General features: G+C 35.6%; 10 protein-coding genes and 1 long non-coding RNA gene across 14 annotated transcripts in view; 5 read left to right on the forward strand and 6 right to left on the reverse strand.

Moving 5' to 3' along the window:
• The first annotated feature begins 7139 nt into the window (after nucleotides 1–7139).
• On the forward strand, nucleotides 7140–19012 carry LOC121243310 (aminopeptidase M1-like). The gene is made up of 20 exons (XM_041141413.1): nucleotides 7140–7542; nucleotides 9826–10047; nucleotides 10277–10422; nucleotides 12115–12217; nucleotides 12503–12689; nucleotides 12774–12867; nucleotides 13009–13162; nucleotides 13262–13366; nucleotides 13454–13570; nucleotides 14640–14753; nucleotides 14956–15138; nucleotides 15286–15568; nucleotides 15649–15770; nucleotides 15849–15946; nucleotides 16651–16828; nucleotides 16907–17021; nucleotides 17106–17173; nucleotides 17274–17348; nucleotides 18445–18522; nucleotides 18695–19012. Exons 1-20 carry the CDS (start codon nucleotides 7357–7359, stop codon nucleotides 18875–18877), a joined length of 2811 nt encoding a protein of 936 aa, XP_040997347.1. The 5' UTR covers nucleotides 7140–7356; the 3' UTR covers nucleotides 18878–19012.
• Nucleotides 12326–29119, reverse strand: LOC121243313. Its single transcript, XR_005936106.1, has 3 exons — nucleotides 28984–29119; nucleotides 24169–24172; nucleotides 12326–12364 (listed from the first exon to the last, which is right to left on the reverse strand). It is a non-coding gene; the product is annotated as an uncharacterized LOC121243313 (long non-coding RNA).
• On the forward strand, nucleotides 28997–46905 carry LOC121243312 (aminopeptidase M1-like). The gene is given in 20 exon segments (XM_041141414.1): nucleotides 28997–29212; nucleotides 29356–29501; nucleotides 40530–40632; nucleotides 40916–41102; nucleotides 41192–41285; nucleotides 41465–41618; nucleotides 41719–41823; nucleotides 41905–42021; nucleotides 42128–42241; nucleotides 43454–43636; nucleotides 43773–44055; nucleotides 44136–44201; nucleotides 44204–44256; nucleotides 44335–44432; nucleotides 45046–45223; nucleotides 45307–45421; nucleotides 45506–45573; nucleotides 45686–45760; nucleotides 46317–46394; nucleotides 46524–46905. Coding segments are annotated over 20 exon segments (2619 nt in total). The 3' UTR covers nucleotides 46710–46905.
• Nucleotides 46906–47812: 907 nt separating this feature from the next.
• LOC121243314 (protein phosphatase 2C 50-like) lies at nucleotides 47813–52891 on the reverse strand. Its single transcript, XM_041141415.1, has 4 exons — nucleotides 51046–52891; nucleotides 50598–50915; nucleotides 50381–50486; nucleotides 47813–48469 (listed from the first exon to the last, which is right to left on the reverse strand). The coding sequence occupies exons 1-4, from the start codon at nucleotides 51928–51930 to the stop codon at nucleotides 48135–48137; spliced, it is 1644 nt and encodes a 547-aa protein (XP_040997349.1). The 5' UTR covers nucleotides 51931–52891; the 3' UTR covers nucleotides 47813–48134.
• Nucleotides 52892–54853: 1962 nt separating this feature from the next.
• On the reverse strand, nucleotides 54854–64813 carry LOC121243315 (serine/threonine-protein kinase tricornered). 3 transcript variants are annotated; one of them, XM_041141418.1, is made up of 13 exons: nucleotides 64542–64813; nucleotides 63340–63514; nucleotides 63080–63163; nucleotides 62129–62370; nucleotides 61758–62001; nucleotides 61130–61209; nucleotides 60205–60289; nucleotides 58377–58508; nucleotides 58182–58295; nucleotides 57520–57567; nucleotides 56671–56746; nucleotides 55468–55518; nucleotides 54854–55350 (listed from the first exon to the last, which is right to left on the reverse strand). In XM_041141418.1, exons 1-13 carry the CDS (start codon nucleotides 64670–64672, stop codon nucleotides 55274–55276), a joined length of 1539 nt encoding a protein of 512 aa, XP_040997352.1. In that variant the 5' UTR covers nucleotides 64673–64813; the 3' UTR covers nucleotides 54854–55273. The 3 variants fall into 3 exon arrangements, with proteins under 3 accessions (XP_040997352.1, XP_040997350.1, XP_040997351.1); XM_041141416.1 differs by having other exon boundaries at nucleotides 55441–55518; XM_041141417.1 differs by having other exon boundaries at nucleotides 54854–55365; nucleotides 64542–64812.
• A 25337-nt stretch (nucleotides 64814–90150) lies between these two features.
• Nucleotides 90151–92131, reverse strand: LOC121243316 (protein ALP1-like). The gene has a single exon (XM_041141419.1). The coding sequence runs from the start codon at nucleotides 91986–91988 to the stop codon at nucleotides 90411–90413; it is 1578 nt and encodes a 525-aa protein (XP_040997353.1). The 5' UTR covers nucleotides 91989–92131; the 3' UTR covers nucleotides 90151–90410.
• Nucleotides 92132–98683: 6552 nt separating this feature from the next.
• On the reverse strand, nucleotides 98684–105886 carry LOC121243317 (peptidyl-prolyl cis-trans isomerase CYP57). The gene is made up of 10 exons (XM_041141420.1): nucleotides 105398–105886; nucleotides 104827–105005; nucleotides 104641–104739; nucleotides 104002–104108; nucleotides 103734–103875; nucleotides 103241–103463; nucleotides 102195–102234; nucleotides 100963–101158; nucleotides 99753–99890; nucleotides 98684–99461 (listed from the first exon to the last, which is right to left on the reverse strand). Exons 1-10 carry the CDS (start codon nucleotides 105615–105617, stop codon nucleotides 99321–99323), a joined length of 1485 nt encoding a protein of 494 aa, XP_040997354.1. The 5' UTR covers nucleotides 105618–105886; the 3' UTR covers nucleotides 98684–99320.
• Nucleotides 105887–109058: 3172 nt separating this feature from the next.
• On the forward strand, nucleotides 109059–113752 carry LOC121242135 (U-box domain-containing protein 35). The gene is made up of 8 exons (XM_041140040.1): nucleotides 109059–109395; nucleotides 109923–110076; nucleotides 110194–110315; nucleotides 110407–110646; nucleotides 111067–111391; nucleotides 111724–111825; nucleotides 112015–112443; nucleotides 112772–113752. Exons 1-8 carry the CDS (start codon nucleotides 109214–109216, stop codon nucleotides 113474–113476), a joined length of 2259 nt encoding a protein of 752 aa, XP_040995974.1. The 5' UTR covers nucleotides 109059–109213; the 3' UTR covers nucleotides 113477–113752.
• Nucleotides 113753–115223: 1471 nt separating this feature from the next.
• LOC121242136 (keratin, type I cytoskeletal 9-like) lies at nucleotides 115224–123654 on the reverse strand. Its single transcript, XM_041140041.1, has 2 exons — nucleotides 123465–123654; nucleotides 115224–115507 (listed from the first exon to the last, which is right to left on the reverse strand). The coding sequence occupies exons 1-2, from the start codon at nucleotides 123652–123654 to the stop codon at nucleotides 115224–115226; spliced, it is 474 nt and encodes a 157-aa protein (XP_040995975.1).
• Nucleotides 123655–125630: 1976 nt separating this feature from the next.
• On the forward strand, nucleotides 125631–131192 carry LOC121243319 (conserved oligomeric Golgi complex subunit 8). The gene is made up of 12 exons (XM_041141421.1): nucleotides 125631–125877; nucleotides 125960–126112; nucleotides 126548–126696; nucleotides 127798–127875; nucleotides 128165–128258; nucleotides 128374–128448; nucleotides 128634–128930; nucleotides 129228–129295; nucleotides 129397–129451; nucleotides 129621–129759; nucleotides 130212–130396; nucleotides 130490–131192. The coding sequence occupies exons 1-12, from the start codon at nucleotides 125746–125748 to the stop codon at nucleotides 130784–130786; spliced, it is 1722 nt and encodes a 573-aa protein (XP_040997355.1). The 5' UTR covers nucleotides 125631–125745; the 3' UTR covers nucleotides 130787–131192.
• A 5071-nt stretch (nucleotides 131193–136263) lies between these two features.
• LOC121243320 overlaps nucleotides 136264–144179 on the forward strand; it is an 8831-nt gene continuing 915 nt past the window's right edge. Inside the window, exons 1-12 of one of the 2 annotated variants that reach the window (XM_041141422.1) lie at nucleotides 136264–136420; nucleotides 136559–136700; nucleotides 136797–136858; nucleotides 137486–137536; nucleotides 137637–137663; nucleotides 138317–138421; nucleotides 141987–142094; nucleotides 142268–142339; nucleotides 142450–142500; nucleotides 143262–143324; nucleotides 143409–143533; nucleotides 143817–144027. In XM_041141422.1, coding sequence (XP_040997356.1) covers nucleotides 136601–136700; nucleotides 136797–136858; nucleotides 137486–137536; nucleotides 137637–137663; nucleotides 138317–138421; nucleotides 141987–142094; nucleotides 142268–142339; nucleotides 142450–142500; nucleotides 143262–143324; nucleotides 143409–143533; nucleotides 143817–144027 — 975 coding nt within the window. In that variant the 5' untranslated portion in view covers nucleotides 136264–136420; nucleotides 136559–136600. The remainder of the gene's footprint in view (nucleotides 136421–136558; nucleotides 136701–136796; nucleotides 136859–137485; nucleotides 137537–137636; nucleotides 137664–138316; nucleotides 138422–141986; nucleotides 142095–142267; nucleotides 142340–142449; nucleotides 142501–143261; nucleotides 143325–143408; nucleotides 143534–143816; nucleotides 144028–144179) is intronic. The other variant, XM_041141423.1, reaches the window with a different exon arrangement.

Genomic DNA, 144179 nt, shown 5'->3' on the forward strand with positions numbered 1-144179 from the left:
CATTGTTTGACCCAGGTTAAAACCAGTATTAGCGTTCATCCCTGCAAAAGGAAGGTCATGACATTGCACCCAGAATGGTTCATACTGGAACTTCATTTCCCTCCAAGACTCAGAGCCTTCACAGTCCTGCATTCAAATTAAATTCTTGTCGAAGGACCAAGGGTGCCCCTGCATTATTCTCTTTTTATCAGCCTTTTCCTTTAGCTCCACTAGAAACTTATTTCTTCCTACTTCCTTAAAAACAGCCTTTCTTTCTACTTGCCACACTCAAGCCATAATACTTTTAAGTGCACCTCTATTTGCTTCCTTGTCAGAAACCACATACATCATGAAACAATGTTTACTCTTTGATTCTGATATGATCACATCTTCGTTGCTGATCTCCACCTCTTGTTGTTCCTCTTCCGTCAGCTTCAAGCCCTCATATAAGGCTGCCAAGTCGCTCTCTATTCCTATCCTACATAGACAAAAAGTCTAGAAGGACAGAGCTCTAAGTTTACTAAGAAACTTAGAGAGAAAACCTTACACTCAGAGAGAGAAGGACTTTATCAGGATCACTGGGAACTAGTAGGAGCAGGGGTGGTGGAGGCTATTAAAGAGTTTTTCATTTCTAAAAAAGACCTTCATGAGATCAATGATACCTTTATAGTTCTAATCCCAAATAAGAGAAGGCCCACACTAGTGACTGAATACAGGCTAATAAGTCTCTGCAATGTGGTGTATAAAGTGCTCTCCAAAGTTTTAGCTAATAGAGTGAAGCCGTTTCTCCATAAACTGATATCCCCTTCACAGAGTGCCTTTGTCCCAGGGTGTTTAATCTCAGATAACATCATAGTCGTTTATGAAGCAATGCACTCAATGAAACATAGAATGAGGAACAAGAATGAGGGGTACATGGCAATGAAATTGGACATGAGTAAAGCATACGATTAGAGTGGTCTTTTTTGGGGTGGACAGATATGGTAATGCAGTGTGTCTCTTCAGTGAAGTACTCTTTGCTATTTAATGGGGTTTCACAACAGCACTTTCTACCAGCTAGGGGATTAAGGCAAGGGGACCCTCTTTCCCCTTACCTTTTCATTTTGTGTACTGAAGTCCTTGGAAAATTGTTGGATACAGCTGAGAGAAAGGGCCATATCTCAGGTTTTCCTTTTGCAAGAGGATCTTTGATGGTTAACCACTTCTTTTTTGTAGATGATAGTCTACTTTTTTGCAAAGCTAACGCTCTTGAGTGGAGTAGATTGTTCAGAATCCTCAAGAATTTTGAGGAAGCCTCAGGTCAAAGACTGAATCTTGAGAAATTAGCAATTTTTTTAGCAAGAATACTCCAGCTGAGGCGAGACAGGTCATACTCTTGACCTCTAAGATGCTGGAAGCAAAAGCTTTTGAGAAGTACCTTGGTTTGCCATCAAGTGTGGGAAGGAATAAGCTTGCCTCATTCAGACCTATATAGGACTCCATAAGAAACCGTTTACAGAATTGGAAGGTCAAATTCATCTCAAATGCTGGAAAAGAAGTGCTTTTAAAATCAGTAGTGTAAGCTATTCCCACTTATTGCATGAGCATTTTCAAGCTCCCTAGAACTATCCTCAATGCTATTAACAAGCTTATGCAACAGTTTTGGTGGGGTAGCAGGGGAAATAGAACTAAGACTCAGTGGCTCCCATGGAAACTAATGGGAAAGAGCAAGGCAGAAGGGGGGTTAGGGTACAGAGATTTTGAACATTTCAACCTAGCACTATTGGCCAAGCAGGGCTCGAAATTAATACAACAGCCCTAATCCCTAGTGTCTAAGGTGATGAAGGCCAAGTATTATTTCAGGATTGACTTTCTACAAGCAAAAATGGGTAGCAATGCCTTTTTTCTTTGGATAAGCTTTATGGAAACTAGAATTGTATTAGAGGAAGGCTTGATGTGAAGGATTGAGAATGGGGAAAAAGTCAACATATGGAGAGACAAATGGGTTCCCCAACCAAATACTTTCGAAGTGCAGACTCCTTTGGATCAGAGCTTGGTACACTAGCAAGTCAGTAGCTTGATTGGTGATAATACTTAATCCTGGAATTTGGAAGCATTGAGAAGTATATTCATCGAAGAAGACATTAACAATATCAGTAAAATTCCTATTAGTAGAAGTGGCAGTTCAGACAAGCTTATTTGGAGGTGTAATAAAGATGGAATTTTTTTTGTTAAGAGTGCCTACCATTTATTGGGCACAATGTCACAGAACTCAGTGGGACAAACTTTTGCTCAATGAAAACAAAAGGAAATTTGGCCAAAAATATGGAAAATTCAGATCTCGAGTGCAGTCAGACTGTTTTTATGGAGAGCTTCCCATGAATCTATACCAACTAACCTCAATCTCAGAAAGAGGAAAATCAGAGAAGCCTAAATTTGCCCTGTTTGCAATTTGGAGCCAGAATCTGTCATGCATGCCTTGTGGGCGTGTCCTTCAGTGCAGGATGTATGGGCTGCCTACTCTAGGAGTCTGCAAAAAATGAAGGTCAGATTTACATCTTTTAAAGAAGTTGTGGAGAATGTGTTGTCTAATCTCAATGAAGAAGATATAGAAATGTTTGCCTGTACAGCCTATAAAGTGTGGAAGAGAAGAAATGTCATTGTGTTTGAAGAGAAATTTGAGAATCCCTCTAGCGTGGCTCTATCTGCTTTACAAATGACTAAGGAGTTTAAGGAGGCTAATGACAACAAACTAATAGAGGAATCTGGAAGGCCATATGAGATAGAACCCTAGAGGCCCCCCCTATGAATGTCTACAAGGCCAACTGGGATGCCTCTGTTGATCAAGTAAGCAGTAGAGTGTGGATAGGTGTGGTGGTCAGGAATTGGGAGGGGAGAGTAACAACAACTCTGAGATCCTCAAGGAATCCGTTCCCTGATGTTAAACTTGCAGAGGCAGTGGCAGCCCTCAGAGTAGTTTTGTTCTGCAAACAACTAGGAATCTCAAGACTACTAATTGAAGGGGATGCTTTCAGTGTGGTGAATGACCTCAACAACGAAACTTTAGACTGGAGCTCAACAGGACTGATCATTCAAGACATTAAAGATGAACAAAAGAGTTTGTCTCTCGGGTCTGCACATTTTATTTCTAGGAAGTCCAACTGTATTGCCCATTGTTTAGCTAAGGATGCACTAAAACTCTCTAAGGAGAGCATTTCTATGGAGGGAGTCCCTCGTTGTATCCAACACTTGCTGAACTGAATGATGAACGATTGATTACTCAAAAAAAAAAGTAATCAACCTAAAACATTCCAGCCTTTCTATGAGAGAGAAAGCAACTAACACTTAACAATTAAGAAAGAAAGAAGAGTGGAGAAGTTTCTGCAGTGAGTGGGTTTCAAAAATGATTACCAACAGCTGGAGTGTAGGATGGAGACTGCAACAAAACTTCTGGACTCTGGTGCCCTATACCTAGCTAGCATATGTATAAACACAAACCATAAATGTGAAATAAATACAATCTGAGAGTTAGATTTAACAGTATCAGTGAGGGCACACGTTCAGGCATGCAAACATATCCCCCCAAAAATTAAAACATTACCATATGATGTGTTCACTTAACAGAGCATTAATCAGCACTCGCATGTATGCACATGATGACAGAGAGAGTAAACAAGATTAGGTAATTTGATATGACTCACCACCGTGTGGAAACATATTTAGTATAAAGACCCACTGACGACACTTCTCTAGCCAGTCCAAAATCAGCAATTTTAAGAAAGTTGTTTGTCACCCGCAATTTTCTTCAAGGATGAAAGGGCCAATAAAAATCTCAAAAAACTCATGAAAACATCGATAAATAAATCTTAAAACAAGATGGATGAACACACAACTAACAGTATGAAAATATTTTACCAGATTTTAGATCTCGATGAAAATATCCATTTCTGCTCATGTGACTAAGTCTTTGCAACACTTCAGACATAAAGTTCCAGATCTCTTCATCTGAAAATGGACTTCGTCGGTCTCTCATTATTTCATACAGATTACAATCCTAGAGAGACAAAAGTCCAGAATCACACTTGAGGTAAATAAAACAATGGCACTCTATTGAGCGGGGTTCAATATTTAAATTCAGAGCGTGAATCAATTTTCATGACATCATAGCACGCGCATGCACACTCAGAGAGAGAGAGAGAGTGTTGAAATAAGGCTTGGTTGTATTTTCATTCATCTTTTTTGTCTATTACAATCATATGCCTTATATATACGATTATGAAAAAATATTTTGGAAGAATAAGATATTGTTACAAAGGAATGTTGCTGCATGATGTATCTCACGCAGAGGATGGTGTTGCAAAGAAATGGCAGAGTCTAACTGCATTGTGGTCCTTAGGCTACGTGTTGGTAGTGTGTGAAGGGTCGATAATACCCTTAACATCCCCCCTCAAGTCAAGCGGCAAATATTTGAGGTGTAGACTTGTGCACAACTTGTTGAATCAAGCAGATGAGAGCGGCTTTGTCAAAGTATTAGCAAGCTAATCTTGACTTGAAATGAAAGCCACCTGAAGTGATTTGTTGAGGACCCGATCACAAACAAAATGAAAGTTGATTTTGACATGTTTTGTGTGGGCATGAAACACTGGGTTTGATGACAGATAAATGGTGCTCATGTTATCACAGTAGATCAGAGGAGCTTAAGAAAGATTCACGCCGAAGTCACGATACAAGTTTTGGACCCAAATTACTTTAGCTGTGGAATTTGCAACTGCCTTGAATTCTGCCTCAGTGGACAAGCATGCTATCGTTGGTTGTTTCTTGGATGACCAAGAAATTAAATTGTTGCCGAGAAACACAAAATATCCATTGTGTAAAGATGTTTTGAGTTTAAGAATTTGAGAGTTGAGTATTTAGATGTTAGACTTAACTTAAAATTAGACTAAATTGAATTCAACTCAAATGAATTTAACAACTAAACAGGGCCTAAAGGTCAAATTATTATATATTTCAAAGAATATCATAAAACTAAGTGGGAATATCAAACATCTAAGATAATTAAGCACAACCAATATATAGTTAGCACAATAAATATGATTCAATATTTTAAACATGATAATTTCTTTTATCATACTCATTTAATATTTTTTTATTGAAGTGAACGATTTACGAAACCATTTAATATATGCCACATTAGTTGGCCGATGTGACCGAGGACGATAAAATCTTAAATATATAAGTATCAGTTCTCACAATAAGATTAAAATACAAATCATTAAAAAAAAAAAAAACTATGTTTAAGAGGTATTTTCATTCTATAGGCTATATCATAACAGTAAGAGTGGGGTTGTAATCGAGCCGAGCCAAGCCAAGCTAGTTTTTGGCTTGTTGGACTCAAAATACTCGAGTCTGAGTTCGAGATTTTTATTTATTCTTTGTTCGAATTCGACTCAGTAAGTTAAATTTTCAACTCAAGCTCGTCCTCAAAAATGAGATTAAGCTCGGCTCAATTTTTTTTTTTGAATAAGATTAAATAATAAATAAATTAGATAGACAAAAAATAAAAATAAAAATCTAATATTAAATTTTTACAACTAATAAGTAAAACCTCTATTGAATTATAAGATTTTAAAAATTTATAAATAATTAATATCTGACTAGTTGATATTTATCCATAATAACAATATATTATATGCCTATAAAAATTATTAATACATACACATAATATGATAGCATATATCTATTTTATATATGGTTTTCACATACTAGTATATGAAATTATTAAATCTTATCAACTAATTATTGTACAAATTATAAAATATAACTATGAAGTATATTCAATATATAGACATAGGTAATCAAGTTACATATTATATATTTAAGTACAAAAGTGTTATACTTATATTATTAGCTAATTCATATATGTATATATACATAGGTGTATGTATATATTTATCAATATATGAATGAGTTTTTATCGAATCGAGCTAACGAGTTGACTCTAGCATGAATGAGCGGGCCTTAAAGAATCTTAATCGAGTCGAGTCGAGTCGAGTTTTGTTGGATATGTGTTATTTACTAATCGAGCGGGTATTTGCTTTCACAGGGAGACTTTTTTTTTTCACGAGTCGAATTCGATTCGAGTTTAACTGGATAAGTACCAAACGGGCTATCGAATAGTGATTCATTTACTGTCCTAGATGAGAGAGAGAGAGAGACTCGAATTATTAAAAGAATTATTCTCATAGTAACTTTTGTAAGAGTTACACCATTTTCATCTTTTTGGATTCCATTTTTAAACCGTTAGATGGAGTCCATTTACAAATCCACTTTGAGCGTTCATGAATATAGAGTTAGGTTCTCAATTTAGAACTCAAATTACTCCAATGGTACGAGGAGGAACTTCTCTTAAAGTTGTCCTGAACAAGAATATTATAGAAAAGGATAAGAGCAAGGTGTCTTACAACCAACGGTACTTCTGCCTTAGACATTAAGAATCGGTTGATGATTGATCATATAATATCAAAATACAGATGATTTTTTTCTTTTTCTTTATAAAAGTTAAGAAAAGTGCTGCTCATCGGCAAAGCATCTATTCGTCCGTACGCACTGTAAAGAATGCAAAGTAGCTGATGCCTCAAACCATGAGTGTCATCCAATTCCAAACCTTATATGAATATAAATATTCTCCCTTCGTGGCCCCAAGACATGTCACTTTGTTATTTATTTTTTCGATATCTCTTTGTGAACATAACACCTCTTATTTTTTATATATAAATAGACAGAGATCACCCTTTACTTATTTGTCATAATTCTTGACTACTGCAAGAATCATGTTTAAATCGGACTTTTTGCTTAAGCTTAGTGCATCAATTATTGATATCATGCTTGTGAATTTGGGTTTGTTAGATTTTTTTTCTTTTTTCTCTCTAAATTATAAGGCACATAATGGTTAAGCAAGCATTCAATATTGTCCAATAAATCTACACAGATAATATGAATATTATAGGGTCTATTTTACATATCTCTTTCTCTTTAGCCTTAATCTTGACCTACCTATCATTATCACATGAAATGATGTTATAAATCCATAATTAAAAGTACGATATATATATATATATATATATACACACACACATTTAAATAATGGTAAAAGAAAGTAATAAAGGGAAGCAAAAGAAATATTAGTTCCTTCTTCCAAGAGCAACCTAATTGATGCAAAGAGCTAGATTATGCAACTCATCTATGCTTAATCAACACGATCATGATCATGTGCTTTATATGCTTCCTCACCGGCCCCATTCTTCTTCTCAAGTTCATGCTCTAATCGCTCTCCCATCCATTCTGCATTAAAACCAATTCGATCCTGTTTGAGCTAAAGATAAGATATCTTTGCAACTCATGATGATGATGATCATACAAAACCCTTCTTTGTTTAACCCTTTTCGATTGGCTTGCTCTCAAATCTGTACAGAATTAGGATGCTTTTCTACGTACGTCGCTGTGATTATTGCCATCACCTTCGGCTTAGTGTCTATCATCGCCTTCGTACTCTACTGCTATATCCAACGCAGGCCTCGTTCTAGGGTACGTAATACTATCAAACTCCTATTAATTTTTTTTTTATCCATTCAGCTATATATATAAGTTGGTATGGAGAATGCATCATCTATATCATTAATATAGCACGATTTGATTAACAAGATTTAAATCTGTAAATTTTTATTACAAATTAATTCATGTCACGTCAATAACATGCAAAATATAATTTTTCATACTAGGTAGGGTTAACAAGAAACTCCAAAGGCCAAAAAAATTATTATTATTATGAGGATTATAAATATGATTATGGTTTAAATTAAGTATTAAAATCAGGATCACATGCATGATGAGATAGCTAGTTATAATTATTTCTTAATCATTTAATTGGCAATTTTATGCTAGCTCTTAAATATATCTATTCATTTCCTCATTGTATCACAGCAGCCCCCTGTTCATTCACACTACTAAAATAAAGAACAATTAAATAGAGAATAAATAAATAAATTTCCTACTTAATTTAATGATAATGGTTATCATAAAAAGAAAAAACTGCCTACATAATCAACACACTTTTTTTTTTTTTTTGTACTCATAGAATATTTATTATCTTTTACTTATTCTCTACTGTATAATGGAATTTGTTATGGACCAACAAAAAAACAGCCGGAATGAATTATGATATTTATAAGTGGAAATTGACAGACATACAATCTTTTTTACAATTATTTATAAAACTGTATATAAAATTGGCGATGTTTTTATAAACTAATTTATAAAAATAATATCTATTTACATAAATACTTTTATTTTAGAATTTGAATATAAAAAATTATACAAAATATTTTACATATATCATTATTCGAAGAATGATTTGGAATCAATCAAGTAAAACGGTAGAACCAAGAAGTTCGGATTACGATCCTTTGAAACTTTAACTTTAGATAAATGAGTAAATCTTTCTATCAGTCGGTTTATAAATTCTATACCATACACATGATGTGGCAAATCGCATTCATCAATTAAATATAAGAACACAAAATCGACTTCAAGTTCGCAATGTTTTTTGCCTTGCATGTAGAAAATTTGATAAAAACAAAAAAAAAAGTGAAAATCAAACCAATTCAAAACTGAGCTCGAGGAGGGAGAGAGAGAGGGGGGGTTCGGTGAGAGAGAGAGCTTGATGAGAAAGAGAGATGGTTCGATGAGGGAGAGCTTGAGGAGAGAGAGGTCGATAAGAAAGAGAAATGGTTCGATAAAAGAGATTGAGGAGAGAGATTGAATTAGATAGATGTGATAGGTTTGACAATAAAAATAAATAAATAAAAGAAAAATATTTGGTGAACAGGTTGATGCGTAGCAATTCTCTTAGATGGTCTTGGTTCAACTGCACAAGTTGGATTTATATCTCATAAAATAATAATAATAATAATAATTGGACCTTTCATATTAAAGAATAAATCCGTGACATCAATCTATTTATTTATCACAATCACAATCAAATAATCTCATATATCTCTTGACCTAAGAGATTGACGGGCCCATTAATTTTTTTCACTCCATAAAAAATGAGTAATAGTAGATATAAGTTTTAAATATGCAATTATCATACAGGACTTTTGTTAAAAAAATAAGCATCCTAAAAAGAAGCAATTTTTTTATATTTTTACATGGCGAGATTCGCATTTTACAAAAGATTTACATGAGATTTATATACTTAACTCATGTACAAATCATAATCTGTATTGAAAGCTTATATTATACTTAGAAAAATAATAATTGCAATTTAGATTATGTAAGTCTTGCACACTTCTTTAAAAAAATAGATAAATCTAAGACCTACAGAAAAAATTATTTTTTAATAATAGACCCTACTTTTTTTTAAAAAAAAATGCGTCGAATTTGCCCACCTTAAGTAACATTACTCTCATGTTTATCCTATCTTTGCTAACTAAAAGTTATGCCAAACTTTAAAAGATGCTATTACTGTGTCTTTAGACACATTTGTTTTAGTGTAATGAAACACATACAATATTTTTCACAACAGTTTTTACAATATATAATGTAAATGAGGATATTTTTATAAAATAATGTTACTTTTATATAGTATTTTATAATAATATTCTGATCATCTTAAAATATAATTGTGAAATATGTTATGCAAAAATATTGTGTGTTTATTATTATTTTTATTTTATTTTAAGTGAATAATTGTCCGAAAGTTGTAAGATGCTAAATCTAGCTTTCTACAATTTTTTTGTTTTTTATTTTCTCGTGATTTAAGAATATGTCTATAAATATAATTCTCAATGCTATGTTTTGCCTCATCAGACAACAATGGAGCAGTTCAAAGGCCAGCCTCGGCTCCCGAAATTCGCAGTCCCGAGACGCTATGATATACGCCTCAAACCGGACCTCGAAGCCTGCAAGTTCGCCGGCTCCGTCGCTATTGATCTCGACATAGTCGACGACACAAAGTACATCGTCCTCAACGCCGCTGAACTCTCTGTCGATAACGACTCCGTAATGTTCACCAACAGAGACGTTTCTGAGGTATCTTGTTAACTCTAGTACTAGTACTGCTTGATTTCGATGCTGCACCTGTACATGAAATTTCTCAGGAAAAAGAAAAAAAAAAAAAAAAGAACGAACAAAAAAAATACAGTTGCTATATATCAATTCGCAACCATTGATTATAGTAATTCGAGACTACAGAGGCAATTCAAAGCAAATGCACTGTCGTTAATGCTAATCCTGAATGAATGAACGGACTTTCCGGCAGGTGTTAGAGCCTTTGCAAATTGATTTGGTTGAAGTCGACGAGATTTTGGTTTTGGAGTTCGCCGAGACACTTCCGATTGGGCCCGGAGTTCTGACTATCGGGTTTGATGGAACCTTGAACGACAAAATGAAAGGCTTCTATAGAAGGTACTAAAAATACCTAAAACTTTTCACCTTGTTTTACATGAAATTTAATTATTAAATTAAGGCCAATGTTTGTATACAAGAAGTAGTGTCTCGTCGCATTATTAAAGTTTTTTAAATTTTTATATAAAATATAATAAAAATTCAATTTTTTCAAATTTAAAAATAATAATAATATTAAAAAATAATATTCCAAATAATATTTTATTTAACTTTCATCTCAACTCATTATCTAAACTGTACTTAAGAGTAATGTTATAAATATTATACAGTTTTAAAATGTACAAGTCTTATAACTTTATTTAGAAAAAAAAAAAAAAGTAGGGTCCAAGAAAAAAGTATTGGCAGACTTTACTTTTTTTCAAATAGAATTTACCTAATTAGTATACTTAGAACTACAAATATCATTACTTTTAAATTTTTTAAATTAATATAAAGTTACGGATGACATAATTTAACTATAAGAACTTAATCACGATGATTTAGTGTGAGAATTAAAACCAATGATATTTGAGGCACAAAATTATGAAGGAAAATGTGATAATTTGGGAACAGAAAAATAAATCCTACTTTAATTTTTTTTTTTTTTTTTTTTTTTGTTGGTGCGTAGATATATTGCATTTTCAAATTATCAGAACATTATACTATGCATCATCAGTTAGTTTTTGATAATTAGAATCAACTTTATAATTTGAAGTAAGAAGTATAATGCAGTGTTAATTGGAGTTTGAAACCGAAAATATATTTTATCCTTAAAGTTGCAATTTTTGTTTAAAAAAAAAAATGAGCTTGACATGAAGGAGTAACTACAAATTTAATAATATTAATTTAAATTTTTTAAATTTCATATATTAAAAATATACCATCCACACCGATTTAAGAATAATTCTTTTTTTTTTTAAAAATATAGTAATTATATAAGATTTAGAATATTGGGCTTGCGCATCGAACGCGTAGGCTTAATAATGCAAACAATGAGGTTTTATTTTTTATTTTTAGCCATATTTATGTCCAAGTAATTAACCCAGGTGATAATCCTAATAAGAAACGACGTTTCAAGTCTGAACTCTGGGCACAAAGACAACGTGGAAGAAAGACAGACCTAAACGCAATTTTTTTTTTTTTAACCGATCATCCTCACACATATCATATTTATTTTTAACTTATTTTTATTTTTATTTATTTTAAATTAATTAAATTATTTTACTTATTATCCCTACCCTATACACATCTAATAAGAAAAAAATAAATAAATAAAAAGTGTGATGTGTATAAATGAAGCAGTACCACCCGGTCAGTAGAGTACTAAAAACATGTCATGGCTAAATATGGCTCTCAGGTCTCAAGTTGTCTCTCTTCCTGAACATGCCTACTCAATAAATCATCCATAAATACTAGAATTTCTCACCGGAATTTTTTTTTAAGAAAAAGAAAAACCTTTAGGTACTAAGTGGTCGAACCATGTTTTGTGATGTTGATTGAGATTGTCAAATTACTGGCCTAGAACTTCAAGTTAATATTGGTCCTATTATCTTTGGCTAGCTTGATGTAATATGCGATTTTTTGAAGTCTCTATTTGCATCTTCTTTTACATGGTTTTCTAAGCAATTGAGCTAAATTTCTTCTGTTTTCTGATAAGAGACGGTTTTACTAGTCACCTATGTATGCCTAATAAGTCTTCGTTTTGCTTTCCAGTACGTACGAACATAATGGTGAGAAGAAGAATATGGCAGTAACGCAGTTTGAACCCGTTGATGCTAGGCGATGCTTTCCCTGTTGGGATGAGCCAGCTTGCAAGGTCTCTCTCTCTCTCATGTTTAGCTGATTACGATTTTTTGCATCTTTTGCTGAAAGCATATCTTATGATGCATAAAAAATATAGAAAAAATAAGAACTTAACAAACTTAATAATGCATGTTTGAGGAAATGCCGTTAAACATTCTGCCTCTCATGAAGCTAGTAATTTTTTTAATTGTCATGGCTAAATAATTTTGGCGTTGTGAATACATGTGACTGATTATGTTTCAAATGAATGGAAACAAAAGCTTAGTTGGCCCTTCTCTGCTGGCACTGGGTGTTGCAGGCTACATTCAAGATCACATTGGATTTACCATCTGAGCTGGTGGCTCTTTCCAACATGCCAATTGTTGAAGAAAAAGTGCATGGGCACCTGAAGACGGTTTCATATCAAGAATCACCAATAATGTCTACATATTTGGTGGCAGTTGTTATTGGTTTGTTTGATTATGTGGAAGATCATACATCAGATGGTAAAATCATACGCTATGTGTCCACTGTTTCTTGTTAAAGTACAACCCTCGTTCTTGATGGTGTAATTATACGTCTCTGTACAGGAGTCAGAGTTCGAGTATACTGTCAGGTTGGCAAGGCAAATCAAGGGAAATTTGCATTGAGTGTTGCTGTCAGGACACTTGAATTATACAAAGGGTGAGTTTATTACTATTCTTAACTGAAACATACATTTAATTGGATTCTGGTTTGTGGTTGCTAGTGATCCCTTGAGTAGTCACTTTCTGTTGCTTATGCTGCATTATCTGGAATTTGGAGTAACCTTGATTTTTTTTACAGATACTTTGCCATGCCATACTCTCTGCCCAAATTGGATATGGTTGCAATCCCTGATTTTGCTTTTGGGGCCATGGAGAATTATGGTTTGGTTACATACCGTGAAACTGCTTTGCTCTATGATGATCAGCATTCTGCTGCTGCCAATAAGCAGAGGGTAATGCGCAGTTGCACTTTTTGTTGGAATTTAGTTTGGCAAATGTAACGTGCAGTCGTTCTGATTACTCCCACGAAATCATTTTTGGTCACTATAAAGGTTGTGACTGTGGTAGCCCACGAACTGGCACACCAATGGTTTGGCAATCTTGTAACAATGGAATGGTGGACTCATTTGTGGCTGAACGAGGGGTTTGCAACATGGGTATGTAGCCATGTCGCGTCTACATGTTATCATCTTTAATCACACCGCATGCTTTTGATTTCATTGTCAATTATTGAACTTTTGCAGGTTAGCTATTTAGCATCTGACAGCTTGTTCCCAGAATGGAAAGTATGGACCCAGTTTCTTGATGAACCTACAGAGGGTCTTAAGCTGGATGGGCTTGCAGAGTCCCATCCCATTGAGGTAATTTTGCATGGGTATTTTTTTTCCCTCTTGGGTGTTATCTTCTTTGAGAAATTATTGAAAAAATACAATCTAGCAAACTATGGGGAGTGGGAATGCATAGGTGCTATTGACTGAACTAGTGATTTTCCACAACTTATTGCAAGCTGTTAATTTTATCTCATGTGCACAATCAGTACATAAATGAAGTTACTAGATTTTGAAGATATTTATGGCAAATTTATTCTAACAACAAAAAGCACTTGATATATCCTCAATAAACACCGTTAAAAGGCATAATAGAGCAGGTGATAAAAAATTCTCACACAAAAAGGTAGACGACAGTTTTCTAAATTTTTATTGGAGAAGACCAAACAGAAAAAAAAAACCGCAGTATCGAGTCAATGCAAAATGATATCACTACTCTAAAAAAATGGTATAAGGCTAATGAAACATAGACTTATGGATCAACTCAACGCATGTGAGACACATGCTATACCATTTCTGCTTTCTCATCAATTGTTACTTTCATAGTCTTGCTTTCTTAACTTGTGGAGTCCACGATACACTTTGAGCACCATTTTCAAACTTGCTTCCCAGCATCTTCTGCATGGAAAAATCACAGTTCTTTCGAAACTACTCAATTGAACTATATGTCAAAGGGACTCTGAATTATCAATTTACCTTCTATTTGAACAAGGCAATCTTTTTATAGCTGGAGTTCACCATTTGAACATAAAGGTACGCTTTGGACATTCAATAAATTTTCATTTTAAAGCTAAAACTTAAACTATTGATGTGAAACTTGTGACTTCTTTTTACCTAGGCTACATGCAGTTCAATCTAACTACGTAGAGGCAAATCTTTTAGGTTTTTAAATCACTTGCCCTGAAATAATTCAGATTGTAGCTTGTGATGGCATCATCAAAGTACATGCAATTGGTCTTCACTAACACAAAACACAACTTTCTGCACTTAGAGTTAGACCTTGTGTTTTTTGGGTCATGGAGTATACCAACATAATGTGAACTTTACAGTTGGTATTATTGCTTGTTCAAGTATCTCTCAATTTAACGTTACATTTGTTCAGGTGGAGGTAAATCATGCTGCCGAAATCACTGAAATTTTTGATGCGATAAGTTACAAGAAAGGTGCATCTGTCATCCGAATGCTGCAAAGCTATCTTGGTGCCGAACGCTTTCAGGTTGGTAATTAGGTTTGTTACTTGTATATGTTTCTTATACAAGTTAAGATATTTCTTGTGATTGAAGAAACTCTTCTTTTTTTCTCTTAGTCTCTTTCCGAAATTCACATTAAGTTTGTTGTCTGTCAGTTAATTCTCTTCTTTTCTGTTTGTATATTTTTCCTGATTTTAATTGGCTGTTTTTTCTTCTTTATGCAATCAGAGGTCACTTGCTGCATATATAAAGAAATATGCTGGCTCGAATGCAAAGACACAAGATTTATGGGCTGCCCTTGAGGAGGGATCTGGTGAGCCTGTGAACAAGTTAATGAATTCATGGACAAAGCAAAAAGGATACCCAGTTGTCTCTGTGAAATTCAAAGATCAAAACCTGGTCTTCGAGCAGGTTTCTTGTGTCTGATCTCTTTCACGCATTTGGTCTCGAAATAATACATCTTAACTCAGATGCATAGGCAGCTCTTTCACTTTGTAATGTTTCACTTGATAATATTCTGGTGGAATGAGTTCTAACAGAAAAATTTAATAATGGCAGTCTCAATTTTTGTCAAGTGGTTCCCATGGGTACGGGCAATGGATTGTCCCAATAACATTCTGCTGTGGCTCATATGATGTGCGGAAGAATTTTCTACTGCAGAAGAAGAGTGAAACTCTCAATATCAAGGAATTCCTGAGTGATAAAAGGGATGCAGCATCTGCTTGGATAAAAATAAATGTGGATCAGACTGGTTTCTATAGGGTGAAATATGATGAGGACCTTGCAGCCAAACTCAGATATGCTATAGAGAACAAATACTTATCTCCAACAGACAGATTTGGTACTTTGGATATTTGCACTCATACTTGCTTGTCACATTGACGGTTGAAAAGAGCACCTAACAACATCTTCATTTGACAGGCATTCTTGATGATTCATTTGCCCTTTGTATGGCTCGCCAGCAGTCTTTGAGCTCATTGCTTACCTTGATGGGTGCATACAGGGGGGAACCTGAATATACTGTGCTGTCAAATTTGATTAATGTAATGCTCACTTCCTAACCTTATTTAAGTTTGGTTTGGTTATTTTCTTAGTCCTAATTCTTGTCCCTGTATTGACAGATAAGTTATAAAGTTGCAACAATTGCTGCTGATGCGGCCCCTGAGTTACTGGACTATGTTAAACAATTTTTTATTAGCCTTTTCCAGTCTTCTGCCGAGTAAGTAATCTTATATACAAATGATTGACTTTCCTGTGTTCTTCTTGGTTTTAAGCCATTGGGTGGTCTCTTTGAAGTCAATTATATTCCAGCTGACTGGGAAAGCCCCATTGGATGTTAACTAATGGGTTAGTTTAAGGTACTAGAACGTGTGAAAATAAAATTATGCTGATTTATAGCAGGAGATTTTCATTTCTCCTGTACAATGGATAATTAAAATATTAAAAGGTGATTGAGATGCTAATATCGATATACATATAATATGAAAATTTCAGAATTAAGTCATTTTTTTCTTTCTTCAGAGCTTCTAATAGCAAATAAATAGCAGATAGTGTCACATTTTCATTGCATCTTGCATATATTGGTATCAATAAAGCGAAATTTATTTATTTTTTTACTAATGTGGAAGAAGGACAAGTTTAAGGAAGAATAAAAAGACCAATAAACAAAATTACATTCACTAATGGATTGTTTTGATTCCCCGTGGAAGTTGTATGGGTATAAGCTTACAGAGTTTTAACCCAAGATCTAGGAGTATATATTTCTTGTATGTATGGGACAGGCAATTGTATGTGTATGTTTCTATCTTTTATTTGAATATACTCCCAATAATGAGCACTCAGAAATTTCCTTTGAGCAAGAATAGTCGTTCCGATTTCACTCTTCTATCTATTATTTTCTTTCCTGTCTGAACTCCTTTGCAGGATGCTTGGTTGGGAGCCTAAGAAAGGGGAGGGCCATCTAGATGCAATGCTGAGAGGAGAGATTTTGAATGCACTTGTTGTGTTTGGACATGACCTGACGCTAAACGAAGCAAATCGGCGATTTCTTGCATTCTTGGGTGACAGAAATACACCACTCCTCCCTCCTGATATAAGAAAGGTTAGTGAAAGAAGCATTGGTCAATTGCTAGTATTTAGCCATTTAACTATTGGAGTTTATTGTTGACTGTGATTGCAGGCAGCTTATGTGGCTGTAATGCAGAAGGTCAGCACCTCAAATAGATTGGGTTATGAATCTCTTTTGAGAGTTTACAGAGAGACAGACCTGAGCCAGGAGAAAACACGCATTCTAAGTAATAAAATTTTATATTTAAAATGACATAGAACATATGAGTCTCTGTAGTGTATTGAAATCGTGTATCTTTTTGTACTTGTAGGTTCATTAGCATCTTGTCCAGATCCCGACATAATTCTTGAAGTTCTGAACTTTTTGTTGTCTTCTGAGGTATCTGAGATTTATGTAATTTTGGAGGTCAAAGTTTTTTTGTAACAACTTGATAAATTATGGTCTTATGGAGCTTGTATCTTATTTCCCATTAATCTAGGTTCGTACCCAAGATGCTGTTTTTGGACTTCTTGTTAGTAGAGAAGGACGCGAAACAGCTTGGACATGGCTGAAGGTAATACTCGATTCACTAATGCACTATATGCATGTGTTACATTGAGCAAAATTATCATTAAAAAATAAACAGACTGGTCTAAGATCTTGCATGTTGATTTAAGGAAGACAACTGTTTAAGTAAACACTCACCTTTCATGGTGCACCTCATGCATTTGTTGCTGATCAAAAGTAGAGAGACACAAGAACTATATATTTTTGGTAGAGAAATGTGGGGAACTGGGCTTCTATGTTCTGCAACTCCCCCCCATCAGATAGGTAAAAAGGTAACATGTAGATCTTTAGAAATCATCCCCAAATCCAAAGAAGACAAGTTTGTTGGAGGAGTTGCTACGAATGCCCGTGGTGTTCTCCAGGTGTGGTTGATTGAAATCAGATAACTTTGGTCTGGAGAAGTTGAAGTTGTCAGTGAAAGTAACAAGTTAGTGAACCATGAGGCTTGCATGCTTAAGGTGAAATGAGTAAAATATCTTGGAGAACGTTTATATTTTGGAATATATCTCACATGTTGTGTCAGAAAAGTCAAGTGAAGGCACATAGATGTTGGAATTGCTAGCTAAACATAAGTACACTTTTGATTGATCTTGATCAGTCAATCTCTTTTTGGGGCCAGATTGAGCAGCTGATAGGGAAACGGACCAAGGTGCCCAACTGTTTAGTTATTCCATGATGCTAGTCTATAACCACTCTTTTTTTAGCTTCATGTTGGTGAAGTATTTATGGTATAACATGAAGGTAGGGGAGACATATTTTGATTTACTGGGTCAATGAGCCCCTTTTAGGCCAAGTTTGAATTCGGAAAGTATTTCATCTCATCTTATCTCATCATTACAACTTTCTTAAATTCTCACACAAAATATAATAAACAATACAACTTTTTCAAATCCCAAAACAATAATAATATTAAAAAATAATATTCTAACAATATTTTTTTCAACTTTCATCTTTCATCTAAAACCATCTCATCTTATCTCTGAATCCAAACCAACCTTTAGTCTATTCTTGATTTGGAGAAACCACCTAGGGATTGGCACATAGCACTTTGATCTTTGTTAAAGCCTTGATTTTCCCCTTTATATATGATTTGGAATTTACAGGTTAACTGGGAGCATATTTCAGAAGTCTGGGGTTCTGGATATCTACTGACTCGTTTTGTCAGTACAATTGTCTCACCGGTTTGTCTCTCCCTCCCTCCCTCCTCTGTGTTAGTTCCACAAGTATCAAATTGCTGTCATTTTTATCTCAATTACAAGCTGTGCAGAAGTTGAATTCAAAAACAGTTAATTAGTCATCTGTTAGTTCTCATTGTTTTTTCCTTTTCTTGGTTTGGTTCGCCCTATTTCCCAGTTTACTTCATTTGAGAAGGCCAAGGAAATAGAGGAGTTTTTTGCAATCCGTACTAAGCCCTCCATTGCTAGAACCTTGAAGCAGAGCATTGAGCGAGTTCACATTAATGCAAATTGGGTTCAGAGTATTCAGAATGAGGAGCATCTTGTTCAGACCCTGAAGAAGTTGGCACAAAGAGAGTAAGTAGTAGGAAAGACCTGTGCTCGGTCTTCATTGTGAAAAAGAAATAAAGTGGACCAGATGCCATGAACACAACCATTAGTCTTGTTAATAATGTATCTTCTAAACTTGGTCTTTCTAATTATGGCTTTGCATTTCTTTTTCTGCCTTCTATTTGTATCAATGTACTGTGTTCTTTTCCAACTATCCAAACAAAAACAGATTTGCCAACTTCTCCACCAAAATATATCTATATATATAATATTTACATTTTTTCTGTTTTTATTTTCTTGGACACCGCGTTATTAATTTGACACGTGGTACACCTATCATTTTCGACATTAGACTCAGGCTGCGTTTGGATGTTGAGCTGAGTTGAGTTCTTTATGAATAATAGTGAGTTGAGATGGTGGAGTAAGTTTTGTAGGGTCTACTTAAGATATGTTTAGATGTTAAAATGAGTTTAGATATATTTATGGGAATTTGAAAATGGTTGTGGGTTCTGCGTGTAAAGAGGTGTTGAATTGAAAAAGGTTGTGTGTCTCACATGTAAAAAGATTTTGAGTTGAGATGAGTTTAGTGATTTAAGAATTGGATGTTTGGATATTAGATTTAGCTTAAAATTAGACTGGACTAAGTTGATCTCAGTATAATCCAACAACCAAACGGGGCCTGAATGGTGAATGTTTATTTAATGAGAGGTCAAAACGTAGGCCTTTCATTGTCAAAAGTAAAAAAATACAGATCCTGATTTGGCAAATAAAGGGAACTCAGTGGTCAAGCTATTTCTTTATGCTCCAACACAAGTGAGGAAAGTTGCTAATTATAGGGGTAATTTTGAAGTGTTGGAATCATCATAATATCATGTACTTGTTCAAATCTACTGATGAATGGATTACAATTTGTCAAACAAAAGAGAATTTATGTAGGTGAATGGTATATTTTGACGATGCAGGTAGTGCATTTTTAATGAGAGAATAACAAATGCCATCTGACACCACCTTTGGTGTTGGCTCAATGTTTTTTATTTACTCCCAAGCGGTTTGGCATATACTAGGACTTGGTCATGGATTCAAATCCGACTATGTATTCACTTCACCTTAGAATTCTAGTATTGATCACCTAAGGATTCATTAAATATCCTCAAACCTAACTTGAGGGAGCGCTTGTGACCTTCCACCGTCTACCTCTAGCCCCTTCTGTCCAGTTGCAAGCAAGTATCGTGCTACTATGATGATGTCTAGATAGGGAAATCGCCACCGATTGTCCTTTCATACCCTTTTGCTAAAAAAAACCAAACAAATATCATCTCACGATTCTCACTATAAGATCATTGGCTACTTATGGTAAAGGCCGGCTTAAGGGTAAGGTCACTTATGCCATTGCTTAAGGCCCACCCTATGCAAGATTCTCAAAATTAAAAGTGAATATATATTTTTATTTTAATTTAAAAAAATATATAAAAACCATTTTATTAAATAAAAATTTAAATAATTTTTATATTTTTTTCAATGTGTGCAAGGCCCCATGATACCAAATTTAATATTTAATATAATGAATAATTTATATTTTTAAATATATTTTTCTAAACTTGTTAAATCGAGGCACAAAATTTACAATGAGTCCTCATTTAAATTATTTTATTAAATACAAATTCAAAACTTTTATTTAAGTATTTAAAATAAAGCCTCATTTTATTGAAAATTTTGAAAAATATTCAATAGAATAATCTATATTTTATTGTATTATAATCAAAAGTAACTCGCTTAAATTTTACTTTAGACCTTAATTCATATTGAGTCACCCCTGTTTAAGTGCTTATAGTATACTATTTTATTTTTTATTGAAAACCCCCACCCTGCTGTCGGGGGGTGGGGGGCACAGTTGAAAATCTCATCCGCCCTACCCCCCGCCCAAGCCAATACTTACCCATGACCCATTGGGTCTAAAAACTATTTTTGGGTCTAAAAATATTTTTTATGACCCAAATTATAATATAATTTAAATTATAAATTAAAATTTATAAATACAAAAAGAATTATACTCATTAGAGTTGTATTTTGAATTACCTTGACTTAGGAGGCTAAGACAATACAATAGTCATACTTAAACAATGTAAGACTTAAATAGTAAGGTAATAATAGTAAGTCCCACATTACTTAAATATGACTATTGTATTGATTTAGTCTCCTATATAAAGGTTGGCCTAAGAGGCCAAAGAAATCTAGTTACTTGAATACAACTTCAAATTTTCAACAAATTGTATATATTTATATACAATATATTTATTTATATAAATTTTCAAGTTTTATTTTTTTAATATATAGCAAAGCGGGGGGCGGGGCGGGGCCTTGCTGGGGTCAGCTCGCCCTTGCCCCCATTGGGCGTTCTCCTTGTGGGGCGGGGTAGTAGGGTGCGAGCCCCCGCTGCCCACCTTTAGCTCCAAATTGGGTATACTACTTAACTTAGAAAAATAATTTAACCACAAAAATATTACACAAAAATAAACTTTCAAACTGACGTAATTTGATATGGTATATCAAGTGTTTTCTTCATGTGGGTTCAAAAATAAATCTACAAATCCACAAACTAATATGGCTTAATAGGACAAGTGTTTTCTTCTTTCGGGTCCATAATATTTCTTGTACAACTCAAATGGAAAGTCAGTTGTCTCACCCTCTTTGCGCGTCAAAACTTTGTACGAGGAGTATCTTATAAAATTTGACGTTCAACAAAGATATTATAAAACAACAAGAAGGGTCGGGATAGGAATCCTCGATTCATATAAAATATACAGATGATGTTAAGGTGAGAGCAATTCAATAGAGATAATCCAAAATAAGAATAGCATGATTTGTGAAACTTTTTTGTTCTGCAAAAATGAAATAATCGGTATGATTTTCAATTACACCACAACCAGCAACACTCGGATTTCCATTTGAGATTCTAGTATATGTTAGAAGAATTCATCTTGGTAATACAATGTACAAGCATACAAGTTTCGTGTAAACCTTTTGTATGACCTTATAAAATAAAAAAATAAGGATGTTTTTATATTTAAGCGTACAAATTTCGTGTAAACCTTTGGTATAACCTTATAAAATAAAAAGTTAGGATGTTTTTATATTTTTTACATCAATAATGTGTTGGGTATATGAATTAATGGGTCTATGTAGGTATTTTCAAAATTAAAATTATTTAGACAAAAAAGTATATAATTGGATGCGGATTACATTTTAAAAGTTTTCATTAGATTAAAGAAAGTAATAAATAAGTTAATAACACCTTCTGAAACTCTGGAAAAAAAAAAAAAAGACAATGCAATTGGTCTAGTTCAAAATTCTTCAATAAATTGATAATTATCTCGAATTTAGCAATATATAATTAAAATATGGTGGTCATCTTTAAAATTTTACTAACTTTTTTTTTTTTGAATCAAACATAACTTTGTATTCATCATAAATCAATGCTATCAATACATCTCTTTTCCTTCTCTATACTTATGTTAATACAATCTGGTATCTTTTCTATCCATGCTAATTCAGAATCCAAGTGTTAAGATTCCTTACTTAGCTAGAATGTGAGCTACTTCATTTGAGTTTCATACACCAATTGCACATTCCATCTATTTCTACTCTTTAACAATATCTTTGCATCTTCTATGACATTGTCATAAAAAGAAAGTTCTTGTTTATCTTCATTTACAGCATTAACAATGGCTTGAGCATTACCTTAAAAAATTACTCTACTAAAGTTGAGATCCCTGCATACTTCCATTGTTCTTCAAAGAGCAAGAATTTTTGCAACAGCCCCTTGATTAACAAACCTTCTTTGACCACAGATGGCAACCAACACTTCCCCTTCCTCATCTCTGATTATTATCCCAATTGGCCTTCACATAATTCTCCATCGGCTTCTTTCACTTCATATTCCTTGTAACTGCAATACTCCCTTGATTTTTCATTAATAGTTTTCGAGCCAGCCAGAATTCTTTTAACTCTTCCCTTGCAATACTGATAACTTGACAATACTTTTTAAACTTACATTAAAAATAAGCTCATTTTTTCTTGTCTATAAACCCCTCATAACAGTGGCTATTTCCTCCATATCAGACTTGGACAACTTCAACATAAACTTTTCCTATAAAGCCAACAAATCATCTTCTGCAGTTTCCCATTTATGGTCTATATTTGAAATCTCAAGCCATACATCATTTGTTGTTGTATACTGCCATAGAACATGCATCACAATTTCCACCTCTTTTGTACAGATTGGACATAAAGAATTATCAACTACTTTCTTTAAGAACAAGTTCTTCCTTGTAGCTAGATAGTCATTTCATGCTCTCCATAGCAATAGCTTTACTTTTTCAGGAATATTCAATTCCCACATAACTTTCCATCTGCTGTCAACTTCTCTTTCCCCTGAGATTTCCCCTTTGATGACTTTTTTCTGTCTACTTCCACATAATAGGCACTTTTGATTGAAAAGAGCCCCTTCTTAGAAGGACCCCACACAACTTTGTCTTCAACATCCATTTTACTCAAAGGAATGCTTAAAATATGCTCAGATTCCTCTCCATTAAATATTCTTCTAATCAGTTCCTCATGCCATTCCCCACTATCCAGCAATATAAATTCTCTAACCTTTGCCTCCTTATCCAAAATTGAAACCGGTGACTGTACACAAAAATTAATAGGAGAAGATAGCCATTTATAGCCCCATATATTTATATTTTTTACATTCCTCACCCTTCATATCAGCCCCTCTTTTAAGAGTTCTATAGCATTTCACACACTTTTCCAAATTAGAGAAGGTCTGAAGCCCAACTTAGCATCCAATAAAGATGAAGACTTAAAATATTTTTCTTTATAGATTAAAGCAACTAAGTTGTTGGGATTTTGAATGAATCTTCACCCCTACTTAGCCAACAAAGCCACATTAAAACTCTCCACATCTCTGAAACCGAGACCTTATTTCCCTTTTTGCTTCCCCATCTTCTCCCAACAACTCCATTGTACACCACTATTTTTCTGATGATTACCCCACCAGAACTTAGCAAGCATTACATTTCATTATTTGCAAAACTTTTTTAGTAGCTGAAGCACACTCATTGTGCATGTTGGCACAACTTGAAGAACTACCTTGATTAAAACCTCATTCCCTGCATAAGATAGAAATGTATTTTTCTAGTTATTAATCTTGTTCCATATTCTCTCTTTTATGTTTATTAAAGTATAATATTTCGATCTTCCTACTACTGAAGGTAGCCCCAAACACTTCTCATAACTTCTTTCCATCATTGTCCCTCCTACTTCCCTGACCTTTTCTTTGACAACATCACTTGTGTTTGAACTAAAGAAGATTGTAGATTTTTCCTTATTCAAAACCTGGCCAGAAGCTTTTTCATACTTCAATACCAAAGCCTACACTTTTAACCATTTATCCACATTGGCTCTACCAAACAAGACACAATCATCTACAAATAGCAAATGATTCACTTTAATTCCCCCTAGCCACTGTCACCGTTCATATCTGAATTATTTAGAAGGGAGGTTAAGCCTTCTGCACAGAGAATAAAAATGTAAGGAGACAAAGAGTTTCCCTGTCTCAACCCTCTTGAAGGGAGTATCTTTGATCCTAGATTGCCATTAATCAAAAAAGAATATGTAACTGATGACACACACTTCATAATCAACTCAGTCCATTTACTGCAAAAATCCAACTTCTTCATAACTGCTTCTAGACAAGGCCACATTGCATAGACTTATAGATCCATTTAATAACAGAGAGTACTTTTTTTTTAACCTATTAGCTAACACTTTTGACATTATCTTATAAGCCACATTGCATAGACTTATAGGTCTATACTCACTGACCAGCTTAGGATTTTTTACTTTTGGAATGAGTACAATATAAGTAAAGTTTACAGAGGGGTTAAAGAAATCACCATTCACCCAAGACAACACACCACTATTGATTTCATCTCCAATAATATGCCAGTGATTTTGATAAAAAACAAGTCTCAAACCCATCTGGTCTAGGTGATTTCAGAAGGGCCATCTGCTTTATTGCTTTCTCAATATCCATTCTGGTAAAAGTCTTTGAAAGAGCTTCATTCATCTCATTAGAAACCCAAGCCTCCATGTTCTTCAGACAATCATCCATATCATATTGGCTGGGTTTAGAGGAAGTGAATAACCTCACAATACATTCATTAAAAGCCACTTCCAGTTCATCCATGCCTTAAGTAACTTCTATTCTATTCATCCATAACCATTCATATTCTGCTTTTACTTCTCCTTTGATTGGCACAACTATGGAAGAATTTTGTGTTTCTATCCCATAACTGATACCAATTCCTCTTAACTCTTTGCCTCCATTTTAAATCTTCTTTTTCTAAAACTATCCCAATCTCTTTCTGAGTTCTTTTGTTCTCTTCAAAATTGTGCTTATTTTCAGTCTCTTGTAGCTGTTTTAAGTGCTCAATTTTTTCTCTCAATTTTTTCTCCGTATCCACTCTAATATGTCTATTTCATCTGAGTAAGGCCTTTTTACTTTCTTCCAAGCTTGTTTGTAAACCTTTTGAATATCCCTTCTCTTCCATACTCTTTACCTATACCCTCTTTAATACCTCATCACAATCTTCTTCTAGAGCCCAATTGGCCTCATACCTGGACATCTGCCTTTTCTTCCGTTCATCACCTACTCTCTTAATCATACAAAGCAGTAAGGGTCTATGGTCTGAACTCGTGGCAGCCATCACTTCCACCCACCCTTCTTTGAAAATACCCTTCCACCTTGAATTGGTCACTGCTCTATTAAGTGTCTTCTTAGTGAATGTCTCATCCTCATGCTTATTACTCCAAATGAATTTGGCATCTTTCCACCCCAAGTCAAACAATCCCTCCCTCCAACACTTCCTTAAAACTTGTCATTTGCCTTTCCTGTCTTTGTCTCCCACCCGTCTTTTCATCATGAGTCACTATTTCATTGAAATTGTTAACCACACACCAGCCATAATTATATGTAGGCTTCAATGAGGCAAGTAATTTCCAAGCTTCTTCTCTTCTACTAGTTTACGGTTGCCCATAAAAACTTGTCAACAACCATTTCTCATTTTCATCATCATTTGTGACCCACACACTAATGTGTCTTTGTGAATAATTCACCAATCCTACTTTCACATTGTGATCCCATAACAAGATCAAACCCCCTCTCTTGCCAACTGGTTCAACCACAACAAAAACCATCATAGTTGAGCCTTTTTTCTGATTCTATCACAGTTCCATTTCTTCAACTTAGTTTCCATCAAGAAAACTACATTACCTATTCTTGTCTTTTACCATTTGGTAAAGATCATGAACTGTCTGAGGGTTCCCAAGCCTTCAGCAGTTTCAACTTAGTATTTTTACTATGTTTGGTGGGGCTGTTTAACATCCTCGACCAATTCATTTGTTTTTCCATCCATCCCTTCACAATACTGCTTTCTAAGTTTCTTCTTTTCCCTCACTTCCCCCTTCCCCTCCAGCTCTTTACCTAAGCTTCTTTTTTACTATCTTAAGAAAGAAGATTGTTCCAATTTCTGACCTCTATATCTAGCTCTTCTCTTCCAAAATTCTGTCACATTTCCTTTGTTGTATGTATCACCATTGGCTAGGGAACTCAGAGTTATATCCTTCACTTCCTTTTTTATCATTTATTTTCTTTTTTCATACTGACCTTCTTCCATAATTTTATTACTAGCTCCCCCATTCATTATCTCTAGATTATTTTCTCCCTCTTCCTTATTAACTCTCGTTTCTGTCCCCATCACATTCCCTTATACTACATCTTCTCCCCTTAGATCTTCAAACTCCTTCTCCATAGAGCCATTTTTTTTAGTCTCTTCCTCCTTGCCTCTCATCCCAGTTAAAATTCTTTTACTATCCTCATTCAATCTTCTAGGATCCTCTCTCTCTTATACTCTTGGTCCTGCTCTTAACCATACACCAAACTGTTCATCTGTCTCCCATTTCCTACTACACTCTGAATCCACATGAATAATACAACCACATTTAAAGTAGAAATGTGGTAATTTCTCATACCTTAGAGGGATCCAGTGAGCCTTCCCTTTGATACTGATGGTTCTTCCTCTTGCTAGTGGTTTTGTCAAGTTAGTAAGGACCAAGTCCCATAGAAAGTTTTCCCACCCACTCTCATCTTCCTGCATATCAACCTCCTATACTCTACCAATCGTAGCACCAATGAGTTCCCTCTTGCTCTGTTCATACACATCAAAGGTAAATCATGGATCTGGACCCATATTCTTTCTTGCTTGAAATCCATCCTCTGAGGTGGAGTATAACCATCAAACTGTAATATAACAAGCAGTTGGTTGTCAAAAAGCCATAGTCTACCGTCCATCACCCTCTGCTTGTCGGCTTGGTTAGTGAACATTATCACATAAGTGTTTTTTTACCCACTTCTTGGGATTTAGCTCTCTTGTTAATCCTCTAAACTTTTGCCATTGTCACTTCGATCACGCTGGGCTTATATTTCTCTCCACCCATGCATTCTCTACTAAGTTTCGATCTCCTTTGTATTTTAGTTCCTCCGATATCTCATCTCCAACCTCTATATTCAAAGCTTCCTCCTTTGTGAGCCTTAAGTTCTCCCACCTTCCTTCTATGTTGTTCATCTTTCACCCTTTGTGAGTCTCCACAAATTTTGCTGTCTTTGCCTCTATTCAATAAACCGTTAGTGCCATTATACCATTATTGCAACCCCACAATTTCTCAACCACCTTCAGATTCTATTAAAATCTTTGTGGACCCCACCCTTCACCTCATCCTTTCCTGAGAGAGAAGAAAAGAGAGAAAACTTCACTCGTCAAATTTTACTCAATTGGTACACAAGTTGAAAACACTTTAATTATATGTTGAAAATAACTAATATAATACACTTACTAATATATTTGATTCAAATTTTTAATTTTTTTTAACAAAACAAATTATATTGTATTGGACTTGTTTGGAGAGTGAGATGAAATAAGAATTTTGTGAATAGTAGTAAGATAATTTATAAATAGTAGTGAGATAGTTTGAGTTGAATAATTTTTGAGTTTGGGGAAAGGAGAGAGAAAACGTTGAATAAAAATAATTATAAATTTAAAATATTGTTATAATATTATTTTTGTTTAGAGATTTGAAAAAATTGAATTATTTTTTATTTTTTGTTTGAAATTTTGGAAAAGTTGTAATAATTAGTTTAAAAATTTTGTATTTGACATCTATTTGGGAAGAAGATGAGATGAAATGAAAATTTTGGGATGAGATCTATTTCCAAACAAATCTTAATGGTATGGAATGTGTGTCATTCTTAATCTTTCTTAGGCCTGGTTTGGATAATGAGATAAGATAAGATGATTTGTAAATAATAATAAAATTGTTTAAGTTAATATTTTTATGAGATTTTGAAAAATGATAGAGAAAAAATTGAATAAAAATATTATAAAGTTAAAATATTGTTTTAATATTATTATTGTTTTAAAATTGAAAAAGTTGAATTATTTTTTGTGTTTTGTTTGGAAGTTTGGAAAAATTGTAATGATTAGATAAAAAAGTTAAAAAATTTAAAAGTGAAAAAATGTTTATGTTTGTGGTTTTGATATTGAGATAAAATATGATTAAATGAGATGAGATAAGATGAGAGAATTTAATATTTTCAATCTAAAAAACATTAAAAAGAAATTACAACTTATAATCTTTTACTGACTTAACATATCAATAAAGTATACCAATAATAATAACAAAGTATCAATATTTTGTTTCTTTTATAATTATAATAAATTTAATGACAAATAAGAGGAATGGTACAAATATATAACTCTTTTTCTAATTTTTTATACAACGATATTTTAATTTAAGGATACTTTTATAAAATAATGTTCTTTTTGTAAATTATTTGATGAAAATATTTTTTATTTAAAATATGATTATGTAAAAAAAATAAAAAAATAATAGTAAGGGTATCATTTTTCAATAAAATAAAATTAAATATTTACTAAATTGCTAGAGTCAAGGTCTATAAATGGTTAGCCCAAGCAAGCAAGCAAGCTACATAAAAGTGCTTTAGATCTACTCTTTGACGAATCTTGAAAATATGGAACAGTTCAAAGGTCAAGCTCGGCTCCCGAAATTCGCTGTCCCGAAAAGCTACGGCATACGCCTCAAACCTGACCTCACCGCCTGCAAGTTCGCCGGCTTCGTCTCTATCGACCTCGATGTAGTCGACCACACCAAGTTCATCGTCCTCAATGCCGCCGAGCTTTCTGTCGACTCTGGCTCCGTATCTTTCACCACCCGAGGCACTTCTAAGGTACCGTTGTCATAACTCTAGCGCCCGATTTGTTTTTCGTGAAGTTTCTCGATAAAATTCTGATCCTATCATTTCGCGGCCATTTTGATTATAAACGCGTTGTTGTTTATGCCGAATGAATGAGTGAATGGCTTTTTGGGCAGGTGTTGGAGCCTTCAAGGATTGATTTGGTTGAGGAAGACGAGATTTTGGTTTTGGAGTTCGCCGAGACACTTCCGATCGGGATCGGGCTTCTGAGGATCGGGTTTGAAGGAACTTTGAATGACAAAATGAAGGGATTCTATAGAAGGTAGCATTAAATGTTTTATTTTAGTTGACGATAAAGATTACTTGAAAATGACGTTTACATGCAACAGATGGCCAAATAGTTCCACGGGTTGCACGCAGTCATCTCAAGAAAGGACCCATGCTTCGATACAATAATCTATCCTATTTACTCCGTTTGGTCATACAAAAGTTAACTAGATTAGTTTTGTTTCCTTCCTAATAACCTGTAAGGAAAGGAAAGAGATTGGAGTTCCACATTCTAAAAGTGCCTTGAAGATCTTGGAGGTGAATTTTGGGTGCTGATGAAGGATGAATATAAGAATTGAATCCAATTAGAGATTTTTTGATAAATACGGTTGGAAGCCTGAAAATCTTCCTCTATGATACCGGTATAGAGCATTTGATAAGAAAACAGAGAGCCGCAAAAGCTCAAGACGAAAGATTTTGTGGTAAAGGGTGTTGTTGGGGCAGTGGTGTTGACGATGGGTGTTGAAGTAACGGTTGTATTATAGCATTCGTTATACTCCTCGGAGGTGGTGATTGTGATCTTAAATGATGTCAAGATGATGGTGACAATGTTACTGATGATAGTGGAGGCAACAGTGTTACTATTAAGATTTGGCAATTTTTATCCTCCTTTTTTTTTTACTTACAAAAAAAAAAAAAAAAGATTTAACAATTATTATCACACTTGTGATGCTGGTGGGATCAATCATCAAGATGTGTTTATGGTGGTGATGTCATAGAGTTATACATGCATGCATGATGAGAAAATATGGGGGTTAAAAATATTCTTTGGTTCTTTTCTTTTTTATATTTTGATGCTGTTTGTGAACTTTTCTCTCCGTACACAAATTTCCTTTTAGTAAGTTTTTGTAGTCCATGGTGTTTGTGGGCACTTGACGGTGGGGTGTTTGTTGTATCATTGGAAGATTATGTCTTCCATGAGTAGCTTAGCCATTGAATCGAAGGTGTTTGAGTTACGGGTGGAGGGGTGTGAAGTGCTTATCACGGAAAGGGTTGGAAAGGATTGCATACTTTGAGGTTGGGGTGGGGTACAACTTGCTGGGTCTTAAGAACCTTGGAGGAATGTTCTAAGCATGGAAGTAAGGTGTAATACTCTGCTTATAGGGATGGTAACAGGGGATACATTGCGCAGAAGAGTTCCAACTCCCATGGCAGCTTCTTGGCCTTAGTGGAGTATAGTTGAGGGGGGCGCCGAAGTTTCATCTATATTCCTGGGGAAAGGGATGGAACAGGGTGGAGGAAACTTGCAGTAGCCGTGAGGGAGGTGCGTAACAAGTGTGCTCAGGGGAGAGGTTTACCACTTCCGTCGACAGTAGCACCCCATTGACTTGGTCGTACTTGGAGGCTGTGCAGACACCTCGTGTTGGGAGAAAGTTTGCTTCGGCAGACTTGTATAGAGTAGATGAAGTTCCTGGTTTGGTAGGTACACAGAGGCGGGTGGGTGATGGCAGAGGCATGGCTGGGCAAAATGATGTAAGTTTCTTGAGTGATTTGCGGGATATGTAGGCAGCTTTGGAAGAGATGGCTATTAAAGTCAAAGGGATGATACGGTGCGTTTTGGGTAAAGATGTTATGGGTTCGGAGGCCTTGGGTGTGGGCCAGGAAAGGGGACCGATAGGTAAGGCTCAGTCCAAACAGCATCTTGGAACCGAGCCCAACCAGATGAAAGGTTTGGCATGGAGGAGGAAGACGCAGGTCGGGGCGAAGTCAGAGGTGGGTGGGTCAGTGCCACCGTTTCCGACGAAGTCTCAGAAGGTGACGTCAAAGGCTTTCGACGACAATCGCGAAGAACAGCAGCCGGCAGCAGATCCCGTGAAGCATGGAGGGATGAACTCAGGCAGTTTTGCCGTAAGACCAAAAACAAACGTCTCGGCTCCTGTACAGACTTGGTCGACGGTAGTAGATAAGGTAATCCCGATGTCAATCACGACGAGTTTAGGTGATTTTCTCGTAAGCAAAGGCAAGACAGTTTCGGCGCAGTTCCGAGACAATGTATCGAAGCCGATATCTACACAGACGCTTCCACCAATAGCACAAAAAGAGCCGATAGGCATAATGGAAGCTTCAGAAAGGGAGACAGGGGAAATTGTTGAGGCTGCTGAGGGTCATAATTTAGATATGATCCTCAGTTGTCGAGATGAAGAGCCGATAGCATAGAAAGAGCCGATAGGCATAATGGAAGCTTCAGAAAGGGAGGCAGGGGAAATTGTCGAGGCTGTTGAGGGTCAAGATGAAGCAGGAGATAATTATTTATTGTCTCAGTTCCTAAACTTGGAAGGAAGCAGGCAGACTGAGTTGGCACGATCTGAAATGGAAGATCAGGATATGATGGTCTTGGATCCAGAGTTTGAAGTAACTGCTTATGAGGAGGAGATGGATAGTTCATCTCCGTTACAGATGACTCCTCTTCAGATTGTGTCGGAGGAAACCTCAGATTGGATTTTTAAACAAGTCAAGAAAATTCAAAGTTGTGTGGGGCTATTTTATGATGGTTATGAAGAACAATTGAGGGCACTTTTAGTGGCTATTGAAGCTGGTCGAGCCACGGTCGAGCAGTCATCTGTGAAAAAGAAGCGGGAGTTGAGAAGATTGCATTGCTCTATTAATTATGACAATAAGGAGGGGACTTCGGGGAGGAACAGATCTAAGGAGAGGGAACTTATTTCTATTAATGAAGCCTAAAATTATGTCTTGGAATGTAAGGGGGATTAATAATGTCAATAAACGCCTTCGTATTAGGTCCATAATTCATAGTTGGAAGATCGATGTTGTATGCCTCCAAGAAACAAAATTGGAAAGTGTTGATAGGAACGTTATTAGTAGCTTGTGGAGAGGTTCGTTTGTAGGCTGGACATATTTAGCCTCTTCCGGTGCTTTTGGTGGAGTACTAGTCTTGTGAGATAGTAGAGTTGTTGAGATGGTAAAAGAGTGCATTGGAAATTACTTAGTGGCATGTGTATTGAGGAATGTGGAAGATGGGTGGTTGTGGGCATTAGCAAGTGTCTATGGTCCTTATAGGGATCGGGATAGGAACCTGCTGTGGGATGAAGTTTCAGGGTTGTATTCTATGTGGGACTTTCCTTGGTGCATATGTGGGGACTTCAACATAGTTCGATTCCCAAGTGAGCGGGTGGGTTCTTCTTCAATAACCTCAGCGATGGAGTTTTTCTCACAGCTGATTTTCGACTTAGAACTGCTGGATTTGCCGTTGGTGGGGGGTGAGTATACGTGGTCCAATTCTAGAGGCAGTTCTAGATTGGACAGAATTTTAGTGTCTTCGTCGTGGGAAACTCATTATCCGAAGCTGTGCCAAAAACGTTTTCCGAGGATAGGATCGGACCATTTCCCCATTATTCTGGAGTGTAGGGGTATTCATGAGGGTAAACGGTACTTTAAGTTCGAAAATATGTGGCTTGAAGTGGAGGGCTTCATTGATCAGGTAAAAAGTTGGTGGCTGTCATACCAGTTTGAGGGGACCCCTAGTTTCGTTTTGGCTAGGAAACTCAAAGCTTTAAAAGCTGATTTGAAGATTTGGAGTAAGAAGGTCTTTGGGAATGTTGAGCAGCAGAAAAAAGCCCTTTGGGAAGAACTTCAATCCTTGGAAGCTGATGGGGACAGCGAGGAGAGCTTGTCTAGGATAAATGAAGTAAAAATAGAACTAGAGAGGGTTCTTTTGAGGGAAGAAATTTCATGGAGGCAAAAGTCGAGAGTTCTTTGGCTTAAAGAGGGTGATAAGTGTACTAGCTTCTTCCACAAAATGGCCAATTCTCATAGACGTAACAATGCCATTGAGATGTTAAGAACTGAAAATAATCCACTTACCGTACCTGCTGAAATTCAAGAGCATGCTGTGCAGTATTATAGTTCCCTCCTTAGTGAGATGGAAGATTGGAGACCTAAGTTAGATGGATTGAACTTTGCAGCGATAGATGCTTCTTCAACAAGTTGGCTGGAAAGGCCATTCGAAGAACTTGAGGTGCATCGGGTGGTGTGTGGAATGAGGAGAGACAAAGCTCCTGGGCCGGATGGCTTTTCTATGGCATTTTTTCAGGATTGTTGGGAGATTGTGCGGGAGGATGTGATGAAGGTTCTTCATGAATTTTATGAGTTTCAAAAGTTTGAGAAGAGTTTGAATGCCACTTTTATTGCCTTGATTCCAAAGAGAGTGGGTGCTACGGCGTTGAAGGATTTTCGCCCAATCAGTTTGGTAAGTAGTGTCTATAAGATTATTTCAAAGGTGTTAGCAAATAGAATGAGCAAAGTAATGGGGAAGATCATTTCCAAATCTCAAAACGCATTTGTTAAAGGACGGCAAATTATAGATTCGGTGTTGATTGCAAATGAATGTGTAGATAGCCGTATGAGGGAAGGCGCTCCGGGGGTCCTTTGTAAGTTGGACATGGAAAAAGCGTATGATCATGTAAACTGGAATTTTCTCTTGTATATTCTTAGAAGATGCAGTTTTGGTGATAAGTGGTGTGGCTGGATAAGCCACTGCATTTCCACCGCCCGATTCTCAGTGCTTGTTAATGGACAGCCTTGTGGGTATTTTCCGAGTTCTAGAGGTTTGAAGTAGGGGGATCCCTTATCTCCCTTCTTATTTGATATTGTTATGGAAGCATTAAGTCGCATGGTGGAGGCAGTGGTAGGAGCTGGTTTTATTTCGGGTTTTTCAATGGGTACTAATTCTAGTGGCTCTTCTACTATATCACACTTGCTTTTCACTGATGATACCCTCATTTTTTGTGAAGCTGTTGGGGAACAAATTCAAATTTTGAGGGCTGTCCTGCTTTGTTTTCAAGCCGTCTCGGGATTAAAAGTGAACTTAAGTAAATCGGAGTTGGTACCGGTGGGAGAAGTCCATAATATTCATCACTTGGCTGAATTTCTGGGATGTAAAGTTGCATTTTTGCCCATAAAATATTTGGGACTACCGCTAGGGGCATCTTTTAAGGCCAAACACATTTGGGACGGGGTGATCGAGAAGATAGAGAGGAAGTTGGCAGCATGGAAAAGGACTTATTTATCTAAAGGGGGTAGGATTACTCTTATAAAGAGCACTCTCTCTAATATTCCTACATACTTCTTGTCTTTATTCCCTTTACCAGTTGGTGTGGCCAACCGTATTGAAAAATTGTATAGAGATTTTTTATGGGGTGGCTTGGGAGAGGTGTCTAAAACCCCCTTAGTGAGTTGGAAAAAAATTTGCTGCCCAATTGCTGATGGAGGACTGGGTATTCATAGGCTACACAGTTTTAACAATGCATTGTTGGGTAAGTGGCTATGGAGATACCAAGGGGAAAGCCCGAGTACACAGGAAGTATACACAAGAAACACCTAGTTACATTCTAAAACTTAGAGAAACGACGACAAGAACTCATTTACAGCCCCACCCTTGAGTACAATAGCAGACAACCAGCAAAGTAGTGTGCTTATAAAAAACTTCCATAATGCATCACTATTGCGTTCCCGATCATTAAAGCACCTCTCATTTCTCTCCAACCAAATACACCACATAATACACAAGGGTATCATTTTCTATGCAGCTGCCACTTGGGAACAAGTATGCATTTGAAAGTTGGTCCAGCTTTTTAGGAGATCAACCACTGTTTCTGGCATAACCCAGCACAGCCCAACCCTTCCAAACACACCATCCCACAGCACTTTAGCCATTTCACAATGAAGTAGTAGATGGTTCACTGATTCCGCTTCTTTCTTGCACATAAAGCACCAATCCAAAACAATCATTTCGCGCTTTCTCAAGTTATCTATAGTCTGAATATTCCCTAATGCTGCTGTCCAAATAAAAAAAGCCACCCTTGACGGAACATGAGCCTTCCAAATCCGCTTCCAAGGAAAGCCAATAAGGTGCTGATTAAGTATCTCCTTATAAAATGACCGAACTGTAAATTTTTTAGAGGCTGTTTGTCTCCAACATAGTTGGTCCCTGCCCTGTCTTCTTATCTCCACTAAATACAACTGTCTAAAAAAATCAGTGACCTCCTCTACTTCCCAATCTTGAACAGATCTAGAGAAGCCTACATCCCAAAGCACCATTCCATTGGAAGAACCCATCATCTCGGAAACCGTAGCTTGCTTATTAGTCGCCAATCTGAAAACAATCGGGAATGCTCGAGACAATACAATATCCCCACACCAAACATCAGACCAAAATCTGATTTTTGAACCATCACCAACCGAGAAGTAAATTTGTTTTAGGAAACGACCCCAACCTTTCCTAATAAACTTCCATAGACTCATTATGTTTAATAAAGCTCTAACTTATCAAAAAAAATATTCTTTGGAATGAGAATCATTTTAATGAAATTATACCAATGATTTGCATTCAAACAAAGTGAGTAGGATATGAAACACTACCCTATAATGGCTATGAAGAACAATTCATGGCTCTCCTAGTAGCCATTGAAGCTAGTCGTTCCACGACCATAAAGTCACCTGTTAGAAAGGAGAGAGAGTTGAAACGACTGCAATGCTCAATTAACTATGATAATAAGGAGGGAACTTCGGGGAGAGATAAAGCAGAAGGAACGGACTTTATTTTTGTTCATGAAGCCTAAAATATTTTCTTAGAATGTAAAAGGGAACAATGACGTGAATAAACGCCTTCGCATTAGATCCCTTCTCCGTAGCTAGAAAATTGACATTGTTTGCTTACAAGAGACTAAGTTGAGTGGTATTGATAGAAACATAATCCGTAGTTTTTAGGGTTGCTCCTTTGTGTGGTGGTATTATTTAGCTTTGTTGGGAGCTTCGGGAGGTGTGTTGGTGATGTAGGATAAGAGATTAGTGGAGATGGTAGAGGATTGTATCAGGTCTTTTTCAATGGCTGTAACTTCTAGGAATATTGAGGATGGGTGGAGGTGGGCTTTAGCGGGTGTGTATGGGCCCAATGTGGATAGTGATAGAAGCTTTTTGTGGGAGGAATTGGCGGGTCTATATTCTTTATGGGATTTACCTTGAATTTTTTGTGGTGATTTCAACATTGTTCGGTTCCCTAGTGAGAGGGCGGGGGCATCTACGTCGACAAGAGCAATGGAAGACTTCTCAAAGCTGATTTTTTATTTTAATCTTGTGGATATTCCTTTGGCTTTTTTTTTTATTTTTTGGGGGGTGGGGATACTTGGTCCAATAGTCGACGGTGGTCAAGGTTGGATAGATTCATAGTCTCTTCTTTGTGGGAGATGCACTTTCTGGATCTATGTTAGAAAAAGGTTGCCACGGGTATGCTCCGATCATTTTCTAATTTTGCTTGATTGTGGTCGCATACATGGGAGTAGGCGTCCTTTCAAATTTGAGAATATGAGGTTGGAAGTTAAAGGATTTGTGGAGAAGGTAAGGTCTTGGTGGGAAGCTTATTCTTTTTATGGTACCCCTAGTTTCATAGTGTTGGGTAAACTTAAAGCTCTAAAGATTGATTTAAAGAAGTGGAATGAAGAAGTATTAAAGACACATAGAAGTGCAGAAAAATATTCTTTAGAATGAGCTACAAGCATTGGAGGAAGGGGACATTAATGAGGATTCTTTGTTAAGGAAGAATGTGGTGCTGACCGAAATTGAGAAAGTTTTGTTGATGGAAGAAATATCTTGGAGGCAAAAATCAAGGGCGCTTTGGTTGAAGGAGAGGATAAATGCACTAAGTTCTTTCACAAGGTGGCCAATTCTCATAGGCGCAACAATGCTATTGAAGTCCTCGATTTAGGTTCAAATGTGTTACATTCTCCCGAAGAGAGCCAAGATCATATAGTGCAGTACTACGAGGATCTCCTAGCTGAAAAAGTAGAATGTTACCCCAAACTTGACGGTTTAATTTTTGACCAGCTGGATTCAGATGTAGCAAGTTGGATGGAGAGGCCGTTTGTTGAAGAGGAGGTGCATCTAGTGGTGAGAGGTATGTGCAAAGATAAAGCCCTAGGCCCGGATGGTTTTTCTATGGCTTTCTTTCAAGAGTGTTGGGATATAGTGAAGGAGGAAGTGATGCAGATTTTTCATGTTTTTCATGCTAATCTTAAGTTTGAGAAGTCATTAGACGCTACTTTCATTGCTCTTATCCCAAAGATAGTTGGTGCCCACGATTTGAAAGACTTCTAGCCTATTAGCTTGGTAGGTGGGATCTACAAAATCATATCAAATGTGTTAGCTAATTGTATGAATTTGGTGATGGACAAACTCATTTTCAAACCTCAAAATGCTTTCATTCGGGGTTGGCAAATTTTGGATTCATTTTTTATAGCAAATGAGTGTTTGGACGATTAGTTTAGAGAAGGCACTCTGGGGGTTCTTTGCAAGCTAGACACAGAAAAGACTTATGATCATATGTGTTGGGACTTACTATTTTATATGCTTAGAAGATGTGGTTTTGGAGATAGGTGGTGCGAATGGATTAAACATTGTGTTTCAACTGCTCGGTTTTCGGTTTTAGTCAACAGAAAATCTTGTGGTTTTTTCAGACTTAGAGGGGTTTGCGACAAGGGGATCTGCTATCATCTTTCCTCTTTATTTTAGTAATGGAGGCATTGAGTCGCATGATGGATGCTGCCTAAGGGGGGGGGGGGGGATTTCTTGCTGGTTTTTCGGTGGACAACAATAGTAATGGTGTCAGTTCCATTTCTCACTTACTATTCGCGGATGATACACTCATCTTTTGTGATGCTGTTAGTGATCAAATTCAAGCTCTAAGGGTGGTTTTGTTGTGCTGTGAAACTGTTTCGGGACGCAAGGTGAACTTGGGGAAGTCGGAGTTGGTACCGGTGGGGGATGTGAGTAATATTGCTTCTCTAGCAAAGTTGTTGGGCTATAAAATTGCTTCTCTTCCTATGAAATATCTTGGACTTCCCTTGGGGGCGTCATTCAAAGCAAAGAGTGGGTTGGGTGGTAGAGAAGATTGAGAAAAGATTATTGGGGTGGAAGCGGCTATATCTCTCAAAAGGGGGGAGATTAACACTTATCAAAAACACCATTTTCAACCTTTCCACTTACTATCTTTCTCTCTTCCCATTACCGGTGGGTGTGGCAAATCAAATCGAAAAATTGTTTAGAGCATTCTTGTGGGGTGGCATGGGGGAGGAAATTAAATTTCACCCTGTAAGTTGGCAAATGGTGAGCTATCCGATTGTGAATGGTGGATTAGGGGTGCGAAATTTGGGCATTTTTAACAAGGCACTCTTAGGAAAGTGGTTGTGGAGGTATCAAATGGAAGGGAACTTGTTGTGGAGAGAGGTTATTGGTTACAAGTATGGTAGTGCGTGGGGGGGGGGGGGGGATGGTGTTTCAAGGAGGGTAGGGGGTCTTATGGAGTAAGCCTATGGAAATTTATTAAAAAGAGGTGGAACACTTTTGAAAAACATATTAAGTTTGAGGTGGGTGAGGAGCAAGAACCCGCTTTTGGTTCGATGCTTGGAGTGGGGAGAGCCTTCTTTCCACTGTTTTTCCAGTTGTATTTAATGTGGCTGGAAATCAGCAAGCTGCAGTTTCAGAATTATTGTGTCATGCAAATGGGATGGTAATTTGGAATGTCACTTTTACTAGAAATGCTCAGGATTGGAAACTTGAAGAGATGGAGATTTTTATAGCTACTTGTATTCAGCAAATTTAGGAGGCAATGGGGGTGACCGTATGTTGTGGATTTACACGATGAGAAAAAAGTTTAGTTAAATCTTTTTACAAGGCTTTGACAATCCAACAACCCACATTCTTTCTATGGAAGAGCATTTCGAAGGTTTTAGTGTCGTCTAAAGTTGCGTTTTTTACTTGGACAGCTGCACTTGGGAAGATTTTGACGGTTGATAATCGAAGGAAGTGTAGTATGGTGGTCACGGAGTGGTGCTACTTGTGTAAAAGGAATGAGGAATCGATAGATCATTTGCTTTTACATTGTGAGGTGGCTGGGGAGTTATGGGCTGGTATTCTTAATAGAGCCGGGCTGAGTTGGATAATGCCTAAGAGTGTGGTGGAACTACTAGCGTGCTGGAACAGGAGGCATAATTGCGCTCAACTGGCAGCAGTGTGGCAAATGATACCTTTGTGCTTAATGTGGTGTCTATGGTTGGAAAGGAATGATAGGTGTTTTAACAACAAGGAGCATGTAGTGGGGGAAATCTGAAATTTTTTTGTATTCTCTCTTTTACAATGGTTTTCTGCTATTGTATTAAGGGTGGGAATGTCTATGAGTTTCTATCTTCTTTTCAGCTCACTAGAATGTAACTAGGTGCCTCACTTTGTATACTTCCTATGTACTTGGGCATTGCCTAGTTTCATTCTATTCAATAAAGATTCTTACTTATTTCTTATCAAAAAAGATTCTTACTTATTGAAAAAAAAAAAAAAATCCCCAAATGTTATTTTTTTCATTGAATTGCCTTGTTTTGGATTTTTATGCAGATGTCAAATGCAGTAAAAAAAATCATAACTTCACAAGTGCTAATAATTATGCATAAAATCATTGAATTCTTCCAATGCTGATAGAGATTTTAAAACCAATCGTTAGTTGTGACTATAGTAATTAGAAATTCAATGTTGGTATTATCTGAAGATTTCTTCACCCTTCACAATTCACGTATAAAAGAGAAGTTTTTTTTTTTTTATTGGCACCGTGTGTCTGGAACCAAGTCCTAACTAATCCCGGTGGTGCACAGGCCCTTGGCAAGAAGTTTCCTCCAAGCGCACCTTGGATAATTCAAGGGAAAATTCCCCATCCGATGGCCCTTAGAAATTATTTACACCCAAAGGTTCAAACCTTAGACCTGGAGAGAGCATACCACCAAGACCAAGGCTCTTACCACTTGAGCCAACCCCTAGGTTTTTATAGCAGAGAAGTTTTTATTTGGTCCTGGGGCTTTATCTCGATGTAATAATAATATTTGAATTCTCTGTATACTTCTTCTAATGAGCTTAGTCAGCAACTAAATGCAGCTAAATGTCTTCTGTCTTCTGATAATGAAAATTTTATAAGTTGCATATGTATATGTATGTAAGCATACCATTTAAGTTTTATTTTGCTTTCCAGTACATATGAGCATAATGGTGAGAAGAAAAATATGGCTGTTACACAGTTTGAACCAGCTGATGCTAGGCGATGCTTTCCATGTTGGGATGAACCTGCTTGCAAGGTATTGCAATCTCTCTCTCTCTCTCTCTCTCTCTCTAATTTTGCTGATTGAAGATATCATACTTCTTTGCTTTTTTGCTGAATCTAATCTTATTTTCTATACACTTCACTATGCACATTGGAAAAAGTCCAGAAAAAAAATTATTTTTCTGTCTATCGAGCTAGTGTTTTGATTTTTCATGGCTAATAACTTTTTGCATTGAAAATAGATGTGCTTCATTAGGTTCAAAGAATTCAAACAATAAGCTTATGTGGCCCTTGTTTTCTGCCACTGAATGTTGCAGGCTACATTCAAAATCATATTAGATGTGCCATCTGAACTAGTAGCACTTTCCAACATGCCAATTATTGAAGAAAAAGTGGATGGTCATCTGAAAACGGTTACATATCAAGAATCGCCAATAATGTCTACATATTTGGTTGCAGTTGTTGTTGGTTTGTTTGATTATGTGGAAGATCACACATCTGATGGTAAATCATAAACTGTGTCAATTATTTATTGTGGTAGTACAACCTGTTCTCTTGATAGTGTGACCACACGTCTCTGTGTCTCTGTATAGGTGTCAAGGTTCGAGTATACTGTCAGGTTGGTAAGGCAAATCAAGGGAAATTTGCACTGCATGTTGCTGTCAAGACACTTGAATTATACAAAGAGTAAGTTTTACAGTTCACCACCAAATTATTGATAGCTACTCGCAACATTGAACTTCTTTAGCTGAACAACAAACTTGTTGAACATGGAATTGGGGTTTCTAGTGATCCCTAAAATACTTACATATCAGCGTTTATGCTGCATCATCTAGAATTCAGTTTAACCTTAAGAGTTTCTACAGATACTTTGCCGTGCCTTACTCTCTTCCTAAATTGGACATGGTTGCAATCCCCGATTTTGCTGCTGGGGCTATGGAGAATTACGGTTTAGTTACATACCGTGAAACGGCTTTGCTTTACGATGATCAGCATTCTGCAGCTGCCAATAAGCAGAGGGTAATGAATGTTGTGAATGTTTATTTTTTAGGTTGGTTTGACTAATTTAACATGGAGATATAGCATTAATAACACACCATTATTTTTTGCTCCTGTAAAGGTTGCGACTGTCGTAGCCCATGAACTGGCACACCAATGGTTTGGCAATCTTGTAACAATGGAATGGTGGACTCATTTGTGGCTGAATGAGGGGTTCGCAACATGGGTAAATTGCATGGTTCATATGTCTGTGATACTATACCTAGTCCAATGACATGGTTATAGATTATATATCATATTTGTTCAGGTTAGCTATTTAGCAACTGATAGCTTATTCCCGGAGTGGAATATATGGACTCAGTTTCTTGATGAATCTACAGCCGGTCTTAGACTGGATGGACTTGCAGAGTCCCATCCAATTGAGGTAATTTTGTATGGACAAGGGTTTTTTGTGTGTGGGTATAATCTGCCTTAAGGAATTAGTATTATTGCTTGCTTGACTATAGCTCAATTTAAGCATACTTTTTTAGGTAGAGATAAATCACGCTGGTGAGATAGATGAAATTTTTGATGCAATAAGTTACAGAAAAGGTGCATCTGTGATCCGGATGCTGCAAAACTATCTTGGTGCTGAATGCTTTCAGGTTTGTCATTTGTTTGTTTGTTTTATTTTGTTATTATTTTGTTAACAAGTTCTGCTTGTTTTTTGTATACGTTTCTTGCACTGATTAAGATGTTTCTTATGATTGAAGAAACTCATTTTTTTTTCCTGTTCTTCCGAAAATATTTGGATGGCATGTTGAATTATAAAATTTGTTTTTATTAATAAGGTCTAGGGGATAACCTTACATGCAATGAATACCATTTAATTAATTATTTGAAAAGTAATTAGTTTTACATGCGTGCTCACATATATATGAGAATTGTTTTTTATAAGTACATATATATGAGAAAAATAACGGTGGTACTCATCTAGATAAGAAATAATGGATGGCATATCTACTTGATTTCTGGTTAGCCTCAACTGGATCATCTGCCAATTTCATTCTTTACTGCCATTTTTACTTTAAGTGAAGTGCGCGCCATTGAGGTTTGTTCCCTTCCAGTTCCATCTGTGTCAATCAACAATCTCCTGGAATCTATCTGATTAAGGCTTATTTAAGTTGAGTCTGATGGTGGTGGGCTTTGAATTATAAGATGACCACTATGAATGTCTATATCATTTTGTATTATGATGTCAATATCCTGCTAACAAGGGATCAGTCAATTCAGCGTAGGAGAGTTGGGAAAGTATCTCCTTGTTTTCTTTTTGCTTTCAATGGCTTGGTAAGGAAATAAGGTCACTGTAAAAAAGGTTTTTGCCGCCTGATAGCATTTTATATAAATAGTTGATCAAATGATTTTGTAAAGAAACTAGGAAGCACAATATGACTTTCATTTCATAAACATTTCTGATGTAATTTTCTTCCGTTTTCTTTTTTATGATAATAAAATTTTATTGAAAAGTGCTAAGGTGCAACCCTGTCTTTAGTCTTGCATTTGTAAATTTTCTATTTTTCAACCCCTAGGGGTTGGCTCAAGTGGTACTTGGTAGTATGCTCCCTTCATGTCTAAGGTTCAAACCCTCTTAGGCGCAACAATTTCTAGGGGCCATCAGACTAGGAGAATTTTCCCTTGAATTACTTGAGGTACGCTTGTGGGAAACTCCATGCTGAGGGCTTGTGCAACCCAGGATTAGTAGGGACTGTTTCTGGACACCTGGTGCCAATAAAAAAAATTCTATTTTTTTTCCTGGTTTTAATTGACTGATTTGCTTCATCTTTTTTCCCGTCTTTCTGATTTGTTTATTCAATCAGAGGTCACTAGCGGCATATATAAAGAGATATGCTTGCTCAAATGCAAAGACAGAAGATTTGTGGGCTGCCCTTGAGGAGGGATCCGGTGAACCTGTCAACAAGTTGATGAATTCATGGACAAAGCAAAAAGGATACCCAGCTGTCTCTGTCAAAGTCGAAGATCAGAAATTGGTGTTTGATCAGGTTTCTTGTGTCGGATCACTCTCACCTATCTTGTCTTGAAATAACATATTTCTTAATTAGAGGCATGACTGCTGTTTTCATTTGTTATCTCTTTGAGAACTTGCTGACTTCTGACAGATAAATGTAATAATGGCAGTCTCAATTTTTGTCAAGTGGTTCCCAAGGGGATGGGCAATGGATTGTCCCAATAACATTGTGCTGTGGCTCATATGATATGCGAAAGAGTTTTCTACTTCAATCAAAATCTGAAACTCTTGATATCAAGGAATTTCTGAAGGATAAAACTGATGCAGCCTCTACTTGGATAAAACTTAATGTGGATCAGGCTGGTTTCTATAGGGTGAAATATGATGAGGATCTTGTGGCTAGGCTCAGATATGCAATAGAGAAGAAATTCTTATCTGCAACAGACAGATTTGGTAATTTAGATATTTGTACTCATACTTACTTATCCCATTGATGGTAAAAAATAGCACCTAACAACATCTTCCTCAAATAGGCATTCTAGACGATTCATTTGCGCTTTGTATGGCTCGCCAACAGTCTTTGACCTCATTGCTTACTTTGATGGGGCTTACAGGGAGGAACTTGATTACACCGTTCTGAATAATTTGATTAGTGTAATGTTCACATCCTTATCTTGTCTAGGCTTATTTCTGTCACAATCTTAGCCCTAACTCTGATCTTTCTATTCACAGATAAGTTTTAAAATTGCTAGAATTGTGGCTGATGCAGTCCCTGAGTTACTAGACTACGTTAAACAATTTTTTATTGGCCTTTTCCAGAATTCTGCTGAGTAAGTTATCAAAACTAAGTAATTGAATTTTCTACAGCGACCCTTGTATCTAGGCCTTGGGTTGTCTTGCCTACTGTTCTTTTGACATTTTGTTTTATTCAACTCATTTATTCTCCATTTGATAGTGGAAGCCCCGTGAGAAATTAACTATTTGGTAGTTTTAAGAGTCTGGAGCTTACAAAAATAAAATTACACAGATTCAGAGTGCATAATCTCTTATTTGATGAATTGCAATATCAAAAGATGATTAAATGCTACTGGTGTGTAATATGACATTTTCTGAATTAAGTTATTATTTTATTTTCTTGAAAAGAGCTGCTTACCCAATCTTATAGCAAATAAATAACAGAGAGGTGCTTGACCCCCCCCCCCAAAAAAAAAAAAAAAAAAAAAAAATGATGCTCAAACAAAAAATTGCATTCACTCAAAGATTGTCTACATTTCCCTTTGCCGGTATGGTTGCAGACCCTCAATAAGTTATACCAAACCTTACAAGCTAAAAGAAATCCAATTTGTATTTCTGCTTGGAAGCATTCCAAAACTTCCTTTGAGCAAGATGAGTCTAATTTCATTCATCCATTTATTTTTATTTTTTTTGTGTCTTCCTTTGCAGGAGGCTTGGTTGGGAGCCTAAGCCAGGTGAGAGCCATCTAGATGCAATGTTAAGAGGAGATCTTTTGACTGCCCTTGCTATATTTGGACATGATCTGACACTAAGTGAAGCAAGTAGGCGTTTTCAGTCATTCTTAGAAGACAGAAATACACCACTCCTCCCTCCCGACATAAGAAAGGTTAGTAAAAGAAGCAATGGTCAATCACTAGTATTCCTTCATTTGCAATCCCTGTTGATGTTTATCATTGACTGTCGTTGCAGGCAGCATATGAGGCTGTAATGCGAAGAGTCAGCACCTCAGAAAGATCGGGTTATGAATCTCTTCTGAGAGTTTACCGAGAGACTGATTTGAGCCAGGAGAAAACACGCATTCTAAGTAATAATATTTCATTTTTTAAAATGATGCAGAACATCTGAATCTCTCTAGTGCATTGGAATCATTTATCTTTTGTGCTTGTAGGTTCATTAGCTTCTTCTCCAGATCCCAACATAACCCTTGAAGTTCTGAACTTTTTGTTATCTTCTGAGGTATCTGAGTATTATATAATTGTAGGGGTCAAAAATTTTTTAACAAGTTGATAAATTATGATCTGATTGAGTTTGGGATCTTAATGCTGACTCTACTTCCCACTGGATTTAGGTTCGTAGCCAAGATGCTGTTTATGGACTCAGTGTTAGTATGGAAGGACGTGAAACAGCTTGGAAGTGGCTGAAGGTAATTATTCAAGCGTGTTGTGGATGAATTTTTAATGTTTATGGACATGCATCATATATGAGTGATACAGTGGTCAAAATTGTCCACAAACAGTTAGGATACTGGTCTAGGATCTTCAATGTAGATTTAAGGAATACAAGCAAACACGGTGGACGGGGTACTCACCATCTTTCTTGAAAGAAAAAGGGGCATCATGGTGCATCTCATGCATTTGTGCCGGTTAAAAGGGAAATAGAGAGACTGGAATTGTGAATCGGGTAGATAAATGAAGGGGCTGTGTGCTTTTATGTTCTAATCTGCTAGGATAATTTAGAATAACCTAAGAAATTCCCGCCTCCCTCCCCAAAAAAAGAAAGAAATAGAGAAAATAAAGATAAATGGCCATATGAATTGGCCATGGGAAGCAACCAAGGTGGCCCATCTATTACTGAATTTGTTGTTCATCACAGCGCTACAATCTCCCTCCACAGGGTTATGGTGACAAAGTTGATTTGTGGGCAACATACTACTGTTATCTAATGCCTTGTTCCCCCTTTAAAATTTGATTGGAATACAGGATAACTGGGAGCATATTTCAAAAACCTGGGGTTCCGGATTTCTAATAACTCGCTTTGTCAGTGCTATTGTCTCTCCGGTTTGTCTCTCTGTCTCTCTCTCTAGTCCCATAAGTATCATATTTTGTTGCAAATTTAAAATCAGGTACAATTAAGGATTTATTATCAACGCTTAATGTTTTTTCTGGTTTGGTTCACCGCTTTCCCAGTTTGCTTCATTCGAGAAGGCCAAGGAAGTAGAGGAGTTTTTTGCAAGCCGTAGTAAGCCCTCCATTGCTAGAACCTTGAAGCAGAGCATTGAGCGAATTCACATAAATGCAAATTGGGTTGAGAGTGTCCAGAATGAGAAGCATCTTGCCGACGCTGTCAAGGAATTGGCTTACAGGAAGTACTAAGAGACACTTGTTTGGCCTTTGTTCTTGAGACGACTGGCAAGTGGATCAAATTTCACAGTTTCATGACTTAAAATCTGCCAGAACAAAGGGGTTGACAATAATGAAACAGGGACATGGGCAAACACATTAATCTATTAAGATACATCTTTTGGAGTTGGATCTTTCTAATAATAACTTATGCCTTATTTTTCCTTCATTTTGTTTGTATCTTGCCTGAATGTTTTGTCTCTCGATTTCCATTTTTCCATTATTTCTAGCCTGTTTGGGCGCTACCAGAATTCTCAAAATTTTGCATAATTTCATTCCTACACGTCATTTAAACAAAAAAAAAAAATTAATTTCAAATTTATAACTTTTTTATTTAATTATTATCTAATTATTATTCAAATATAAAAATCAATATAACAAAATAAAACTTCAAAACAAAAATAACGATTACAAACTTCAAAATAAAAATAATATTAAATTTTTTAACTTTATAATATTTTTATTCAATTTTTTCTCTATCATTTTCTAAAAAGTAAAATCTAATAAAATATCTTCACTCAAACAATTTTATTATACACAAAATTCTGAGATATTTCAAATGTCCAAACATGCGTTTCCATCTTTTACCAAGTTCAAGAGAAAATTTCACATTTCCTTTGTAAGCAGGAATCTGAGCTCGAGATATTAGAAGAGAAATGCCTCCCAAGTCTTCGATACTGAGTCTGACCTCTCCCCACACCATAACCATCATAAGCAGAAGAAAAAAATCTATTCATTATCTTTTTTCTCATCATCTCATAATGTGACATTATATAATAGGTTCACAAATATAACGTAATAAATAATCTCTAATCATATAATGTCACATCATGAAATGATGAGAAAAGAAATGATAAGTAGCATTACTCTAAGCAGAAAATTCCACCAAAAGCAATGAGTAAAAGTATGAGGCTTTTCCAAATAAGCTAATTTTTGTTACCACCTTTAGAAATATGTTCAATTATCAAATGTCCTAAAGCATAAAAGAGTGAAATCATGATTCGAAATCAGGTCTAATGCTATGATCATTTTTTAAAAGAGATATATTTAATAATAATATTATTATAACAAATTAATAAGAAGTAAATACCTCGCTGAGCCTCTTTAACTCGGAGGCATAATATTAATGAATACAATTTCTCCATAATGGTAAAAACATGAAACTGTCACCGTCTAATACAAGCTGCTAAACTTTACATAGCCAGAATTCGGCACAGTGCACTTTGAAACAGTGAAGAGATCAGTTCTTGAACCTAGGATGTTCAATGGTGGATACAGAATGCTATCTCAATAAAAATATAGCCCAGGTGAAAAACAAATGAGCAAAACTATACTTGATGATTTTCCAAATTGTACAATCATGGGGCAAAAGCTAATAGGAGGAGGATGAAGGTACCCTCATGTTTTGCTTTTGAACTTCCTTTGAGCTTTCAAATCTACCACAATCACAGTGATGTTGTCCTTGCTTCCTTTTTGAGTAGCACGGTTCGAGAGAAATTCTGCCGCTGCTTGAGCTGCGGGATCTATCCCCTCGCCCCTTATAGTTGGAAGTGTAGCCCCATTCTTTTTGTGCCACAGAAGTATTCTTTTCCGAGCCAAGTCGCACACCTCTTCATTTGTCATGACATCCCATAGCCCATCACTAGCTAAAATAAGGCATTCATCATGTTTTGCCCGTGGAAGAAACATCACCTCTGGTTCTGGAATTATCCATGGTTTCAAATATCTGTCACCTGAAACCAACAAGCATGGTGGGGTTTATTAGTAATTCGATACATATGTCTGGAATAAGTAACACTCCACATAATGTGACAAATTGATGTACGAAACAAAACATTATAATTTGTTTGATTGACATGGACATAGATGATAGAACAGACCAACTGTAGAGTAAAAGTGATAGAAGTTGATGACTCCATGGATGAGAAACTGTAGTTTTGTCAGGCTAGATTTAACAGTACAGAATATTGGTTCTCAATCTACATTTGAGACATGACCTCCACATCCATCTGAATGGACCATGTCCAACACTACAATAATTTCTTGATGGGACACGAACATACAAAATATTTCCAGCATTGCCAAGTTCTCTTCACCGTATAAGTAAGTTTTTTTTCAATGAAAACTTCCAAAAGAGAGAAATGAAGCCTCATCTCAATTGCCATTCTTCTGCCAGTCATCTTCAGAATGTAACCTTTACAAGAATATGACTAGATGCATCGTTCTGAAAATCATTTTTAGAATTTTCATAAGTTGCACTCAGGGATTTTGAGGCTTGCTTTTACTTGAAGTTGTAAACAGGAAATTTCATTTTTTGATTTCCTCTTTTTTGGCCCAACAATAGTCAGTAAAAATTCAGTGACATTTTGAGCTCAGGATTTTTAAGCATCCAAATCTCGATTTTCAAATTCCATAGTGGAAGGCATCATTTTACAATTAGATCAACATAACTATTCTCATAACACTACCACTAGTTATTGCCACCACCATAGTCATTGCCGCCGCCACTACCACCGCCATAACCAACATCATACCACTACTACCATCACTCGATCATTGCCCCATCACCACAACCATCATCATTGTAACTGCTTTACTACTCTAATTACTATTTTCCAAATATATTAATCTAAACAAAGAAACTTTCATGTGATGGAACTGACAGTCTCAACAACTCAAATCCTGTCATTCTGAATATTTAAGAATATCATAAATTCTTCATCCAAATAAAACCTAGAAGAATAGTGTTTTTCCAGGATGTTCTATTTCGCCCACCCAAAGCTGAGCAGATTTAGAACACTGTCCATTCATATGAAAAATACAATCCACAAAAGAGTTCATCGTGATAAAACAGATATTTCACACACTTTCCACTCTTTGACAGGGCATGTGATAGCAGGCACCTTCAGAAGCAGAAGAATCAGAAACTAGAAATGACAATTCAAAAGTTGCTTCATATCAGAAAGTCATAATTTGAGTGAAGCAGTTCATAAGCTAAAACCCTAAAGACTTCCAGTCCGTATCCTAATTAGCGGGTCATTCTGAAGCTTGAACCTTGAGGAGAGTCCCGAGAAACTTCTGTGAAGCTAAATTAGCTCTTTAACCACAAAAATAAAAATACCTTAAATTAGCTCACCCCTTACATTACCTAAATTAGCTCTTTTACGACAAAATATAAATTTTGGAAACTCCTTTCTCATCTTTATTTATATAAAAAGATTCAAAAAGAATTGTTCGACACACACCTATGCTTAATTTTACTGCCCTGAACAAATTAAGCAATATCAGGGTAAAAGCTTGACTACAAACAAACTCCAATCAATTTGTAAACTGAATTTCAGGTTAGCATCCAAATTTGCAAGTGCAGAAGGAATTGGTATTCCTGATATGACCACATAAACTACTTCAATTTAAGTGGTGATAAACATCGTGACAGGAAAGAGCATCTAGGATATGAAAATTAGTGTACAGCATGGAGTCTTTTCCCCAAAGAGAAGGTAGTCAGGGTATGGTCGAAACTTTTTTTTTTAAGGTTATAACCAGACCATGACAATTTGTTGACAAAATAAACCCCCTTTGAGGGGCTACTCAAAGTCCAAGCATGCAATTGTGATAGGAAACGATCATGGTGAAGAAGTACACACCGATAGACCTTGACATTGCCAGAACTCCAAAAACACGATGCCCATTCCACTGGATGACTTTGCCTCCCGCTGCCTCAATTCTCGCATATTCATCTTCTCGATCTGGCTGAGATTGTATCAACAACAAAATGTTTTAAATGCATATCAGTTTCCTATAATAAATTATTACTAAAAAAGAAAAAAAAAATACGCATAACTTCTGTTAGGGATCTCTTACTTTATGATCAACTGACAATGCCATAGGTTCTTTCCCACGACACAGAACTGCTCGAGAATCTCCACAGTTTGCTACCATGATATGTGAGGAACAAATAACCGCAACAACTGCAGTAGAACCAACAGTTTCGGGAGCAAGAGGCTCAAGACTCTCTTTCCCTCCAACTTCGTCATCAACCTTGAGAAAACAATTGGTGAATGCTTTCTTCCACCTCTCTTGGCAATTTCCCTTGATCGTTCCATTTCCTAAGCCTTCCTTCACGCATTCTAGCTCCTCAGCCAAAGCCACATGCATACGATCACGACAATAATTTGCAACCTGAAAAAAAATAAATACCTCACACGAATAAACTACTCACATAAATAAGTTATATGCATGATTTGAGAGTAGGAAAAAAACATCAGAAGATAAACCACAAGTTAAGGAGGAGAATAAAAATAAATGCTACCTGAGAGCCTCCATGGCCATCATAGACTCCAAAGAAATGCAGAGTCTGGGGAGGTAAACAATTAGTCAAACCGTCGACTACCCTGTCACCAATTAGCATTTGAATAGGAATCCTCAGAAAACGAGGAACAGCTGCAACTGCATCTTCCATCTCGGGTCTTCTTCCGCACACAGACATGATTCCCCAAAGAGGCACATGATCCACCTCAAAAACGCTGCGGCCTGAGGCTCCACTCAGCGCTCTTTCCAGAGGCAATGGAAGAATAACTGCAGATGGCTTTGGATCCGAGACATCACCATTCGCTTCCTCAAGACTCACAGCCACAGCAACAGGATCGCTCACGATCTCTGTCCCATCATTTGGTCCCTCTGAATCGGTGGCCTTAGCAACAACATTATTAACACAGCATAAGCTCTTCTGTATGTCTATGGAACTCAGTGTTACTATATCAGAAGCAGCCTCAATAACCATGATGTCCTCTCCACACAAACTACTACACTCACTCCCTACAGAAAGAGAACAAGAGCTATCAAAAATCCTATCACCCTCCAATGATAAGGAATCGTCTTCCTCACTTTCCCGGGCCATCACATCGTCACCAGCAACCCAAGAACTTTCTTTTTGAGATACCATATCCAACAAAGAATCCTCTTTCGGCACCACGGCCGCTGCAACACTAACTTCATTCGCCAAATCACCACAATTACAATCTTCATCACCACCAGTAATTGTCTCAGGGGAAGTTACAGAGTCGGATAACAAAACCCCAGAATCCGCCATTAGCTTAATTCTAGTGACATCCAAATGGGTAGCAATAGTTGGGTTATCACAGACCGAGTTACCTACTCTAAATGGCACCGCGACCGCCGGAGACATCTCCTCCATCAATATCCCTATCTAGGCAGTACAAAAAGTTACTCAAAATGAAACCGCCTGTGAATGCTGGGTTTCTACGGACCATTTCTCATGCCTAGGAAAAGGAATTTGGCCAATAGAGGAAGCAAAATTCAGCTGTATCTTTCAGCTTTAGGGGGAAATAAATAGTCAGATCCGGTCAACAACAATGGATCCCAGCTTCCATATATGGAAGTACCGACCTAAAAGTTGACAGCATAGACCTGCTCAAGCCTTATCAACAACTTCTTCTCTGGAATCTTCTTTATAGAACTCCATCAACTACAATGACAGAGAAACAGCCAGAAAAGAACTGAAGTACACACACGCAACCCAAAAAGAAAAGGAGAAATCTTTTGTTTTTAAAAGAAGTGACAATAGAATTAAATTAAATTTGAAACCATCCCATTACGCCTAACACAAGAAAGAAAGAGAAAAGTGGATCATGAGAAAGAAGCAATGAAGACAGTGTCCCAAGAATCACAGGAAAACCCTAAAAAGATGTCACCCTTTTCTCACAAATTACTTGGGTTCCCTGGATCTGAGGCAACTCATCTCAGCCTCTCATGCTTTAACCAGTTCTCTCTCTCTCTCTCTCCCTTCCAAACAGTTGTGACAATTAAAAAAAAAAAGGTAAAAAACAGTACTATCTTCTCTATTCCTCTATTGTTTTTACTTTTCTTACTTATTTCTCTCCTCCAGAGACTTTCTGAAAGTCCAGTACGGAATCAAAAGAAAAACCAAGAAAAAAGATACAAAAATGGATTGGTTGCTCACCATTAAAAATAATAACAATTCAAAATTCTCATCACTAAAAAGACTTCATTTTCTTTATATTCTTTTTCTGTGTTGAAATTTGGAAGAGCATGAGAGGGAGTCGTGAAGAAAGAGACTAAAATAATTTTTGAAAAATATAATAATGCAAAAGAGAAAAAAAATGCAAGAGAGGTGCGACGGTGCGTAAGATAGGGATGGATGGACAGATGTCAAATCTAAAAGAGCATATTAAAGCATTTCCACCCACATGCCTGCTTTGCTGCCCTTTCCATTCTCCAATCCCAAACTCTCATCATCCAAAAGCGACTTTTCCTACGTACTATCACAGTGTAAAATTTTGCAGCCACTTCTTTGTTAGTTAGATACATACATAACAGTATAACGGTATAGTTCTGACCAAAGGGATACTCAGTATCCTACAGATATTAGAGGGATACAATACGCGAAGACGCGATTACTCTCACTGATGAAATAAAATGATATGAAATAAGATAAAAATTAAATAAAATATTATTAAAATATTATTTTTATTTTAAGATTTGAAAATGTTGAATTGTTTATTTTATTTTAAGTAAAAATTTGAAAAATATATAATGATTAGATAAGATAAGATGAATTGAAAATAATTATGAAAACAAACTATGCCTAAATACTAAATAGATATTATAGTATAAGCATTTTCGCAAGAAATGAAGAACAGAATGCCCTTCATCCTATAGCTGTCAGTGTAAATCTCTCGAATAGTAAAATTTTGATTAACGAAATATCTGATGATTGTAAAGTCTAGATACAGAAATCGTTTTATTTCATTATTATAATTTTATCAAATTTTCACATAAAATATAATAAATAATTCAATTTTTTCAAATTTCAAAATAATAATAATAATAAATAATAAAATAATATTCTAACAATATTTTATTCAACTTTTAACTTTCATATAAAATAATCTTATATCATCTCACTATCCAAATGGGCCCTAATATATTTTTGGTCTGTATATTGCCCAAAAAGGTAAAATGCTTAAGAAAAAATATATTTCCACATAAATTTAGCTCCAATTAATAATGAAAAAGAAGGAGATGACAAATAACTTATTTAACAATCTTGCAAAGTTAATTTCTAATGAATCAGCAAAGTTAATTTCTGTTTGCATGATCTGAAAGAGAGATGGATTTGGTAACTTTAAATTATATGATTGCATACTACAAATTTGAGTATGAGGCCTAAGTGTTTCAATTTAAAAGGTGACAGACACATCATAAAGTCTTATAACAACTATCTGTAACCAAAATTGAGATCCAATGATACAACATATGGACATTACTTTCTTAATAGTCACTTTATACATGTGAGTTAATACGTCCGATCGATGTTTCTTAGTCTCTTCATCAATGTGTTCGACGAGTCACGTTCTTCTTTTTATGTGAAAAAATTTTCCAAGTTGAGCCAAATCAGTTCTCATATGAGCTAGAAGAATGGCTCAAAACAATTGGTTCTCTTATGAACAAGAAGAATGTATACAGACGGTATTGCTACGGCAGAAAGCAGGGATCGCACATGTCGGTACTGAGGCTACAATCCATCAAGTGTGTGTTCCGGTTTGATGTTGTCCCTAGAAGTCGGGCACTGGGACGGGTCGGGTACTGGGACGGGACAGCTGAAGACCGCACACACTGGCGGCGGCGGCTTGTGACCCCCATCCCCCTCTCCCTTTTTTTCATCTTTGATGTTCATAAGAGTATGGGCATTAAAATGAATCCATTCTAAGCGTTTAGTACTTAGCCTCATAGGTACATTCTCATGCAGTAGAAATAGCCCCAATGTGCACAAACATTAGGTATAAACTTAAGAATCAACTATACACAAGAAAATTTTTTATCATCAGCCACTATTCACTACCCAACATATTATAAAAAAAAAAAAAACAAAAAGACTAGATGTGGGGTGTAGGAGTGAAGAGCTATATACACAAACCTCGTGCGGAATGATGGCAATGTTTCAACAGTCAGGTTTGCATGAACGCAACCTTCACACCAATCATCCTCAGTAACTAGATTCCACAGCTAGACTAACCAAATTCAAAAGTAGCATGCAAAAATTTAATACCTCAAGAGTCATACCTCGAGGCAAAATATTCCAAATAGCTCTTTTCTTTTGCCATTAATATACTTCAATAGCTAGTTTGTCCAAGCTTGCACACACTCACACAGTAATTAACACGTCTATTGAGTTTCCTGGTGATTTGGCATCCATTAAAATTTGACCAAGAACTGCCACTAGAGAAGGCAAATATACCACTGCCAACCTGGGCAGCCAGGACACATGTTCCAACTCCCTGCTCTAAACTCTTAACTCTAATACACAAATTGTTCCAGCCAAAGTCTTCTCTTTCTCTCAACTGGCCTCTTAAGCTCTTCAATATTGCTGTACACTAAGATGTGATTATGGCAATTGCATGGCAGCCAATTAAGAAGAAAGGAAGATTTACGGAAGCAGTAGGCATATGCAGATCCAGATTATGAACTTGCCATTTTGTCACCACGTAATTTTATTTTTATGATAACATGGGATCGCCTGAGGATGTGAGTATCTGCGCCTCTGTTTCCCCAACAGTCCGTTTAGTAGTATAATCTGTCGCAGAGTCACCTACAAATATTAGCTATAAAATTTCAATCCATTTAAATCACATGAAACTTGCTGGTTGTAGTGAAAATCCTTTACTTGGAGGAAAAAATAATGATTCCTTACTATGTATAGAATCAGTTGATGGCTGTTTCAGCGACGTGCTTCTTTTGAGACCTGCAAAGGTTAAAATCGTTCATTCCATATTTCTGATAGAGAGAAGCACAGATGTGGGCTAACTTGTAAAAGTATCCAATAATTACCTTTCCAAGAAATTAAAAATTACCATAAGGACATTCAGATATAATATGTAAAGTCATAGCACAATATCCAAGGGATTAAGCAAATAGACATTCTGTTTTTCATATATGCTTATTAATAATTTCCAAATCTCATATTATGAGGTGAGTCTGCTAATTATATCTCAAGACATAGATTCCATTCCTAGGATGAACATGAAATTGAGGCACCAAAACAAATGCTACTTGAACTCTGAAACGAATAATTACAGAAGGCTACTTTGGTGGTCAGATTTCACTGAATTGTCACACCATTATCTGGGGTTCACTCAAAGAATTTAAAGAGTTGCCTTAAAACTTATGCTTAGTTATATGCATCTGAGGGAGGCACGGAACCTTCTGTACCCCCTGATGTGGATTTCAGCAATGCAAGTGCACTACCTAGGAATCCTCCTACAGGCTAACCCACACAAAGGGGCATTATTTTAGCCATGACTGGGAACAAAACCACTGTTGGTTTGGTTCCATGTCATAGTTCCACTCATTGTTGTACCCTGGTGGTCAAATCTAAGTGCTTCTAGATCCTAATGTCCACTTAGCCATTGATAAAGATTGTAGCACCAACTCTCTGCTTCATTTCTCATAGTAATTATGTTATTCTGTCGCTCAATTGTGAGAGGACCAGCAACGTATGACCCACTTAACTGCCCAAACTATCCAACCCAGAGGGAGAGACAAGTTGAAAAAACTATTCCTAGCTGACAAGGGGCATATTATTCTCAACAGTCTGTCCACCCAAGCCCGAGCTTTATAATGATTTCCAGTCCCCCCCCCCTCCTTCTGCAGTTGTTAATTTTTTGCCAGTATGGCAAATGCAGAAATCAGCAAAAAGAAAGACATTTTTTAGGGGGATGCTCAAAATCTTGTATGGTAGATGTCCACTAAGAGGAATGCATGTATGTTGGCTAATACAAGAAAGTGATTGCATATTCTTCTAGCCAGAAAACATAAATGCTGCACTCAAACATAAAAAAGGAAAAATAAAAAAATAAGTACCTCGACTACTAAGATCAGAAGTAAAATTGCATACCAGAAGAGCCTTTCACAGCATCAAAATTCTTGTATGTATAGCCAACAAAGCTTAGATCTTTTGTAGTTAATGGCATCTACATAGTATAAGAAGCAAAACCATCAAACTTCATACAAATTATAAGAACAATAACAGGCTTCAAAATGTAAGTATTCACATAAATTGCAGACAGAATCTGGATAAACTGACTAACTTTTATAATGACAATGAGCACTAAAACCCAAAAGAGAGGAAGGTTTTGTGACGTTCTAGCATGAAAAAATCTCTCCAAACCAAGTCTTAGTATTTTGGGGGCAATGCCCGCTACGGTGGATGCACTTTTGGCCAGCTGGACAAATTTAAGAGGCATTAGACAAATCAAAGCGGTGTGGAAAATGGTCCCTATCTATATTCTGTGGTGTTTATGGCGGGAGCACAATGCACAGACATTCGAAGACAAGGAGCGCTCAATAGAGGAACTAAGAGCTGTTTTTATTAGAACATTATGTACATGGGCCATAGCAATAGACTTGAATGGCCTCGACTTGCATGGCTTCCCTGTCTCTATTGATTCCACATAGATAGAGCGTACCTTTGTATATCTTCCTGTGTACTTGGGCTATTCCTATCATTATTTAATAAAATCGTTTACTTAAATATATATATATATATATATATATATATAAAAAAAAAAGTATTTTGGGGGCAATGTGGACATAGACAATATATATTTTTAGCATAGAAAATCAAGCATGCCAGGTAATTATCAAAGCACTACCATTTTCTGCTTCTCAATTAATCAACGTTTCTATTTACAAGCTAATGCCCATTGTTGGCTACACAAAAACAAAAGCATAAATAGTGACAAACCTTTCGTGAGGGGCCCGAGCCACTCCTTGCAGGGATTGGAGAATCCAACTAAAAACAGATTCCAAGTTTTCAATTCATGAGAAGAAATCTATAAAGGAATATTACATGCACATGTATAATGAAGCAACATCTGGACATTAGTTAAGTTTAGAGGACCCTTGTTGGCATAATAATTAAAATGCATTTCCAAAGACGAAGTCATGAAATTCCCACTAGCATGCCCTGTCTCTATTTTAAACCTCTGACCAATTTTTTAAGATAAGCAAATAATAATACATATTGAGAACCCATAAAATCAAAAATAATTTCAAGCAACATATATCCTTGGTCATCATTTTGCAATCGATGCAGTTATTTAATTTCACTTGTTTATGAATCTTGCTTGCCATTGTGAAACCATAATAACAACTACTGTATCAAGCTTTTTAATTTATGAGAGAATAGACCACTAATTAAAATCAAAATCATTATAATAATAGTGAAAATCCTTGAATCATAATGAGCAAGATTGAGGGCTAGTATCCCAAAATACAATATGCTGCAACTAGTGGCAAGCTAGATTAAGTGATAGTAGTATTGGCACAAGAATGTCAGAAACAACAATAATTTATGATGAAGAAAAACTAGAAGTGGTAATAGGAGTTGTGGAAGATGAGTTATACTTCATCAAACTTCATAAAGTTCTGTGTATCTAGCTCCCCATTGACTTCTGGCATGAATGCTGCTTCCATTTCATAGAGTTTCTCCCATAAGACATCCTTGAACCAAGGATGAGCCTGATACAACTGAGTTGTCATAAGGCAGAACGAAGACTAGATGAAATCTTTGTGACATTTTGGAAAACAAAAAAAACTTACTTTAATTTGGTGTGCACCTCCAGTACCTAGCCTATGTTCAACATCACACAGCAACCTGCAAATAAGATCCTTAGCCTCAAACGTCAACTTTGCATCTTCTGGAAATTTTAATTGATTTTTCCAATGAACGATCTGGGAAAAAACAGTTGTCAGAAAAACTTGATATACCCATTCATCAAAATAGACCATGATTGAAAGACCTTAAATATTAAAGGCAAATTCAAGGAGATAGTTAAGAAAACTGGCAACAGCAGAAGCAGCAGAAGAAAACAGGGAAATGGTAATGATGTCAAAATAAAAAGTCTAAGGCCTCGTTTGGGAACACATTTCATCTCATCTCAAAATTTTTCATAATTTCCTTCCCAAACATCACTCAAACACAAACACTTTTCAATTCAAATCTTCAACTTTTTTATCTAATCATTACCTAATTATTAAAACTTTTCCAAACTTGAAGAGCTGGCAGATTTTTATAGCTACTTGTATTCAGCAAAGTTAGGAGGCAATGGGGGCGACCGTATGTTGTGGATTCACACGGGGAGAAAATAATTTGCTGTTAAATTTTTTTTTTACAAGGCCTTGACAGTCCAACAGCCCACATTCTTTCCGTGGAAGAGCATTTGGAAGGTTTTAGTGCCGTCTAAAGTTGTGCTTTTACTTGGACAGCTGCACTTGAGAAGATTTTGATGGTTGATAATCTAAGGAAATGTGGTATGGTGGTCACGGAGTGGTGCTACATGCGTAAAAGGTATGGGGAATCGATAGATCATTTGCTTTTACATTGTGAGGTGGCTGGAGAGTTATGGGCTGGCATCTTGAGTAGAGCCGAGCTGAGTTTGGTAATGCTTAAGAGTGTGGTGGAACTACTAGTGTGCTGGAAAAGGAGGCATAATAGTGCTCAACTGGCAGCAGTGTGGCGAATGATACCTTTGTGCTTAATGTGGTGTTTATGGTCAGAAAGGAATGATAACTGTTTTAATAACAAGGAGCGTGCAGTGGGGGAAATCTGGAATTTATTTGTATTCTCTCTTTTACAGTGGTTTTCTGCTATTGTATTGAAGGGTGAGAATGTTCATGAGTTTCTATCTTCTTTCCAGCTTACTAGAATGTAATTAGGTGTCTCACTTTGTATACTTCCTGTGTACTTGGGCATTGCCTAGTTTCATTCTATTCAATAAAGATTCTTACTTATCAAAAACAAAAAACTTCCAAACAAAACAAAAAAATCAATTCAACTTTTTCAAATTCCAAAACAAAATTAATATTAAAAAATTATATTCTAACAATATTTTAGCTTTATTATATTTTTATTCAACTTCTTCTCTCTCATTTCCCAAAACCTAATAAAACATCTTAACTCAAACCATTTCACTACTATTTACAAATCATTTCACTACCATATACAAATCATTTCACTACTATTCACAGATTTATATCTCATCTCATTCCCCAAACGAGGCCTAAATGTTGTATAAAGATGTTCTTACAATAACATCATGGTACAATATAACACACTAGATAATCAACCACTTGGTACAAAAGTGACCCAGACATGCTCAAAACGTGTGGAAAGGATAATGTTAAGCCTAGGGCACCACAATTGACCGAGAGCCTAGCCCACACAAACTCTGAAGGTACCTGAGCAAATGTATGACTAAACAAAGGTAATCATAGTGCCATGAGATACATGGATACCAGAAAAAATATTATGTTTTAAAGGCTATATATAGGAATGATTCAAGTGTTATCAGTCAGCTCAAAAGTAACCGGAGATGCAGAGGTTTTATACTTGCAGAAATTCTATGTTAAGGAATTTTGAGAATGCTACCTTTCTGCATGTGGTTATCGGGTCATCTGAATAAAATGGAGGGTAACCAACAAGCATTTCATACATTATTGCTCCCAGTGACCACCTGTTTGAAGTACAAATAACATAAATACATGCAGTATCACCAGAAAGGGGAAACAAAACTAACATAGATACATGCAGTATCACCAGAAAGGGGAAACAAAACTAACATAAATACATGCAGAGAATATATGAAACTGTATCCATGTCTTAATAAGGGGCTTTTCAGCATCATTTTCCTTTGTTCAAAACCAAAAAAAATATAGATGAATTTTAGCTTTCTACAAGGAGAGCTAGGGTTTTTCTTGGTCCTATACTGAAAAGCTAGTACAATCTTCTCAATGGTTTGACCACACTAAACAAATAAAGATCAATCTCAGAACTGTAGACATAAACTTGCATAAGAACTAGCAATGCTAGTAATTGTTTCCTCATTAAAGAAAATTGTACATAAGAACTAGACATGGAAGTAGTGACACTCTTATCTATCGTGCATCATGTTTACAGAGCAGCAATACAGTTAAAATCCTCATTATCAAGGCACTTTTTTTTTTTTATCAGTAAATAAGAATTTTATTAATAATAAATAGGCATTAGCCCAAGTACATGGGACATATACGAGAGCGACATCTAAGCATGATTACACTCATTATCAAGGCACTTAAGATTTCTCCAAGCCTTTATCAGCCTCAAGAAAAGCAAAATAATGACACTTTGAAGTTCAAGGTCACACCTTGCTCATCAAGGACCAAAAATACAAATAAATTGAAGCATTTACAGCCATCAATCTGAAAACAGAAATTGAAGACTAAATGCAGAAAGAAAATGTTAATACTCCGGAATGAGCACCAATGGAAACTGTGCAAGAATTGAAAAACAGAAAACATTTTAAGTATAGACTAACCAGTCACATTCCATTCCATATCCCTTTTTCAGTAGTACTTCAGGAGCTATGTAATCTGGTGTTCCCACAGTTGAAAATGCCTTCCACAACAAAACACCATCCATGAATAAAGAAGTGTTCAACAATCTTAAAAAACACAAAAACAAACCAAAAAGTAACCACATGACCATGCTATAGACATGTTTATTGTTGTGTAGCTGGGTGTTAAAGTTTAGTGAGTCTACCTCTCGGCCACAGTGATATTATTTTGTGATTCCACTTCCCAACAAAGCTGACATGGGACTTAATTAACATCTTGATGAGTGCACGGGTGGGTTCATATGGATGGGTGAGAGCAGAATAATGTGTCTGCAAATGTGCCATTAGATAGAAGGAGGCACACTCAACTAACAAATGAGCCACACACTAGGAGATCCATGCAAGGGACAATTGCCTCAACAATATATCACATTACAGTCAGTTAAGGAAGAAAAAGAGCATGTTTTCACCTACAATTGTCCTCTTTTTAACTACAACTTTTGCATAATTTTTTAGAGATTACCATATTTGTCTAACTATAAACTGAAATCTACTTTGAAGAAACATACTACAAATGTAGTAGAAAATTATCTCGCTGAAACTACCATACCAACTTTCTTCTGTTCATTTGCCAGTGCTGAAGCTGTTCAAGAGGGCTTTTCCAAGTACTCCCATTACCCGCATCAGGAAAACAACCATCAATGTCCATTGGATCTCTCGAGTTTTCATCATCCATGACACTATTTTCATGCAGTGTAGATAAAGTAGTACAATCAAGAGGCTTGCAGAGGCCAAAATCTGAGAGCTTCATATGGCCATACTTGTCCAGGAGAAGGTTGTCAGGCTTAATATCCCTAGAAAGACATTGAAGGTATACTTATGAGACATTATTTAACAAAATAGAAGTACTGTCCAAAACTACAATAGTCCCAGCATCTAGCACATTAATTTGATGACATGACACCAACAGTAGAAATTCACCTGTGAATGTAATTATGTTTGTGAATAGACTCTATGGCCAGGACACTCTGTGCAATGTAAAATCTAGCCACATTTTCTGTTAAGGTGTCTTCCCTCATCAGTAGAGTCATCATGTCGCCACCAGGCAGATATTCCATAATCAAATATAAGTACTCAGCATCCTGAAATGAGTAATAAAGCTTCACTATGCAATGGCTGGCAACTTCTGCCAGCAAGTTCCTCTCAGCTCTGACGTGTTCCACCTTTGACCAAAAAGAACTATTAACCAAACATGTACAAGAAATTTGAACTCTACAGAGCATTAGGATATAAAAGGAGAAAACATCCTACAGAGAATTTAGCAGCATGGTTAACAAATTAGACATAAAGCTACCGATTAAAAAAAAAACAAATTAGACATAAAGCATAGAAAACTTAATTTTACTATATTCAGAACCCCGACTCATAAATATAACATAAACAAACTGCTTTCCCAAATGCTAGTTTGATTCTACTATGGCCCTAAACTACTAAGAATTAATAATTTATCTTTTCCCTGGCAAAAGACAAAGGAAAGAAAAGGACGTCCTTTAATTTTAATGGAAAATCATAAATGACCCAGCAACAGCCAGAGCATTTTAGTGATCACAATAGAAATGATAAATTGAAGTGAGAAGAAAACAGTACATATACATGCCATAATTACTAATACTAACTCTTGTAGATTAATGGGTATTTGCAAACAATGGCTGAAAGGTGCATAGAGTTGATATTTGACCTCCAAGAACTTCAATAAGCATAAGCGTACACAGGGTTGATAGTTACACAAGAACCTAGTAATAAAAGTGAAAAGGGGATGACTATATGGTGCAAATAGTAATTAATGAGTGAGTCAGGAAATGTGAAAGTAACCCCCTCAGGTCAAACTGCAGCATTAGGTTCCATGGGAAATGTGAGTCTGTATGTTCTCACCTGTCCTCTCTTAACCATTTCAGATTTCTTCAACTTTTTCATGGCATAAATATTGCCAGATTTCTTCTCCCGGCACAATCGGACCTGTAGATTGAGGAAGCATGAGCAAAATGTGCTAAAGTTCCATTTCATAACAAGCTACCATAAGGAGCAAAAGAGCATGTAGCTCCACAAATGGCAGTCGACCAACTAGTTGAATGAGTACCAAAACAATTACGGATTTTTATATGCGCTGGAAGTATATTACTGAAAATCCTGACCTCACCAAAGGCCCCCCTCCCAATGATTGTTAAAAGCTCAAAATCATCAACGCATATCTTGTGCCTTTTTAGTCGCATAAATTCTGTCTCTTTTCGCTCTAAATCTTTGATTAGATTGATCTTTTCCTCCCTAGGCACATCTGTAGACGCTAATTTCCTCTCTAACACCCATCGTCTGCAATGGAAACAAAATAAACATTGGTTATTACTTATCTAGCCGAAGTTTTGCATTAACTATTTTATTCTTTTTATTGGGCAAGGGTATCAGTGACCCATTTGAGTTAGACAATCTTCATGAATGCACACAGTCCCTGAATAACCACATACATCGTGGCAATCCAGAAAGTTGAACCTAAGCTGTCTGTTTCTTTAATTTCAAATTTCAATTCAGTCTTCAAAATTTTATAACCTCAAATTCTTAGATGCATCTTCTTGCCAATCATTATCTGCACAGAGTAACTCGTATCCAAACATTAGGAATCATCTGAAAACGTTGGGAAAGTGAAGCAACTTTGAAATCAGTTGCAAAAATAGTCTTGTTTGGGTGGCCTCTCTGGTTTGAAGTGACAATGTTTTGGAACTTCAATATTCTTCATTTGTCTGAAGATAAATCGGTGTCTTTGCCCAAGATTTTTTCCATATAATTTTTCTCTTGGCTCCATCTAATCTAGTTGATATTGTAGGACATAGATGTATCACCCATATCAGACAAAGACAGAAGGACCAAATAACACATTAACTTAGCTGAATGCTTGGATCAGAATTAAGAACCCCATTTTTCATTGATGAGGAAACTAGGGAAGAATAATCTCATATTTCAAACCTATATTTTATGCAGCATTTACTTTATGTAAAAGGTTGAGGGTGTACAGCACTGAAGCCAACACTCAAATTACAGTCTCAGAGTTCACTTGAGGAGTGAAGCTGCCTGTTCCTAAATGCCCAAGAATTTGATTTTTTTCACTCACCCTTTATTTTCATGGCTACCAAACAAAGAATTCGAAATAAAAATAAATAAATAACAAGATCTAGGCAATGTACTTGCACTTTGCCCAGTTTAATGCAACTAAAGCCCCAAGCTTTTTAGTGGAAATGAATTTCGATTCCTACATTTTCGTCTACAGTAAAGTTAGTTCAACATAGTATAACAACAAAAGCTTATTTCAAAATTAACTGCAACTCCCATGGAAATATCAAATCACCTCTCTTTGCGCTCTTGAATGTTCTTCATCTGAGCTCTATAGTGGTTCTCTATGAACTGCTTCGCTGCCGCCACCTTCTCCATCGTCAAGCTCGACCCCATCACCTCCTCTTCCTCCTCTCGATCCTCCATCCTCGCTAGGAATGTACCAGCCGTATCTATCGGTGTATCAATGTGCGCAGACGCCTGAGATTCTCTCTCTCTAGAAGCACCACTTTCTCACTCTAAAACTCTCTCTCTCACTCACTCACTCACTCTGACAGAACAGACACTCTTATTTATTGCGACAACGAGGAGATGATGTTAGAAGCCAACCCAATTGTTGGGGTTCTTTTATCCACTGCTTCGGCGGCGTACGTGCTTAACAACTACCACGGCCTTCATACGATGCCGCGCGGCACTTTAGAATTTTTGGCAGTGACCTTTGGGCTTTGAGAACTTGGCGGCATTTTATTGGCTGGTTCGGCTTGGTCGTTTCGTAGGGAATGAAAGCTCATTTATTAGACTTTATCAATGAGTTTCACCATTGTTGTCAGACAGATGCGTGGGAACACTCCACGTTGTCTCAGGGCAAAGTGCAGCTATTAATTATTAAAAAATTCGAGTTATTGATATTATATTTTTAAATTTAACCCCACAATTTTATATTATTAAAATTATTTCGAAATCACACATTTTTAATAATTTGATAATCTATAAAAGATTTGAGAATACGATTTGTATAGACTTTTTTGGATTATCTACAATCACTTCCTTTATGGGCAATCATATAAAAATTTGAAAGTTTGTAGACATTTTATTTATATTCATATTTATTTATTCATAATAAAAATCATTATTTGTTGTCATTTTATCCATCATTTTTCTTCAATTTTGACGTGTAATTAATTGATTAGAGAATTATTTTTATTTTTGCTTAAATTTGTTATATCTTAGATATTGATGATATGATGATAATAATAAAAAAAAAAAAAAGTGCCTCTCATGCATAATATATCTAGTAAGCATTGCTTGGAATAAAGAAAAAAATAACTCATAAAAGTCATAAATTCATAGAACTAGTTGTTTTGATAGTGAGATGAAATGAGATTGTTTTAAATAAGTTAAATAAAATATTGTTAGAATATTATTTTTTAATATTATTATTATTTTGTGATTTAAAAAAATTAAATTGTTTATTATATTTTGTGTGAGAATTTAAAAAAATTATAATATTGAGGTGAAATTAGATGGTTTTTGTATCCAAACGAGCCTTGCAACCCGGCCAATTTGTCTTGCTAGGGGACAGAAGGGCAACCCACTTGCCCTAGTGCGAGTGCGGATGGGTGCCTAACTTAAAAAAAAAAAATGCATGCGGGAGGCGGGTGGTTACCCCGCCCACTCATAATATATACATTTATTTATATACAAGGTGGGCGAACGGTGATGGTATCAATCTACTTGCCCGGAAAACAGATGCGAATAATTAGGAATGTGGGCGGACATAAGGTGTGGGTAGGGATGATAATATATGACACGGCCTATGAAGCTGACATGAATATGACAAAATAAATAGATTTAGACTTTATATAAATGAATTTGGGTCAAAACAGGTTGGCTTGATAAGACACGATTAATAAATTAATCAATTGTAGGTCAACTCGCAAATCAACCCCTATAACACAAGTAAATTATATTTATAAATTTTATAAATGTTTAGTTTTATATGTATTTTTTTGTTGTTAGGATATAATATTAATATTAATATATAACTACCTAACATCTCAAACTATTAAAGTACTCTTTTGTAATATGTAGTTTTATTTTATGAAAATATTAATTTTTTTTATATATTATTGGTTTGGATATTGATAATAAAATATTTTATTATGAATTCAGTTATAATTGTGAATCATTTATATAATTATCATTGTATTATATATGGAATTACATTAATTTGATTAAAAAATAAATATACAAATAAGCTCAACCCATTTATAAGAGATGTGTTGGAATGGGCTAAATGAGTTTAAACGGATTAAAAAGGTTATGTTCAGCTTAACTCAATAAAAGTTAATTATTAAACAGGTCGGGTAAGTGGATTGTGTCGTATCATCTATTATTTATATGAGTTGTGTTAGAATTTTAGAGTCTGACCCATTTAAATAAATAGATTGTGTTTGAGTCGACCAATAAAGTATAAATTTTATGCCTTAACGCAATATGAATATAACCATCAAAGACGAATTGCCACTCCTAAATATGGGGCTGAAATTTAACCACGTGCCCAAGCGAAGACGGGGTGTAGGAGGGGTGGTTACATGCACAAATAGGGCAAATAGCAGCCCTATTTGTGACCTTAAGACTCTGGCATTTAAGGAGGGGTTATTGCATATTGAAAGATACCTCGTGATTTCTTGTCTGATCACTCTTTTTGTTTTATTTTTTCGACTCAAAAGTGGGTTTTAGCTATCTTCTGCCTTGAGTGTGCATTTTTTTTTATAATAAAACTGCATTAAAATTAAATTAGAAATATAATAAGAATACTTGGGGTTTTTCATACAAAAATATAATTAGAATGATTATAGTACTTAATTAAAGGGGAATTTGGTAAAATAAATAAAATAGAATAATGAATCATAAGTACTTGGAGCTTATGTTCCTTAATCTCAGTTAAGGAGAGGACCACCTAGTTTGTTTTGATCCAACAAATGGATTAATTGGTTGTGGCAGTGAAAAGTCGTCTGTTTTGGTATATTTCATAGGAAAACTCCATTCTTTCCAACTCCATGCATGTTTTCATCCAATGAAAGCATGAACGTAATGGGATAATTGGAGGCAAAAAAGCTCGATCCATGAGCAGTACCACAATGAATACCGATGACTGAACTCACGTACCAGCAGAAAATGGAGTTGCATGGAATGCATTTTGAACCTATAATCATTAGAGTCATGTAATCACAACAGTGCATGGAGCTCACAAGTGGTATGAGCAACGCGTACTGTGCCACACACGTTGGTCAAATGATGTTCGACTATCTAGTAGATTGGTGCTTGAGGAGTTCTGTGGTGTGTCACGTGTATTCATTTTGTGGTTTGAAAAGTGATAAATCAAGCATTTTTTTTCTGACCTCGTAGAGAATAAGAAGAGAGAGAGAAGTGATGTTACAAACCATATTCTCATTTTACTCTCGTCTAGTTAAGTAAAAGATATCACTTTTATCACTATTAAATCATCTTTTATCTTTTTAAAGGAAAAAATTTAAAAATTGATGGATAATGTCACTTCATCACAGTGGAATGAGAGTGCGATAAGAATGTGATTTGTATTGTTTTTCGAGAAAAAAAATATATAAATACGAGACTTCTAAGAGGAAGAGATGAGAGGGCAAGGAAAATGGATTGTGGAAAGAACAAGTTGAGGATTTCTTGGCTTTTAGAGAGAAGAGAGGAACAAAATGCTCGGAAATTTCCACTAGATCATATACCATATTACATAAATGAATTGTCATAAATATACAAGTAGATCAAGTATTTTTCATTTTTTCAACACATCAATGAAAAATACTGAATGTTATAAGCTTAAGTACTCATTGCAAATTAGTTGATAATTATTTTAAGATCCATTTGAATGAAATCCCTTTTACTTTTCAACGTTCGTAGATGGATAATTCTTCAAGCCTATTTACTGTTGCCATTTGGCTTATCTCATTTTATTGACTTCGGTGTTTTCTGTGTATAGAGTTGAAGACAATCAATTCTCACAAGAGTCTATGAAGAATGATTGTGGAGTATAGTATAGTTGCCTTACACTTTATGCACTCTAGAAGAGCATAGCTTCTTTTCTTTCTCTTTCCTCGACATTCTCTTTGATGAAAACTCCCTAATCTCCTTAGAGAGGAGAGAGGAGCTTCATTTCCTCCTCTCCCCATTCATCTTCCCCCTTTCTCACGTTTAGAGGCTGTTCTTTCTTGTCTATAGCTTGGCTCTAGTCTAATATACTACCTTTTGGTGACCAAATTTAGGCATGCATGTGTCACCCTATGCTTCTCTCTAGCCACTGATCTGTTAATGGCCGTGCCAATGTGCAACGTACTGACAGCGGCACGCGTGGTACATACATATCTGGCATCTTCATATTTGAAGAATCACCCACATCATAACACCCTTGTGTGGGACACGACATCCTAACACCCTTGTGTGTGTATCACACGTGTATGATAGGTCTTATTAGTATCTCGTTATAGGAGGGTATTGGTGTTCCTATAGGAACTCCCCCTCCCCCTACAAGAGCATCCTGCCTCTCTAATTCACCACTGGTATAAGTAAGGAGAGTGTCGAAAAAGCTTGTAAAAAGCATAATGAGCTCACACATAACACTTTTGAGATCTTTAGTTGTGGAAATAAATTTTCGACCATTGTCGATCTAGGCTGCCTTTAGCTATCTATCCAGCTATATTAATGTTTTCCTTAATCATTATAAAAAAAAATTAATGTTTTCCTTAATCGAAGACTTAAGAAAAAGAATGCACAACTCTTTATCAGCCAGTGGAAAGCAATGAAACATAACGCTATACAACTGGTCAAAGTTTGTTCATCGCACTATAAAAAACCACCATTTAAGATGGGTTGCTTCTATTTCAGTCTAATGAAATGCATACTTGCTTAGAAAAAAAATTTATATATGGTAGAGTTGCCTTATATCCTTTCTCCTTTTTTTTTCTCTCATTTAGACTTTTTTTTAAAACACTGGAGTCACTAATCCCACCATCACATGCAAAGTCAAATTGAAGGAGTAGTAAACAATCTCAATTGAATAATAATTCTAAAATATCAAAACAATTTGGTGCAATAATTAAATTCTATATTCAGCTTTGGTAACAACTTTCTTACTCGAGTAGTAATTTAAAAAATGGGGTAGTGAAAGGATTGGCTTGGGAGTTGGAAATACTAAAAATAAGGCTAGAATTGCTCAAACAACTAGATGTGGAGAAATTGGAATTACAAGTTAAAAGAATTCCATACAAAGGACTTTCCATTCCTATCAAATATAGCATTATTAATTTAAGGTTGTACTCAACAATCCACCATTCTTCTTTCAAAGCAATGGCTCACCAAACTTCAACCTCCAAGTAACTTTGCTTGTATGTTGACCCAAATATCATTCTCTAAGAGAAGACTAACCAACAACAATCTTGAGGTCATTCAGGAAAGAAATTTATCAGGTATTCTCAGAATATGCATGACGTGATGCTCTCATCCTATCACAACATGTCAAGTAATTAAAATTTATTTATGTAAACATAAATCTTAATTGACATGAGATCCTATGATAGGACGATAGTATTGTTCACGCTCCAGAGTATTTAATAATTAACCATTAAGGGGTTATAAATATGAAGGTTTAATTCCTTTTGGAGTAGTAATGCATGCACTAGTTGTTCTTTGTTTTATTATTCAAAGTACTTAATTAAATAATTTGGTAATGAAATCCAAGCTCAATTTAGCTTTAAACCTATAAATATAAAAATACCACTTTCATAAATATAAAAAAATAAATAAAAAGAGAAAAAATATTTGTAACTGTGAATTATGCAACCGCCGTGTAATCGCTTTGAAAAAAGTAAATAAAACATGAGACCTATATGAAAAAATTAATTTTTTAATAGTGGACTCCATTCTTTTTCAAAGTGATTACGCGACGTTTACATACTTCACGGTTATATATAGAATTACTCAAAACATAAATCACGAAAACTGAAAAACTTTCCCCTGCAAGAATGAAGTGCCTGGAAGTCCCTTATCTATGAAACTACGTCGTTTGAACTGGAGGACAAATGTGCAGTTACCAATGGAGTTTTAGGCCAAGCACGAAAAAGTAAGCTGAAGTTAACAGAAGCTAAGGCGGATCCCTACTACAGATACGGTGCAGCCGCCGATGGAGGTAACCTCTTCGCCCTTTCCCTAATCTTGCTTTTGCTAATTTTATAGAACCCAATAATCATTAAACCCTAAGAAACATGGACAATTCTCTATCACTCATTTTGGCTGAAAAGAAAATGGAATTTTAACTAATATGTTTATCAATTAGAGTTTTTTTCATTGTATATGGACACCAAAACAAGAATAGGAAACAACATTAAATGCTTTAGTCTCCTCTATTTTCTCAAACTTCCGGTTACTTCATGAATTAGTTTAGTGTTGTGTATGCCGTTACGGATATAGATTGATGAATTACATTTGCATAATCATGCATGTAGAGTGCATTATTGTTCAAATTTATAGAAGATTGGACTGTTCTGATTTAAAAACTTATTTAGAGTTGGTATTGTGTTCGTGATAAATTCTAGTTTGTCTTGCTATTCATGTATTGCTATGCAATTGATCACAACCCAGAAATCTGTGGCATTTTTTTTAATAGCCAGTTTTGCAAGGCCCAGCTTTCCAGGCTAGCTGCCCTCCGATGCACCTCCATTGGCATCTCGTCCTATTTTGGGCTCTACGGTTACGATTGGTGCTTCTTCTGCTTTCCCGCACAATAATATATTATTGCAGTGCTGAGCAAGGTTTCGAGATATTATATCTATAATGCACATAACTAAGATATGCGACATTTGGCTTCGCTTGCAGATAAAATCATTGCAACCTGGAGCATACTGCTTTGATAATGTTGCGGTTATTGGAGCTTCTCCTCATCCTGGTCTTGGTGGCGTGACTGCAGGAGCTAGCATTAGGCACTACCCATCTCCTCTTGAGGATCCGAACCAAAGACAGGATGCTGCACCAGGCATTAGTCCCAACATTCATGATGTGAGTACTGATATACATAGCTCTTGAGAATCGAACATTCTGTTTGTTCATAAACTTCCAACTGACTGCTCCAGAAGAGAAGTGGGATGTATCCTTTTCCTTTGCATTGTGTTTGCATGTAAGCGTGCTTGGTTGTGTTATATTGGGTTGTTTTGTGCTAGAGTGCACTATTACAAGAGAGAGGGAATTCAAGTACCACTAGGGAATGAGATTTTCCTTTTCTGATTCTGGTATTTTTTTTTATAAGTAAGAGTAAATTTATTGATACGAATGAAATAGGTATAGCATGTGTACACAGGAAGTATACAAAAGAATACCTAAGTACATTCTAAGATCAAGAGATTAAAGACAAGAAGTCATGCACATTGTTTCCATTAAGTACAATGGCCGAAAACCAAAGCATTAAAGTGTGTACAACTTATTAAAAAAAAAGTGCGTAAAAAAATTATGAAGTTCCGCCATTGTACACTCCCTATCTTCAAAACACCGCTCATTTCTTTCCGACCAAATACACCATATGATGCACAACAGAATCATCTTTCACACTGTTGCCACTTGAGGACAACCTTGAATCTCCTTCCAGCAGGCCAATAAATCCACCACCCTCAAAGGCATTACCCATGCGACGTCGACTCTTCTAAAGATCTCATCCCACAACACCCTTGTTACCTCACAATGCAAAAGTAAGTGGTTCATTGATTCTCCATTATTTTTACACCAATAGCACCAATTCATCACGACACAACCCCTCTTCCTCAAGTTGTCCGTGGTCAAAATCTTCCCAAGAGTAGCAGTCCATACAAAAAAGGCCACTTTAGAAGGCACACTGATTTTGGTATTTAAATGGCATAACTTTTCCATTCATCATTTGTCAGAACCGCTTATAGTTGAAACAAGTTGTTCTTAGTCTTACTAGTGAAAACAAGAAATAGAACTGTACCTCTAAAAAATGTTTGTGGACATGTTAGTGAAATTTTCGTGAGGATTTCTGAGTTTTATTGCTTTCTGCTATCATTTGGAACCTTTACATATGAAAAAAGATCTTTTCTGTCCATTTATTGGCTATAAAGTTATTAAAGTCGTGCACAAGGAAGCCAAACGTGTAAGTCTACAAGTTAACCTTCTTTGTCTTTTTTCCATTCTTGTTTTGCCAGTCTTGAAGAGTGGGAAGCCTTTGATCATGTGCGTGAAAAATTAATTTCTTTGTGCTTTATCTTGTTATTGTATTGGTAAATCTAGGTCTCGTTCATTGCCTACCATGTTATCATCTTTTTTTGAGATTATATTATTGGTTTGTATTTTGTTGCCTGCCTAAATAATTGCTAGAATCCATTTAGAGATTCTGATAATAAGTTTTTTGCAATTCCAAGCAAGTAAATCATTTGCTTTGAAACCACCAAGTTGTTCTTAATTCCAATCAGGTAAATAAAAACAGTTCCATCAAGTAATGTGACTTATTCTCAAGTTCCTGAGAAGTTCTGCTCCTTAAAAAAAATGAAGATCAAATTTGAGATATTCATTTTGATCAGTTTTTAGTTTTGAAAAATAGGTCTATTAGGGCCCCTATCGTAATTATTTTACAATTGATATGTTTCATCTAAATTTCTTCTTTTCCTGGCTCAATTGTCATTGTATATGCCCATATTCCCAAGCAATTAGGTTGTACATACCAATTTTCCATTATTTTCCTTTCATGGGTATGAAGCTATTGTTGCTACACGCGTTTTCAAGATAAAATGTTTGCATGGTACTTTATTTTTATTTTTTCCCATGTGTAACCAGTCATTTGATTAACAAGTAAAATGCAGAGTGAAATAGAGCTAGAGTTTTGTGCTTTGTGGAGTTAATTGACTCTTAAGTGTGCTCAAACTGCTATGGAAGCTCTTCAAGGTAAGTTATATACCATAATTGTTGTTATTTGAGGTTTACTAATATTTGTGGGGATAATCTTCTCCTTTTTAACCTTTTGGAGATAATGAAACAAGGAAACAGAAGATCTCCTTGGTATATAAACCCGCAATTTCACCAGCAGCTTCTGTTTACTCATATGCCAATTTCCTTAGACCTTAAAATTTAGTTTTATTTAAGTTGCAAATACATCTAATTTATAAATCATTATTCCATTCACCTTACTGTAAAATATTGCTTATGTTTTCTTTTTTTAATGGCACCGGACATCCGAGAGCAAAGCCTCGGCTAATTCCAGGGGTGCATAAGCCCTCGGCAATGATTTTCCTGCAAGTGCATCTCAGGTAATTCAAGGAAAAATTTCCTTAGTCTGATGACCCCTAGAAATTGTTTGCATCCAAGAGGATTCGAACCTTACATCTTGAGGGAGCATACCACCAAGACCAATGCCTGTACCACTTGAACCAAACCCTATGAGTTATATTGCTTATGTATACTATCTAATCTTAATTAATAAAACAATATCTTGAGATTTTCTTCTATTTTAAGCAATGTTTTAATTTTGGTTCCATTCTAGTCGAAATTGCCGGAATTTTTTGTGCCAGAACAGTAATCAGCACAATTTAATTAGATGTTCTGTTTCGGGTAAAATTCCAGCCATTTCGGGCTGTTCTGGTTTGTTCTGGGTGAATTTCGATATTTCTGTTGGACTATGTGCTTTGGTCCAAAATTAAGGTATATGGCAATTTGGTAAATTTTTTGAAATGGTAATGATGAACTTTTAGTTTTCTTGAATTCTTTTTCTCCTTCCCTGTGAGCCTACGCTGAAGCAAATCAGTTTCACTTTCTCCCAATTTCCTAATCCCTAATTTCTCTCCTACTCTACGCAAGACACCTTCAGGCCTCCAGCCTTCCGCCACAAGCAGCAGCTTGTTGACTCAGTCCACTCTGTTGCAGCTCCTCTTGCTCAACCGCAGGTCATCGTCAATCTCCATTCCGCCAATTCTTCTTGACTTCTCTCACTTTCTTTCTGTGATGGCTTTATAAATCATTGGTTCTGTTTTGGATTTGTACAACTGTATGAGATGCTTGAAAGTTCTTCAATTACGTCTCCATAGTTCATACTTCATTACGTCCCCTAAATTCCCAATAGTTCATTATGTCTATAACTGGACAACTTCATACCTCGTCAATTTAGAGAGCATACTGCCAAGAATGTGTTGGTTGATTTTATTTGTATTTTTTTAATTATGTAGTATAACTCCATTCTGCACTATTTGATTCTCTTTTAATAACAACATAGCCTTCCTATTTAATCTATATTCTACCATCATTCCAGTTTTAATAGTGATATTTTAGGATTATGTAATTTGATGATAATGGGGATGGTTGTTGTTGACATGCATAAATTAAGTTGAGACATTAAAAATTTAAAATTACAAGATGTAGAGATTACCTGCAAACAACAAAGGCTCTGGAAAGCCAATTGTTTTGAGGAGTGGCTGCAGAAGCACTAGTATTCTTGGGACTCACACATTTTTCTCACCAACTCCATTAGAACCTTTATAGTTGAAAAAAGCAAACTCTGCCATGTTAATACATGTTTAATCACTTTTCTTTTTACTGGTAAATAAGATTTTATTGATCTTAGGAATAGGCAAAAGCCCAAGTACACGGGTCAGATACATGTTTATTCACCTTGAAAACATCCCAAGTACAATCTTTGAAGAAAAACATCATTTGTGCTTCTTCTACCCAAAAACCCTAACATCTTCAGCTACATTTTCAAATGTGATGCCTTCAGAAAGATGCACTTGTAACTAGGTTCGGTATTTGTATTCTTCTTGTGTACTTGACTTTGCCTTGGTACTTGTCTTCATAAAATTTTTCTTATGCATAAAAAAAAAAAAAAAAAAAAAAAAAAAAAAAAAAAAAGATGGTGGAGGCCTAGGGGTTGGCTCAAGTGGTAAAGTTCTTGGTCTTGGTGGTATGTTCCCTTTAGGTCTAAGGTTCAAATCCTTTTAGGTGCAAACAATTTCTAGGAGGCATCGGACTAGGGGAACTTTCCCTTGAATTACCCGAGGTGCACTTGCAGGAAACTCCTTGCTGAGAGCTTGTGCACCCCCGGGATTAGTTGAGACTTTGTTCTTGGACACTCGGTACCAATAAAAAAAAAAAGATGTACTTTCAGCTCTTACAATTAGAGACACCATGTAAGTTATTTTCAAATAGCTCTTTCAATTCGTGGGGAGATAATGCGAAGGCTTTGAAGGGTTAATGGCCATGTTGCCATTTCCCAGAGAAGGTGTTCCTAGCCTAAATCAAGTGCTGGGGGCTATAGAGAACTGAACACATTGACATGTTCAATCAATTATGATTTGGAATTACTTATAAAAAAAAAAAAAAAAGATTTGGAATTGAAAGATCAATTTGGATATTATAATTCAAAAATCAGTTAACTATAAAAAAGAAGTTATGATTCCAAAGGTGTCAGCGCAATTGTAGTTTAGTCAATGGTAGCGGTGTTTTTGTACCCAATCTTAGAATGTTAGAAAATTGAATAAAGAAAGGACCCCTGGGTTGCAGAATACGCTCGGGGAATGAAAAGTTGACTTCATTTGCCTTCAAGAAACTAAACTAGTGTGGAAGATGGTTCCTATTTGTATTTTCTGATGTATTTGGAGCAAACGAAATGATAGACTTTTGATCATGAACATTCCTCAGAGGATTTTAGGAGATTTTTTTGGAAGACTTTATTTATGTGGGCCATTGCTTTAGAGTTTAATGGTCTCAGCTTCCAAAACTTTCTTGTAACAGTTTCTAGTTCTTAATTTGATATATTCTTATGTATACCTCCAGTGTACTTGGGTTATGTCTATCTTTATCAATACAACTACTTATTACTTATAAAAAAAAAATAAAAAAAAAAAAAAAAACACTAAACTAGAGCATATCACCAGCATCATCCATAGGTGGTTGTCATATTGACCCTTTTTTTTATCTAATTCATATAGAAATTTTGCTGTTGTCACATCAACCCTTTTTTTATCTTATGTTTTCTTTTTTGGTTTCACATTTATAGTATTGGTTTTTCATGGATGTCCCTTTTGATGCCTAATCAATAAAGTTTGGCAACCCATGGGAAGTCGTTTTTCTTTCTTTGTTTGTTTTGGGTATGAGAAATGGGTAGGTTGAGTTTCTGATCACAGATTTGGTGCAAATTGATATATCTTCAAATTGATAACAATCATAGTTATATTAAGATTGGTGCCATTATTACTATTTTTTTTTTTCTGAACAAGTGGTGTGTTCCAAATTATACCTTGATGCATTTTTTTTTTTATCATCATGCAGGAGTATAAAAATATCTAGTTGCCAATCAAATACTGCTACATCTATTGCACTTGCTCCTACAAGATCAGAGGATCTAGCATGGGCCCATGCACGCGTAGTGCCTGGGGCAAGAAATAATACTCATTGTATCTATTGTAACAAAACAATTAGAGGTGGCAGAGTTACTAGGTTGAAGTATCATCTAGCTGGGATTCTAAGTGATGTAGAAGCATGTAGAAAGGTCTCCCCTGATGATATAAAATAGCAAATGAAGGAGATGGTCAATGAATTGAAAAAAAACAGACAGAAGAAAAGAAAAATAAACTCAAAAATTGGAAGCCCTTATGGTGATGAAGATTCACCATATGATGATAATGATGGTGATAATGAGGGACACTATCATGGTTCAAAAGGGAAGGGGAATTAGGAGCTTTGTAAGTCAATGGAGACACTTAATAGGTTTTTTGCTCCAAGAACGACTCTTGGGTCTCAACCTTCCATTAAGAGTTTTATGTGTTCGAATAAGATGATTGACAAAGCAAAGATGTCTATAGCAAATTGGTGGTATGATGCTAATCTACCTTTCAATGCAGCTCAATTTAAGTTTTATCGACCAGGTATAGATGCCACAGCTGCTCTTGAGCCAGGATTCAAGGGTCCTTTACATGAGTTAAGAGGAAATATATTGAAGAATTCTATAAATAAGGTTCAAAATTATCTCTTTGATATTAAAAAGTCTTGGGAAAAGAGTGGTTGTTCACTAATGTTAGGATGGTTGGACGAATCAAAAGCAGTAACCAATAATCAACTTTCTAGTTTATTCCCCAAAGGATACAATGTTCTTGAAGTCTATTGATGCATCGGGTCTTAGAAAAGATTCAAAAATATTAATATTTTTGATGAAGTCGTTCAAGAAGTTGGGGTTGAGAATATTGTGCAGTTCATAACAGACAATGATGCAAGTTATAAGGCCGTAGGAAAAAAGTTACAACAGAAGTATGGCTCTTTCTTTTGGTCCCCTTGTGCAACTCATTGTATAGATTTAATGTTGGAGAGTTTTTCTAATCCCAGACATTTTCCTATTATTGATAAAAGTATAAAAAAGGCAAGGAAGATAACGAAATTCATTTATAATCATGCTTGGGTTTTGGCCTTGATGAGAAAAGACTTCACCAAAGGTCGTGATTTATGTCACCCTGAAGTTACAAGGTTTGCAACAAATTTTTTAAGTATCCAATGCTTACTTTTATTTAAGAGAGAGCTTAGACATATGTTTACTTGTGAGAAATGGATTGCATCAAGTCATTCTAAAAGCAGCATAGGGAAGGAGATAGTTGAGATTGTTGTAGAAGATAAAAAATTTTGGCCTCGATGTCAGTTTATTGTAAAAATCAGCGAGCCTTTGGTTAGAGTTCTATGACTTGTCGACATGAAAGAGTAACCTGCAATGGGATACTTGTATGATGTAATGGAGAGGGCAAAGGAGAATATAAAAGCGAGATTGAAGAACAAAGTTATACATATATGCCATTCATCAGGATCATTGATGCCAGGTGGGATAAGCAGCTTCACAGTCCATTAAATGCAGCGAGTTGTTTTCTTAATCCTGGGATTTACTTTAGCCTTTGCTTTGAAAAGAAAAGAGAAGTTTCAAGAGGGTTTATGATTTGTGTTATAAAGTTGGAACTTGATCTTGATAAGCAAGACAAGATCATCGAACAACTTGAATTGTATAGGAATGCAATCGGTGATTTTGGACATTCTTTAGCGATCTGCCAGCGTGCAAAAATTAGTCCAGGTATTATCAATATCATTTGTTACATAGTGTAGATCTATATTTTAATTTTTGCTTTGTTTAACTTTTATTTATTTTTAAGTAATAATGTATAATTGCATTTTAGTTGTAGTTGCGTGGTGGAATAATTTTGGAAGTGAGGCTCCAATTCTTCAAAAGTTTGCAGTTCGCATACTAAGTCAATGTTGTAGTGCGATTGACTGTAAAAAAAATGGAGCACATTTAACTTTATTCATTCTAAGAAGAGAAATAGACTGGAGCATAAACGTTTAAATGATTTAGTCCTTGTTCGTTATAACTTGAAGTTGCGAGAGAGGTAAAAATTTTCAATATTAATGTTCTTAACTTTTGGAAAATATGTAACATTTTTACTTATGTGTGACTTTTATTTTGGCAGAAACATAAAAATGGAAGAGATGTTTTGGATCCAATTAACCTTGAAAACATTGACTTGATGAAAGAATGGGTGGGTGAAGAATCAGAGTTTATAGATGTAGAAGACTTGGATTGGGGAAGTATTGAAGAGCCATTAGCCTTACCAAATTTGGAAGACGATGATAATATTGGTCTTGATGTTGATGATGATGGTAGTGATTGTGACGAAAATATTTTGATTAATGCTTCGAATTTTGATCCTTATTGTTTTTTGGATGAAAATGAGTGATTAATTTTTTTGAATAGATGGATTGAGAACCTATAAATATTATTGAGCTTTTTAGATACGTATATTTTTAAAACTTGTATTGAGACGTACTATTGAGTTTTTCAGATATGTATGTTTTTAAGACTCGTATTGATATTATTTTGGAATATATTTATGTATAACTATATATATATAATTTATCCATATAGCAACTATTCTGAAATGGTATACCGAAATGTACAAGTATAGAAATCTGATTCGGTTGCCTTGGTGATCCAATTTGCACATTTTTCGTTCCACCCACCACCTGATCGTGAGCAGCAACGAAATGGGGTCCCAGGCTGACACAAGGAAATGATTGAGATAAAAAATCCTAAATGGAAGACATACCTTTCACTTATAAACTGTATAGGTGAGCTTTTACAGCAATATGCACATAAACCAGTTGTATAAAAACAGTTCTAGCCAAAGCAACCTTTGTCATTGCCATGTGGATGCATGTTCGGTTGTCTTGAGTATTCATGACCAATTGTAGTGATGCTAAAATGTTGTAGCCAAATAAAGAAGTTAGCTTCATACTGCTAAATATTTGACAATTTAATGTACTTCGGAGTGTTATGTGGTTGCAATATTATTGTTATTGTGTGCTAAGTTCCTCATGAAGATTGCTTGATAAGCATTGTGAAGAACTAAATCATTCTACATGCAGAGCATATAAAGTTATGCTGACAGTGACAATTTATTTATCCCGACACTCTTTGTAATCGGTCCACGTATGTGACCTAAGGATCAAGATTTGTTAGAATTTTTTTGTTTAGATTAAAATAAAAAAAGAGAAATAGATACAATGAATTTTAATAAAAACTCTTGCGAGAATATTGATGACATATGATGCTCGTTTCTTTGGGGGCCATCCATTTATGAGAAATAATGGCATGATGCATGCATGCATATTCATGGAAATTGGCCGATTGCCATGGATTTGGCTTGTCTCGGTGTTTAGATGTTAAGTTGAGTTGAGATAAGTTCAGTTCTTTATGAATAGTAGTGAGTTGAGATGATAAAGTGAGTTTTATAAAGTCCACCTAAGATGTATTTGGATGTTAATATGAGTTTAGATGTATTTATGGAAAGTTGAAAAAAGTTGTAGGTTCCATGAATAAAGAGGTTTTAAGTTGAGATGAATTTAGTGATTTGAGAGTTGGGTGTTTGGATGTTAGACTCAGTTTAAAATTAGACTGAATTGAATTGAAATCAATTCAGTCCAAATTCTAAACGGTACCTTAGATTGGCCAATTCTTGGTTGACGTTGGTGGCTAGAATTAGATTGGTTCTATTATATGCTAATCCGTCAATTCGACCATCTCAATCGACTCCATGAGGGATCAGTGCTAAACCTTCCAAAAGAAAATGAGACAGCCAAGAGCCTCTTTAAGGATGAGCTTTTTAAAAATCAAGGGTTACGTTTGGATGATGAGGTGATCTCATACGATATGTTTAGAACCTACTTGTGTAGAACGAAGGAATGCTGATGTAATGAAGGAAGATGATGAAATGTAGATGAAGTGCATGATGAAGGCCAGAATGCACTCAATCTATTTGACGAAATTGCTAGAAGAATTATGTATTGCCACTGGATTACTTCGAGGGCTCTCAAACCTCCTTACAGAAATCACTACTACAATATTCTCAATGATGCTCTCTCTTCCTCACTGGTTCTCCTTTATTCTTTCGTTTTACCTAACATGTAACTAACTCTTTATATTTGCTAAACTAACCATGAAAGACTCGAAATAAAACTAATAGAACCAATACTTGAAACAGAAATAAAATTGACAGACTCCTTACACAGGTGCTACCAAAACGCAATGAACCCCCAAATGTACCGTTTGAAGTCTTTAAACTCAAACGGTGCGTATAACATTATTAAACCCTTCCCAGACTTAAACGTAAACACACACACACACACACAGTGCCTCTGTTCTCTATAGCCGCAACGCACCGTTTTGACTTGACTTGACTTTCCTTTCTTCAAGCACGACGTCGTTCCCATTTCAGCTTCTACACTTCACTTACTTCGAACCCGAACACTTCACTTCTCCACTTCAACTTTTTTACTCACAACCCCTTCTTCTCTTCTCTGTTAGGGTTTACCATCGCCGGCTTCATAACAAAATCCTTTCCATCAAAGCACATTGCCCACAAGGTGTGGGTACAAGGCTTGAAGACTCCTTAAAATTTTTCAGTTATTTCCCTTCGTGGGTACTCCAACCCATTTCACGAGAACCTCTGTGATGCCTTGGTCCTCCTGCCGCTTCATACGCCAATCAAGGACCTACTCTGGCTTCAGTTTCACCTCTCCAACGTGATCAGTGGGTGGCAAGGAAAGGAAGGCTTGAACTTGAGGTCCTAACTTCTCTTCAAACAAGAACGTGGAAGGTTGGGTGGATTCTTGAAAAATCTGGAAGCTTCAACCGGTAAGCCACTAACCCCACTCTCTTCTCTACTTGAAAAGGCCCATAGTATCTAGGGGCTAATTTTAGGTTGTGTCTCATTGCAATGCTTTTTTGTCTATACGACTGTAATTTTAGATAAACCCAATCATCCACTTCAAATGTTCTTTCTATTCTCTTTTTATCTGCAAAGTGTTTCATGCGATTCTATGCTTCACTGAGGTTGTTTTTTAATGACTGAATTATCTGATCTTGGCTTCTCAAAACTTGATCTGTTGTGGCATTACTGATAGTTCCAGGAACATAGGACAGTAAGGTCGAGGGAGGGTGTCAATACACAGCCTCAAAATGGGTCATTTTTGTATAGGTATGATAGGTGGTGTTATACCACCACTTGGCTATAGGCAGCCACTGTGACCATGTCTTAGGTTTTACACCTGCATGGCACCTTAGATAACATTCTAGACTCTTGTTGAGAGCTTCAGTTTGGCTGTCTGTTTGAGGATGGTAGGCTGAACTGAAGTCTAGCCAAGAACCTTGGAAGTGAAATAGAACCTGCCAGAAGGCACTTAAGAAAAATGAGATTCCTATCTGACACCATAGACCTAGGGAACTCATGCAGCTTAAACACATTTTTCATAAATTCCTCAACTACTGATTGGGCTATATAGGGATGAGCTAGAGCTATAAAATGGGCGTACTTTGAAAAGCGATCCACCACCACCAAAATGACACTGAATCCCTTAGAGTTAGGTAACCCATCAATAAGATCAATGGCTATATCAGTCCAAGGTTGATTAGGCAGAGGTAAAGGCTATAGTAACCCCGTTGGATGTGTAGTCTCATATTTCACAGCTTGACAAGTGTCGCACGCCCTAACCAGCTGCTTAATATCATTCTTCATTCCCTTCCAATAGAAATCATGCTTGGCCCATTGGTAAGCTTTTAAGTACTCAGAGTGGCTAGCTTGAGGGTTGTGGTGAATGTACTGCATTATCTTTTTTTTTTTAAAAATATGAATCAGGAGCCAAAACTAGTCTTCCCTTTCTTATAATTAAACCTGTTGTAAGGAGTAACCCTTAGGAATTCACTGGTTAGTATGCAGCTGCTTGCACAAGTCATCAAGTTCTAAGGAGGTTTGGTAACTCTTTTTTAATTCTTCTATCCAAGTGGCTGTTGGAAATAAAATCATAACCGAGCACACAGCCCCTTTTAACTCCTCCTCTCTTCTAGAAAGAGCATCGGCCACCTTATTCTCCTTCCCCTTTTTGTACTCAATAAAGAAGTAGTATCCCATCAACTTGGTAATCTATTTTTGTTGGGCCTTAGTGCCCACTCTTTGCTCCAGCAAAAACTTAAGAGCTTAATGGTCAGTTTTTACAGTAAAGGACTACCTTAAGAGATATGGTCTCCATTTTTGCACAGTTGTGACTAGAGCTAGCAGCTCTTTCTCATAGGTCGATAGTAATAGTACTTTTCCCTTAAGGGCCTGACTTAGGAAGCAAATTGGCTGCCCGCACTGCATTAAGACAGCCTCGATCCCTCTCCCACTTGCATCACATTCAATTACAAAAGACTTGCTGAAATCAAGGGGTGTAAATTTAAACCGAAAAATCAGACCGGACCAGACCAGATCGGACCGGTTGATCCAGTTTTGAATTGATCCGGTCCGGGACTTGTTCATATATTAAAAACCGGCCGGATCCGGTCCGGTTTCGGTTCCATAGTTTTCGGGACAGAATTGGTTCAGTCCAGACCGGTTGGAAAAAATATATATATAAATTAATTTTATATATTATACAAAATATTTTTTATATATAAGTTTTATATATAATATATAATTATATATGAGATTTTTATATATAATTATATATCATGTTTGAAATAATTTCATAGTATAATTTATAAATTATAAAATAAAATGTTAATCTTAAATATGAACATTTGTAATTTATTTGATCATATATTATTAATATAATTATATATAAGATAATGTTATTATAATTTATAAAAGAGTAGTGCTACTGTGTCGCTTGTATATGCCCGCTCTATTTGACCGCTTGACGTGGCATCTACATTAATTATTAATTTAAGAAATAAAGAAAAGAAAGAAAGGGGCTGAAAAATCAAATCAAGCGGGATATTTTGAAGAGAACCCTCCTGTCAACTGCACCGTAGCCCTCTTGTCGCCCTTTCGTCGCCGAACACCGTCATGAGTTCCTTCCGTCTCCAAACATCGGCTCCCTCCTCCACAAGTACCATCCATCGCAGCTGTAGTGCTTCTTTATTATTCTCACGGCAGCAGAGCATCTACCCACCCAGATTTGGCTATACAGTAAGCACTCGACCCCTCCAAATGCCAAAGCTCTTTCCAGACCCTTCGGGTGACGCTCTCGAACTTTCCTACCTATTTGCTTTCATCCATTTATAGCAATCCCCACATTTTCTCGACAAACAGTCTGTTGCTTGGAATTACTTTCTTCATTGCGTATTTGTAATCCTCTTCTGGGAAAGCAGCAGGGGTTTCTCATTTTCTTGAAAAAACAAACAGAGGACAATTGTGTCTTTTGCTTTTTAATTTTATTTGAGAAATGATAGTTGCAGTCGTAAGTGCATAAGCGTCGTACAATCACTTTGAAAAAAAAGTGAATAAATACGGGACCCACATGAAAAAATAATAATTTTTTAATAGTGGACTCCATTCTTTTTCAAAGCGACTGCACGGTGCTTGCATTCTACGACTGCATGTAGCATTACTCATTTTATTTACTTACTGTTGAACTCCTAAACATTGATCGACATTAATGAGATGCTCATACTCTTCACTCGTTGGCATTTTGCTTCACTTTCTCTAATCTCTACCTTTTTCCTTGGAAAAAACAGAGTCTAGGCTCCTAAATTTGGGACAACGTGATTATGTCATAGTACTAGTCTTCTCCATGGGCTGCTGTAGTTTCTTGCTGAAGGTTTTTTTTTTTTTTTTTTTTTTTTACAGGATCTAATATGGTAAACGATATGTTGTGCATGACATCTCTAGGAATGCCATTTACAGCTCATTGCTATGTTTAAAGACCTATATTCTGGAGGGTACTTTGGTTTTAAGCTTGTTTACAACGTCGGTGTGGAGTGCAGCGTGAGGGAGAAAGCTCTACTGTAGGTTTGACATGGAGGCGACGGACATTCTTGTGTGGTGAATCGTGTGTTTCTGTGTGGAAGGAAGGGGCATGTTGTTGTGAGATGGGAGCTAGGATTCGGAGTTCACACGAATCGTGTTTTGCAAAAGGGCCTGAAAATTTATTCCTTTTTTCTTTTTGTCTTCACGTGACGACGTGGCATGTGCTACATTGGGCGGTAAGATGGAGCGATCAGTTACAAGCGGCAGACAAGCATTATTCTTTATAAAATAAAAGTTTAATCTTAAATATGAAAATTTAATTGATCATATGCTTTAAACATAAAATATATATATTAAATTATTAATAACATTTTATCATAAGAAGTAAGAACAAAAAAAGAAAGAAAATCACTCCAATATTTTAAAAAAAGGGAAAACCAGATCGGACTGGAAACCGATCGGTAAAATCGGAGATACCAATTTAGGAGGGTAACCAGTGCATAATCAATTTTGAAAAATACAAAATCGGTACATACCGATTCGATCCTAAATTTTGTCTAAAATCGGACCGATTACACCCCTACTAAAATCAGGCAATTTCAACACTAGTGGGTGAGAAACAGCCTACTTTAGTGCTGTAAAAGCCTTGTTGGTTTCTAAACTCCAAGAGAAAGAATTCTTTTTTAGTAACGAGGTAAGAGGGGCGGCAATCAACCGTAATTACAGAAGAATTTTGGTAATACCCCGTGAGCCCTAGGAACCCTCTTAAGGCCTTCACATTCTTAAGCTCCGGCCAGTCCAACATTGTGGCAATTTTAGAGGCATCAGCCATCACTCCCTTATCATTGATCACATGGCCCAAATATTCTACTTCATTCACTGCAAACCTGCACTTGAATTTTTTTTGCTTACAAACAGTGTTGTTTTAGCACATTTGGGACTTCCCTTAAGTGCACCAAGTGCTCCTCTTGAGATTTTCTATAAACCAGAATGTTGTCAAAAAATACAAGCACAAATTTTCTCAAATAGGGTCTGAAAACATCATTCATTAACCCTTGGAAGGTGGCTGGAGCGTTGGTGAGGCCAAAAGGCATCACAAAAAACTCATAATGACCCACATGGGTCCGAAAAGCAGTCTTGGGAATGTCACTAGGCACCACACATACTTGGTGATAAACCGACCTTAAATCAAGCTTAGAGAAAATTATCGAACCAAAGAGCTCGTCTATCGGTTCATATATGATTGGAATAGGAAACTTTGCTCTCATTGTTTTCTTATGAAGGGACTTATAATCCACACAAAGTCTCCAACTTCCATCGGCTTTTCGAACCAGCAAATCAGGTGAGGAAAATGGGCTTGAACTGGGCCTAACCACTCCTGACTTCAACAATTCAGCAACAATCTTCTCTATTTCAGTTTTTTTGTAGTAGGGGTATCGGTAGGGTCGATTGGTTATAGGTTGGGTGCTCTCCTTAAGGATTATTTGGTGGTCATGGGTACGAGGTGGGAGTAATCATTTAGGCTCATTTAACACATCTTTGAATTCTTCCAACAGTTCAGAAATTTTCCAATCCAACTTCTCATCTTTCGGTTCCCTTCCACCCTCACACACAATTTTTAAAAAAATGTCATTCCCTTTAGCCATAGTGGCCCTCAACAGTTTGTCACTATCTTTCACCACCGAGGAATTTAATTTCAACCCCCTTAATTCTATTGATTTTCCTTCCCACACAAAACTCACCAATAACCTGAAAAAATTCCATGTTATAGGACCCAAGGTTTCTAACCAATGGACTCCAAAAACAATATCACAGCCAACAAGATCTAATAAATGGAGAGGAGGTTGAAGTAAACTACCTTGGGCCTTTAAATGTACAAATCTGCATATTCCTTCACTGTTCAAGCCTTGCCCATTAGCTACTCTCACCCTCAAATTAATGGAATAATCGACAGCCAGTTGCAACTTTGTGGCTAAAGTAGAGTCAATAAAATTGTGTGAGTTGCCCGAGTCCACTAGTATCACCATTTGTTCCCCCTTGACACTACCCAGTAGGCACAAGGTTCTCACTATGGGGGTTCCTGAAATGGCATCCAAGGAAATCTCTAGCTCTTCTTTATTGTTAGGCAGTATCTCCACCGTTTGATACTCCTTTTTGTGCTGACTTGACTCCTTATTTTCTTCACTAGGCAATTCTTTTTCTTCATTACTCCCATCTTCATCTCCTTGCAACAAATAGATTTTATGACTTTTACATTTATGCAGCAGGTTTCACTTCTTATCGCAATGGTAACACAAACTTTTGCGAAGTTTTTCGTCCATTTGCGTCAAATAAACAGGTTTAGTGCCTCCCATAGGTTTTTTCCATAAATTTCCAGAGTAGGAGTCTTGGAAAGAATTCCCCCCTCCCACGACATTGGCCCTTTCCCCCATAGGCTTAGTGAATTTTTTTGTACTATAAAGATATTCCTCTTACATTTTAGCTAATCTATATGCTGCATTTAAATTTACAGGATTTAACATACAGATTGGAATGCGAACCTCATCTTTCAAGCCGTTAAGGAAGCAACTCAGCTTGTGAGAATTTGAGAGACCTCTCACTCGGTTGGACAGTGCTTCGAATTGGCTCATGTAAATAGCAACAGTATTGGATTGTTTCAACCTCGTCAAGGCCTCCATTAGATCGTCATATGTTGTAGGCCCAAAGCGAAGAAGTAACGAACTGAAAAACATCTCTCAATCATGGAATAAACCACCATCTGCAGCTTCTTGGAACCAGACAAGGGCCTCTCTTTCCATGTGGTAAGAGGCTATCAACAAACGATGAGGGAGTGAGGTTTGGTGGAAATCGAAATAGTGAGTGGCTTTAAAAAGCCAAGCAGCTGGGTTAGACCTTTGAAAATGAGGAAATTCCAGTTTGACACCCCTGGAATTAAATCTTCTTGGGTCCTAGTTTTCAAACTCTATTTGGAATTGGTGGTGTATGGGTGGAGGTGGAGGATTGTTTTGTTGGGTGGAAAAGGTACGTAGCATGTCCTTAATCTCTTGAACATCAACCTTGACATCACTGAGTTCTTGTTTAGTCTAGTCTATTTGAGCTTGTAGAGTATCATTTTGTTGTTGTTGTTGGTGTTTAGAATGGGTGTTGTCAGCCATGGTGGTATATAGTTTAATGAGATTGATTTTCTGGTCTTGAAATGAAGGTATGGCTAGGTAGAATGTGTGGTTTGGTGGTTGTTTGGATGGGATTAGTGGTTGTTTGGGTGTGATTTGGGTGGGATTTTCTGGGTAGGATCGTATGGCTGCTGGTACCACTTGTTAAAAACCTGCTTGTGTATAACGAATGAATGTTGATGTAATGAAGGAAGATGATGAAATGTGGATGAAGGATACTGCACGATAAAGGCCAGAATGCTTGAAGAAATTGCTAGAAGAATTCTGTATTGCCATGGGAGTATTTCGAGGGCTCCCAAACCTCCTTACAGAAATCACTGCTACAATATTCTCAATGATGCTCTCTCTTCCTCATTGATTCTCCTTTATTCTTTCATTTTTCAAGACATGTAACTAACTCTTACATTTGTTAAACTGACCATGAAAGGCTTGAAATAAAATTGACAGACTCAAAACTTGCAACAAAAATAAAATTGACAGACTCCTTACGTAGGTGCAACCAAAACGCAACGTTTGGCGCATATAACCCAACCTATAAATTCTAACCCAGTGAACCCCCCAACGCACCGTTTGAAGTCTTTAAACTCAAACGGTGTGTATTACATTATCAAACCCTTCCCAGGCTTAAACGTACACACACACACACACACACACACACACACTGCCCCTGTTCTCTATAACCGCAACGCACCGTTTTGACTTGACTTTCCTTTCTTCAAGCACGATGTCATTTCCAGTTCACCTTCTACACTTCACTTGCTTCAAACCCGAATACTTCACTTCTACTTTTCTACTCACAGCCCCTTCTTCTCTTCTCTATTAGGGTTTACCATCGCCGGCTTCATAACACGATATATGAATAGTAGTGAAATAGTGAATAGTAATAAAAAAATAGTAAATAGATTGTGAATAATAGTAGACTGTATGTAGAAAATAATTAAGTATTCACAACCAAAAATTCAAAATCCATATACAATCTCTGGTTACGTGGTGGGTCATAAATTAGAGGGGATCATATTGTAGAAGATGACGACCACAATGACGACCATTGTATTTTTTTAGCATAGCATGCAGGTTGTATAAGATGAACTATAAGTTAAAATTAGTGTTATTCATAAAGTTTTAATCATTATTCTTTCTCTATTTTTGGTTGATATCAAATTACTGAAATTATTTGTTAATTTTTATTTACTAATCAATTATTTGATGATTTTACAAATATAATTTTTAATCAAATAAACCATATGCATGTGACTATAGCTTGAGAGAGTGCAGCTGGAATAGTTTTTATAAGGAATTATTCTATTTTAAATCGGTGTAAAGAGCATACTATTTATTTTTGTTTTATAAATGTTTCTATTAATACAAGAGTTGAAGACATTCATCTTTAGCTCTAAGGAAAAAGAGACAGAGAGAGACTAAATACAATGGGACTTCGACCAGTGATTTTTAAACGCCATTTTTTATGGGTCAATGTCTCTCCACCCTCTAGTGTGGAAGGAAAGTTGTTAATCACTAAAGATGACAAAACAATTAGACTAATTAAGGATGTCATCATCTTGAACTGACCTGTAAAGAAAGATATGGAAGCCACTAGAATTAAACAATCGCCAGATTCTAAGCATGTAGTGACGTGGTGCAAGATTAGTGCCTTCTTGCTAGGAATCCCAGCTAGAGAGAGAGAGAGAGATGAGCTCGAGGGTAAAGGTGCAAAAAGCAAATCTTAAATATCGAATGGCTTCGTTTATTTTGACAGATGAGATAAGATTAAAATTTAAATTTAAATAAAATATTTTTTAAATATATTTTTTAATATTATTTTTATTTTAAAATTTAAAAAATTGAATTGTTTAATTTATTTTATGTAAAAATTTAAAAAAATTATAATGATTAGACGATATAAATTGAAATAAATTATAAAAATAAACGAAAATATTAGTTAATAATCTTAATTGAAAAATATCTCTAGTTTATTGGGGTTTTTAAAAACCATTCTCATCATCCTACATCTGCTTATCTGTCACACTTCTCTTTTATTTATGCATAACCTTGCAATCTAAATTCTAACCCAGATGGAACCAAACCTGTGGAATAATCTTTTATTCCTAATGGTTTTGCAGCACTGAGTTCCATAAACCAGCTGATCCAGATAAAAGCTCAATTGCAATTCAATCAAACATCTTTTACCTATTGGTAGCACTGAATATTTCAAAAACTCAAGAATCTGAAATGCACAACATCAGACTATCATGGTCAGAGCCACTTTGTCTTACACTCCCCAAGCTCTCACTAATGACAAACAAGAATCAGATTCATCATGCACACCAGGGAAGTAACTTTCTTACGACATTGAGATTCAGTATCCATTGAAAACAAAAGCATGCTATAAAAGAATGTCAAGTTGCTTGAATATTTTTGTCTCTTATTTTGGTGAATCAAAGTGTGGAATTTAAGTTAAAACATGTCTCTGTGATCTTTCAAGTATAACTTAACCCTACAAAGACTATTACAAGCATCCCCATTTTGTGGGAGGGACAACTATTTTACCTTATACAGAGCCCCTTCAACAAATAAGGATGGCTGATTTGTATGACACAATTATGACAGTTAATAAGCAAAAGAATCCCAGTACCACTGGTTTAAAATGGATACTCTATTACACTACACAAAACGAGTGCCTCCAATTCCATGGTGCAAAATATTATGAGCAATGGCATCCCTTGCCTTCATGGAGCTTGGCGATTTCAAAGCATCTTCGGGGAACATCTCATCGTCAACAAGCTCAAACTTCAGCTCCGGATCCATTTCTTCATTCCTCAACTCACAGATATTGTGCAACACACAGCAGGCACCAAGCACCACGGGTAAGTCTTGGAGTTTGACTTCGGTTCTCTTCTGCAAGCAACACCACCTGCCTTTCAATCTCTCAAATGCTTCTTTGGAAACCCTTTGAATCTCCCCAATCTTCTCGTTGAATGCATTCTGAGGCCAAGTCAGGTTGGAACGCGAATAAGGTACCAAAACCCAATCCAATAAAGGGTACCCAGAACCCCCAACAATCCACGCACCCTTTAAAAGTCCACCATTGGCCCTTTTGTAAAGAGCAGATTGCTCTAGCACCTGATCATCGGGCATTGAGCCAGGCCAACCAATACACACATCGGTGAATACCCCTCTTTGGTCCACCACACCTTGAACCGTGATCGAATACGAGGTCTTCTGATTCCGCTCCGTGTGCCGCTTGTTGAAATAAGCCGCCACGCTAATCTTGGGCGCAATAATGGGTATATGCGTCGTATACATAGACCCCACCACGTTGGGTATCGCAGAAATGGATTCGAAGTCGTCTTTGATCTTCCTCAACGCGTTCTCGTCCGGCCACTGTAAGTACTTGGGCATCAGCACGGTCCGAATCGCGGAGCAGACCTCGAGGACCAACTTGTGGCAAGTGGATATGCCTAGTCCGAAGCGTTTGGAGACAAGTCGAAGCGGGTCGCCGGTGGCTAATCTCCATAAACAAACAGCGACCCTTTGGGTAACGGGAATCGCACTTCGGAGAGTAGTATCTTCTTTGGCGATAACTGAATTGAGTTCCTCGCATATCAGATCAAAAGTGGCCCTCCCCATTCTGAAGTACTTCCTGAATTCTTCCTCGGGATAATCCGGGCTGTTACAATCGTCCCACCACGCTTTCGATCTGTCCTTCACCCATAATCTCCGATGGTGACCCGAGGCTCCACCACCACCGACACTATTGCTTCCACGCTTATCCATTTTATCAATCTTTTCAAACCCATCAGAGGCCGCGGCCACGGCCACCGCACCGGCCATAAGCCGGGACTTCTTCCGCTTCGTACGGTCTAGTTCTTCGGCTTCGTTGTAATAATCTTGGAGATTAGAGTAGTACTCCACCATGGTTTTGGTTTTTTTCTTATGGTTTGACTCGAAGAATAACTTCTCCTCATTTGAGGCCGTGTCCAGCTCTTCCTGGTCCTGCTTTTCTTGCTCTTCCAACAACAAGAAGGAAGTCAGAATACCCTTGAACTCTTTCTTATTGTTGGCTTCTCTATCGGATTCACCATCTCCGTCTTCTTCTCTACCTCTTCTTTGCCGCTTTCGGTTGTTGCTGTTGTTGTTGCTGTTATCGTCACTTGCATCATTCATTTGTGGAAACGAGCTCTGGATCAATCTGTAGAAATGGGATAAGTCTTCTGCGTTCAGAACAGAAGGGAAATTCATGTAGACAAAGCAAGGATGCGCTGATAACAGACTACAGAGAGAGAGAGAGAGAGAGAAGGATGGCGTTCGACTTGTCCTATAAATGTTTGATTACAGGTGTGAACGGAAACTAGGCAATGTGAACACAAAGATGAAAGAAGTTTGAGAAATAGATAGGTGTCAGAGTCGTAGGGGTTTATATAATGTGAAATCATTACCATATTTATGATGGATTGGACTTCCCATCACACTCAGACCCGTTTAACAGCGAGGAAATGGAGACCGTTTTAAATAAAAATTAAAAATTGAATAGAATAGTTAAAATATTATTTATTTATTTAAAAACCTTTCATATTTATTTAAAATTGTGATCATAAAGAATAGCAATATGAGAGAAACTTCATGCGTTGTTGTTAGTTTTAGAAAAATAGATTTTAGGCTTCGTTTGGTAAGTTAATTTATCTTAATTTATTTTAATTTATTATTATAATTTTTTTAAATATTAATATAAAATATAATAAATAATTTAATTTTTTTAAATTTTAAAATAATAATAATAATATTAAAAAATAATATTCTAATAATATTTTATCATTTCAACTTAACTCAACTCAATTCAGCTTAACATCCCAACATTACCTTAAAGCTTATTTGGAGAGTGAGATGGGATGTAAATTTTATAAATAAAAGTAAGGTAATTTATGAATAATAATGAGTTAGTTTGAGTTAAATATTTTTTAAATTTTGAAAAATGAGAGTAAAAAAATTGAATAAAAATATTATAAAGTTAAAATATTATTAGAATATAAATTTATAATATTTTTTTATTTTTAGATTTAAAAAAATTGAATTATTTTTATTTTTTGATTGAAAGTTTGAAAAAAAATATAATTATTAATTTGAAAAAGTTGTAATAATTAGTTTGAAAATTTTATATTTTAATTATGTTTAAAAAAGAGATGGAATGAGATGAGATATAATTATGAGATTTATTTCTAAACAAATATTATTTTAATAACCTTTTAAACTTAAACTTTTGAGATATAGAAAATAATTATTTTATACTAAAAAAACCAGGCTACTTTTATTTTTAAAATACAGAAAATGATTCTTAATTAAAATATTAAAATTTAAAATCAATGAAAATGATTAGACAAGTTGTGACTCTCTAAAATAAAAAGAAGTAAATACATAAAATGAATCGTATAATATTATTAACATTTCTTAATATCCAGGACACTGATGCAAGAATCAATAAATATTATAACATTTATTTTATATATAAAAATCTTGTATGTAGCACACTACCTACTATAATAAGATTAATTAGTTTCATTAAAACTGAAGTAGTAAACGGTTATATCAACAATATTTTAAGTATATCAGACAAACTTACAAATAAATTTGTCGATAGAATATATAAGAAAGCAACTGCCAAGTCGGAGAGGTGTGAACATGACTTTGCTCGATTTGGGAATGAGTGTGTAGGATTATGCATGCATGTATATTATATATATATATATATATATATATATATATATATATATATAAATTCCATTATCAAGTTGTAATATAGAGCATATTGAATAAAATATTTATATAATTTAATTTAATCTAAAAGATAAATTTTAAAATTTAAATATAATAAATTAAATATTACTATTTAAGTCACATAAATGTTGCTCTGCATACCAACTTGATAATATAATAATATATATAAATATATAAACATATAGTAGTGATGAGTAATTATAGATACAAGCTCTAAATATACAAATTTTATACAAATATTTTATAAAAAAGTGGGTTCCATAAAGAAAAAGTGAGTTTTTCATACTTTTTTTTTTTTTTCGGTGGATTCACTTTTTTTTACAAATGCTTACGTATGACTTATTTATTTGATACTTGTACAAATCATTTTTTTTTTTTATAAACGACTTGTATAAGATTTGTACCATTGAGTCTTGTATATATTATTGAGAAACAATATTTATAGTCGTTGAATACGTAAATGTCACGTAATTTTTTTAAAAATAATGAATAAATACGAAATTTATATAAAAAGAAAATTAAACTTTTAAATTTTAATAATAATTTTTTTTAAAAAAAAAAAAACAATTATACGTTGCTTGCCAACTACACGATTTAATTTTTTCTAGCAATGATAGGAGTAGAATTTGATAGGGCAGTGGTGGGAGTAGGCGTTGGACGGTGACATAGGGGGGGAATTACACGAGGTTTTGGATTTTTGTGGGTCTGTTTTTTTCACCCAATTCCTTTTTGGCTAAGGGGATGAGACGTCGGGATCCTCTTTGTAATAATATATATAATATACATACATTGAATGTACTTTGTCCAAAGTCAGTCTTCCTCGCCGATTTTCGGAATGTTCACAAAGCAAAGTGTGCATGGAGTTGCAAAATTGGACCCACTTTTGGTCGGCCAAATTTGATATCTTGTTTCAACTTTTGTGGGGTGATTTTTTTGGAATGAACGGTACAAGATAGCAGTGTTACCCGCACCATTCGGTTCGGGATAGCCCCTTTCCGCCTCTTATCTCTTATTTGTAAACTTTATTTGGATTATCGATTCATTTTAACTCATCATTATAATTTTTTTAAATTTTAATATAAAATATAATAAATAATTCAATTTTTTTAAATCTTAAAATAATAATAATATTAAAAAAATAATATTCTAACAATATTTTATCATCTTAACTCAACTTAACTCAACTGACTTTAATATCTAAACATAACCTTAGTTTACTAGATTTAAAAATTATTTTCAAATTTAAAACTGATCAAAGACACATTTTTAAACCTAAATTATAAATTTAAATTTATAAATATGACAATTCTATAATATAGTTTTTAAATTTGTTAGTGTATATTTTATGTAAGTTGTAATATAATAGAGTGACCTTTTTATAGATTATTTTCACAATATAAGTCTTACACTTAAATAATGTGAGACTCTTATATTGTCTTGAAAATCTATAAAAGAGTCACCCTACTACATTACAACTTACATAAAATATTATATAAAAGTTCTTCTTAATACATATTACTATATTTATATATAGTATAAATAATAAATATTTATAAATATGTATAATATAAATATATATTTATATAATAAAATATATAAGTGCGGAACGGGATTGAGCCCTCCTGGCCCCAGCGCGGGGCGGCGGGAGGGAGTACGAGATTGAGTTAAAGATGCAAATCATATACATGCATCTTAATTCGACTGATTTAATTTTAACTAAAACTGATCCCAAATCGATTTCCATGATGTTGGGAAATTTAAAGGGAAAATTGGGAAATCACAAAAGTGAAGTATAAGAGAATATCAAATTAGATTCTACAAGCAAGGCTCTATCGTAAAGATGTTTTTTTTTTTTTTTTTTTCAGAATATATTTTGTCACCTTTCTTTCTAGTCCTATAGAGTTTTGAGAAAATTGTACTTAGGATATAATAAAGCTTCTTGTTTTGTTATTCTAAGACTAACATTGTTTTAGAACAAATCAAAAATACCATTGTGTGAGAATTTTGGGATGGAGAGATATTGATCGTCTTTTTCAATTTTATTGGCCATTCTGTATTTATTGGGACCATAAATTATAATATAATGACTTAAAAATTCTTCATAATGATTATTATTGAGCTCACTTAATACTGATCATAACTTGCATCATGATATATGGTCTTATATTTCGAATTTCAATACGTTTGTTAATTATGATGTAGTCCGACGATTAAAATTGACTAGTTTTATATTATGTGATAAATGTAGACAACACTTATTGCTCGACGGTATTGTAACTTATATTTAAATAGAAAATTTTATACACCATACTACCATCCTATTAAGTAAAATGTGGAATATTTATCACCGTTAAATGATTGTTTATTGCGTGTTTCTTTATCATCTAATGATGATGAATGTGCCACACTACTTAGAATGATCAAAATAGGATAAGAGTGTGGTGTATAACATTATTCAAAATATCATTTTATATAAGAGTAATACTACATATAGTCATAGAATGCACACGCACCATACAATCGTTTTGAAAAAGAGTAGGGTCCACTATTAAAAAATTAATGTTATTTTCATGTAGATTCTATATTTATTTATTTTTTTTAAAGTAATGACACGACGCTTGCTCACTCATGACTGCAACTATCACCTCTCTCTTAATGTAATTCATAAATTCTAAAAGATTATTGTTAGATTAAGCATCCCCTCTAATTGGGGGATTCATTCATGGCAAGGCAAGTTGGCCGATGAGATGGAGAGATAGTAAGTCAATCGTTTGAATGGGCTTGAACTGGGCCTAACCACTCTTGACTTCAACAATTCAATTTTTATTCTAATAATATTTATTTTAAAAATATATTCTAACAATATTTTATTTAATTTTTAATTTTAATCTCAATTCATCATATATTATCTGCGAAAACAAACGAGGCAGTTATAAAAAGATTATACAAAAATAAACTTATAAGTTGAAGTGACTTGATTTGATACGTTACATTGTAAAATTATTTTATTATAAAGTAGATTCAGTGTATCATATGAAATCATATCAGTTTATAAATTTATTTTTATAAGATTTTTTTTAGTAATTATAGTACTTCTCTTGAGGTTTGAATACAAAATACATTTCTCTTAACTAATCATTACAATTTTTTAAAATTTTTACACAAAATATAATAAATAATTTCTAAAATAATAATGATATTAAAAAAATAATATTCTAATAATATTTTTTTTAACTTTCATCTTAACTCACTATCCCTCCAACCTCGTTGAATAAACTGATAATATCTAATTTATTCATTAATTCCTTCTTTATCAGTGATGAGGGGAGAGCGTAGAGTGGGGTTCACTGTTCACATGTTCCTTCCTCAGATGAGACCTCCATCCAGGTAACAAAATTCAACAATATACACTACCTTTTGACCCTCTGCAAATCCATGGCCAGATTTTAAAAAAATAAATATAAATCAAAAAAATCAAAAGAGAAAATAATCGTATCAAGCATCTTTATTGCTTTTTTCCAAAGGTATTGAAGTTGAGGAATATGTCAAAAGATAAATTTTATTTAGAAAAGTTATTTGCTACGCACCGTGCAAATTGCTGATGTGGAAAACTATACTAAAAAAATATTGGTATTTTAGTTTTTTTTAGTTATAATGTGTTTCACTATAAGTGGTGTGCTAACATACTGACACCAACTTTTTGTGTAGCAAAACACACGTCAATATATATAGCTCAAGTATATGTTTAGATGTAAAACTTGGTAATTTTTTTTAATGAATAATGAAAAAATGGAAGAGAGATGAAGGCTTTTTGAAGAGTGCTACAGTTACAAAAGAATTATATAAAAATAATCTCACAAATTGACATGACTTCATGTAATCCGTCATATATGCTTTATAATAAAAATAACTTTACAATTTGATGAACCACATCAAGTCACATCAATTTGTCAGATTACTTTTGTATAATCACTTTGTAGCTAGAGTATTTCTCAGATTTTATAGATTTATGTGTAAATATGGTATAAAAATAATAGTTTATTTTGTATGATCTTTATTATTCAAAATATTTATAAAAAATAAATTAAAGTTTATTTATATTAAAACAATAAATTTTAACGAATAAATGAAATATATTAACTATTAAGATGACAAGTTTTACATCTAAGGGAATATTTTGAAAAAAAAAATATTATTACAGATAGAAAAACTAGTCTACTGTGGATGATTTACTTCTTCTGCAGCCAAAAGTATTCAAACCCAACTCTGTTGGTGTGAATGAAACCCTTTTAAAAAAGAAAAGATACGTTGCATGTCCTAAGATCACCACAAAGTCTCCAGAGAAAAAGGGTGCCCACTTCCCTCATAAGCTAGATGTCTAAAGAGATTGAGACTTGAAAAAGCTTACATGGATACATTGACTTTCCCCATCAGTCTTTATACCTTATGGTTAAAGATTAGAATCATACTTTTCTTATTAATTATGTTATATACTGTATTTATTATATATGATACGTCAGATTATAAAATTATATTTAATGTAAAATAAATTTAACAAATTACATGAAACCATATTATTTTATATATTTATTTTTATGAAATCTCTATATGATTATAGCACTTATCTTATCACATTATATTGATGGGTTATTGTCTTGAATATGGATTTTAGTTAAGGAAGTTACATTGGAAGGGTTGATGAGGCATTCGTGTCACTTGCAAAGTAATGCAAAACGTGCGACTTGGGTTTCCTCATTGATTACCAATTAAAAAAGAAACGATATTTTTTAGGAATTATTTTGAAGCTGGCCAATCTATTTTGATCTGTTAAAAAAACTGTTTAAATTGCATGGAGAATGGGTCAAAGCAAAACATGAATACGTGACGGCCAACAAGGATCATGTGTTTTACATGTTAGGTGTCGTTTTGGGATGCGCTGTCGTGATTACACCATGAGGAGTTGAAAAGACGTTTGAGATTCCTTAGCATTAGCTGCATGACTTTTCTGTAGGAATGGTATTTTCCTAGAGATATATACAATGTGTGAACATTATAGCATCTAATAGGCATTTAATGCTATTTGGAACACCCACAAACGCACGTTTTATGTTTATTTCTTTTCAAATTTAAGCAGAGAATTTGGACAGAAAAACTCTTAGAAAGGATTTGATTCTAAGGGTCTAAACCAGCAAGACCATTGATTCTTCTTGTCAAATATGAACATAGATATGCTTAGTGCTGCTCTAACATCGATTCCTACACCAAACATTTGGAATTTCTGAATCTAGTAGGGTTGGCCAAAATCCAAGTACATTCAATTTCATGCTGCCTGAACAGAATCTACTTACTTGGTCCAGGTCTTCCTAAATCATTCCCTAATTTCATTATCTAAAACAAAAAGGAAAAAAAAAATACAAATTTTAAGGTATAAAGTTTTCCTGAGATTGCTTGAAGTTGATACTAACAAGACTGCTGACCCATGAAGACCCCTTGGAGATAAATATGCACACTCCAACTAAGAATATGGTGAGCAACCCCAGAGAAAATGACAGATGTAGCACAAGATGCATCTCTGGCTGTTCTCCCTGAGTCCCAGATACAAAATAACTGCATAAATGTAGCCAGGCATTGGTGTACTTCAAGCTTCCATGATTTATGGGGACCTTTTCCCCACATGATTCAATGATCTGTAATGTTGTAGCAGCAAAACTACATAGCAAAGTCAAACCGGCACATGACGCAACTTTTCAGTTCCATTTAGTCTAATGTGTTCACAAGCTGGCATGGTTGTCAATGATGAGATCAAGTAAGAGATCTGCCAGCCCATTCCCGTGCTCGTTGCTTTTGCTTGGCAATCATCCGGTTGAACTTCTCCTTACCCTTCTCCAAAAGAGGGTCATGCACAACATAGTCATTCGGGTCTTCGTTGCGAGACATGCGGTCCTGCATACAATGATTCACCAAAAAACTCAGGAACTAATTGATCAACAAAGAACATAAATAAACTATGCCATCATCTTTGAATTTGGAGTGTGTTTTCCTAATTATTGTTACCACCACTCTAAGGTTTTTATTGTTTGGGATTTTGTGACCATATATTTGGAATGACTCCGGAGGATATATGCTCAAATGCTATTAATTGGGAAATGGAATGATCTCAATCTATATGGTTTCTGAAACCCCTTGGACAATTATAATGAATTCACAATGCAGATATATAAAAATGAAGGTTACCTTGCCAGGCTCAGAAGCAAATTTTAACCGAGCTGTTGTCCAGTCAGACAACTCATCATTGATACCTCCAGATTCACTACTTGGGTCCACAGGTTTTACAAAGACGCCTGCTTTAAACTTTTCAAGTTTTGCCAGAACCTAATAATAACAAAACAAGAAGCCAGTTAGAAAAGTATGTAAAAATCTATGAGAAAAATAGGGGATAGAGAGAATTGCACAAGTGGAATTTTCTGATTCCTAACGTATACAAGAGAAAACACCTAGTCAAGAACTAGAAATAGATACAAGAAAATCATGAAAGCTGAGTTGTTTAGATCTATAGCAATTGCCCATGAGATAGGTGTATCAAAGAAGAAATGTCTAAGTTCATCCAGTGAGTGTTCCTTGTCTTCAAAGTTCCGATTGTTCCTTTCCCTCCAGATGCACCACAGTAGACACATGTATGGGGACCATCTTCCCTAATGCCACAATTTGCAGGATGATGATGCATAGACCTTTCCAGATGGCAAAGAGATCAGCCACCCTCCCATGCATAACCCATGCTAGCCTCACTCTAATAAATATATCATCCCATAGGGCCCTAGCCTCCATTTTTTATGTTATAAATGATTGTCCTAAAATCCATATGAGTTCTTAAATATGGTTTGATGTTCTGATTCCCAAAGACTTGGGGATCGAAAACAAAGGGTAGAATTTGATAAAAAAGAAAGGGGTAGAATTTCAATTTCAATAACCCATTTCATCTATCGTTGGCAAGTGTGTTTCTAGGGGGTATGTCTCACACTGTCACACATAAATCAACTTGCTCTCCAAACAAGTGAGAAAAAGAATGGGTATGCCTTGCCTTTTCTGTTTTGACAAGTAAATGGGTATTAGTCTAAATGATGATGAAATCCTATTGAGCTCCCAATTATTCCTTTATTTTCCATGAAATTAACAGTCTCTCTCTTCAAAAGTTTTTCACATGCAAAACTATAAAAAAAAAATCTCTCACGTGATTCCAAGTTTGAACAGTAGTAAATATTTGATTACTGCTTTAGACTATTAATTATTATTTGCAGAACATTATTTTTCATCACTTGCAAATTTCAATGGTCCACAGATAGACCACTTAGTGTACAGCTTTTGCCAACCGGGGAGGATATAGGATATAAGATAAGATAAGATAAAAGAAATGAAAAAAAAAAAGAATCACAGGCTCATAACTTACTTCATCTTCACGTCCTTGGAGTCTGCGCTTTTTCTGTTTTTGCAATTGCCTTCCTCGCTCAGCATCACCCAAGAGCTGTAAGTCTGAGTCTGCAATAGCCATTCGTTCTGCTCTGGCTTCTGATCCGATACCCTTTTTCTTCAAAGACAGCTTTTCTGCCCTAGGTTGATCGTCATCAATGCTTTCAGCAGAAGGCCTGGTAAGAAGACAAAGCAAATATATTTTAGTCCAAAGCCGTTTTCGAAGATTTTATCTTGAGACAGAATCATTCCGATCTGTCTAATGTGGTGTGTATGACGAGAAAGAAATGCACAAAGTCTTGAAGACAGTAAAAGGACAATGGAAGATCTCAAATTTCTTTTCTAATACTCTCTACTACTGGGTGGTTGCCCAATTATATTTCTCTAGCTCTCTCTTTCAGAATTTTTTTGACCTCTTTACTTTTTCTCTAGCTAGGCGTAAATGATGATACTCTCTGTGCACTTGGATAGTACCTTTTGATCATTAATAAAAGTTATCTCACATTTAAAAAAAAGTAGCATGGCAGCCTTGCAAGTTACCTTCATGCATATAAAGCATGCAAGCAAGCGTCATATCTAACTGTTTCTTGTTATTAGTGCAACATAGTGACCACAGGCCCATATGTCAGCAAGTGTGGTACCCAACGGGAAAAAAAATCTAAAGATGTGAACAAGTGACAAAGGCCATGCTGAAAGGAAGTGAATGCAACAGCCATTGCCCTCAACCCTAAGATACCCAATCCAGATAAGCTAAAGGATTTTCGCCGCAAGCGAGTCTTTTTGCTGGAAGAAAATGGGAGCTGATGCCTACTAACTGTTCAAACAAAAAATTACTCTGCTCTACCACCTGGGCAATTTAACCTTAATGAAAAATAGGAGGCAACCTCTCTTAGCCCTCATCATGAATTTGGGATTTAATATTACACACTCCCATAAACTTCTATGTCATCAAGTTATACCTTATCATCGCTCAATCAACTAAAAATATGAAATGGGCTTGTATAAATTTGTAAAGGTTTTCTTTTAGTGAGAAAATAGCATTGCCTTGAGTGTATTTTCTAAATCATATTTCAGGAGTTCAATTGATACCCAAAGGGGTGAAAAATAATCCTCTTCACATTGTTATTTTCAATTTAATTTTATTCACACACACATGTACATATGCACAAGCATGCGTGCATACATTCACCACAGACACATGCGTGCACATACCTTAATGTAGATATTTCTTTGCCTTTTGCACTGGAATTCCCTGCATATACAAACAACATAACAATTGGCATCAATGATTAATCAAATACAAAGAACACAATTATTAATGAAAAGGAAGAAGGGTTCAAATGACAAAGGCAAAAGATATCAAACCTATTTAAATAACATCTGTAAATAAAAATATGCCATTTTCAAGGTCTTCCTGTTCACAGATAACACCCCTTTCACTAAGCATAAGCTGATTCTCAACATTTTTGGTTGAAACTCCCATAATCAAATTTTAACAAATGCATTTCAACTTGTAAACAACTTCGATGCACAATTTTCACAGGCAATGAAGCAGCAAATTAAATGGCCCACTAACTAATATATTTTCTTTCTCATTTCTTAAGAGTTTCTAGATCATTTGAAATTTAGATTATGATCTCTTCTTAAAGGACCTAGTGTACATCTCCCATGTACCCAGGACCCTCCATTTTCTTTTTGTACAATCATTACTAATTAAGAAAAACCAAAGAGAATCTCCAATTCATAGATGTCTAACCAACATTTACAGGAGACCAATACACTGTTTTAGACAATAAGTTTCTACCAGTAAAAAGAAATAATTCAGCCATCAACTATCTTTTATGCAAAAATCTAGAGCAAGTTCTATTCTTTACAAACTCTAGCTAGTTACAAAAGGATAGCTAGTTCAATGTATTTTACAGTGTGTTTGCATGTGTGATAGTTTGAAACACCAGCACCATTACACCCTTGTTTTATTACCAAGAGAGACTACTTTTGACAAGAGTGAGATGTTTGATTTTCATAATCATGCAAAAAAGTAATTTAACCATTTTATTAATTTCGTTTTTGTATTTTTTTTCTGTGCAGTAAGTTATCTCTCTCCTTTTTACAGTGGCATTCTTTAGATCCTTTAATAAGGGGCATGGCAGCTAGTGGCACTGTGAATACAAGTAGTATCCATTTTGAAAGACTTCTATGTTAAACATCCAAAGTCTTGAGCAATTACTAAGTGAGTTATACTAAGGTGACTAAGGTACCATCATTCAATTTTGGCTTAGATGGGGTATCTCCCAACTCCAATCGTCTTCTGAGTATTTGCTGACGCATTCGTTCATCAAAGTTGGCCTCATCATCATCACTATAATCAAGGGAGTTAGAAAACTCAGATTTTGAATCTTTTTGCGACTCTTCTTTCCTTGAGCTTAGAGCGTCTCTTACAGATAACTGCATATCCCTTATTTTTTGGGCATCAGATGAGTTCTGCATAAAAAATATTCTATTAGAGATATTCCGTCGACCTTCAATTATCTGCTGTACAAAATTAATACATTATATTCACCTTTGGTTTTTCAGGATAGTGCAAATTTCAAAAGTAAACAGATATGTTATGATCCTTTTTTTTTTTTTTTTTTTGGACAAGTATACATGATGAAATTTTCAAATAACTTAAAATTCCACATAAGGTAAGCTCAGATTGGACAAGGCCATTTGTAACACTAGAATACAAGGAAAAGTACACTGGATTTTTACCAATTCATCATTCAGAGTATCTTTCTTTAAAAGGCGAGGATCATCCAATACATCATGACTGCTTTTTATCTTTTGCTTTACAGCTGCCAATTCTTTCTCGTCTTCTTCAGCTTCTTCTCCAAATGAAAGCAAATTCAGCTTTCTGCATGATGCAAACATAACATGTGCATAACTTGGGAAAAAAAAGCGACAACACAAATCACAATGTAAGTTATCATATTCCATTCCTAGAAGATACTGCACAGTATGTTAAAGAAACAAAACTCACTTCACAGCCTTTTTCTTTGCATCTTTCTTGTCAGTATCAGCTATGGATTTGATTGATTGCCTTGGAGGTGCTCTTGGAACAATATCATCAAAAGGGTTCCATAAAACCTAGAGCCAGGAGTTTAAGAAGAGTGCAAACCGATCAAACTCTTTGTTGAGAACTAGTTGATGACTAAGGCTGGGTTTGGATACACAAACCTCCTTATCTCATCTCATATCATCATTACAACTTTCCCAAATTCTCATACAAAAATATAATAAATAATTCAACTTTTTCAAATCCCAAAATAAAAAGAATACTAAAAAATTATATCTAACAATATTTTATTCAACTACTATTCAAAACATCTCTTCTTTTTAGCCTACTAGAATGTAATTAGGTGCCTCACTTAGTATATTTCCTGTATACTTGGGCATCGCCTAATTTCATTCACATCAATAAAGATCATTACTTATATATAAAAAAAAAACTATTCAAAACATCTCATCTCATCTAAACTGTCTATCCAAACCCAACCTAAGACGCAAAGAAAAAAGTAAATCACAATAGTAGATACAGACAGGAAAGCATAAGAAAAACAACATCAGTTTCCACCACTAGAAAATAAGGACAACTAATACCAAGAGCAGCTCTACCTACCTCAACTGAGATAATCTTGGGTGGATCCAATGGCCGGTCACTCTTATCAGTTTCAATTTCACCCAACCTTGTAAGATTATATATTGAATCCCCAGTCACCTGAAACCCACCCAATGAATAAGTTCAATTCTTCCATGAAAATTCAAAATGTCAGTCAAAATATTTGTGAGATAAGGTAACAATAACCTTCCCGAAAATTGTATTCTTCCGGTCAAGCCACTCACAGCGGTCCAAGGATATAAAGAACTGACTCCCATTCGAATTCGGTGAGCCAGCATTTGCACAAGCAACTAAGCCCCGATGCTTGAATCTTAAACGCGAATGAAATTCGTCACTGAATGCACCCCCATAAATAGATTCACCACCTGAAAATTTCGATAAGCACAATTTTACAATGATGGCATACTGACGATTCAATTTTTGTACACTAGACTCATAGTTGTATAAACGAAAAAGTGTCCAACTGGCACACTGAAAGGGTTATGCAATGAACTTTCTGCAAATAACTTACTAGCTTAATGGGTACGCATCGAGACTTTGAGAGACCCCATTTGGTGTCACGCTCACCCAGTGCAATACAGTATATGGGGTTTGGGTTCCTAATCCAAAACTTAACAAATCTGAACAGATTCGTCTCTCTAGTACAAACAAAACCAACCCTATTGTGTTAAAGTTTTGTTCTTTCATTGGCCTAATTCTTAAGAATTTATCAATATCTCTATAGCCGTAGGAAACCTGAGTTTCTGAGTTCACATACCGGTGCCGGAACCGGTGGGATCGCCACCCTGAATGAGAAAGCTCTTGATGATGCGGTGGAAGATGGTGTTGTCGTAGTAGCCCTCGAGGCAGAGCTGCACGAAGTTACGAACGGCTTTGGGGGCCTCTTTTGGCCACAGCTCTATGTCCAGCGGCCCGTGCGTCGTATCCAACACAACCTTCCCCTTCGTCGGTGGCTCCAATACGTATATCGTCGACATCTCTTCACTTTCCCTTCCGATATCCCAGTCCCACTACACCCTCTTTGCCCGTCGGATTCTCCTCGAGTCTCGCTTCGGTCACGCTCTGTGTGCTTTGCTGACTTTCAATGGGCGTTTTTTTAGTTGGGCCTAGAGCACTAACACGGTCCGCAGTTATAAGCTGAAAGCTGCTCCACCATCCATGAAAAAGCTAAGGCTGGAGAACTGGGCCTGTGGATAGGGTTCAGATGACCCAAATCATGTAGGTTCATGTATGGAAATTTGAAATTTTTAGGCTTTTTTCTCATCCTAAAAGGGTAGGGAGAACATCAAGATGACGAGAGTTGTAGTGTTTTTTTAAGAGTGCGTTTGGATGTTGAAGTGAGTTGAGTTGATAAAATATTATTAGAATATTATTTATTATTATTATTATTATTATTATTTTGAGATTTGAAAAAATTGAATTGTTTATTATATTTTGTGTTAGATTTGAAAAAGTTATAATGATGAGTTGAGATGAGTTGTGTTTCCAAACGAAGCCTAAAACATACATGAGTCATAGCCTTAGATGTTATGCTCATGGGAGATGAATCGAAGAATCTATAAAACCAAATAAGAGTAATTAAGGTGCAATGAGGTGAGACGAGATTAGTTGAAATGAAAGTTGAATAAAATATTGTTAGAATATTATTTTTTAATAATATTATTATTTTGAAACTTGAAAAAATTAAATTATTTATTATATTTTGTGTGAAAATTTTAAAAAATTATAATGAGATAATGAAATGAAATAAAATACTTTCACTATCCAAACGGGCTTAAGTCTCTTATCACTAGCTAAATCAACACGCTTTATGGATTTTAATGTATTGTTTATCCTATTCAAATAGTTAGTTGTATTTACGAATTTGTGCCAATTTGGATATTATTATAGTATTATGAGAATGTTTATCAGAGACAACATCATAATATTCAATTAGTATGGTCTTCTAGGTTCAAAACCATGACATTATCGAGTACAATATAAGAAAACTAAATGATTGTAATGCCTCATACTAAGTGATAATGGTAGATAGTGTATAACATCCTATATTGCTTGGGAATGAAAAGTTTTTTTTTTTTTTTCATAATGGTTTCAAAGGGATTTCAAATATATCATTGACTAGTTCTTTTGAAATATATATAGACTTAGATGTGGCTTGCCCATTCCTTGGGGCGTGGTCACGGTTAGCAAGATAAGAAGGTATACTTTTTTTTTAGCCATTTTACTTGATTTTGACACCAAAATCATGTTATTGTTAATGCTTAGTAGTAGTTGTGTTATTAGTTACAAACCTAGCTATTCCACAATTTACTAAGTTTATTTAATTTAAAAGACTTATTGTGCAAATAATTTAATATAGTCTCGAGTCATTGTACTATCCATATAAAGAACATTTAAAAGAGAGCTATTAATGTTATTATCAATCTTGATCTTCATCATTTGATTGAATACCTTAATTTTATTTTTCCTATCCCTCCTATGTTTCTATATTTGCGAAGGGAAACCTCATAAATTTTGTTTGATTGAAAAGAGAACTAATAGATCTTTGCATAGAGTGCAAAGCAGTGTCATGAGCATCAAGAGTAGAACTTGATTGGCTCTTTTAACTTCCTTTGAAACTCAATAACATTTATAAAAACATTAGTTACAAAACAAAAAAACAATGCATGAGTTGAAAACAAAAAATAATGCATGAGTTGACAAAAACAATGCATGAGTTGAAAACAAATAAACAAAGAGTTATTCTATTCAGTAATCATATACTACACACCTACTAAATAAAACTTTTTTTTTTCCCTCAACAGGTATGTGGTGTAGGGCTGCTAAGCATAATCTTTCATAAACAAATACACATCGCCAAATCTAAAAGACCCTGACAACTTTTAATGAAAATAATTGACTTAATTAGCTTCGATATTAATTCTCAATTAATAACTATATATATATATTAACTACATATATTTCTTTTAATTTTCATTTAATAACAAAATATCGTGACCTTTATTAAAAAAGATGGAACATTATCGATCAATGATCACTCCTAATGTTAACGCTTCAAAATAACACAACATGCCAGAAGGGAAAAAATAGTCATTCTCGGCTCGTTGAGACTATTCGGACCTCAATCGATGTGGTTTGGAGCCCCCCGGCAGTAGTCTGGTGCAGATGTACAACGTCGGTGCATACATTTATGGCAATGAATGAAAAATAAATGCAAGGAAGATAAAAAGAGGGAGACACAGATTTACGTAGTTCAGCACTGGGTCTACGTTCACGGGTCGTTTGGGAAGGCAAATCTACTATAATATGAGTATTTTATAATTTCTCGTCCTCACTGTACAATGAAGATCAGAGAACTATCTTCTGGGGAGATGTTGTCGCTGAAGTCCTTTTCGAGAGGTTGAAGAAGCCAAAGAAGTTGATGAAGTCCCTCCAAAAGTCATTTGAAAGCCCCCTTTTATCCTCTGCTCTTCTCTTGCTTTATGTCTCATCTTCTCTTCTTTACATCACATATCCACTTTTCCTCCTGACACCCTTTTCTCTTCTCCTAACTTCTAGGCCAGTATCATGTTCATGGAAACTACTAAAATTTCACAATTAATTTATAATTTTCAGTTGTCCCTAATCTATCTAGAGAAATGCTATAGCTACAAAGGGATTTTACAAAAATAAACTCACAAACTGACTTGGCTTCGTATGATATGTTAGATGTACTTTATAATAAAAGTAACTTTACAATTTGACATATTACATGAAACTATATCAATTTATGAGTTTACTTTTGTGAAATCTTTTATAGCTAAAGTATTTATATATATTTGGGGGGGGGGGGGGGGGATCATGAGATCATTTGATCGATTGCTATTAACATGTTTGTGAAGATTTAAATATATACAAATGTTTTGATATTTTCCTTAAAAAAAACATAACATATAATGTCCCTCACACACATGACACGCACTGATTTGTTAATCTTTGACAGGTGAAATTAACAATAATTCTAAATTAACCTCAATATATATTATCAACATCTATAATTATCCCAATGAAAAACCTATATATTCTAAGCAGGGAAAAGCTGCTAGCATGCAAGTAATTAAGCTCACGAACGTACCTTTTTTATCTTTCTGTGTCCAGAATTAGTAGTCCCAATATAGAGTGCTGTCAGCTGTGGACGACTTAGAAAATGGCCAGACTTGATCTGAAACTGTCATGGCCTGGTCAAATTGCCTAAATCAAGCGAATGGCGGAGAGTACTACGTACTTGCAATGAAGAGTTTTGTACGTCCGTTTTTTCCAGGTCAGGATTGCATGGCTGGCTTTTCAGCTCCACACATTCAGAGCAAGTAGCTAAGCTGCATGCATGCTATCCTGATCCTCTCTCTCTCTCTCCCCCTCTGCAGGTTCAAGCCGTGGTTTTCTGTGGCGCTGCAGTGGCCATTGTGGTGGAAATTTTGGCATTGGTGCCTGCTCTGGGGGGTGGTCGTGGCTTTCACCGCCAGTTAGCAACAATTTCCGATCCTCCAATATTGCAGCGCCGGAGTAGTAGTACTTTATTGCCAAATAATAATTAATGGTTCCCCACTTCCCTGCCGATGACAGTTCTGCACCACTCAAGTCCACCGCTGTGGCCATTGACAAGGACAAGAACAGCCCGCACGCCGTCCGGTGGGCTATTGATCATCTTGTTATCAGCAATCCCTCCATTATCCTAATCCACGTTAGGCACAAAAGCAGTACCCAACAACATCGTAGGTACCCTCTCTCTTTCATCATTGTCGATTATATATGTGATCATAACTCATGATTATGCACAATGATACCATCATGAATTATGATAATTAATTTTATATTCATCTATGATTTGGATTGGATTATATCGATCAGGATTTCCTATAATTTTTTTTAATACAAACATTTTTTACAATTTGAAAAGAGATATACATAATATATGAACGTTACTTATTGTCTCATTTAGATTTAGAGATGAGTTGAGATGGTTTTAGATTAATTGAATAAAATATAGTTAGAATATTATTTTTTAATATTGCTATTGTTTTGAAATTTGAAAAAGTTGAATTGTTTATTATATTTTGTGTGAAAATTTAAAAAAGTTATAATGATGAGATAAGATGAAATGAGTTGATGTGAGTTTACAATCCAAATTATATAAAACGTTTGAATCAGATCAAAATTCTAGGAAATCTTAATTTGATTATGACAATGTTATCCGCTGTATACCTTAAAGGAGTTGATCATTTCATTGATCATTACTGTTGTAGGAATTTTGTAGGGCTTGGGGGTTCTGATTTTATGTATTTTGTTGAGAGTAATGCAGAGAGCGGGAATGATCATGGAGACTCGGGAGATCATCATCATCACTCGGATGGCAAAGAGCTCTTCATGCCCTACCGCGCATATTGTGCTCGTAAAGGGGTACGTACGTACGTATAGTTTGTGTACAATATATATATATATATATATATATATATATATATAACACCAAAGTAAATTAAAAAATAATATATATATCTGATGATTGTTGAATGACAGATTCAATTGAAAGAAGTTGTCGTTGAAGATAATGACGTTTCTAAAGCACTTCTGGACTATGTTAATAAGAACTGCATCGACAGTATTGTTGTTGGTGCATCCACAAGGAATGCCCTCACAAGGTCTCTCTCTCTCTCTCTCTCTCTACATATATATATGTGTGTGTGTGTGTGAAAAGATGGGACCTTAAACTTTCATGTCGGATTAACGCAGGAAGTTCAAAGGTTATGATGTAGCAAGTGGCTTACTGAAATCTGCACCGCTTTTCTGTTCGGTGTATGTGATTTCGAAGGGGAAGATATTCTCAGCACGAACAGCGCCAAGGCCTCTGATTAATACTGTTACCCCACCTAAACATCCATCTGGTCCATCTCCAACGCCGACGTCTGGACTTCCACCACCAGTACCTCATGAAGTACACAACGGAGAGGAAAATGGGGCCACTGTCACCAGGTACGTATACGTACGGACCACCCAAAACTTGAGAATAACTGATATTAATTAGTCCTACTGAGAATCAAACTATCTTGATTCTTTTCTGAATCATTAATACATTCTAATTCATATGATCATGGGTCTTGTTATTTCTAAACCTAGCAGCTAACTACTTGCTGTGGTTGATGTGTCAATGAAAAGGTTTGCTATTTAAAAAATTCTAAACATAAGTAAATATTTGCACACCACTTAAAAACATATAATTTTACCTTTTAATTTTATAAAATGATAAAAAAATAAAATTATATATTTTTAAGTGATGTACAGAATGTGAGACTTCTATATAGCATGAATCTTATTATTTTGCTGATATTATGATTGAAATTCTTGATATATTTTCTGATGCGTGTGTACCTTTTCTTGGTGAAACATGCATAGATCTGCAAGGTCACCCTGGAGAACTAGTGGAGGGCATGACAGATCAATGCATTTGGAAAGGCCGGGGAGTGAGACGCCGAGAGCAATAACAACACGTGATCGAGAGAGGACCAAAAGTAGTCCAACCAATCTTTCAATGGAGAATATAGACCTTCCTTACCGATCAGGGGCGCCAAGGCCATCCTTTGGCCGCGATTCTCATGCCGACGACGGTGATCTTTTACCAGGGCCGATGGTGATGGGATCTATGGATTTATCAAACCAAAATTTGGATTTCAGCATTATTCCACATTCTCCCAAGGACCCCTTGGCCAGACAGTCTGCCGTAAGTATATAGTACTGCAACTTGAATATTGCAATATGCTTGAGATAAAGATATAAGTCCACAAACCGTGCACTTTGATATCTCTGTTCTCGAGTAATGCTAGATATGCATGCACAAGTCATGGGGTGCGTGCAAGCTAGCTTGGGACAAGCCTCTCTTAATTAGACTTTTTTTTTTTTTTTTCTCCTTTTGGGTGGGTCGATCTCACTTTTCAAGAGGCTTGTACGTACGCATGAGACTTGCACAAATCATTTTCCATAAAGAAGTGGGTCATCGTAATTAGTCAAGTTTTATCAGATTATGATCAGCTGCTGCATGGTTCAATATTGCAGCGAGACCTAGAAGCTGAGATGAAGAGATTGAGGCTCGAACTGAAGCAAACCATGGACATGTATAGCACAGCTTGCAAAGAAGCAATCTCGGCCAAAAATAAGGTGATGTTAATGCAATATATAACATCTTCAGATTTTCCTAAAGGAGAATTTCCACCGAGTCACCTTTTTTAGAGCACTTTTTATAGTGAAATATCATGTCATGTTTGATTAAATTAGTTTTAACAGTAGTACGCGCGTCTACTGATCAGCGCTAGCTATAAAACGTTCTGTCACTGATTCATGTGTCAGGCTAAAGAGCTTCATCAATGGAAGCTGGAGGAGGCTCGCAAGTTCGAAGAAGCGAGGCTCGCTGAAGAAGCAGCCCTAGCAATTGCAGAACTAGAGAAAGCTAAGTGCAAAGCAGCCATTGAAGCAGCAGAGGCGGCACAGAGGCTAGCGGAGAAGGAAGCTCAGAGAAGAAAACTGGCAGAGATAAAAGCCAAGCGAGAATCAGAAGAGAAAAATCGGGCATTGACTGCATTGACACATGGTGATATCCGGTATAGAAAATATGCCATAGAAGAAATTGAAGCTGCGACTGAAAAGTTTTCTCAATCAATGAAAATTGGTGAAGGTGGATATGGACCTGTGTACAAAGGCATACTTGACCACACCCCTGTTGCCATCAAAGTTTTGAGACCTGATGCTGCTCAAGGGAGGAAGCAATTCCAACAGGAGGTAAGATATATAATGCTATTAAAAGTTTAGAACACAATTAATGGTTAGTCCTAATTGGTTTAACTTCTCTTAAAAAAGGGGTCATTCGTTTGCAAGGCTTTTACTTATAAACTAGTCGTAGATTCTCGGTTCGCCTCCTCTCCAGGCCTAGTTGGAAGTTTGAAGAGTGGATGACACCCCCACCCCCATTGTGCAGGGCTGGGACTAGGTCCTGCCGGTGGGATTGGGCGGCGGTGAAATCTTAATGCCATAAATTTGACAAGTAAATGATGTACAGGTTATATATATTTAAGGTGACATCACTATATGTATACAAAATGATGTACAGGTTGAAGTCCTTTGCAGCATCAGACATCCTAACATGGTCCTCCTCCTTGGTGCCTGTCCCGAGTATGGTTGTTTGGTCTACGAATACATGAATAATGGCAGCTTAGAAGATCGGCTGTTTCGAAGAGGCAACAGCCATCCACTTTCCTGGAGGAGACGATTCACAATAGCTGCTGAGATTGCCACTGCACTGCTTTTCCTTCACCAAGCAAAGCCAGAACCACTTGTGCACAGGGACCTTAAGCCTGCCAACATCCTCTTAGACCGCAACTATGTGACCAAAATCAGTGATGTTGGCCTAGCACGTTTGGTCCCACCTTCTGTGGCTAATAGTGTCACACAATATCACATGACTTCAGCCGCAGGGACCTTTTGTTACATAGATCCTGAATACCAACAAACAGGGAAGTTGACAACCAAATCGGACATATATTCACTGGGGATAATGCTGCTCCAAATCATCACAGCCAAACCCCCAATGGGTCTTGCCCACCATGTTCAGAGGGCCATTCAAAGACAGACATTTGCAGAGCTGCTTGACCAAACTGTGACGGATTGGCCCATGGAGGAGGCTCTAGTATTTGCTAAATTGGCATTGAAGTGTGCAGAGCTGAGGAAAAAGGACAGGCCAGATCTTGCCACGGTTATAGTGCCTGAGCTCAACCGATTGAGAGAGCTTGGAACGACTAGTGAAACAAAACAGTAGTCATGGACACAGCAGTAGTGGTCAGAGTCAGAGAGCCATATGTCAAATCATCTAGCATCGACTTCGAATGCTAGGACAAGAAACGAAAGTTAGGTTTGTTATTTTCTCAGATCACATACACTACTGGATGTTCTTCAATTTTAAGGACATGATTATTTTACTTTTGATGTTAGTTCCCATTTAAATTGTTCTATTGTTGTAATGCTTGCAGCATTATGGGTTGCCTACAGGCGGCAACCTATAATAGCTATGACATTATGCTTGTGTAGAACCATATACATGGTGATCATTTTGTTAATGATAATTGTAAAGTTTTTTTTTTTTTTTATGGGAAATCAACTTCATTAATTTTTTCTTGAGATGTCTGTTTCCATGAAATAATAAGCTGGTATATATAACACTCGCTATTTTAATTAATCTCATTTGAAAATCCTCCCAACATATGATCATAAGCCAAGAGTAGTAGATTGTCAAAATGAGAAGCTGCATGCTGCCATTTTCAAACATGCAGGTGGTCATGTATTCTTTCCTGGATTTTTCTATTTCCTAAAGACACGAATTAATATCCTGTTCAATGAATTGGGAATAGCACATGACTTGCATTAATAAACTGCTAATGAAGGTTTTCTTTCCTTTTTTCTTTTAAAAAAGAAAAAAGAAAGATACCATCACAAGAACCAGCAATGAAAGAGAGCATGATGGACAGAAGCCCGCCTGCAAAGAAAAGTATAAGTAAAGAAGAAGCATAAAGTGTGGTACTGTGCGAAGAGAGAATTGATTCTCACAAAGCTGGATTATGTTTGGAGAAAGGCATAAGAAAAAGAAAGTATAAAGATTGTCAAAGAAGCTTTACTTGGGATTCCCCTCCCCATGAAAATGAAAGAATACAATGTTGCATGCTCCAAACTCCAAGGAGAATTTTTTTTTTTTTTTTTTGGGAGCAGAGGACAGTACCCAATTTATTAAAAACCTTAAGAAAACCATGGTAACAATTCCGACATTGGGGTTACATATAGACAAACACACCAATCCAGGCATTCAAACCAATATAAACCAAATGATTACGACCTGTTTTTATTTGTCATATGAACACAATCACAACTTGGGTCACCCAATTAATCATCATTCCCTCATTATCTAAAGACAATTAACTATTGTTCATAAAGAAGGAAGCGATGGATAAGGAGAATTACTATGAGAAAATCAGCCTAATTTCTGATTAAAGAGGTCATTCTAGGTGGGAAATATTGTCCCAAAATCAATTGAAGGCCTCCAATATATATTGAGCTTTTACATATTTTATGGATATTGTGCGTCCAAGACATTGGCTTCTATGAAATATTAAATCCAAAAAAGCTTCAGAAAAATGAAATAGAAAAGTGGTTTGTCTGGCTATATTATGTAGTACTCCTTTGCAGCAATACACCAAACTCCATTAAAGAAGCATCCAAGTATATAACTTCTTAAAGAGCCATAAACACGCATATACGTATAAAAGCAAGCTGTCCAGGCCTCATTTGGTTTTGTCCCTATAAAGTCCCAGAGGGCGTTAGGCCAACAAGTTTCAGTCACAAGGACACAATATCAGAATTTGGCCTTTTCTTCCCAAACTTATGCCATTTAGAATTCAGATGGGTGAGTTTCATCTCAACCTTTCGGTTTCAATGAGAAAGCAATGGTTTCCTTGGCTCTTGAATGTAGGGATGATCATGTGGTTATTCATGTTTGCCAATGTAACATGTGAGGATCATGAAATTGGGGTTCCTTCAATTGGCGCACTATGTATCAGTGATTGTGCAACATGTCCTGTCATATGTTCACCGCCACCTCCGCAGCTACAGTCACATCCACCACCGACATCTTCAGTGCACCACTCACCACCTTTATATGCCCACTCGCTGCCACCACCACCGCCACAGCCAGCACCATCATCACCACCACCGCCACCACCAACGTCCCCACCACTACCATCTCCACCAGCAGCATTGCCGCCAAAGGCTTCTTCATATTCTTTAGGGGGTTCGCCTCCACCTCCTTTTATTTACTTCAACAATATGCCTCCTTCAGGTCCCGGACGTGTACCACCCATGGCCGGAGCATACGATTACTCCTATCCTTACTACTATTACGCTTCCATGGCTTCGACCTCTCTTTCAGCACTCGATGCTTCCTTCTTCTTAATCATGCTTCTTGTCTTCCATTTCGTGTTCTCTTGCTGGTGAGTAAAACAAGCTGGTGGTGACAAGTTCTTCTAATGGAAAATGCAATGGGTTGATCCTCACAAGTTTGTAGAATTGAAGGAGATTCCGAAATTCTTCAGTCTGTTCATAAGTGTTTCAGTATATTTGCTTCCTTTTTCTGGGTCCTTTTTGCACTGTAGCTATGTTCAGAGATAAATTTAGTTAGTTGCTGAATGAGTTCAGATGTATTATATATTTTACTTGTAGAAATTGGCTCATTATGAGTAATTAAAGCACAAGCATAAATGGTAAATGTTTTATATGAAAGGTATGTAATTTATCATTCATGCACTTTGATGGAAGAGGATTTTGTGGTTCTCATGATGGATGTATTAATTCATACTGCCATGACCAAGGTACAATTACTTTGCAAATAAATTACTCAGTGATATAATCTGCTATCAATTCAAAAGTTTTGAGCCAAATACATTCAGTTGGGTGCAATGACAAGAAGCATGGATGTTCCTACCTTAACAAATCTAAAAGTTAACATATTAGTAAGTAGTCTTCAGTAGCAAGCATCTGACAAAGAAACACATTTAAAAGAGAAGAGCCTCATTCCAAATCTCCATGCATTTCTTTCCACCTTTATGAAACATGCTTGCAACAATATTTTCTTATCTAAGATTTTCAATATTATTAATGGGTTTAAAAGCATCAAGCTCAATACCCATTCACAACAAGTTATGGATCGAGACTAAACAGCGGCAAAGATGTTGGTGAAATATGGAATAATAAAATAAAAATTACAATAAAATCAAATTTGAAATCAAACCAGTTTAGATTTAGGTACACAAATCTGACTCTCTTTAAGACCTTCTTTGGATTGAGAAAGTATCTCAACTCATCTCATCTCATGATCTAATCATTACAACTTTTTCAAACTTCCATAAAAAATACAATAAACAATTCAACATTTTTAAATTCTAAAACATAAATAATATTAAAAAATAATATTTTAATAATATTTTATTCAACTTTTAACTCGATATCCAAACCTCCCTTGAAATTTAGGTCACGTTTGAATGTTGAGCTAAATTGAGTTCTTTATGAATAATAGTGAGTTGAGATGGTGTAATGAGTTTTGTGGAGCCTACTTAAGATGAGTTTAGATATGTTTAAATGTTAATATGAGTTTGGATGTATTTATGCGAAGTTGAAAAAGGTTGTAGGTCCCGCGTGTAAAGATGTGTCGAGTTGAAAAAGTTTGTAGGTCCCATATGTAAAGAAGTTTTGAGTTGAGTGATGTTTAGGTTGCATTTGAATGTTGAGTTGAGTTAAGTTCTCTATTAATAGTAGTGAGTTGAGATAATTGAGATGGTTTTAGATGAGTTGAATAAAATATTGTTAAAATATTATTTTTAGTATTATTATTGTTTTAGCATTTGAAAAAGTTGTATTGTTTATTATATTTTGTGTGAAAATTTAAAAAATTTGTAATAATGAGATGAGATGAGTTTCCAATCCAAACCGAGGCTCGTGAGTTCTATGGAGCTCACCTAAAATGAGTTTAGATGTGTTTGGATGTTAAGATGAGTTTAAATGTATTTATGGAATTTGAAAAAGGTTGTAGATCCCACGTGTAAATAGGTGTTAAGTTGAAAAAGGTTGTGGGTCCCACCTGTAAACATGTTTTGAATTGAAATGAGTTTAATGATTCGAAAGTTAGGTGTGTAGATGTTAGAAGAGGCCTAAATTTAAACCGAACTCAACTGAGCTGAGTGCAGTCTAACAATTAAACGAGCCCTAAGTGATTTGAGAGTTGAGTGTTTGGATGTTAGGCTCAACTTAAAATTTGACTGAACTGATCAGTTGATTTCAATACGTTACAACATCCAAACTCGGCCTTAAGCCCTATGTAGTATATAAAGTTTTCAAATGAATCGGTGCAACAGAACTCCTCTTGACTTATTTCCTTTAGGATACAAAAACCCAACTGATTGTTGTATAGCTCAAACCAACTCTTTACAAGTGGTTAAGCCCAAAACTCCACTAGTAAACACACCTTTCTCTTGTCTAGAAAATATTTAAAAATTATCTACCAAATTTTTTACTTCTCTTTTCTCTCTTGTACGTGCAGCATAGGTAACTACCACAATATTATGTTTAAAAAATTTGAGAAGTTTATTAAAAGCATCCTCAATAGATTAGTTAAAAGTTAAATTTATTTAGTATTTAGCTATTAGAAAATAAAATATGACCACAATAGATTAGCTAAATTCCAAATAATTGGACTTTAGTTACACTAGTGACTTTCAAAATATTTTCCAAATTTGAAAGTTACTATAGATAGACCAAATACATATTTTATCAATTATTTCTCTTTCATCTTTCTTATCTACTTCATATAAAACAACATTAATATAATTAGAATATGACTACTAATTCACATATAATAGGTAGAATGATAAAATTAAATAAACTAATAATTAAAAAAATTAAATATTTTTTAAAGTAATATTATTTTATTACTATATAATGAATAATCCAATGTGAAAATTTGATGTGAATAAAATAGCTAAAGTCAAATTCATCTTATATTATTTTATTATTATATAATGAAAAAATAGCTATTAATTCCAATGTGAGGATTGGAATAACCAAATCTAAATTCTTCTTACATTAACCTAAAAGTGTCCTTCAACTTTGGCTAATCCATTGAGAGTGATCTGAGTAGTAAATAATATTCTCAAAAACCATCCGGTAGAAAAAATTTAAAGGTTGGAATAATAAAACAAAGAGCAGCGCACACTAATGAGATTGAAGACAGCAATGAGTGAACGACGTTAGAGAAAATAAAAAGGCTTAGCCACTAAAAAAATATTGAGCAACTGAAACATTAAACACAACCAATTTAAAGAGATAAATGTTAACCCAAAAGATATAATAATAAAAGCCACAATCCTAATGTCCAGAGTCCAGATAACCCCAATGGTCAAACATTTTTTTTTTCCTATAAAAATGCAACACTCCATATAAAATAATAAAAGGTTTTGATTGAAAGAACTGTTACAGACATAAAAGATTATACAAAAGTAAATTTATAAATTAATGTAGTTTTATAAGATCCGTTAGATCTATTTTATAATAAAAGTAACTTTATAATCTGACGTACCACATCCAGATAGATCAGTTTGTAGATTTACTTTTGTATAGTCATTTTGTGACTAAAATATTTCTCTTTGGTTTATTGTGCTACAAATGTAAAGTAATGCCGAAACCAATAAAACTATTAATAGATTAAGAATAAAACCACGTTAATGACTATTTTCAGATTCAAATGCCATCGTTACAGTACTTACGATAAATGCTACAAAAATCCTATTAAAAAATACCAACAAAAGATAATTATGTGCGCAGAAGCCATGATTTGTACACTGCATACCATAAACTAACTAGTATCAATCAATGAACATAAAGAACCACAAGAGGCTCAAAAGTGATAGCAAAAGGAATTCAACAGAGATTTAGAAGATAAAATACAGATTTAGCCAATGTGGTGGACTAGTGCTTCATGTATAAAAAGAATAGAGAAACTGTATATCATTTGCTACCACATGAGCTATGTCTTTTGCGTGTGTAGAGAGAGAGAGTATGCACTTGAAATAATAAGGGTGTTGTCCATGTACATTTTGAGGGTAGGATAGACTAGGACCAACTAGGGGTGCTACCCGCTCCCCGCCCTACATGGGTGAAGGTGGGGAATTGTTCCCCGTACCCAGCCCATGCGGGGGTAGGGTACCCCGTCCACTTGCCAAGGTGTGGGGGTGAACTCCTATCCGTCCACCCCTTACTAGGCTTTCGGCCCAGCTCAATTTTTAAGGCACTAAATGGCTCAGAATTTATTTTTGGGTCACTTTGGACTAAGAATTCGTTTTTGGGCCACTTTGAGCCTAGAATTTAACTAAAAAAATAAATATATTTAAAATTAATACATATATATAGAACTATTAACTATATATTAAGTTTCAACTATTAATTAATTAAGTAATAATCATCACTAAGGCACTAAGTTATTACAAATTACAATTTATAATTATACAAATTAAAACTCTAAGAGAACTAATAAACTATTACAATATTGCAAACTCCTTTAAAAATATTAAATATTATAAATTGTACTATTAACTATTGTAACAACATTACACTTAATTGTAAATTAATAATTATAACTCAAAAGTTTTCAATTTGATCAATTTGGGGTGGCGTTGTGGCAGTGAGTTCATTGAGTGGTGAGTTGTGTCGACTGCTGTGAGATTGAAAATCAAAATCATAAAAGTTAATAAGTTATAAAATCTGAAATATTAGTAAGTTAAAAATAAAACAAATTAGAATACAAAATATTAAAAGTACTAACCAAGATGAGATTGAGATTGGGCAATTAGAATTTGAGATGAAGATGAGGTAGATAAGTATAGATCGGTCATTAGGATTCGGCATATATATATATATATATATATTGAGAATATAAAAGCTAAAAATGTACAAGCAAAATAATTATATACTAAAATATGATATAAAATTATAAATGCAAAAAATAAATAAGGGACAAATTGTGCAAACCATGACAATGGTGGGTCCAATATAAAGTCATATTGCATCGAAGGTAGCCGTAGATACCGTCTCATATATCACTATAACAATTAAATTTGAAATGACATTAATGAATACCAATTAAATGAAAATAAATAAATTAATAAGAAATTAGAAAATGAAATTAAAATAAATACCAAATTTAGGCTGATCACCATCCTCCTCTTCCTTATACTTAAGAACATTCGGAATATGAATTGGAGTTCCCTTGGTCCAATTCTGCATGCAAATCAAAGCCTCCACAGTAGTAGGAGCTAATGAACTCCGAAATGAATATAATACACGCCCTTCAGTGCTAAAAGCCAACTCTGAGGCTACAGTGCTAACAGGGATGACCAAAAGATTGCGGGCTATCTCTCCAAGAATGGGATACTTCACGGCATTCACCTTCCACCAACTTAACATATAGAAGTCTCATGAAAATGGTAGAAGCTCCACTACTAAGTATCTGTCTATCTCTGATTGAGCCTTTACAGAACTCCGGATGAAGGGTTGCTCAAACCTCTCACCCCAGTTCAATTTACGCCTTTTCGTACTCTCGACTTCTTGAACCAGTGGGGGGTAGGTGTAGGTGCCTCAATATTACCACCCCGCAAGACGGTAAACTCATCAAATAATCTACTAAGGGTTTCCCGAAACCTTTATACAATAAGTTTCACCCATGCTTGCCCTTACGCAAGGTCCAATCCAAATACCATGTCATCCACTTTAAACTTCGGGTCAAGAACGATAGCTACATATAATAAAATATTAGTCCTAGTAAAATCTCCCAAATACTTGTTGTACTTTGACTTCATAACCAATGTCATCTCCAGCAACCTAATGTGACCACTCGCGACCATGTCATCTAATTCTTCTTTTACCCTAAATTATTTTAGGGTATTTCAAAAAAAATAAAAAAATAAACCACTGACAGATTCACACATGACTACATTGACAGATTCACACATGACTACACAGTACACATCGTTCAAACTATATGCGCAATCAAGTCTCCACAACACACAATTCACAAAATCACATCATTCATCTCCAATTAAACCCCATCATTCCTCCGATCTTTATTCCATAAAATATAAATAAAAAAAATTAAAGTAGATTTAGGGTTTCTTACCTTCAACGACGGAGATGAAGACAGAGTCACAGAAAGCTACAGTGACGGTGAAAGAGACTGCAACGGCGACGGAGATGCAGATTGCAAAATGTACGCAACTGAGTGGCAAGCAAGACACAAAGAGAGAGAGAGAGAGAGAGAGAGAGAGAGATTCTGGGTAGGGTAAGCTCGTCAGGGGGGAGGGGGTGGATCTAAACAAATAACAAAACGACACCGTTTTTCCATTAACAAAACAACGTCGTTTCGTTATTTGTAAGTAAAAAAAACCCAAACATGCTGGGTTATTTTTTCTTACACATGTTAATGCAAGAAACGTGAAGGCTCGGTGGGTGATGAAACACTTTCAATGCCTAAGTCAATCTTTTCGATTGTTAGAGAGAAATCTTTGTAAAAATATGAGTATTTCTTACCTAAGATTAGGTTTTTATACTTCCTCTTTAAGTGGGGCCTCCGTTTCTTGTGCTAGTGATGTCTATCTACCATACTGGGTACCATGCCGTTGCATTTAATGCAGCGTGGCTTCCCCGGTTATGTCCCCTGGACAGGTGGTGGAGTGTGGCCTTTGTCTAGGCACCCTGTTAGGGACAGAGCTTCCAACCAGTATCTTCTATCTGCATTCCATGGGTGTGGTAATTCATTCCCTTGAGTGTCCTTAAGGCAATAAGACCCTGGTTTGTTATTGGGGGTGATGACAAATGGTCCTTCCCATCGGAGCCCTATTTTCCCTTCCTCTTGTGTGGTTGTTCTTGTTTCCTTTAGAATCAAATTGTCCACTTTAAAGGATCTGGGCTTGACTCTCCTGTTAAAGCAGTGTTCTGCTTTTCTTTTGTTGATCGCCATTCAGATCTCAACTTCTTTTCTTTTTTTAGCCAGCAAGTCTAATTGTTCTTTCAACTTCTTGTCATTGGATCATTGGTTGAAATGTTTGACTTTATAGGTAGGCATTCCTACTTCTATTGGTACCACCGCTTCGTTCTTAGAGGTTAGATTGAAAGGAGTCTTTTCCTTCGATGTCTTGACAGTGGCTTGGTATGCCCATAGGACTCTCGGGAGTTCTTCAACCCATCTTCCTTTTTTATTTGTAAGCTTTTTCTTTAGGATCCTGAGTAATGACTTGTCGGTTGCCTTGACCTATCCATTAGCTTTCGAGTGGCCAGAGATGAGTTTTTTAGCTTGCTTCCCAACTCTGCACACCAATCGTGGTAATGACTTGAATCAAACTACTGCTCGTTGTTCGAGATTATACTCTGGGGAATGCCAAACATGCAAAAGACAGCCTTCCACAAGAACTTGGTGATATTGTTTAGTGTGATGGTTGCTAGTGGTTTTGCCTTCACCCACCTGGTGAAGTAGTCTACGGAGACAACTATGAACCTCACACCCCCTAGCTCGGGGGCAGGGACCCGACTAGATTAATCCCCCATTATGCAAATGGCTAGGGCGGCATGATTGACTTAGTTCTTTTGGTGGGCAATGTGGTACCGATGTTTAAAGTTGTCATTTTGGGTACTTCCTGACAAACTCTTCTGTGTCTTTGAAGGCGTGTGGCCAGTAGTAACCTGCTCTCGTAACCTTTCTTGCTAAGGCTCTTTCGCCAGAATGCTTTCCACACACTCTTTCATGTATCTTAGCCAATATTTATTGGACTTCTTCCAATGAAACACACCTCACGAGGGGTACCAAGAAGACCCGCCTGTAAGGCACCCCATTTATTAGTGTAAAACGCGTTGCCATGCTCTTGATCTTCCTAGCCTCCCATTTTTCATTCAGGAGTTCCTTAACATCATGGTATTTTATCATGTCTAAGGCCTATTCTGGTGCCTTTGGCCTTACATCCGAGACTTTCATCCTTATGGCATGAACTTCTATTATTCTGGTGATCATTTGTTCTATTATAGGATGGATTCCTCCTGTTTTGAGATAGCTCGCTCTAGTTTGTAGGCCCTCAAGTTCTCTCCCCATGGTACTTGTTGGATATTAAAATATTGAAAATGATTATGTCTCTCCCACACAAGCTGCATATATTTCCTCAGTTTTTCACCTTTTGCCTCGAATTCTCCCAAAACTTGGTTAATGATCACCTGGAAGTCAACTCTTACTTCAATTTCTACAGCTCCTAGTGCTTCAGTTATTGAAAGCCCGGCCAACAATGTTTCATATTTTACTTCATTGTTGGTAGTTTTGAAAGTGAGTCTTATTACATAGTGGTGTTCTTCCTCGGTGTTCGTCATGATGTACACACTGGCTCCCCTTTCATCACGGTAGGACCAGCTGTCAACGAAAATTGCCAAAGCTTTCCTGCAAGCGTGTTCCTGACTTCTTTGGGGAACTTGCTGAATTCAATTATGAAGTCAATCAAGATTTTCCCCTTCAACTCGATCGCAGCTATTGGAAACTCGATTTTCAAGTGATAGGTAGACGTTATATCCCACAGATTGTTTAGGGTCGTGTGCCCTAAAATGGCATTGTAGGAAGATGGAGCCTTTAATACCAGGAAGTCGGTCATAGTCATAGTGGTGAGAGGGGCTTTGCCGGCCGAGATTGACAAAGTTATAATGCCCTAGGGTTGGACCATATCTCCCAAGTACGCTTTCAATAGCATTGGCAATGGGCGTAGTCAGCTTGGATCGATCTCCATATTTGTAAATGCATCCCAGAAGATGATGTTGATCAAGATATCGTTATCTATTAGAATCTTTTGGGTGATATAATTGGCAACTAACATTGTTATCACTAGTGCATCATTGTAGGGGTAAAATACCATTTTGCTATCTTTTTCATCAAACGCTTGTTTCGTGGGGGTTCTTTATGCGGAGAATACTTCCTCGTATCTGGCCCTCTAGACGTACGCCCTTTTGCTAGAAGAGGTGGGGCCACCCTTGGCAAAACCCCCAGCTACTGTGCATGTCAATATTAAAGGAGCTTTTAACTCAATTATTAAACCCAATGAAAACCATTAATCCACCATTATATATTTTGGCCCCATGGCCTATTAAAAAATATCTAATAAATTTCAATTGGGCTTTTAAAATGTCAACCCATTAATACTATCCAAAATCATCCATTAAATCTTAACGACTCCTAAAATAAATTTTTGGGTCTATGAGTCTAATTTAAAATTCCTAACCAATTTTAATAAATTAATAGTTCGTGGACTTATTTAATATGACTCATTTTAATCTAAATCTAATAAATTATCCATATTTCATCTCTGATAATTTTGGATCGGGGTGTTACATGAGTAACTCGATTAACTCAAATAATACATTAAAACTATTGTCATTTTTTGTTTTATTTGTAGTCTCCAATAATTGGATTTTTGTTGGGGCATCCAACCTTGTGCTATTGTTTTTCATTTAATGCAATCTTAATTGTAAGAGAAAAAGAAAAGAACGAAAATCTAATTTTTTCTAAAAGAGAGTTTTTCATTTCAGATTTTGTCATTATAAATCTATTAATGCGACACATTTTACTTGATTTTATATATTTATCACTTAAATGTCCAACTAGTTAAAGTATAAGATGTATAAGAGCATTTTACATAGAAATGTCATTTAACTATTGCTTTACGACAATTTGCACTCTTGATTAATGTCTAAGCATCAAGATTATATCATGTATCTTATTTTTCATCCGTTGTATTTAAATCATTATCAAAATTCTCAAAAAATGTGAAATACAAATTGACATTATTTTGATATTTGGTTTATAAATTAAAATTTGATAATATTTTATATTTAAAGAAAAATTATATTTACAATATTAAGGTGTGTAAGTCTTGCGTATTGTGTTTAAAAAATAAATAAATTATAAATTCACATTAAAAAATTAATTTTTAATAATAAACTCAATTACCTTTTAAAAATATTTTAGAGACTATTTAAAACTGTATCTAATATTATTGTTTAATAAAAGAATATATTATTTTTCTTTTACCATACAAGTACGTGAAACTGATTGTCAAGATCATGTAAAAGAAAAATTATTCTTATTAATTATTATTTATCACTCCACACTCTATAAAAAAATATTCATATATTTTATAAAAAACATTTACATATTTATGAAAAAAGTATATAAAGTGTGAAAGTAAATATTGGCGTAACTTCTCAAGTGAAAACGTATATACCACGTCACGTCGGTGGGACCCTTTGTCGTCAACGCTGACATGGCCATAATTGGCCCTTTGAACTCACGCCTCATCCCACACGGGATCCAGATCCGAATAGCAGAGGTCAGTAATCGACGAGCCGCACTGTTCCGCACCGAACTGCGATTTGAGCCTTCGATACAGCGAACCAGGGGTTACGGAGCTCCGAGAAATGGAGCTCGAAAATGCAGCAGAGGAGACGACGTCGTCGTCGCCGGTTACAGGTCTCCTCCCTCTCGCATCGGCCTCCCAACAACCCTACGTCTCCGAGCTCCTTTCCTTCACCCTCGATCGCCTCCACAAGGTCCTTGCTCTCTGTCTGTCTGTCTCTAAGTCTGTCTGAGAAATTTTTCAAGTACCTCATAAAATTTCTTAATTTTTTAAAGGAACCGGAGCTTCTTCGGGTCGATGCGGAGCGGATCAGGAGGCAAATGCAAGAGGTGGCTGTGGGAAATTACCGAGCATTCATTGCCGCAGCCGATGCACTGATTGCGATTCGGGAGGAAGTTTCTTCTATCGATAAGAATCTTGAATCTCTGGTAATAATACTTCTTTTTAATTTTTTGATTTTTGTTTTGGTGTTTTATGGTGCTGAAATATCGTCTCGTTTTGGTACACAATGCGGCTTCACGTGAAATTTTTTTATCTAGGCTTAATTTGTACTAGAAATATGTAGTATGAATGAAGTATACCACTTCATGATCCATTAACTTGAGTTAGGGATAATCTTTGAAGATCTTGCAAGGGTCTCAAAATTAAGTAGTGAGGTGATGTTGATATGTAGGGAGGAGCGAGAAACCGAGAAGTACAGTTTCTCCACTGTTTTTGATTTACTAATATAAGAGCAAGGAGCTCGATAATTTTAGTTTAAAATTATCTTGCCGCTTAATTTTGAAGAACATGATTTTTTTTAGATGTAATTTTGAAGCACGTGATGGAGAGGTATACTGAGATGTTATTTTCATCCTTTGCAGATAAATGAGATCCCAAAGTTGACATCTGGTTCCACCCAGTTCATTGAATCTGCAGAACAGATTTTGGAGGAGAGGAAGATGAACCAAACATTGCTCGCAAATCACAGTACTCTGCTGGACTTACTTGAAATTCCTCAGCTTATGGACACGTACGTGTTTGAAAAAATATGGTCACTTGTTAAAATGGAATCAATTGTCCATAATCTAGAGGTCTCATATTAAGTTTTTACATTTAGTGTTTGAAAAGAAATGCATCCTAGTACTATGTGTGCAATAAGTTGTTAACTGCATTAAGATGTCTTTAACTCAAGCCATCAGATAGTTGCCCTGCTCTTTGGAGTCGGAGTCTAAACTTATGTCCTTATCTTTCTATGGTTGTATCAAACAAACCACTTTTATGTTTTGTATGTTTGGTATGTTGTGCTTAATTTGTACTTTTCGTGTTTACAACCCTCAAAAAACTATTTTTGTGATTGATGGATAAATGATGTCTTCAAACTGGAAATTGGTTCTGAAGTAACTGAGGGATAATGAAACGCTTACTTGTCAACACAAAGAGGGGGGGGGGGGGGGGGGGGGGGGGGGGGGGGGGGGGGGGGGGGGGAAGCAACTACTTGAAGTGTCAAGTTTATACAAATTTAGAGGAGCATCTGGGGGAGGGGGAGGGGGAGGGGGAGGGGTAAATTTGCCAGCTTTCAGGGCTCTTTTGGAGACTGCCATAGGACTTGGATGGTATTGGTTCAGATCATGGAAATGAGAAGTTAGATTATTCTATGGTTTCGTTGTGGTGTTTACTTGGGAATATTTTTAGGATGGTTTTTTAATCTTTGAGCTTTAAGGGTAGGTGTTACTGGTTGTTTAAAATGCCATGATGCCCTTGCTGCACTACCACGGTTCTGTAATTCTGTGATACAATTGTTTATATTCATGAAAAATAAAAAACTCATGCCATAAAATTTCAATAAGTTTGAGTAAACCTATTCAGGAATCAGGTCTGCAAATAGTAAAATTGGAACGCCATGTCATCATTGTCCTTTCTGCTAATCTTTCTTCTAATCTTTTTACTTGAAATATCGAACTTATCAACTGTTTTTTAGAAAATAAATGGTAATTCCATATTAAAAAACATTTAAATGGCATTATTTTTGTTGGTTGGCCAGCATATTTTCGTAGGACATTTCATTCTTGGTGCAGCTATTCATCTCATCAGGTAATTACTAGAAAGGCTATTGATTCCTTTCTTTATGCAGGTGTGTAAGAAATGGAAATTATGATGAAGCTCTTGACTTAGAAGCATTTGTTTACAAACTTTCTACTATGCATCCCAAGTGAGTTATATTTGTGTTATTTTCCTTTACTAGCTATTGAATGTTTTGGCTCTCAACTTTTCAGAAGGCCGCATGCTATTCTTAACTTGTTTTCCTCTAGGTAGCTACTAGAGATTTTAATCGGCTGAGTCTTCATGATTACCTTATATCTTCTTCTTTTTTTTTTTTCTAATTAGGTGTTCTCTTTTATGTCCTGTGTACTTTTGCCTTTTTTAATAAAATATTCAATTACTAATAAAAGATTAAAAAAAAATCAGAAGGCTGCTGGCTGAGCTTTTGTTCTTTTCAGATTACCTGTTATTCAAGCACTAGCTGCAGAAGTCAGGCAGACAACCCAGGCTCTTCTTTCTCAGCTTCTCCAGAAACTTCGCTCAAATATTCAGGTCTGTGGTTTTTCTGTCCAAACATTTGCAATTGATGCAGCTTGACTTTTATATATCTGTGGATGTATCCTCGTGTATTGCAGTTTTTTTATGAGAAAATCCTTGTATATTGCAGTTACCAGAATGTCTTCGTATTATTGGATATTTACGTCGGATAGGAGTATTTAGCGAGTACGAGATGCGTTTGCAGGTATTTGTCAACCTCTGTTATGCATAATTCATAAATCTTTTATGGTTTGTACTAAAAACTTGACTTGTAAGATTTGCTGCTGATAGGGATGTTGGTTTAATGAACATTTAATTGGCTTCTATGCTTTTTGTAGGTGATACTTCTATAGCTTGAATATGACCATGATTATTTTCCACCTGTTTCAGTTTTTGAGGTGCCGAGAGGCTTGGCTTACTGGAATTCTTGAGGATCTGGACCAGAGAAATCCTTACGAGTACTTAAAAGGGATGATAAACTGTCATAGAATGCATCTTTTCGATGTAGTTAACCAGTATCGAGCAATTTTTGCTGACGATACATCAGGAAGTGAGGAAAACTATGATGGTGGGCTTCTATTTAGTTGGGCTATGCATCAGATTACCTCACACCTTAAAACTCTTAAAGTCATGCTCCCAAAGATAACTGAAGGTGGATCTCTCTCTAACATCTTGGATCAATGCATGGTAAGCATTCCAATAAAATTCAGCATGCTTGTGTGATTTGTGCATATCAAACATTTTCTTTTGCACGAAATGATAGAATAACTCATAATGAAGAAGTACTTTTAGCCTACAAGGCTACTTGTGGGCTGTATACATGTTAAAATTTCATTGTTTCTGCAGGAGTTTCGATTTGTGGAGGAATGTTTCCATTCACTTCAACTTCTTTTTGCCTAATTCAAAACATTTTGCATGCACATTTTCTGGAATCAGGACTATACATCCAGAGCTTTTGACTTTACTCTTTTGTGTTATTCACAGTATTGTGCCATGGGGCTTGGTTGGGTTGGGCTAGATTTTCGGGGGCTGCTTCCTTCGCTGTTTGAAGAGTAATACCTTGTTTTATGTATTTATTTATCTTTGGCCATAATAAACCTTCACTTTTTTTTTCTTTGTTCTTATTTTAACATTGACTTTGGTCAATTTACAGGGCTGTTATCAACTTATTCTCAAAAAATATGAATTCAGCAGTTGAGAATTTTCAGGTAAATGGGCTAGAGGTGAAGTAGAATATTTGTTTCTGTCTTCAGCCAGAATTTATTTAATAGATTACAAAAAGAATTTGGCATATTAGGATGATAATTTCACTTTGTACCAAGCAGCATGATGCCTTCTATTTAGTGATATGTAACTTGATGTTTTACTCTAAACCAGTTGGTCCTGGATTCGCATCGTTGGGTCCCACTGCCAGTAGTTGGTTTCCCAGCTTATACTGTTGGTGACAATAGTCAGGAGGATGTCACTCCACCAGCTCATCTGATGGAACATCCGCCTCTTGCTGTATTTGTCAATGGTGAGTTTGATCTATGCTTCTTACATATAAAAAAAAAGATATATGCTTCTTACTTGGGTGGTATTTCAAAACCGAGCAGAATTTCCTCACCCTTGATACTACTGTTGCTGTGAACTCTGGTGGTTATGATATGAAGCATTATTGTTAAGAGAAAAAGACCCTGACCCCTGGCTTGTGGGGGTTAGAAAATGAGATGGTAGATTCTTTGCAAATAGCTATGTTGACAAGACATTCTGATCTCATCATCACATTATATTGATAACTTTATGTTTTAGTCTGATGGCTGAATTCCTGAGTTTGGAAATTAATTCTTCTGGTATGGAAGTGCTACTTTCTCCATGGCCTGCTGATTCAAATTCCTCTGAAGTTTTTGGTTTAGACCGCATGGTTACTTACAATTCATGTTTTAGAAAATTTCTTCTTGGTCATCTTTTTCTTTCTGGTGGTTGTAGGTGTATCTGCGGCAATGAACGACCTACGTCCCTGTGCCCCATTGAGTTTGAAACATTTACTTGCTCAAGAATTAATTGAGGGATTGCGGGCTGTTTCCAACTCTTTATTGAGGTATAATACAGCTCGGATGCTCAGAGAAAGTGAATCTGGACTTTTCCTAGCTCTTTGCCGGGCTTTCATTGAGGTACAATTCTTACTTGGGCGGATTGTCATCTGTGGTTTGTCTTTTAACCATTTTCACACCTTCTTGTAATTTGTGGACCCTCTCCCTTCACAGGTTGCTTACCCGCATTGCGCCACATGCTTTGGTCGTTGTTACCCTGGTGGAGCTGCTCTTGTCATGGATGCAAAGAACATGTATGATGGAATTGGCCGCCTACTGAGAATCTCTCCCTCAAGAGATCCAATCAAACCTGTCCATAATGTAGAGGGAAAGAGCATCTCAGAAAATGGTGACTTGCCCGTGGTGGAAAATGGAGTTGCACCTGGTGGCGAACAAACTGTGGGTGCCGATGCTGATGAAAAGGAGAAAAGTCCCACTTTGCAGACTGCCGAGAGGCACAGTGATGAGTGAAAGGCTGAAAGCTGCGAAAAATATTACAGCCTCCCATTTCTTAAAACCAAAAATAATAGAGAAACAGAGAGGAGCGGAAGAGGAAAACTGGGTCTAATCAGTAGCTGTAATTATTTTGTTGAACGTTACTTTAAAATTCTTTTTTTTTTTTTTTTCTTTTGTTTTTAAAGGGAGTTGAAGACTAGATGTATAGTAGAACAGGAAGGAGGGCATCAATGAAGGAGAGAGATGGAGTAATTATACAAGGACAGCAAAAGTAGCTAGAGAACTTCGTTCTGTATGATTTGCAGTACGCATTTGTCTCTGTTTTCATTCAAAAAGCAATTTGTTTTTGAACTCTGGTTATACTTCTAAAAAAAAACTCTGGTTATATACATATATGCAGTACGCACATTTTGTTTGCCAAGGGGTTGAACGGTACGGAATAGGTTTGTTTTGTGTGATTCGTTAGATTTACTTTATAATAAACATAATTTTAAATTCCAAAGGGTTGGTTCAAGTAGTGAAAGTTTTGGTTTTGGGATATCACTTCCTTCAAGGTCTAAGGTTCAATACTTCATGGGTGCAAATAATCATTAGGGGTCAACACCTCTCGGTGAAAAATTAGCGATTTAATAGTTTCATGTAAGGAAACATTTGAGGGTGCGGTACACGAGACCGAGATTTACTCTACATGGGTGGATTTGAAGAGTTTTGCCTTGGAGAGGTTTTTCCGACATAAAAAAATAAAATAAAAATAATTTTATAATTTGAGTATTACATCAATTTCATGTAACACTTCTCTCTTTTTAATGTTTTGAGTTAATGGTGGCCTTGGTGACTTATCCTCAATATATCAGTATTAATATAGTTTGGTAACCAAGTATTCTCAAATATTTTATTTACAAATATTACTTAAATTCAAAACATCTTTTAATTTTCAATTTTCAATTTTTTATTTAATATTTTTAATCATTACAATTGTTTCAAACTTTAAGACAAAATATAAAAAATATAAAATAAAAATAATATTTAAATATTTTTTTATTTTATAATATTTTTATTCAATTCTTTTTTCTCATTCTTCAAAATTTAATAAAATATATTAATTCAAATTTTTTTCCTATTATTTATAAACTATTCGTAGATATTCTAAACATCCAAAAGAAATATTTTGATGACTTGACTTTTCAATTTAATCAGTAAACAATAACTATAAGAGCATTGGCAATGGACTAGCCATTTGCCAATGCAAGTCTAAATTAAAAGCAAATGTTAAAAAAAACATCTACATTGGCCTAACCATACATCCAAAGTTTGACATTTACGCTACAGTAATTATTCACTCCTCGCCAGACTTGGCGAGCTACTGTACATGGACCAAATGAATATTTTATCAATTTCGTTGTCTCCCGCTCGTATTTCCCTCGATTTTTCTCTCTCTTCTTCCCGAAACCCTTATTTCCTCTTTCTTTCTCCCGAAACTCCTCTTCCTTTCTTCTTCGCCCTTCTCTTTCTTTCTCCAAAAACTTCTCTCCGAAACTCCAATTTCTTCTTCTTTTCTTCTCTTCTGCGCCCTTTTCTTTTTCTCCCGAAACTCCCTTCTCTTCTTCCATTTTCTTTCTCTCCCGAAAATCCCTTCTCTTCTTCTCTTCTTCGCCCTTTTCTTTCTTTCTCCCGAAACATAACAGGTCTTCTCCGCCTTCTCCTCACTGGAAGTGTCGGCTGGTGGTAAGTTTTCTCAGTCACTCTCCGTCTTACTCACAGGGTCTCACATTCCCGATTGTTTAAATGCACACACACTCAGATTTCTCTTCCTCATTTCTTTGCTTTCACATGAGGTAATTTTTGAGTTTTAGAATTCCATAGTTGGAGGTGATTTTCATCACTGGACCGTGTGGCACGCTCGTGAAACCAATCGATCCCCACGTCCAGGTTTAGGTATGGAAATTCTGTTTTGCTCTACTATTTATACAAAATTTATTTGGGGGATGTATATATAGCCGTGATTGCTGGAGATTTATGAGGGTTTTATTAATTAGATTCAAAGTTTGTGCAATGTTGTTGGTTATTGAAAGGCGTTGATTGGTATTCTGTGATTGGAATTTCTGTGATTATTCTGTTATTGCAAATCTGTGATTTTGATTAGTCTTATCCCACTTTGTGATCAACTTATTCCTGCTCTTCAAATATATTGGTACTTTACCAAATGAAAAACAAGATTGTTCATATACCTTCAAAACACATAAATTAACCACCATATAATCCAAGACCTCACTTGTGGTGCTATCAAATGCAAGGGATTTGGCAAATCACAAAACAATCGGTAACTCAACAAATGAAAAACAGAGAAACGAATGAGAATGTGCTGAAGTTAGAAAATATTATTGCAATGTATGGTCTGTACATATGAAAGTGTATTAAATTATTAATACAGCATTAAGAGCTGACTAACTCTAACTAACTAAATGTAACTAGAAAATCACACTGATTTGTTAAGTCTAATAAAAGGCAGCAGGCACCCACAGTAGTTTAAGAGTGTGCGCGCATGGATAGTGAAATAGATAGCCTAAGCGGCTCTTCCTCCAACCCCCAAATGAATAAGAAAATATATACCATGCAACCCAATATGATAGAACTTTTTCAATCCCCCTCACTTTTCATTCTTTAAGCATCATCACTACTGGAAATCCAAGGAACCACTGCATCCTTACTGTTTCCTTACACCAAAAAGTAGTGTTGGAATCTTAGAAGTACAAATGAAAAATAAAAGTAGATTATGAGTTACATCATGAGATAATGTGTTGGAAGTTAGAAATTTCCATGTCACACACATATTGGTTTATTTCAGTACTTCAAAAATTCTGTTCCCGAAATTGGAAAGCAGTATCACAATGAGCCTCATGAGCTGTAACAGTGACTGTACCATACCAAGTTTTCCATATATGTGTGCATGCATGCATGTGTTTGCTTTAACATTGTATGATGGATTTGAGTATACATCAAAAAAGTACTTCCAGCATACTAAACCAAGAAGTAACTAAAACATAATAGCAAATTTGTAATGCCAGTTTCCTGTTACAGATTTAAAGTAGCTTTTTTTTTTTTCTGATTTCAAAAACTTAAAGAATGCAAAGCCTAAGGGGCTATCCATGGCAACCACTTGCTTTTTGTGTCATAAACTTGTAAATCATTATACACGTTTGCTGTTTCCAGGAAATTGCTATTGCATGTTAATTGTTTTAGTAGTAGTTGCTAGTAATGCTCCTTTATGATTTTAATTGATCTTGTTGCCACAAAGTGTTTTATATATTTGTTTATTCTACTATCTGAAGTGGTTGTTTTCTGTTTAGCCATGTTAAGTATTTGATTAATCAAGCTTGAATAATTATTGTTGGTGTTTGTTCACATTCTTCTCTCCCTCTTCTATGTGCATTCTCTGAAAATAGAAGAGGGAGAAAAGAATAATTTTAGTTACTTGTTAAAAATACAGTGAGCTAATTTTCAAACTACCTAGCATGTGTTATTGGTATTTGGTGTTTTAAAATTTTCAAATACTCAAAATAACCGTTGTACTTCTTATTCATTTGGTTTTCATTATTCAATTTCCTTTATTTATGCAATATGATGCTGAGATACTGCAATATGATACTAAGATACTGCAATATTCCATGATGAGATACTATATAATATAACAATATGATGCTGAGAATTGTCCCATTCGACTTGAATATTGGGCAACTTCTCTGACTCTTTGAAAATTTAATATTTTTCAAGGATGGATACACGTTTTGATGATGACCCATTCTTCACTACTCAATTGCAAAGTAGAGGAAGAGGTTGTAATAGTGCCCCAACGCAACATGGTAATGTTGTTGTCCAAGCAACCCTTAATGACGGTGAACAGAGGCATCTTTCAAAAAAAGTTCAAAGAAGTGCATCTTTCACTGTTGAAGAGGATAACCTCCTCGTTTCAGCTTGGCTCAACATTAGCATCGATGCGATAAGAGGTACTGATCAAAAGTCTAGTCAAATGTGGGAAAGAATTACCACATTTTATCATGAATATAAAAAATCGAACATTGCCAACCGTTTTGAGGGTTCTTTGATGAATCGATGGTCCACGATTCAAAAATGGACCAATAAGTTTTGTGCATTTGTAACACAAATAGAGTCATTACATCCGAGTGGTACAATGGAGCAAGACAATGTATGTATCATTATGGAGCATGACAAGGTATGTACCATCTTCCATTCTTTCATGCAATTTGTGATGGACTTATGAAATAACAAATATTTCTTCACCTTTGTAGATTGAGAAGGCAAAGGTGTTGTACAAAGAGTTGCTAGGGTGTAATTTCACAATGGAGCACTGTTGGTGTCTTCTAAGATACCAACTAAAATGGCAGCAACATATCTCCACTGTTGGTAAGAAGAGAAGGCCAGTAGAAAAAGTATTTGACAAATTAGTTGTTGACATAGCTGAGGAGGACGTGGAGGTTCTTGCTGAGAAACCTCCAGACAAAAAAGCTGAAAAAGAAAGGGAGAGGAAACGGAAGTCGATGGAAAGCAACAATAGTGAGATCAAGATTGCCTTAGCTAAAATGACCGAGGATAGAGCGACATCCATGCAAGAGCGTAGAAATTCTGTGTTGAAGGCAGATCTAGAAAAATCAGCAACATTTGAACTAAAGAAGATGAAGTTCGAGGCAAAGATGATGCTACTAGATCTAAGTGGCATGAATGCCATGCAGCAACAATATTTTGGCCACATTCAACACCTTATGGAAGTGTCTAACAAATAATGTTGTTAGTAAAGACTTTTTTAGAAATTTTAGTGGCTGCCCAGCCAAACGTGAACTGTATAAACATGTGGCTGAGTAGCAACTAAATTAATGGACTGTGGTATGGACTCCACCATTTAATTAGTGGACTGTTTTTGTAATTAGTGGACTGTTTTGATGGATTAGTGGACTGTTTTTGTAACTAACTATTGCAATATGCTTTGCTAATTAGTGGACTGTTTTTGTAATCAATGGACTGTTTTGTCTTTGCTAATTAGTGGACTGTTTTTGTAATTAGTGGATTGTTTTGATGGATTAGTGGACTGTTTTTGTAATTTTAGTGGACTGTGTTGTAATTAGTGGATTGTTTTGATGGATTAGTGGACTGTTTTGTATATGTGATTGTTGGGTGAATGATTGGCAAAATATATTTATTGAATAATTAGGTTGAGGGAAAAAGTAATTGAAAAATAATAATTTTATTTTTTAATAGAGTTATTAATTAAATTTGTAAAATATTAAAATATATAATATTTTATTATTATTTAAACTTTAAGATAACTAGTTCAATATAAACTAATCTATCTACAAATTTATGTTATAGCTAAAATAAAATATTCTAATTAAATTTTAGATTTGACAATAGCCATTGCCAATACTCTAATCATTAGTGCTCGATATTTTGTAAGTAATGATATTATTTATTGAGAAATGCTTTTTTAGAATTTTTTTTAGTAATTAAAGAGGGTGGGTCGTTTCTTACGTTAACGGAAAACTTCGCTACTGGCCGTCACAAGCAAAACCCTAAACCCCCTCCTTCCGTCCCTCTTTCTCTCTCTGTGGCTGCGGGGCGATTGACTGCAAACGTCTGGTACGTGTTTCTCTATTTTTCTATTTCGTTGGTGATCTTTTCCCCCCTTAATCCCATTGTTGTTGGGTTATCATTCATGGCAATGGTACTTATAAAAGTAAATAAATTCATGGCAAATTACGCTCTTGATGTATGTAGATATACTTGTAAAGTTATTCTCCTCAAAGAGAGACTTGGAAAATGGCATCTGATTTGCAAGCAGCTGAGGAACAACAACAGCCATCCCAGACGATTCAAATTTTTCCTCCCTCTAGCGATGTCATCTCCCCCTTCTGGCGAGGTCTCTCTCTCTCTCTCTCTCTCTCTCTCTCTCTCTCTCTCCCACCACACAGAATATTGTTCGTATTCATTTTAATTATGTCGCTATGTTTGGCAGAGAAATATGAAAGAGAAGCTAAGAAGTATTGGGATATCTTTTACAAACGGCATCAAGATAGAGTAAGTCTCTCTCACCCCCCGTAACTTTATCTGGCAACAAAGACCAACAGCCGATTCAAATGCTACTTAATAATCCCGACTGAGCTCCCCACTTAGTATAGGAAGATGGTGAATGAGATCCACGTTTCTCTGGAGAGAGAAGTTATTGCCCTTTTTAGTAATTCCCATCAGCTCCAATTATGACATTGGATAGTACTTTTGGAGTATGGGGCCGGACGTGGCTTGAGTTTTCCTTCGATCATTACATGCTATTACCATTTGTATCAGTATAATTCTACCGCTAGGCTCCAAAACCTGACTGGCATCAATGATCTTGATCCACGTTATGTGATCCTTAGTGGCATAAATGGCTGGCCAGACCTTCAGTTCATAATTCTAAAACCAGAGACCTGTAGCTGAGTTGAGTAGGTTATAACTTGTCTGGCAATCGGGTCGCCTCTAGGTGTCAATTTCTTGGGAGAAAGGGATAATCTGCACCTTACAGCTGTCAATCCTGTCTGTAATGAAAACGGCAAACCATTTTGATTGCTTCCCGAAAGCTTTAAACTGCCACTTGTTTTTAATTTGCTCCAAGTCAATGGGTATCGATAAAAATTTTATTTTATTTTTCTGTTTTTGTATCTTTAGTTTTTCAAAGATCGTCACTACTTGGACAAGGAGTGGGGCCACCATTTCTCTGTGAGCGTTTCTTTTTTCTTTTACAAGTTTAGTTTCTAAGCGTTTTGCAATATCTTAATGGATTAAGATATATTTTGTTGATTTTTTTATTTATTTACAGGGATCAGGACGAAAAGAGATTTTGGAGGTACACCATCTTTTGTTATTATTAGCTCTCTCTCCCTCTTTCATGGGGACAAAATCTAGCAGTTTGGTTCCTAACTTGTAATCTTTCTACTTAAAAAAAAAAAACCTGTAATCTTTTTTTTTTTTTTTTATAAGTAATTAAAAAAAATCTTTTTTTTTCTAATATAGTTTCATGTCACCCTGTTTTATATATCCGTATTATCTTTGACTGAATTTTCAATTAAATAAGTTGGATAGCTATAGAGATGTTTGCTTGACTTATTGTTGCAAGTCCTCTGAGATTGCTCTATGTTGTTGGTGAGATCATACACTAATGTATTTCGTGTCTTAAAATTTGATTTTGAAGTTGTATCATTTATTTAATCATTTTTATACCTATAGTTTTAATCAAGTCTTCTTATGCTTCTCATTCTTATTTATTGTCCACAATAATCATTAAGGCTATATTGTATTTTGGCCTTAATCTTGTGGATATAGAGAAGAACTATCATGATTCACAGCTATAGTAATAGTACTACACTTTTTTGTGTGTGTGTGTGTGTGTGTGTTTGTAAGTAGTTCTTTTCCACTTTTTGTTTCTTTTTGGAAGCTCTTTAACCACTCCTTGAGAATTTACTATATATTGAGCTATTAAATCTTTGTCATTGTTATCAGGTTGGCTGTGGAGCCGGAAACACTATCTTTCCCTTGCTTGCTACATATCCGGATGTTTTTGTGTATGCATGCGATTTCTCACCACGTGCTGTTAACTTGGTTCAGGTATGATTGTCTTGTATTCTATTGCTGAATAATTAGCGAATCTATATGATTGAATACATCTGAGAACTTGGTTCATATTGTAGTATGTGTAGATAATTGTGCTTAAAAGTTATGGATCTGGAGTTGTGGAGCTGTTCAAATGCCCTACAACATGCACTTAATATTGGTGAAATCCTCTAGAATTGATGAATGAGAAGAGGATCAGCATGTAATTTTGTTCGTATTCGTCCTTTGATTACATGCATTGCATGGGTAATGCCTAGAAGGGTGATAGATTTATTGCCATGTTGGAGAAGAATTGTAACACCCCGTTCCCATAGGATAGAGATGTCACTAACATTCATAACTTAATGCCCGGTAAAGAGATTCATATATTGAATATACCTCATTTATTGAAAAGCGATAAAATGTTAAAAACTGATTTGAACATAAACGTCTCAAAAACTGAACGTAAAGTAAAAGAACATAAATTAATCCTATGAATGACGTAAAAGAGGTCTAATTCTTGTGTGAATTATCACTTATTCCATCCTAATCCTTTGTACTAAATCTACTCCTGGCCATCCAGCTCTGCATCGTCATAAACATCATCTGTAACAATTAGACATGAAAGAAACAAGAAGACAAACAAGAATGAGTCGAATACTCAGTAAATAGCACATCATACTGTAAAACATAATCTGGCCTAGCATGCATTTAGTTTCTGAAGACTCTTAACAACATATATACATATATCGTCATATATTCACATAGCACATATATATTCATCATCATGAGCGGAAGCATACATAATTAGGGCAAACCTGTAACGTGAGTGCATAATAATTTGTTTATCTTGTCTTAACATGGAGTGAAATACGCTTGAGTCTATGTTCCACTTAACTGAGTAACATGGAGTGAAACACGCTTGAGTCCGTGTTTCACTTAACTTGTGGTTAACCACGCTTGAGTCCATGGTACCGTAACATTTCTAGTCTTTCTTAATGCATGAGAATTTATTAGACTTCATGAACATTTCTAACATGGCATATTCTTGTACATGGCATAGCATAACATGACATATCCTTGTACATGGCATAGCATAACATGGCATATTCTTGTATATGACATAGCATAACATGACCTAACATAACATGCTCTGAACGTTTTATGACATTCCATGGCATACATGATCTAAGTACTACATGAACATGACATACATGATCTAAGTACCATATGAACATGGCATACCTAATCTATGTATTATAGGGACATGGCTTGTATAATCTGATTATTTCATTACATGGCATACTTGAATTACTACATGAACATCTCATGGCTTTCATATGATTTTAGTAACATTCAATCAATTTAACAACAAATTTATTTATTCAAGCATAATCTCATATTTCATCAAAGGTCGTAAGAGGAATCTAACCTTGACTTGCCTCTTAACGTAGCGTAGTCAATCATCATAAGCACATCATATTTTCATACAAAACAATAATAATCACAGTTTGCATGCATCTATATGATCATACCATTTACCTCTTAGCGTTGCTTCCTGACTTCCAACTTGTAGCGCGTTACCGATAGGAGGTACTAGACGTTACTAATTTCCTAGAAAAGTGTGTCGTCCTATTCCATGTAATTAAATACATATAAAGGAACTTAACTAAAATAATAGGCTTCATAGCATACTTTTTAAAAAAACATACTTTAAAATCCCTTCAGACTTTCTGCTGTAAAATAGTTTATAAACTTCCCCCTGATTAACGAAATGTGGACCCTCAGAGCAAAAAAACTCTTACAACACAGCCCACACTTAAAGCAATTTCAATTTAAAATCACATGTTTAATTGGATTCACCCAGCCCATATAGGAAATCAGTCCACGTAATGCACAGATTTAAAACATGAAATCTCCCATAGACACTGTAAGCTACATTGTAATTAAAAAGAAAATCTCATCAATAAGATTTACGGAGGCCTATGAACAAGGGTTATAAAGGGTATTTTGGGAATTCATCTTAATGGTCATGGTTATTATGGGGAAAACTGATTATAAGGGAAACTATAGGCTTATGGGGGAAACTCTCATCGTGTACAGAGGGGCTGAACTAAAACAAGGAAGTGGTTGTGTGATGCTCACCGAGAGAAAGAGGCTGAGGCGATGGCGGCTCTAGGGTGGTTGGAAGTGACCGGCGACGCGACTGGATCCTCTGGGCAGTGGTGCGATGCAAGAGAGAGAGAGAGAGAGAGAGAGAGAGAGAGAGAGAGAGAGAGAGTTAGACCGAGACGGTGAAAATCATGGGGAGAGAGAAATCCCGTCGGGGACTTACTGGAAATGAGTGGGTTCAACGGGGTTGGGTTGGCCGGCGTTTTCTGGCGCCGGGGGTGGTGCTCCGACGTCCTAGGGTGGTCGGCGGTGGCTGGGCAGAAATAAGGCTTGTGCGAAATTGTTGTTTCTCTGGGTATTTCAATGTTTAAAATAGAGGCTTTGTGGTTTCTTATAGGCGATGGGAGGGAAACCTTCAAGAGATTGGCTGAAATTTGAAATTGCCTAGACTTTAGGAACCTATTCTTACGAGGATATAGATTCTAAGAGGATTTGAAAAGTTTGAGTTGGAGTTAAACTCAAACTGGAAACCGAATCTAATACGGGAACTTAATGGATAAAGAATACACAGATTTTGGATAGGGAAAGAATCACTAATTTAAATCTATCTGTTAGCACATTTTTCTAAAATGATAATAAAAATATAAAGACAATAAAATTAAATAAATAATAAATAATAAATAAATAAAATACTAGTGTTTAAGGCTTAAATTTGGATCCGTATGTTACAGGAATTCGGGGCAATTATCACATCTCGGCTGTTTGGAAGATGGTGTCTCTATGCTTAATGCGGTGCACATGGAACGAGAGGAATTGTCGTTGTTTCGACAATAGGGAGCGATCACCGGAAGGGTTTAGGGACTTTTTCTTTTATACGTTGTTGCGTTAGGCATCATCTTTTGTATTGAATGGAATGAGTTTTAATGACTTTTATGCTGCTTTTCGCAGCGCTTAGTTTGTAATTAGGCTCATTTCTTGTATAGTGTATACTTCCTGTGTACCTGGGCCTTGCCTAATTACGTGGATTAATAAAACTTCTTTTTACTTATAAAAAAAAAATGTGTATAGACTATAAAGTCACATTTTAAACTATATCTTGGATTAGAAACTCATAATTACTTACTTCTATAGGTAGAAATGCTTCAGTCTTCTGTGAATGACATTGTTCTCCTTCTCCTTTTATTAAGTGTCAAAAGTTTGGTGGAAACATGTTTTCTACAATATGTTTTTGTTTTCGACAACTCATGGTACGTTAAATATTTTTCAGAAAGTAGTTAAAGAGATTCCTTTGGTCATTAATCATGAGTTAAACTGGATATGTAGCACCTCTCCTAAAGTGACATGTTGCAATTTCCTTGTTTTGTATGCTTATTGTTTGTAGCTTTAGGACTTAATTGTCCATATATAACTTAAAAGTTTACTTGAAGTAGTTCTATTTAGCTGAATGTATTTGTCTTGCTCATCGCAGATGCATAAAGACTTCAATGAATCCCGAGTTAGTGCATTTGTTTGTGATTTGACAGTTGATGATCTAAGCAAGCAAATTTCTTCATCTTCACTTGATATAGTGACCATGGTATTTAAATGAAGTTATCGTTCATCAAGTTTATGTTATTGTTAACTATCTGGTTTCCACTTTCATTGATGTATTATTGTTTTCCAATCTACATTCTGGTTGGACAATGTGCTGTTGTGCTTAACTTTGCTTTGATGTTTGTTATTCAGCCAACTAGCTGACTCGTTAAGCAGATTTTTGTGTTATCTGCAGTTTCCCCAGAGAAGATGTCTCTAGCGTTGCAGAACATTAGAAAAGTTCTCAAGGTAAGATATCAGTGCATTTATTTACAATCATGAAATTTATTAAAGTTTCTATTTACAATGCTATAATCAACTCTTTTAAATTTAAAATTCCATTTCTTTTTAATTTTCAGCCAAATGGGTACGTGTTGTTTCGTGATTATGCTACTGGTGACCTTGCTCAGGTTGATACTCTTTCTCGCTCCAAGAAAAGAAATCCTGTTATGGCTGAGGCTGTAATGCTGTCATGCATTTTGAAGTTCTTGTCCGTTTACTTTATTTTTGAACCCATGCTCTATTGCTCTATTTCCTACTATCCTCGAAATGCTTCTTGCAGTTTTTTTTCCTGGTAGCTTATGTTTGTTATATACTTAGTTGCTTGAGTTCATCAACTTTGGCTGTACATTTCTTGAAGCCAGTAATGGTTAAGATAAAACAAAACAAAACACAAAAAACAACGTGGGATTTCACTCCCTGTTTTAGGTAAATACAGTTCAGCTCTTGAACGGGAATTGAAGCAGTGTTGAAGACCTCTAGCACTTGTTTATAAGGGAGTTGACCATTTGTTCCAAAGCTCATTGACCAAGATGGCATTTGACTGTCCTCTACAAAATATTCCTTTCCTTCAGTTTTCATGCTTCATATGTAGGTGTGATTTTATCATGATTATGTTTTACTTAAGAAGAATATCAGCCTTACATCCTTCATAACAGTATGAGCATCCTTATTCAAAACCTAATTTTAATTGTTTCACCAAAATCCGAGTGGAACATAGAACTCAAAATTTTCCTTTTTTTTTCAGATTCTTTCCTTTAGTGTTTTGGCAACCTTCTAAATTCTTTGAAACGGTCATATCTCCAATTGGTTACTTATCAAAATATCTGCAATTAGCCGCTTGTTCTCTATGTAGAGAGTTTTTTATTAACTTTTTATAATATATTGGCAGGAAAGGTTTACTCTCAAGGATCAAAAGATTAGTGAAAACTTTTATGTCAGGGGTGATGGCACTGTAGGTTCCAGTCTGCTTTATTTGTTCTAAGTATGTAGTTTAGCGAGTTAGCTACTTATGTAAACCTTTTTTTTTTTTTTCCAGCGAGCTTTCTATTTTTCTGAAGAGTTCTTGAGAAATTTATTTAAAGAAAATGGATTTGATGTTGAAGAGCTTGGTTTGTGTTGCAAACAAGTTGAGAACCGCTCGAGGGAGTTGGTGATGAATCGGTTAGTGATTGTATCTTCATTTTTCATAGCAGTTTGTAGAGTTGTAGTTTTTTCTTTTTTCTCAAACTTTGATTTGCTTTTTGATAAAATAATATATTGCACATTAATGTTGTGAATTTTTAATCTGTTGAAGTGCACTCAAATTTTTTGTTGAGTGATTAACACAACAATTAACTAATAAAAAACTTTTCTCCTTGTGGAATCTTTGTATATATAACCACTTCTTAAAAATGTATTAAAAGAAAGTATCTCAGTTGAATATATTTTCTGTTTGTGATGCCAGGCGTTGGATCCAAGCTGTTTTCCGCCTTTCAGACAATGTAAATTCTTCTTCCAGTATGGAAGCTGCAGTTAAGGGCTTTTCTGGTCAAGAGGATATCGAGCCTGGAGTCAAGGAGAATTCATTGATGGGGCTTGTGAAAAACTTTGAAGTTGACATGTCTGAGGGTGTTGCAGCTGATATGTTTGGAACTTCACTTTCCATTGATTTTGAGGTGAATTTTTGCCTTTTATCTTTCTATTTGTACTTAAAGTTCTGCTAAACTGATGCAACAAGTTCTCACCTGCACTTAGAAAGGATGCTGAGTTGTGCTGTCTATTGATTTCAGTAGCAGAGCACGGCATGCTTGTGTTTTACTATCAACTT

Source organism: Juglans microcarpa x Juglans regia, chromosome 8D (assembly GCF_004785595.1).
Source record: "Juglans microcarpa x Juglans regia isolate MS1-56 chromosome 8D, Jm3101_v1.0, whole genome shotgun sequence".
Classification (NCBI taxonomy): domain Eukaryota; kingdom Viridiplantae; phylum Streptophyta; class Magnoliopsida; order Fagales; family Juglandaceae; genus Juglans; species Juglans microcarpa x Juglans regia.

Bases quoted from the DNA above. Each gene is read 5' to 3' on its own strand.
- LOC121243310 (XM_041141413.1), top strand. From the start codon at position 7,357: ATGATGATGATGATCATACAAAACCCTTCTTTGTTTAACCCTTTTCGA. The intron at 12,218-12,502 runs GTCTCTCTCTCT...TGGGTGTTGCAG, and splicing joins GGGATGAGCCAGCTTGCAAG to GCTACATTCAAGATCACATT. The intron at 15,771-15,848 runs GTAATGCTCACT...CTGTATTGACAG, and splicing joins TGCTGTCAAATTTGATTAAT to ATAAGTTATAAAGTTGCAAC.
- LOC121243314 (XM_041141415.1), bottom strand. From the start codon at position 51,930: ATGGAGGAGATGTCTCCGGCGGTCGCGGTGCCATTTAGAGTAGGTAAC. The intron at 50,487-50,597 runs GTAAGAGATCCC...ATACAATCTCAG, and splicing joins CATTGTCAGTTGATCATAAA to CCAGATCGAGAAGATGAATA. The intron at 48,470-50,380 runs GTGTGTACTTCT...TGTTGGTTTCAG, and splicing joins GGCAATGTCAAGGTCTATCG to GTGACAGATATTTGAAACCA.
- LOC121243315 (XM_041141416.1), bottom strand. From the start codon at position 64,672: ATGGAGGATCGAGAGGAGGAAGAGGAGGTGATGGGGTCGAGCTTGACG. The intron at 58,296-58,376 runs GTAAGTTTTTTT...CAGTTGTATCAG, and splicing joins GAGGTGCACACCAAATTAAA to GCTCATCCTTGGTTCAAGGA. The intron at 57,568-58,181 runs GTATAACTCATC...ATCTGTTTTTAG, and splicing joins ACTTTATGAAGTTTGATGAA to TTGGATTCTCCAATCCCTGC.
- LOC121243316 (XM_041141419.1), bottom strand. From the start codon at position 91,988: ATGAATTTCCCTTCTGTTCTGAACGCAGAAGACTTATCCCATTTCTAC.
- LOC121243317 (XM_041141420.1), bottom strand. From the start codon at position 105,617: ATGTCGACGATATACGTATTGGAGCCACCGACGAAGGGGAAGGTTGTG. The intron at 103,876-104,001 runs GTGAGTTTTGTT...TGCATCATGCAG, and splicing joins GCAAAGAAAAAGGCTGTGAA to AAAGCTGAATTTGCTTTCAT. The intron at 103,464-103,733 runs GTAAAAATCCAG...TTTTTTATGCAG, and splicing joins ATACTCTGAATGATGAATTG to AACTCATCTGATGCCCAAAA.
- LOC121242135 (XM_041140040.1), top strand. From the start codon at position 109,214: ATGGTTCCCCACTTCCCTGCCGATGACAGTTCTGCACCACTCAAGTCC. The intron at 109,396-109,922 runs GTACCCTCTCTC...TTACTGTTGTAG, and splicing joins AGTACCCAACAACATCGTAG to GAATTTTGTAGGGCTTGGGG. The intron at 112,444-112,771 runs GTAAGATATATA...AATGATGTACAG, and splicing joins GGAAGCAATTCCAACAGGAG to GTTGAAGTCCTTTGCAGCAT.
- LOC121242136 (XM_041140041.1), bottom strand. From the start codon at position 123,654: ATGACGAACACCGAGGAAGAACACCACTATGTAATAAGACTCACTTTC. The intron at 115,508-123,464 runs GTGAAAAACTGA...AAATAAAAGGAG, and splicing joins GGGAGAATTCGAGGCAAAAG to GTGGAGGCGAACCCCCTAAA.
- LOC121243319 (XM_041141421.1), top strand. From the start codon at position 125,746: ATGGAGCTCGAAAATGCAGCAGAGGAGACGACGTCGTCGTCGCCGGTT. The intron at 126,697-127,797 runs GTACGTGTTTGA...TTCTTTATGCAG, and splicing joins ATTCCTCAGCTTATGGACAC to GTGTGTAAGAAATGGAAATT. The intron at 127,876-128,164 runs GTGAGTTATATT...TGTTCTTTTCAG, and splicing joins CTTTCTACTATGCATCCCAA to ATTACCTGTTATTCAAGCAC.